Genomic DNA, 104968 nt, shown 5'->3' with positions numbered 1-104968 from the left:
CTGCCTGCCCTACTGTGGCAGCTGCCTGCCCTTCACCAGAGTCCACCTCATACAGGGTCCTGGGCCCAGCCCCACCCCTTTTCTGTGCTGGAATTTGTCCTTACCCAGGTTGATTGACCGTGGAATGTCCAATCCCTGTAGAAAAACCCCAGCACTCAGGACCAGTCATCAGAGGCCTCAGTTTGTTTTCCAGAATCTGGGTTATTCGCGCGGTCAGCAATAACACCACATCCAAGTCCAGCTCAGGCTGAACAAGCTGAGTCCAGCTTGGTCCGGTCCTGTGCAGCCACCTCCTGCTTACGAAAAAGGTGGGATCTACACATCCCTCTAGCCAGCTGCACAGAGCCAGCCCTCAGTCTCCTGTGAACAGCTGCTTGGATGAGAAAACAGTCTGTCTCAGACACACACACTCATGAGAATCAGTCATTTTCAGGACTGGTGCAGCGACACCTTTATGAAAGAAACATGATGGCAGAGATGCAACAATGTCCACTTTCTACAAAAAGACCCTCTGTAACGCCAAGCTTGGGCTCCTTGGAGCTGCAGAACCCCCCAGCTCTCCCAGAAGAGGGTCTTGTCTCTTGTACCACTGAAAGGACCCATACGGAGATTCTCCCCCTTCTGGGCACATGGCAGGATTACACTTCCACGGCCCTTCTGGGAACATAAGGCCATGTGACTACTTCTACCCAATGAGTTGTGAGTGGGAGGGAAGTGCATCAATTCACTGAGACAGTGAATTGCTGCATGAGACTCTCCCAGTTCTGCATTCCCTGCCTCTGCTGCTGTGGAAGGCTGTGTTGAGGTAAAGCTGTCAGTCTGAGTCCCTGAGCCCCCAGCAGCTTGTGTTGTATATGTAGTAAGAAATTTGGGGATGTGAGGGGTTTTGCTGCCTCAGCATTACCTAACCTAGCTGACAGATCCACCGTCCCATGCCACTCCCATTACCATCAATCTCTGCAGAAGGAATTGTAATCCAAGCACGGAGCCCACATTGTGGAAGTCTAGCTCTAAGGAGAGGATCATGGGAAATCTCCTTCCACCTCCGACACCTAGCCTCAGAGGTTATGGCCTTTTCCTTATTACTTTAATTTTGACAATAATAGTAATAGCTGCCATTTATTGATTATATATGTGCCAGGCACAGGGCCAGGCTTTTTACATATAGTAGCCCACACACTCTTCCAGGCAACTTGAAAACTGCATTCACCAACATCATCAATCACCTAATTGCCAGCGGGATGGATGTTTGGTGATCCTCACTGATACCTCTGTGTCTCCCTGGTGACCCCAGCTTACTTTTTCACTCTCTTTGCCCTTCTATGTGTCAGGTGCTGTGCCTGGGGCTGGAGACAGAGCAGTGAATAAGGCAGACACAGCCCTACCCACATGGAGCTTAAAGTCTAGTGGGGCAGACAGATGAGGCAGCAGACGATTACCACTCCGTGTATCGAGAGCTAAAATGGTGCTAAGCTCAGGAGGTCTAAGGAGCCCTTGGGGTGAGCCCATAACTCAGACCAGTAGGCTCAGTGACCTGAAGAATGGGAAGGTGAAGATGAGAAGAAAGAATGACCCAGGCAGAAAGACACCATTTGCAGTGGCTTGGAGATTGGGGGCTGGCTCAAGGCAGTAGAAATATGGCTGGGAGTTGAGCAGGGGAATGTGGAAAGATGAGGCTGGAGAGTTAGGCCAAAGCAGATCACGCGAGAACTCAAACGGTTCCAGTAAGAAGTGCAGAGCTATTTAAAGACTGTGAGCAAGGGAAGTGACAAGTTCAGATTTGCAGTGGAGAATGGTCCCTGAGCTTCAGTTTCCTCATCTATAAAACAGGCATAATAATAGCGCAATAGAGCTGTCTAGAGAATTGAATGAGAAAATGAATGCAAACAGTGCCTGGCCCATAGGTGATTATTCATTCAGCTAAGAGTCCCTTCTATTGTGAAGCCTTACGCACAGCTCCCTCTTGGCTATAATCATATTCTGTTACAACTATTTAATTATTTACTCATGAAGCTATCTCCGAAACTGAGAAATGAAATAATCGAGGGAAAAGACCATGTCTTAATCCTGTCTGTTTTCTGTTCCCAGCCCAAAGACTAGCGCATATTAGGCACTTGGCAAGTATAGGCCAAGGACTGAACAATGAAAAGAGCAAAAACACCAAAGGGGCCGGTGGGGGGGTGGATGGCAGGGGGGGGGTGAGGCAGGATTTACCACGTCCCAGCAAGAGGGCGCGCTAGTTCCCACCAGAGAGCAGAGAGCGGGGCTGCTGCGGAAGGGAGGGCTTCCAGGCCCCCAGCACGAGTCACCTCCTAGGACCTTTCTCCGGGGAAGCCCAGTGCGGAGAAGGTTGCGTTCTCAGGTCAAGCGAGCTAGAGAGTAAAATAAAAGTGTTTTGAAAACTGCACTCGTAGCCCTGATAGTAGGGGCTGCCTTCACCCCTGCTAGGCGTTGTGGTTTTGACGATGGGTGTTTTTCAACTGGAAAAAAGCCTGAGCTACTTGGATCCCTTTGGAAGTGGGAGGGCTGGACGTCTATAAGAGGGATTGATTATAGGGGTTTACATCCTGATCCCGAAGTTTGCAAATATTCAGTCACTGTCATCCGGACTGGGAACCCCCTGTGGGAGAGCAGGTAGGGATCAGCACAGGTGACACAGGCCCCTCGGGGAGCACAGGAATTCGTTGAGAGCTACTCGGACAATTTCAGGGAAGGCAAGTGACCGAGTTTCGGGAAGGGAGCGGGGAAAGGAAGAAGTGGAAAAGGAGGAGGAATAACGGGCCTTTGGGAGGGACGGATCAACCCGGATTGGGCCCGAAGGGGAACCGGACGGAGCGAGCCGAGTCGCGGGAGGAGGAGGGAGCTCTCCGCCCCGCTGGGCGAAAACAACACGCCGCCCCAAGAGGACAGGGGTTAAAGGGGAGGGCGGGGGGGGCGGGGAAAGCCACGTGCCGGGGCTGGAGGCTATTGGTTGTCCTGGAGTTGTTTGTCAGCGGCGATTGGCCACGTCGAGGCGCCGCCTCCAGCCGATTGGCCGGGGCTTGGAGGACGGCCAGGGCTAGGGAGGGGCGGAGGCGGCGGAACCGCGACACTGGGCCTGGCTGGGCGGAGCCGAGCTCGAGAACTACCCGCGCCCGGAACCGGAGTCCGAACCCGAGCCACGGTACCGCCGCCATGCGCTGGGTCCGCGCGCTGCTGAAGAATGCGTCCCTGGCAGGGGCGCCCAAGTACATCGAGCACTTCAGCAAGTTCTCCCCGTCCCCGCTGTCCATGAAGCAGTTTCTAGACTTCGGTACGGAGTGGGCAAGGGCAGGTGGCCACGGGGACCCGCGGGGGCTTGGGTGGGGCGAGTGCACGGGTCCCGGCCAGGAAGGATGAACGCGGAGAAGACAGGCCCTGAGTGACAGGGAAGGGTTGCTTGGAGGGGTACTGGCAGGAAAGGGTTAACAGGGAGCCGGGCCTGAAAGGGTTATGGGTGCCCCGGCCCGAAGAGACTCTTGACTGGACTATTAATGGGAAATGTGGGGGCTGGGGCACTGAGAAGCAAGCGCCCAAGATGTCTTCCTGGGCTTTGTGAAGGGTCTTGGCGAGTCTTCCCGATATAAAGGGTTAGGTGACTCTAAGAGTGGGAGACAGAGAGGAAAGAGTGTGTGTGTGTGTGTGTGTTGCTGGTGAAAGTAACAAGGCAGTGTTGGGAGGCCAGCTGGGCACTAAGGGATCACTTGGGGAAGGAGCTCTTTCAGATGCCCACAGGAGAGAGGCCCTGACCAGGATCCCTACACTCAGTGCAGGAGTTGGCCCCAAGCTGTCCCAGTGGGCAAGGACACTTGAAGATCAAATCCCCTCCAGCCTGGCTGCCTGTCCCCAATTGAGCAGGGGCCCAGGGCAGCCTGATGGAATCAGGCTGTTTGTACCCAGCCTTGGCTGCCCCTGGACTCCTAGGCCAGGATCACCCACCACCAGTGTTCTCCGAGTGGCTCTGGAGGAGGAACAAGGCTGTGCCAATGTGGTGACTGAAATAAACATCATGTGGGCCCTGTCTGTCCACTCGGTATTTCCATGGTACCAGCTGGGGATTAGGAGAGGGTGCCCAGGGCTCCTAAGCGTTGAGGAGATAGTGCCTGGATCTGGTTACAGCTGCGTCACTGATGGGAGGGCGCAGGGAGGTGGCAGCCAGGGTGCAGAGCACATGTTCTGCTGGACTTGGCTGCCTGCCCCCTGCCCTATTTGAGCTGCCCCCATGGAGGAAAGCCTCCTGTGCCCACGTCCAGCCCCCAGCAGCTGTCCGGTCCAGACTGAACCCCAGTTACAGAAATATCACAGCTGGGAGGGGCTCACAGTAAAGTCTGGTCCACTTATAGTGCAGTGGGAGAAACTGAGACCTTTAGAAGGGTGGCGACATGTCCTGGATGACAGAGTCGGAAGCAGAACTTGGACTAGAACCTAGGTCTCCTGACTCTAGCTGTGGCCTCATTCAATCCTCTGCCCCCTCTGCATCTTGGAGCAAGGCCAAGGACCAAAGTATTTGGGTTACCATGCTTTGGCTCTGTGTGCCTCACAGGTGGGTGGGTATTAATGCAGGTGCAGCTCTACAATAGTCATCAAGACCAGCCTTGGCGAATATGGGCTGGGAGCCTGCAGGTGTGGTGGGCCAGGCCTGGGAAGGGATGGTTTTCCTAGGCTGCTCTGTCCATCTGGATCAACTTCCCAAAGGGAGTTGTCTGCTAGGAGGGAAAGAAAGAGGAAGTGAGGTAACAGGCCAGAGGCAGCTCCAGCAGGGCTTGGAAGTGGCCCTGCCCGCTGTGGTTGAAGGAGAGCAGGGTTCAGCTGGAGGTGAGGAGAGGCCCACAGGGTTAGGCAGGGTGGTGGAGAGGCTGGAACACCTCAGGGTATTAGGAGAGCTGCCTGCTGTGTCACGTCTCTGAACCCTCAGGAAATGAAGGATTTCATCAAGCTGACCCCTGAGCTGTCCTCCAGCTCCAATGGTCAATGGCTCTGTGGGCTCACCTGAGCACTCTGTCCCACCAGGGTCCAGCAATGCCTGTGAGAAAACCTCGTTCACCTTCCTCAGGCAGGAGCTGCCTGTGCGCCTGGCCAACATCATGAAAGAGATCAACCTGCTTCCTGACCGGGTGCTGAGCACACCCTCGGTGCAGCTGGTACAGAGCTGGTGAGACCCCCCGCACCTCCCACTTCATCACCTGGTGCTCTGGGCTCAGAGATGGAGTCTCCACACTCCCAGAAGCCTTGAGCGAGGTGGGGACAGAGGGGAGGCACAGGGACTCCGGGAGGCTGGGGAGTGGCCCAACGATAAGCAGAATGCCAGGCCAGAGCAGGGACTAAGACCAAGCTCTTAGCCTCTGTGTCTGTGGAATAGCTCTGTGCTTACCACCCTCCTTTCTCTGGAAACCCCTGATCCACCTAGGAAATCATTTTTCCAGCCAAAACCCCACATCAGGCTCATGTCAGCATTCACTCCCCGCCCTGGTCCGGAAAACGTTGCACCTAAGGGATAATATTTACCTGGGGCCACTTTGTAGATACAGAAACAGGAAGAAGCAAATTTTCATGTAATCTGAGCTACAAGTCAAACTGGATGTCAGAAAACACTCAAATAGACATAGGACCTACCTCCAAAGAGCTCTGGAGGGCAAAGACCAAAAGTTTATTGCACAGAGCAGCAGTAGCAGAGGAACATCCACTCATGCTCACTACAGAACTCTGTCCAGGGTTAAGTAACTAGGTGACATTAGCCCATAGCCAGTTACATGTAGAATAAAAAAGTTTCCTCTCTAACTGGGCGTGTAAGTGGACAGTCATGGTTGGTCCTCAGTGGCACCTGTGTGGAAATCTTTTGTCAGTTCTGGCTTTGGTGGGTGTGATCTGGCTGTGGTTTCCTTTTGGATTCAGGAGCACGAGAGACTGAGCCAGGATCCCTCAGTCTCGGGTAGGGGTGGAGGGTGTGGGGGACGGAGAAAAGAGGGCCAACTAAGCGCTCTGTAGATAGTGGTAGGAGCAGTGAGCTGCTGAAGAGTTAGTTTTATTTCAATTAATCAAAATATTATTTAAAAATAACAGGGATTGGGGTCTTTTGTCCTCGTTGCGGAAGTGTAATGTGTTCACTTTGACATTTGGAAAACGCAGAAAAGTAGGTAGAAGAGAAGGCCAACTACTGCCCTCATCATAACCAGACACTGTTAAGTCCTGATAAGGTTTTGTTGATGCCCTTCCAGCATTTTTTCTATGCATGGACCTGCATATGCGTGACTTATGCAAATTAAATGAGATATAGGAAGGAAAGTGCCAGGCACATAGTGTACAGCCAATGTTAGTTGAATCAGAAAGTTGTGTGGAAGTTGAAATGGATTCAGAGGAGGTGATGTGTCACTGGGCCTAGACTTAGAAAGAAGGGAAAGACATTTCAGGCGAAAGCAACTTCTCCTGCAAAGGTGTGGAGGCAGGAAAGCAGCTGGCTGGTGCATCCGAGAACTTACTTTGTGGATATACTCCTGTTAGTGATAGCTGCGAAGGGATGGGAGGACAGAGATGGTTTTCATGTAACCCAACCAGGTCACTCCTCGCTGACCCTGTTCCTCACAGGTCCAAGACCAAATGCTGAGCTCACCAGCACTTCCTGCCATGGGGCAGTGTGGAAGTTGTGGGGCAGAGACAGAAGCTGCCCTCTGTTCTCCCTACTCCTCCTCTGGCTCTGTCTGGCTGATTGACTTGGCTCCGTCCCCAGCTGGTCCCAGACTCCAGGCCATGGCTTCTCAGGCCCCTCCCTGGACACTGTGTTCTCAGAAGAGCCAGGGGATTACAGGGAGTGTGGGGCAGGGAGCTGCTGAACTGCCCATGACACCCTTGAGTCCTCTCACAGCCCCTTCCTGAAAATCAGTTACACATGTCAGGGCTTAGCCTTATTTACTCTTTCTTCTGAGTAATGTCAACGAACAGCAGGAGGGAGGGAAGTTAGACAAGAGAGAACACTTCTCAGTGGATGATTCCGCGTAGAGGCGAGCAGGCAAAGGGATTGCGGGAGTGTCTGACACACTGAAGCGACAGCCTGCTGAGATTGTTTCCAAAATGGGCATCAGCTGCACCAAGAGAGATTAAGCTCTGAGGGAAGGAAGGGCTTTCTGACAGGGTGAGGTGGCTTTCTTGAGAGGGTGCAGATCTCCTTCTCCAGGAGAACCCCCTGCCAGCTTGGATGACAGAGGCAGTTGAGGTGGGCAGAGTTTGCATGAGAGGAGGGGGACAACCTACCAGGGACCCTGGCAAGAGGGCCACTAGCCTCCAAGTCTGATGAGTCAGGAACAAAACCTCCCCTTTGGAAAATGGAAGAGTCCTGCACAAATGCTCCTAGTAGTGGTGGTGGTAATAGTTAATATGTGGCAATGGAGTTTCTACTTTGCTGGGGAGAGGTGCTAGGCAGGAATCACAGTGAGCAAATGGAGAATTCCTGGTTCTAAGTAAACTTAATAAACTATTTCAACTGGCCAGACTTGATGCAGTGGGACCCTGTTTGGGAAGTAACTGGAAGGTGGTAGAAAGCCCTGGGTGTGGCACCAGCTTGACTTTGAAGCTTGGCTTTGCTGCTTGCCAGACACTTAATCTTTGGCAAACCACATGTCCTCTGAGCCTCGGTTTCCTCATCTGTAAAGTGGGGGTCCATGCTGTTTCTAAGGGTAAAATGTCTCTGCTAGATGTGAAAATGTGGGGAACTCTATAAACACAGGATGTCCTGAGCTGCTGGGCCATGACAGCTCCAGGCCAAAGGTGGTGTGGTTATGACAGAGGGCCCCTTAGACACGATAGTAATAACATTGATGACGATAACAAAAGCAAACGTGGACCGCGTGCTGTCCATCAGGAACTGTTCTCAGTGTATCCACGTATTAGTTATTTAACTTTCATAACAATCTTAGGAAGTCGGCCTGGTTATGGTCCCCATTTTATAGATGAGAATGAGGTTCAGAGAGAAGTGAAGAACCTTGTCTGAGGTCACTCAGGTAGTCAGTAGTAGAGCTGGGATTCCAGCCCAGGCTGTATGGCCTAGAGGCTACATTCTTGAAGGGAAAGGCAGAGTGCTACGTTCTGGGCCAGTGACCTGGAGTGAGAGATTTCACATTGCAAGTCAGTGGGAAAGTGGGATTCGCGTTACGGACTTTTGTCTGATGGCTAGTGTTGCTGGAGCATGGATGGGGTATCCTTGACTCCTCCCAGGAGAAGTCACCTCCTTGAGGGAGGGTGTGGAGTCGGTGTTGATGTGCTTCCAGAAAATGGGGTGGTTAAGGGGAGTTATAAAGTAGAATCCAATGACAGTGAGTCACTCCTGTCACTAGGAGCCTTTGCATGGGTTGTAGAGAGGCCATATGGAGCACCTCAGGAGCCTCCCTTGCCTGTCAGCAAGGTGTATGAACTCCAAACCCCACCTAGGAGGCCCCCCCAACCCCACCCCACAGGAACCAGCCCTTGTTTTTGAAAAGAATCACCGCCACCACCACCCAGGCTCCTGGCACCCCGGGTCTGCTCTGCCAGGCACGGCGCTGAGGCTCTACCCAAATCCTCCCATTGACTCCGTCAGCCATTGCTTATATAATCTGAGTAGAAACTAGTGACCTGCATCATCTCCTCTGAATGCCACCTGCTGTGAACCCTATTTTATAGACGGAGACCTGAGCTGCTCGGTGCCCTCTTCAGGGCACAGCCAGCAACGGGACCCAAGTCTGCCTGGCTCAGGGCCCACACCCACCAACCCTCTGCAGGGGGGCTTCTAGATAGGACACATCTGTCACCTCTCCCCTCCTCACCCAGTGACCACCTTCTTCACATTCCTTGTCCCCAACAGCTGTGACACTAGTGCATGGTGCACGGCCACAGGCACACAGACTTACACACGCTCCTCCACTCGCTCAGCGCTCCCTCCTGCTCCCACACAAGCCGCTGTGCACCTGCCCCTCACTGCGTGCTCATTCCAATATTATTCCTACACACTCTCTCTCCCCGCCCCCTCCACACACACGAGCACACACACGTGCACACGCATGCGCACACTCCCTCCTCCTCCTCCTGAATTCCACCCTCCTGTCTCCCAAATGCTGGGCACTGGACTGGCTAGAAAGCCCCAGAAGGCAGGGTGTGAAACTTCCACATTACCTTGGAGGGGGACGACAGTCCAGATCTCACCAAGGGGGTCTCGGGTGGCCTTGTTTGCTGCTGAGGTTGGTAGGCCCAGCCCTGCCTAGGCATTATGTTGGGCCCCTGCCTGCTCTGCCTGCTGAGGGTGCGTAAACCTGGAAGGGATGCGTCTGTCCTTGCACCACTGCTTTCAGCCCCCCTGTGTCAAAGCCCAGTTCTTTCTCCAGCCCTCAGCAGTGTGCAGCCCAGGAGCCAGCATGGCTCCAGCCCCAGTGTCTCTCCTTTTAGGATCAAGGTCTGGCCCAAGGGTGAGATCTGGTGTGTCAGATCGCTGGGGGGCTTCAGGCCAAGGCTGGGGGCCCCTGGGAAAACCCTTCTCATCCTCTGTTCTCCCTTCCAAGAATACGCAGGACCACTCCCCTGTGAGGGAGGCAGGCCAGAATTCTACACCCTGCTTCACAGTCCAGGAGACTGAATCCTGAGGTTGGCAGTTCTGCCCATACCTGGGCCGACAGGTGTGTGCCCAGTGCCCATTGCCAGTTCATCCGGCTGCCCTTTGCTGGATTCCTTGGCCATGCGACCAGGCCCTGTTTCTGCCCTCTAGGGTTCATTAGGCAGCCATGGAGGGGCAGTGCTAGTGACCAGAGCACTCCCCCTACCCTTGGGCACGAGGACTCTTGACTCGTCACCCCCACCACGAGAGAGAATCACCGCCCGGCAGGTTAACTTCCTCATCTGTAAAATGGGGCCAGCAGCAGCACCCACCTCACAGGGCAATGGTGGAGGTTAAAGTGGGCAAGCAGGTAAGCACAGAGCAGAGCCCTGGCGCAAGGTCGGTGCCCAGTAAATGCTGGCTGCCATCACCACTGGCATCAGCAGCTCCACTGTTAGGACCAGTGGAGATGGTGAGCAGTTGGCCATGTGGTGTAGACTTGGCATCAGAAAGACCTGGGGCATGTCCCCTGCCCTCTCTGAGCTGGTTTCCTTGTCTGTGAAATGGGGGAAATACTGCAGGTCCTCAAAAACCTTGTTTCATTCAGTATCATTTCATTATAATGCTGATGAGATGCTGTAAGAACTTAAACTCGTGGCTACACCAGTTAGTCTGTGGTAAAATTGGTTTCTCTGCAGTCATTTTGCTTACAGTCACAGCACCTATAACTGTAACCTATGACAGTGACAAGGGAGGACTTACTGTACTGCATGCTCAGAAAGGCGGGGAGATGAGAGCCTGTGTAGACGCGGAGCACAGGTGGGCACTAACGGCCACTGTAGGTGTCAGCTGTCGTTCTCCAGGAAGTCCAGGTGGGGCCTTAGGAGTGCCACTCCGATTGTCTGCTGGGGCTGCAGGGATGTGAGGAGGTGCTGGGGGGAAGCTGATTTCTTTTGCTCTCTGGGCTCCCCCCATCAGTGACTATGCTGCCTCCTGGGGGCGCTCTGCTGGGCCCTGGGAGGGAAGGCAGGCAGGGCACAGCCTCATTCCTGCCATTGGTGGCTGACCAGAGCACAATGGATTAAAACATGGTGTGATTCAGAGCCTATGCCCAGTACAACCAGGAGGAGAACGTCACGTGTTGCCGGGGATCCAGGATGCACTCAGCGGTTGACAGTGTTTGAACCATCATGACAAGAACAGCCATTTAGAGTGCTCACATGTGCTAGGCATGTGCCAATTATCACATTTAATCCTCACCAAAAACCAGTGATAGCAGTAGGTACAAAACCCACCCCTTTCCTTTTGTGGAAACTGAGGCCAGAGAGATTCCATGATTTGCCCAGGGCCACACAGCTCAAGATGGAAAAGCTGGGACTGGGACCTGGCAGAGCTATCTCCAGAGCTAGTTTTCTTAACCTCTTCTCTCCTGTCTGAAGCAAGCGAAGGAAGGGCCTTTTCTAGAGAGACTGTTAGGTCCCAGGGGCCCTCCCTGCTCAGGGCTCTCTGCAGCCCCTCTTTCCTGCTGGCTGGAAGTATTTCTGTCAGAGAGGCTCAGCTCTCTGGCCTTCCTCAGAACAAGCTGTGAGCTGAGCATATAGACAAGGAAACTGTGAGTGTTCTGGCTCGGGGGCAGGGGACAGTGGCTCCAAGTTGGTACCACCTGCTGTCACAGGTAGGCCTGACTCCCTTGCAGAAGGTAGCCCCCTGCTGTCCTTGAGTTCAGGGTCTCCCAGTGCTCCCTTTGGTTACCTAGCTCTTTTTTAGGTCCTGGGGAAACTCCTGACTAGGCCTGCAGATGGAGAGGCAGCAGGATGTTGGCCCTGCCCGCTGGGCCCTTTGGGGGAGAGTGAGCTCTTGGGCTTGTCAGAGCTGGGTCTGCCCACCCCACCCCCAGGTCCTTCCCACCCCCCATGGAATCCAGTTCCCTAGACAGATTGCACAGCTCTTGGTGCCCAGCTCAGACCTGCTCAGCCCAGAGGCGGGGGTATGAGGCTGTCATCCTCCTCACTGAGCCCCCCCCTTTATGGGAGCCCTGGGCTGGCCACCCTGTCAGCGCTGCCCATGGCGTGCAGCAGCCTGCAGGACAGATAGTAAGATCTGTTTGCAGGATGGGGCTCAGGGACGTTGAGTGACTTACCCCAGCTTCCTCTCACTGCCGGCACTTGGTCAGGTCTCCCCGCCCCATCTGGGCCCTGTGGTAGTCTCCTAATCCTTGAGACACTGTGGATGGGGTGGTCCCCAAGGCCCTTCTAAGACTCCTATTTCAGGATTCCAAAGCAAAGGTGCTCTAAGGGGGACCAACACATGAGAGGTTTTCTTGCATAACTCACTGTATTGTCAGAGAGACTCACGTGCAGATAACACGGAGTGAGAATTCATGACGCAGCTTGTCAGCCGGCAAGCTCTGTGCGGTGCCCGCAGGCATCGGCCCACAGGAGCTGAGGCGGGTGGGAAGGGGACCCAGGCCGGAGCTGAGGCGATGTCCTCCCCCTTCTCCCTTGTGCACAGGTATGTCCAGAGTCTCCTAGACATCATGGTGTTCCTGGACAAGGACCCCGAAGACCAACGTACCCTGAGCCAGTGAGTGAGGGCCCTGGCTGGGGGCAGGAGGGCAGGTATAGGTGAGTGGCAGCTCCAGTCACAGACCCAGGGCCAGAAGTGCCAGCGGCATGGAAGAGATGACCCCTGTCCTCAGGGATACCCTGTCTGAGTGGGAGACAGCCCCTGTGCTCACCGCGCCCTGAGTCTGCTGGGGGATCCAGGCCCTGCCCCCGGGGAGCGCCTAGGCCTGTCAGGCGGGCAGTGGGAGAGTCCGGGCGGGCTTTGGGAGCGCAGGGAGAGTGCTGTGTGCCCATCGGAGGGTCCGGAAGGGCTGAGCGGGTGAGGACACTGTGGAGAGGAGGTCAGAGCACGGGAAGGTCTGAGAGTGTCCCCAGGGCTGCGCCCGGGCGGGGCCAGCATCAGTCTTCCCTCGCAGGTTCACTGAGGCCCTGGTCACCATTCGGAACCGCCACAACGACGTGGTGCCCACCATGGCGCAGGGCGTGCTCGAGTACAAGGACGCCTATGGCGACGACCCCGTGTCCAACCAGAACATCCAGTACTTCCTGGACCGCTTCTACCTCAGCCGCATCTCCATCCGCATGCTCATCAACCAGCACAGTGAGCCGGGCGGGCGCGCAATGGCAGCGGGAAATTCATCACGTTACCTCTTCCCCCAATGCAAAATGATGTGCCCTCTTTCACAAGTGTTCAGTGTAGTACTCGTAACTCATTGGAGGGGTTGAGGTTAGAGAAGAGGGTAGCAGGCTCAGAGGCGTCAGCAATAAGAGGTGGAGAGTGGGGAGCTCTGGGGAGGGGGAGAGCGGGGCAGGCTCTGTGGCCCTGCCAGCAGCACCCTCCTTCCTACCACAGCCCTGATCTTTGACGGCAGCACCAACCCAGCCCACCCCAAACACATTGGTAGCATTGACCCGAACTGCAGTGTCTCCGACGTGGTGAAAGGTAAGCCGTCCTCCCTGCACTTGGTAACCCCTCCAAGCTTACCTGGCCCGAGGGGGAACCATTTCCCGGTGCATGGGGGCCACGACCCCATGGGTTAAGTGTTGGTCAGGCCCAGTGTCAGTGCCAAGAGGACTGTCTGCTGGCTGGGCCACTGAATGGCGCCTCTGTTCTCTCAGATGCCTATGACATGGCCAAGCTCCTGTGTGACAAGTATTACATGGCCTCACCTGACCTGGAGATCCAGGAAATCAGTGGTGAGTGAACAGACCGCGCGCGCGCGCGCGCGCGCGCGTGTGTGTGTGTGTGTGTGTGTGTGTGTGTGTGTCAAGGCTGGGGACATGGGAGAGCATGGGGAGTTAGGAAATGAATTATAATCTGGACAAGGGAGAAGCAGAGCTTTTATTGCATTATTATTATTTATTTCTTCATTTGATAAATATTTATTGAGCAGTAGATACAGCAGGAAAAATCCCTGTTCTCATGGAGCTTACATTCTTGGTGCTGGGGAGGTTGAGAATGGGGCCTTCGACTAGTGAGCAAATAATAAACAAGATCCTTTCCGATCGTGAGAAGTGACGGGAAGGAAATACAATGGGGTAACATGACATGATGGAGAAGAGCAGAGGATGAGATGGGGTATCCGTTTGGCTGCCTTCCCAGAACCCAAATAACAGTGGCTTAGTTACGAGAGAGGTTCCCTCTCTGCAGCCCGGAGAAGGGGAAAGAGGATGTGGAAGGCAGGGCCCAGGAGTTGACTGAGCACATCTCTTCCCTAAGTCACCTGACTAGCCCAGCTGCAAGGAAGGCTGAGAATTTAGTCTCCAGCTGGACAGCCATGTGCCAGGTAAAAACGTTAAGGGACCCCCTGAAAGAAGGGCAGAATGGATCCAAGAGGACAGTGACAGGGGTCCTACTTGGGATAGGATGGTCAAGGACCAGAAGGAGCAGTATGGCGGGGCTGGGAGAGTGCAGGGCTGATGGGCTGGAGAGAGACAGGGGGGCATGCAAGGCCCCTGGGCCGTGGACAGGAGCTGGGATTTTGAGTGCACCAGGAGTCATTGGAGAGTTTGAAGCACCGGTGGTGACAGGATCTTACGACTTACATTCTAATGATATTTAGAGGTTAGAGAAGGCAGGAGAGGACACAGGAAGACCAGCTAGGAGGTCACTGCAGGAAGCCAGGCAAGGGGAGGAGAAGGCATCAGAGGTGAAAAGAAGGGGGTGGATTTGATAAATATCTTGGAGATAGAGATGTCAGGGCTTGCTGATGAGCCAGGGGGTACAGGAAAGAGGAAGATGAGGGGACTGGAAGTTACTCTACCCTCCCCATCCCCCACCTGCTCCTCAGCCATGCCCTGCCTGTGTTCCATGAACCTGAGGTTCTTGTACCTGGAAGTCACGCTGCCCACATCCTAATATTTCATTAAGGCCCAATTCAAGTGCAGCTCCTCCAAAAAGCCTTCCCAGACCTCCCAGACAAGACAGGCACCCACTTGCCCCAGGTATACCTCTGTATTGCACTGTTCGAAATACTTGGGGACAGAGACCAAAGGGCAGAGACAGGCTACTTTACTTCATTATCCTCAGGGTCCAACCCAGGGCTTGGCACACAGCTCTGGGTACAACACCTAATGCGACCGTCAGTTGTAGGTTTCTCTGTCTAGACTTGAATTTCCGAGAGGGTAAAGCTGTATTTTATTCATCTTTGTGTCCCCACTGCCCAGCACAGAGCCTGAGATTCCTTTATGCATTGATCCATTGCCCACGTATTGAGCCCCTGCTACCTACAAAGCTCTGTGCCAGGTCCCAGGCGAAAACACTTAGTCCCTAACGCCAAGAAACTGTCTAGGCCAGAGTGATTCTTGGGAAGCAGTGTGCTGATGTTAGAATCACCTGGGCAGTACCCCTCTCCGCACTGGGTAAAAAAGCTTTCCAGGGGATTCTGGTATCCAGATGAATGCTAGTAGGCTGGATATAGGATAGACGGTACCGTATTTTGCTGTGTATGATGTGTAGTTTTTGCCCAAATTTGTGAGGGAAAAATAAGGGTGCGCAGTATACATGGGTAGTACTAATTCCATGTCTCCCGGGGGTGCCAAAAAAATGTATTCACACTTTAAGCGATGTTATCTATGTATTACTTTCCGAAGTTGAATTATGTAGCAATGTGTAATATAACATTCACTCAAAAGATGGCGTTAATCAAATGAATGCTAGCATCGTTCATTGTATTACAATTTTAATACAGTTTTTTCCTTTCTTAAAATGTATATACATTTCTTTGGCACCCTCTGTATATAAATGTTTTTAATTCTTTTATTTATGCTTCTGAGTTAAAAGTGTAACTCTAGACATCAATAACAATATCCGTATGCAAAATAATACCCTGGAATACGATAATCGGTTTTGTTGAACTTCTGACAAACTTGCGACGACGAAGAGTTCTTGGCCTTCTATGATGCGTAAATGTCGTATATTTGTTACCAGTACATAAATGTCTTGTACCTTGTAGCTCTGTTCTTGTGTTTCGTAATTATTTGTTACATAAAATTTCTTGTACCATAATATGTTAAGAAATAAATGCTAAAATTCCTTTACAATACAAAAACAAGTACCTAAATGTAAACAAATAAACATTTGAATTAAAAAAAGGAAAGAGTTTTCCCTGAAAATTTAGGCCAAAGACATGAGTGTGCACTATACACGGGGACACATTATACATGACAAAATACGGTATTTGAATGGATGAACGATGGATAGATAAATGGTAGTTAATGGAAGGCTGGATCTGTACTCTGTGAATGAATAGATAGATGGTAAGGCTGTGTTTGAACAGATGCATAGATTGAAGGACAATGGGATGTTGGAATGAACAGTGGACAGAGGAATTGATAGATGTGGAATGGACATGACTGGTGAATGGGTGGGTACTGGATGGATGGATGGATGGATGGAAGGACAGACGGACATTGTATAATCGATGACTGCTATACGGATAGGTAGATGGTTGGATGGACACCGAATGAATGGGACGCGTGAATGCTGGGTGACTGGATCGGCAGATGGAGGGACAGTGGATGGTGGCTGAGTGCTGAGTGTCAGATGCTGGCGAATGAATGCTGAGTGGCAGCCTCCTGACAATGTCCTGATCACTGGTTTTGGCTTCCCCAGCAGCGTCCAACTCCACGCAGCCAATTCACATGGTTTATGTCCCCTCTCACCTCTACCACATGCTTTTTGAACTCTTCAAGGTGAGGAGGCTGGGGGATGGTCCTTTGTGGGGCGTGAGGGCCAATTAGGGCTAGGTCTCTCTCACTCCTCTCTTCCCTCCTTCCCTCCACAGAATGCCATGCGAGCAACTGTGGAAAGCCATGAATCCAGTCTCATTCTCCCCCCTATCAAGGTCATGGTGGCCTTGGGCGAGGAAGATCTGTCCATCAAAGTATGTGGCCTTAGACTTTGGGGGCCAGAGAGCAGTGGGGTGGGGGCTTCCCTTCTACCAGGATCCTGGAGGTGAAGACCAGGGGTGTCAAGGGGTGGGGGGGGGCTGGAAAACAGGTCTGCAGAGCCCCTGACATGTCCCATTTTCCCCAGATGAGTGACCGAGGCGGGGGTGTCCCCTTGAGGAAGATTGAGCGACTATTCAGCTACATGTACTCCACAGCACCTACCCCACAGCCTGGCACCGGGGGAACCCCGTTGGTGAGATGGCTTCATTCCAGCCCACCTCCGGCCTCCTAAAGGATGCTTGTGCTCTTTCCTTGTCAAATTGTCACTCGTCCCTATCTCTTGCTCCCTTATTTCCCGTGGCCCTCCATCCTTACGTGGCTGTGTGATGTCAGTCACTCTCCTGAGGCTGGGCCTCCCTGCTCCTCTCATCTCTCTCTGGCCAGCACCTCCCTGTCACCTTTCCTCTCCCCTCTATCCCCACAAAGTTACTACCTCTTCTGGCATCGTTCAACTCATCAACACTTCCCTGTCCATTCCCAGGGAGTAGGCAGTCCTGGGTTTGGGAAATGGACCCCGGGAGCTGCCCAGACCCCCTGGCTACCAAGGCCTAGCTCCTTTCCCAGGCCTGCTAACTCTTCCTGCCCCCACCGTGCCTTTCCTCCTCAGCTTTCCTCCCTCGCTCAGACTGGTGGCCCTCATCCCACAGCCCCCATCTTGCCTCAGAGACTTCCCTTTCTTGTGTCCCCGCCCACCCTCTCTGAGAACCCCCTGCATGGCCCCAGCTCAGCACTCCTCACGTAGCACGTTAATCACTGCAACACCAGCCTTCTCATCACACTCCCCTCCTGCCCACTTACAGGCTGGCTTCGGGTATGGGCTTCCCATTTCCCGCCTCTATGCCAAGTACTTCCAGGGGGACCTACAACTCTTCTCCATGGAAGGCTTTGGGACCGACGCTGTCATCTATCTCAAGGTGAGGGCCCCTGCCTGCACAGTCCTGCCGGGGGATTTGCTGACACGTCAGGCAGGATCGGCCTGCTGTGAGGTTTCTTTTTCATCCCTGCAATCCTTTCCCAATTCCAGACTGAGAATCAGAGCAAAGCTACAGTTCCCCAAGCCCCAGGTGCTCCCTACTTGGCAGGCAACTTGAGGAAGTCCATGACTAAGCCACCTGTTCTGGGGACCCTCGACCTGTTAGACACAGAAGGAAGGGGGTGCCATAGAGAATTTGTCATTCATCTCGGGGGAAGATGGAGGCCCAGAGTTGGTGACCTTGTTCAAGGTCATGGGGCCCAACCTCCTGGCTCTCCCTCCTGACCCTTTGAATGAGCAGGCTCCTTGAGTAGGTCGGAGCAAGACACAGGGACAGACCCTTGGAGGGTCTTCCTGGTCTGGGGTGATTGTCTCAGCCACTATCTGGCACCTGGCTGGGCTGACATGGGCCACAGTCAGTGGCCACCAGAGCCCACCTTGGAGCCAGGGTGGTTGCTGAGGAGTGGGCAAGGTGCAGGGCAGTGGGAGAAGCTGAGCCCGATACTCTGCAGGCCCTGTCCACGGACTCAGTGGAGCGCCTGCCCGTCTACAACAAGTCAGCGTGGCGCCACTACCAGACCATCCAGGAGGCCGGCGACTGGTGTGTGCCCAGCACGGAGCCCAAGAACACGTCCACGTACCGTGTCAGCTAGGGGCCACCACACTTGTCTGCACCCGGGAGGATGGACTGCTGTCCCTGGGACCGGCCACCATGGTGACCCTCCCCATCCACCCCAGGCGGGGGAGGCTCTCCCTGATGACCAGCTTCTGTCTCTGGAAATCATTGCAGTAACCAGTTTGCGCTGGCCCCTAAGTGCCGATCTCTGTCTCCTTGGAGACCCTTAGGTGGTCAGTCCCATGTCCAATCTCTGGGGGCGATGTCTGAGTATTGGGGGATGTCTCCACCCTGTTGGGGTGTCCCAGAGATACATTTCCATGGCAGTCCTCTTGGAGACCAGAGCTGCTGCTTTTCGGCCAGGGGTCCTGGGTCCCCCTCACTACCCTGTACAGCTTGGCTTGCCTTAGTCCCTTAACCCACCCAGGCACCCAGCCCTGGTCCCACGTCAGTGTTAGAAAGGGACTGGGTGCCCCCCAGATCTGGGTGGTGGGTAGAGAAAGGGGTTGTACCCTTGGACCCCTGATTGGGGACCTGGTCCTGCAGCCTCTCACACCACTCTGAGCTTCAGGTCAAGGTGGGGAGAGAGGGAGTTTTTCCCTGGAGCTCACCCCTAAAGCAGAGGAACCTGGGAGGACCCTGAGGTCAGCGCCCAGCCAGGTTGCTCGAAACCCCACAGGTGGCCCCAGCAATGTTCCGGCCGCCTCCCAAGTCCTTTCCCGCATGTCACACCTGCCAGCCTCTCACCTACACCACCTGCCTGAGCTCCAGGCCCCAATTCCCCCTGTGCCCGGACACGCTGCCGGGGCCGCCTTTCCCCTAGAACGCCGTGGACATAGCTAGTTTTAGAGCCCTGAATGCCCCCCCTTCCCCTTAGCACACAGGGGGTTAAAGTGGTGTGCTCCTCCCCGTGGCTGTGATGGTGACAGTGACATCCACAGTAAAGAGGAGATCCAATGAGAATTCAGCGTGGCTGCTTTCCTGCGGGGAGGGGAGGGAGATCGACACAACACGTACAGACCGAGGCAGGCAGGCTGCAGTCCCTGTGGCCGGCACACGCCTGCTCCGGACGCCAAGCCCAGCTAAGGGCATGACTCTGTACCACGAGTACGACAGCAGGCGTAGCCATCCTTTCAGAACCCTTGACCGCACAGTACCCGGTGCTGGATGTGTAACCGCACCACACTCGGGGCCCCTGACGCAAGCCAACCCCCAACTGGGACAGACACAAAGGTCACTGGCACGTCATAAGTGTTTATTGAAATAAATTGAGTACTGCCTCCCCCCTTCACATGCAGGCGGGCACCCATAGAGCTCCCGATAGGTTCAAGGACCTGGGTGCCTTCCAACCTCCCCACCGGCCCCTCCACCGGGCCCAGATGGTGCTGGTGCCCCCATATCTTATTTCCCTCTGAAGCCCCTCTCCGAGCACAGACAGCAGAGGGGAGGAACGGGCTGGGTCCCAGGGACAGATGGCCCTCAAACCACAGGCCTGGGCAGGAATGAGGAGTCAGCATGCACTGGGTCCTGTCCACTGCTCCAGGCAGATGGGAGGAAATGGAGGAGGCTTCTAATCAGAGGCCCCCTGACTCCATTGGTAACTCTGGCCAGTGCTCCAGAAGCTGGGCGAGCTGTTGGCCAGCACCAGACCTGAAAGCTCCCTTCCTCCAAGGACAGATGCTATTCGTAAGCTGATGGGATACACTCCACCCCCTTAGGGCAGGGGCTGGCCCCACTCCTGGCAGTCTGTGAACCAGAGCCTGCAGTCTTCCAGTTCTGGAGCCCACTGGGCACCAGGGCAGAGGGGAAGGGATGGCAAACCCCTCCAATCTAGCAGCTTCCAGGTGCCCTCCTAGATTTGCCTCTGCTTGGCTAGGGTGAGGATTCACCGGTTCAGTCCCTCCTAGGCATTGGTGGGTGGTGTCCTTTGTCCCCACCAGCTCCCAAGTTTGCTCTGTTTCCAGGGAGGGCTCAGGTACTCGGTGAGAGAGCAGGCCCCAGGAAGGATAGACCTGTGGGGATGTCATCTCCATTGGAATCACAGGACTGAGAAGGGGAAAAAGAATTTCATCCTCCCTTCTCCTGAAGTCCTTGCAGAGACCACGTGGGATAACCATGCTGTTTCCTCTGCTCTCCTGTTGAGGCAGACTGGGAGTCTACCCTGAGTGCAGCTTGCTGCAGTGCCCACCAGTCTCCCTGGGAACAGAACAGCTCTCCCCACACACAGCCACCTTGGAGAGCTGAAGAGGAACAGCTCCATCCACCCACTCCTGCCGAGATGTTCAGCCACCTCTCTGAGCCCTGGGACCCTGGCGCCGTCTCAGGGCCTCTGGAAGGCAGGCAGGCAGACGTCCTAGCTCACTGCCGGCCCCAGCACCACTAGGGCCTGAGGGCAGAGGGTCAGACCCGTGTGCCTCTGGGCTCCTAGACTGGATCAGCCCTAGTCTCTCTGCCCTCTTCCCATAGTCGGCCCCCTCCCCCAGGAACTTTGCCACATGAGTCCTTGAAATCGATTTATTACTGGGCCCTGTCCCTGGAATCTCCCTTTCTGGGGGATCTGGGTCCAGACAGACTGACGGGGTGAGAGAGGGTATGTAGCCCAGAGAGCGTGGGGCCAGGCCAGCCCAAGCGTGGCTCCCAGGCCCCCCTCCCTGAAGAGGCCTCTGCCCCCATGCCTGCCTCACCCTCCCCTAGCTCTTCTTGGCCTCCTGCTCCCTGCGGCGGAGCTTCTCACGCTGCCGTGCAGCCTTCTCCTGAGCCTTGCGCTCCTTCTCTGCAGCAGCTGCCAGCTCCTTCACCTTCCGCTTCACCAGTGCCCGGTCATGCGAGCTGCTGAGCCCCAGGCTCTGGGAGAAGAATCGAGGGTGAGGGAAAGCGCCCCAGAACCACCCCAGGTTCTTTGTGCTCCAGGGGTACCCTCTCTGGAGCCCCGCCAGCCCTCTCTGAAGTGAAAACTCCACCTCGCACGCTTGCAGATGGATCAGAACTCTCAGGGCAAGAATTTTGAATGGGAGTGGGTTGGGAGAGAGGAGGGTGGAGAGTACCTGGCCCTTTGCCTGTCCCCCTTCCCACAATCCTTGGCTCCCATTCCTCTACCCAGGATTTCAGCCTTGGCATGCCCCTACCCTTGCCCTGAGATCCAGAGATGGACAGCAACTTGCCCAAGATCACACAGCTGGTTAGTTCGCAAGACCCCTCCTCATTGCAGACTTCCTCTCTACTCCTTCTCCAAGCAACTCAGCAGAGGGTGGGAACAGGCCAGAAACTCCCCAGCACAGAGATCAGAGCCTTCCAACCCTGCTACCTCCCCACCCTCCCATTTCCTACTATCACTGGCCTCCAAGACCGAGAATCAGACAACGTGATCAAGGCAGAGACTTGTTTCCAGCTGTACTGGGAGACTCATCAGAGTCAAGAGTCAGATGATATGATAGCCCTAGAGCGTAAGGTCAACCTGGAGCTTGAAGGTCAAACTGAAGAATTGGGCATGAGTTTCAAGTCAGATGGGGGACATTAGGCCAAAGGGTGTGCCTAGAGGTCAGAGGTCAGGGCCGTGGCCCCAGAGGGAGTGACAAGTCAGAATGAGGGAATCCCAATCCTCGAAGTTTGCCTCAGGCTCCAGCTGGATACGGGCCTTCCACTCCGACCCACCTTCAGTTTGCTTCCATCCAGCTGCAAGAGCCGCGGCCCGTCCACCTGCCGCGCAGCAAACTCAGCGACATGTTGCTCCAGGTTGAGGCTGTGCAGCCACTGGCCCACCTGCTGACTGGTCCACTGGTGGACAGCGGGGAGAGGTTCATCCAGGAACTGGGATGGAGACCAAGGAGAGTGAGGGGGCAAGACATGGCCTGTGGCCTGCAGCCTGGCAGCGTCAGGGGCCAGGGCTGGCTCACCTCATCCGAAGACTGGGACAGCGTGTGGTAGGGATAGGAACACTTGGCCTCCTGCCGGGGACCACTTGGGATCTTGGGGCTGCTGCTGGGGGGTGTGGAGTCATCACTCAGGGTGGATTCCTAGACAGGAAGGGTTGCATGCCACTAAGGAGAAAGTTGCCCCCAGCCCAAGGGAGTCCCCACAACCCCCCCGCCCGCCCCCATTTGGAAGGAGATTGCTCAGTGCACCTGTGCATGAGCCAGGAGCTTGCACGTATGACATGGTGACTTGTGTGAGACATCAGCATCTGAGGCCTCGGGGAGGACATGGGGCTAGAACTGAGCCAGGCAGAATAGTTAGCAGGAATGAAGGAGGTCTCAGGCTAGGTGCTGATTCCTACAGGCAGCCAAGCAGGATTCCCCCAGGCTGGGACAGGTGTGCTTGTCTTGTGCCTCCCCACCAGAAGCTGACGCCCTGGCTAATAAGTGCCTGATTAGAGGTCCTTTTCCTCACTGGACTGTGAGCTCTATGAAGGCCTGGGCTGTTCACTGTGGTACTCGCAGGGCCCAGCATAAGGGAAGGAAGAAAGGGAAGGCATGCCAGGAGGGAGGAAAGAAGGAAGTCTAAGGTCAGAGGGGACCCCCTTCTTCCCTGAATTTCCAGCTGTCTGTCCCAGCAGCACATGAGGAACAGAACCACAGAACAAGCCCTGGGCTGGGGTCAGAGCGTGGCAACGCAATCCAAGCATGTCTGTACAAGTTCCTTCTCTCTGGACCTTCATTTGGTCATCTGTACACTGGGGATGGGAATGACTGCCCTCCTTACTTCACTGAGCCTTTAAGTGAATAGAACACGCAAACATGCCCTTGGAGCTTTGTAAACTATAGAGTGCTGTGTGAACACAAGCAGAGGCTCAATGGTGCTTGTTGCTTGGCCTCACTTCTCCCACAGGGTTGTAAGCTTTGTGAGCACTAGCTACGCTGGGGTCCTATTCATCTCTGTATGCCCCAAACCTTACCCCACCACACAGGTAGCTCAGCTCCTAAGACAGTATGTGGGGCTGAAACTGAGCCAGGCAGAAGAGTTAGCAGGGAAGGAGGAGACCTCCGGCTGGGTTTACGCAAGGGGAACCATGGTGTTTGCTGATGTGTATTGAATGGAGGAAGCAATGAACGAATGAACAAATGAACTACTCAGAATATGAATGAGTGAGCGCATGAATGCATGAACTCAGAGATGGATGAGTGCCTGAAATCACTGAATTCGTCCACGGATGGACAAATGGACGTTAGGAATGCCTGGATCCTAGCCTGAGCCGGGGTGAAGTATGTCCTCATGCCACTTGAGCCCAAGAGGCAGTGTGGGGGCAAAAAGGCCATGGACTCACCTGAGAGGCTGACTTCTTAGGACTGAAGCTCTCGTGTTTGGGGGAACAGGCAGGGGAGGTGGTGCTGCCGGAGGATGGTGAGCCCTTGCCGCTGTCTGTGAACCAGGAGAAGGGCAGGAACGGGGAGCCCCCTGACCTGCCGGATCCCTCCACCGACTCCCTGCGGAGAGAGCACCCTGCGTGGGTGTGGGCACGGAGGCGAGTGCTGGGCCCACCGCGAGCTACGGGTGGAAGCTGTGGCTGAGGTGCCACGGGTGCCTCTTACCTGCTGCCCATGGACAGGCGGTTGCTGCCCTTCTCCTTCCGGCTCTTGCTGGTGGATGCCCGACGTAAGGTGACCCTGGGGGACGACAGGGGGGAGGGGCAGTGCCGCCCACTGTGTTACCCGGTACCAGACAGATTCAAGCCTTTGGTTCTGGCCCCTCCTCCACTCACCCCAGGTCTAGGAACTTTCGGCGCGTCTTCTTATCCAGGCCGATGGTGGGGCTGGCTGGCTCGGGTGGGCTGGCATCACGGCTGTCATCTTTTGGGGAAGAGGGAAGGAAATAACCCGTGTGGCAGCCTGCCTGCCTTCTTCAGCGGCCAGCGTGAGGCAGTAGAAATTCTCTTGACTTAGAATCATGCAGCCTGGCTCTGGTGCCCGTCACTAGCTGTGTGACCTAGGAAAGCCACTTTAGCTCTCTGAGCTTCCTTCATTTCAAGGACGGGAATAATAACACCTGCCTATTTCATGGAACCTAAGGGGATGTTTATGAAAACCTTATGCAAACCGTAAACCACTGTGAAAATGTAGGGACCACTGCTATTTACTGTTAATTTTATCTTGGCCAGTTTCTAACCAGCTTCCCATCTTGCCTCACCTGTCACATCCTCAGAGAAAACTTCCAGAATGCTTCCAACCGGCTCCTTTCACCCCGATATATGCTCTCCCACCACCGTGCAAGTTTCTCACATAGCACTTGTTACAGCTTGTAACTATATACTTAATTAAGGGATGATTTGATTGCTTCCCCCACTGCACTATAAGAAATTATTTCATTGTCTCTCCCCAAAACGACAAGCCAAGCCCCAGGAAGACGAGAACGGCAACTGTTTGCTCGTACGTGTGTTCCAGTGCCCAGCAGTGTGTGGCGCATCATAGGCGCTCAGTAGATGAATGAAAGAAGCGCGATGTTACGTGCCCCGACCCCCCACCCCAAGCCATCGGGTCCCACGTTGTCCAGCCCTGTGCCTCGGGGCCACCGGAGCGGAGGGGCCGCTGCGGTTCCCGCGCGCACCAGCAGGGGGCGCCGCCAGGCGCGCTCACCTTCGCTGTGCGGTTCTGCGCGCGGGTGGCGGCGCACGAAACTGGGCGAGCTGTCCGAGGAGGGCGCGGAGCGCGGCGGCGAGCAGGAGGCGGCGGCCAAACCTTCGTGAGAGGCGGCGTTGTGCAGGGGCCGGTAGCGGGTGAGCGGCGAGGGCGGCGGCTCGTCCTCGTCCAGGCTGCGCCGCAACCCCGGGGGATCCAGGCAGAACGAACCCCCGGCCGGGGACCCCGGGCCCGAGTGCAAAGGCGAGCGCAGCCGGTGCAGGGGGCTCCCGCAGCCGTCGGTCACCTGCGGGAGGGGGCAGCCGCTCACCGCCAACCCTTCTCCTTGCTTCCCGGAGGGGCTGGGAGCCGGTTTCACCCTGTAAATGGGCAGGAGCCTCCGAGAGGGTGTCCGGACTCCTGGGTCCTTCAAAGCCCGGGCAGAGGGGTGGCTGGACAGTGACAGGTAAGAGACTGGGGCTTTCAGTCACATGGGCTGGGCTTGAATCCGGCCTCTTTCACTTACTGTGTGACTTTGTTACCGAACCTTTCAAAACCTCCATTTCCTCATTTGTAAGATGGGGCTGATCATCCCTTGCTTGAAAGGATGAAATGAGCCAGAAAAGAACGCAGCTAATGTTTGTGAGCATTGTTATGTCAGAAGCCCGGGGTGTGGTTTCCTTGGAAGAGCGGTATGGAGGGGCAAAAAGGGTGGGTGGGGTATGTGTGATGGGGTGGGCTGCCCCAACCTTGCCTCCAGGCCCATCGGAGCCTTCCCCGTCCTCTGCAGAGCTGGCACTGTCCCGAAGCCTTGAGCGGGAGGGCCGGTGTCTCCGTCCCTTGGCCAGCAGTTGGGCTCGGGCTTTGTGTAAACTGCTGTCCAGTCTGACGGTCTCGGGCACAGCCAAATCCAGGTCTGCAAAGCGGGTGAAGGAGGTAGAGACCAGACACAGGAGGACAGCAAATCCAGAGGCCCCCCTCAAGTGGCCACCTGCACTCACACCCCAGACATTCAACAAACGTTTCCGAGAGCCAGGCACTGGGAGTGCAGATGAGATGGGAACCGGTCTCAGTCTCCAGGAGTGCCAGATCTGTCAGCACGGACATACAGCACTGTGATGGAGCCTCTCACAGGCGCAGAGGGCAGGACCGCCCTGTTTGGATGGTCGGAGGAGGGCACACCAAAGCTGGGTCTTAAGGGCTGGGTGGGAGTCTGTGAGAGAGGACGTTGGCAAGACTGGTACGTGCACTGCTGGGAAGTAGGGAAGCAGGGGAAAGGGGGCACCTCCAGGCACCTGGAGAGTAGGTTGGTGGAGGGAAGGGCTGGGGGATGAGGCTGGAGAGATCATGGGAACAATGGCTACCACAGAAGAAGACCTACTATGTGTCAGACAATGTATATACATCATCTCGCCTCGTCACAACAACGTGGCAGACTAGGAACAGCTATTAAGCACATTTTAGAGCTGAGCAAACCCAGGCTCAGAGAAGTTATCCTGACTGAAGCCACCAGCTAGCAGTAGTCTGGGATTTGAGCCTGGCTAGTCTGGCTCCAGAGACTGGCCCTGCTGGGGACCCTGGCTTGGTGTGCCATGCTCACAGTCACACTCCTGAACATCTAGAGGGCTCACGGTTGAGTTGGAGCAGAGGGACACTGCCCCCTCCCAAACCAGTGGCAGCAGCAGGGAGGAGAGTCCACAGTTCTGTGAAGCCTGTCTCCTGTCCTGGGTCCGTGGCTCAGGGTAGGTCCTGGACGAGGAGTGGAGGGAGTGTAGGCAAACCCAGGGGATCATGCATAAACGCTGTTGCTCCTAGTTTCATTTCTCATTTGCTTCACCCAAGAATGAAGCCCTCACTCTGCAGTGTCTCTCAGTCCCCGAGCTTGGCACTGGGGTCTCCAGGCAGAAAAGCTTCTTCCCAGACTTCAGAATGGGTTAAGACCTTTCCTCCCCACTCCACCCCCAGTGATCTCAGGGACCCCTATCCCATCAACCATGACTATTCTAGGTTGCCTGCCTCTCCTTCTCTTGTCTGCAGACACCCCATACGCCACCCTAGGCTTAAATAACACCTATGTCTACTCTAGCTCCGGCCCCACCAAGCTTGGGCACCTCAGCACCTGCCAGGGAACTTGCCACATCAAGGCACCAGGCACCTCAAGCTCAGCCCGTCAAAATGAACCCACCACCTTGCCTCACACTGGCTTCTCCTCTGTTCCCTTGGCTCAGTGAAAGTTCCCGTCATCCACCCCGTTCAGACAGCTCCAAGCTGCCCTGCCTCCTCAACCCCAGACCCAGTTGGTCATTCACCTATCCAGCTGCCTACTTGATATTTCCACTTGGATGTTCAGTGGGCATCTTTAACAAACATGTCAAAAGTGGACTCCCCACCCCGCAAGCTGCTGCTTCCAGTCTGCCCAGCTCAGCAAACGGCAGCTCCGTCCTTCCAGCTGCTTGGGCCAAACCCCTGGAGTCATCCCTGACTCCTTTCTTTCCCTCCCACGCTACAAACTGATCTATCCACAGTTCCTATTAGCTCTACTTCTGAAATATATCTAGACGTACTGAAATATTTATGGTGAAACGACAAGATGTTTTGGATTAGGTTCAAAATAATCCAGGGGAAGAGGGCTGGAACGTGCAAGGGGAAATAGATGAAACAACACTGTCTGGGAGTTGACAATTGCTGTAGTTGAGTGACGAGTAAATGAGCGTAAGAGGGCATACATCATGCTATTCTCACAACTTTTGATTTCCCACAATAAAATATTGTTTGTATGTGTCTGTTCCACACACTCCTATACATGCATACATATTCGGAGAAAGAGGGAAAAGCACAGGAGAAGAGAAAAGAGGAGAACAGGGGAGGGGTGGGGAGGGAGGAGAGAGGAGAGGAAGAATTCCTCATCGCCTTTTGCCTCCCAGCTGGTCTTCACTCCTCCTCCTTTTCCCATCTACAGTCTATTTTCAACACCAACACCAGAGTGATCCTGATAAAACATGTCAGCCCGTGTCACCCCTCTGCTCAGTACCCTCCAGTGCCTTCATTGCACAGAGTAAGAGCGAAAGTGTCCCAGTGGCCTTCCAGACTGAGGCTGAGGCCCGTACCTCTGTGAGCTTCTGCCTTTCTCCATCCCTGCCCTCCACTCCAGCTCCCCTGGCCTCCTGGCTCTTCCTTGAAAGCTTAACCTGCACCTCAGCACCTTTACATGTCCTCTGCCCTTTCCTGCAAGGCTCTTGCCACAGATTTTGCATGATTCTTCCCTCACCTCCTTCAGGTGTTGGCTTAAATACTTTCTCTCATTGAGGACTTCCCCGACCACTCAATTCATAACTGCCAGGACTGCCATCCCTATTTTTCCCTACATCATTTATCATTCCTTGGCATACTGTATATTTTTATTTTATTTATTGCCTTTCTCCACCCGTTAGAATGTCAGGTCCATGAGGGCAGATGTTTCTCTATTTTGTTCATTGCTCTTCACACAGGCATATTATTATTGGAATAAAAGAACACAGATTGGCCTCCTCACACCCCCTGGAACCTGGCCTCTGCTTTCCAGGGATTTATCCATCCTTTGCTCCCTATCTCTGGTCTGTCTCCACGCCCACTTTCCACAAGCTGGAAGAAACTTCCTAAAGCATATTTCTGACTGTGTCCTTACTCTCCTGCTTTTGAAACCTGGTGGGGGTGGGGAACGAGGGATGGCAGTGGTTGTCCCAAAGCCCACAACACAAAGTTGGCCTGGCTGAAGGAGGAGGGTGGACCAGAGAGGCTCTTGCAGTTGTCCGGGGACAGCTGGTGGTGGCTTAGAGAGGGGAAAGGTTCTGTCAAAGGAGTATCTTGGACCCCAGGCTTGACACCACCATTCTGATCCTTTAGCTGCCCCTGCTTCACTTCTGGTGTTTCCAGGCCCTGCGGCTGAGCTGGGAGAGGAAGCCCTCTGTCCTCTTCCGGGACACAGAATCTCCAGGCATTGCCTGGAGGCAGCAAGGATTGAGGACTGACCACAGAATAATAATAGCTAATACTTACTGAGCTCTCACTGTGCTGGGCACCATTCTAAGTGCTTCACAATTACTAGCTCATTTAAACCCACCCACAACTCCAAGAAGGAGGCACTCCCAGGATTCCCCAGGCAGCCTTAATTTGCCTAAGGGCTTATGGCTGGTGAAGAGCAGGCCAGGGTTATAGGTAGCCTGGCTCTGGACGCTCCGTTTGTAACTACCCAGCCGGCTATACCTCCTCTGAGGCCTAGATGGGAGTGACTTGTGAGTCCAACCCCTCATATTACAGGTGAGGAAACTGAGACTGGGAGAGGAAAGGTTTGGCTCATGGTGCAGAGGGAGGAGTATCCAGGTCTCCTGGCTCCCAGGCCAGTGCTCTTGCTGCACGGGAGGTGGGGGGGGGGGAGGGGCAGAGATGCAGAGGAGCTGACGAGCATCCTCTACCCCTCCAGCACTCAGAGGGTGCCCAGCCACCCTGGGCCAGGGAGAAGGGCCCTTTGCTCCTGACTACGGGCCATATCAGGACCATGGTCATCTTACTTTGGGAGATGTAGGGAGCAAGATGGGGCCAGCTTCTCCACCAGTCCCTTGCTTTACCAGGCACCCCTCACCTCCTTTTATCCCTTCCTCCAGATCCCCTCTCTGTCTCCTCCCTGGCTGGGAGTTACTCAGGCCTTGGGCAGTGGGAAGTCATGAATATTTAATTGCCTTTCGCATCAGGAAGCGGGCAGGGCGGCTGCAACCTCAGCAGGTCAGGGAGAAGGAAAACAGAAAGGGTTGGGATGAGAGGAGGGGGAGTAGAGGCTGAAAAGCTCCAGAAAGAGGGAGCTCATCTCTGTCGGGACAGATGTCTGGCCAGGCCTGGGTGGAGATGGGGCGGCTCAGAGTCTGAAGCCCAGCGGCAGTTTAAGGCTGCGGGAGTCCTGGAGGCAAACTCTCCACTCCACAGGCCCCAGGAAGGGGAGCTGGAAGTGGGTTCCCCAGGAGCCAGCAGGCAGCAGTTCCTGGCATTGCCAGGGCATGTGGAGGTGGCAGGGGAGAATGAGGTGAGCAGGGGAGGGGGAGGAAGAGAGGGGAAGGACAGCAGAGATAAGAAAAAGGCAGGGGAGGGGAAACTGGGAGGCCCTGTAGCATTCCACATGCAGGAGGCCCTCAAGGCCACACACACAAACGGGAGTCCTGAAGCCTGTACACATTAAAGGCTTCAGGTGGCTTCTTTCTGTCTCCACCTCTCCCTCCATGTTCCTCCATGATCCTTTGCTCACTGACTCCTCCACCAAATCTAGCTAGAAAACGGCCTTTCCACCCCAGTGCATGCTGGGAACTCTGCCCTGCCAGGTGGTCTTTCTCCAAGCCCCACAATAGAAAGACTGCAGAGAGTAAATGATGGTGTAGGCAGGTGTGTGCATGCACCCCAGTGTGTATTGAGGCTGAGTGTGTTTTATACATTTAATTTCCATTCACATCCAAGCAGAGTGGGGTCCCTTATTTATGCGACTTGGAGGTAATATGTGTCACCTGTGCTGGAGGATACAGGTGTTCAGCACTGGGAGTTAGGAAGTCTGCAGTCCCAGTTCTGCCACTGTGATCTTTAAAGCAAGTCGCTTCAACACTGTGCCCTAGGCTCCCTGTCTGTAAAATGGGCACACTTCTTAGCATTATTGTGAGGATTCAATGATACAATGTGTGTGAGATGGGAGTCCTAGTCTAGTACCTGGCATGGGACAAGCACTTAATAAATGGGGATACTTGTTAATATAGCTGTTGTTGTAATTGGCATGTCCACTCAGATAGTGGTGACAAAGAATCAGGCTGTAAGGTCGCTACACACACACACACACACACACACACACTGTAGTCCCCAAGGGACTCTACCCCCACCCCTCCAGTGCTAGGTGGCCTTGGCTAGAGATAGGGCGAAACAGACTTACCAAAAACCTCATCCACGGGTTCTCGGAGCTTTGAAGACGCCATGACTCAAGAAGAGAACTAGGGAGGACAGTGGGGAAGAGAGAAAAAGACCACTGATAAGAGGTTCAGGCTGGTGGAGGCCAAGGAGCTGCCTTCCCTCAGAACTCTTCCTCCAGCCCCTGGAAGAAAAATCATCTGAAACATAGCCCAGATTGTCGGGGTTGGAGCAGGAGGCAGAAAGCGGAACGCAGAGGCAGAAGCAAGTCCAGGGTGTCCTGAGGTGGTGGACCCCGCTGATTTGCTGTGTACCTCTACCCGAGTCACAGAAATTTTCCCCTCACTCTCTTGGGCCTTTTCATCATTTGCCTTCTCTAAAAACTTTTAATCATTGTAAGTTGTCCAACACAAAATCTAAGAGCAATCTCAGAGACTATTAAATCCAATGCTCTCATTTTACAAATAAAGAAACGGGAGAATGACTGGCCTAAGATCATATAATAAGTTAGTGGCGCAATCGGGACTAGAAGTCAGGTTCTTTCATCTATCCATCTACCTCTACCTCCATACTTATCCACCCATCTACTTCATTCACTCATCCATCATCCATCCATCCACCCATCCGATATCCACCCCATCCACACATTCACCCATCTTTGCATACATCAGTTCATACCATCCACCATCCATCTTTTCATCCATCACCCAGTCCTGCCTCCCCCACCCCCCCATCACTGGTATATTTACCACCTGCTTTCCTCAACATGAGCTGTTCAGGAAGCTGGTGCCATCGGCAGCAGGGCCACTGTTTTTGACAAACTCACAGTTCTAGACAGGCTCACAGATGCCAGAGGATATAAGGAATACTCACAACACAACAGTGGACAGTAACATCTCTGACACATTGAGTACGTTCTGGGAAGTGTGGCTGGGTAGGGGTTGGTTTTGTTTTGCTTTTGGAGGCAGGTGGGGAAGCAGGATATATGCAGCTGAAACAATTTGGACATGTTTCCTAGCAGATAGGATTATAGCGGCTCAAACCAAAGCCTGGATGTTAAGGAGCAGGGGAATACCAGATGAGGGGAGAGCAAGGAAGCCCAAGGACAGGGGCATACTGTGTGGCTAGGACATGGTCTCCAATTACTTCTCACACTCAGGTCCCCATGAGAAGGGCCAAGCACTGGTCTAGACCATACGTTTGGGAAGTGTAGGTAAGCTAGGCCACATGCCTGCTGGGGTCTTTTCCAACTCTGTTATTATATCTTTTCCTCTTCTGTTATTATATAGAGATCATCTCACTGTGAGCTGGCCAGGCTTAGGATTCTTAGTTTCCTCACTTTACAGATGGGAAAACTGAGATGCCAGAGATAAGAAGCAGTACAACCTTGACCCGGTTTCCTGCCCCTCCGCCCTATCCTGGATGATGATCTGTAGTTTTGGAGGGTACTTATAAGGAAAGGACACTGTGAGGAGAAAGGTAGAGGGAGGGGAGCTGATCCGTATAGGTTAGGACTGGGAGGAGCTTCAAAACCACCTCCACCCCAGGCTCCAAGGATTCTTAGGGCTGAAAGCAGGAAATGAGGTATGAGAAGGAGCCAGGGACACCAGCCCTCCAAGAACCCTCCTGTCATTCTTGAACTCTGGGTGCAAGTCCTAGAACCTCTCTACCTGTCCTGAAGGGTGAGATGGGAAGGGAAGCTGCCTCTAAGGATAAACGGAATTCCCTCATTCAATCATAAGGCTTCATTTGACCAGGACCCAGCTGCCATCTCCTCCAGAAAGCTGTCCTAGATAGCCTTCCCTCCTCCCATTTGTCTACATAATTTCTAAATCCGCTCTTCCCCAACGACCGGGAAATGAATTTTTCATACTTCATCGATTCCCTAACTCGGTCATCTCTTCCCCACATCTGATGGGAGCTCCCTGAGGAGAAGGGCCAGTATTCCCCACCAAACTAGGGACTCTCTGAAGATAAGAATGGAGGCTCCCTGAGGACAGTAGTGGTGCCTGCTCTTAGACTACCTGAGATGGAGATCCCATGTGTTCTTTTTTCTTTGTAATTTTTATTTTTGAATTACAGTTGACATTCACTATTATATTAGTTTTACCATGTGTTCTTATTCAAGGTCCCAGTCCAGGGTGGAGACCCTCTTGTGGATGGAGCCCTCTTTCAGGTAACTTCTGGGCTGGGCTGAGTCTTCCAGCTCATACTCTGCCCAGTCCATCCTGATTCAGCACAAACTGCTTTCTTTCCCTCCCTCCTTCAACAACTAACTCCCTGAAGTGTGTATGGGGAACAGGCCCTACACTGTTCCACGGAGAACTCTGGGAAGCAGGATATAATAGAGGTCACCAGGCCCCTCCCACCAAACCCTCAGTCCCAAACTGAGTCTTGGAAAATTAGACCCTGACCCCCCCATTCACACTCCTACACACACACACATACACACACTCACACTCGACCAGGTAACTACCACAAGGTGGAAATGAACCTGTTCCTCCAGCCACAGTCTTGGGCTCTGACTCTATTAGGCCACTCCTTTTAATTCCTGGAGGAGGAGCACCAATGACCTTTGACCCTCCTCTGGGAGAAACGGAGGCAGGTGAGATCTAAGGTTCCTGGGGGACCACGGTGGTAAGGAGAAAGAGAAAGAAAGGGGCTCAGCCCTGGAGAGGGAATGGGGAGTAGGAACAGAGACAGACCTACAGGTTGGTGGGGATGTCAGTCCACCGATGCGCAGAGAGAAGGAAGAAAGTGCAGGAAAGAGATGAGAGAGAGTGGAGCCAGGGAAAGCCCAAGTGGAGAAGGACCACCAGCAGCCCTGAGTGAGGCCCAAGGGATGGTTGTGAAGAGTGAAGGAGAATCTGCTGCCAGGAGAGGGGTGGCTTCAGCGGAGCAGACTAGAGGAGAGAAGCCCCGAAAGAGCAGAAAGGGACCAAGAGAGAAGTGCAACTGGGAAAGGCGGGGAAGGAATGGCCGGAAGAGGAGGCTGGGGGTAGAGGGAATCAGTTGTGCAGCTAGAGAAAGCCGAGTCCCCCTCCTAAGGGCCCAGGTTTGGGGTGTGGGGCAAGCGTCAGAGGCCCCTCCAAGCGCCACTGCAGATGGGGTGGGGGTGGAGGGCAGGGCACCTACTGCATTGCAAGGGCCCCTATCCTCCAATGAGAGCCTGGCGGCTAGTTTCTTTCCAATCCATCAGTCCAACTCTGCGCCGGGCAAGAAAGAGTTAAGCCCTCTCCCCCTCCCCCCACACCAGTTTTTTAAAATTAATTTCTCCGGGCGGCGGGCGGGAGAGGATTAGGGACACAAATCCTATCTCCGCCCCCTCCCCTGACAGCCCAGCACCCTAGCTCCGCGCGGCCCCCTTAGGGATACGGGAAGAAAGGCCCATGTCGCTTCATCCCATCTAACCACTGGGGGTCCCACCGCGAGCCGGAGTAACCCCCTGGCCCCGCTTCCCCGTCCACCTCGGGGTCCTTGGGATCCCGGCCCCTCACCTCCAGCATCAGTCATCTTCAGCGTCCGGCGCGTCGGGAACCCTTCGGGCCCATGGTGCTCCGGGCGGGGACCGGGCAGGAGAGGGGCGGGGGCCGTCACCCCGGCCGCGGGGGGCTCCGGGCTGGCTCGATCCGCTCCATCCCGGGAGTGGAGTGGGGGGTGGACGAGGAGGGTCCGGAAACCGGAGGGAATGGGGGGGGAGTGTGGGAGAGAAGGTTTGCAGAAAGCTGGAAGCTCGGGCGGGGCTGGACCAGGAGACCTGACGGGAAGATGCTCCGTGTTCCGTGCGTGTGTGTGTGTGTGTGTGTGTGTGTGTGTGTGTGTGAGAGAGAGAGAGAGAGAGAGAGAGAGAGAGAGAGAGAGAGAGAGAGAGAGAGACCTCCTCGCCCCGCCCGCCTGCCAGGCCCGGCCGGACGCGGGCCCCCAGCCTGGCAGGCCTACACGCGGCGGGTCGTGTCGCGTCGGCGGGGGTCCCCGTAAGGGGCGATGCGGGGGGGCGCGTGGCGGGGAGGCCGGGCGCCCGGGAGACAAAGAGCGGGAGGAGGGGGAGCGAGGGGAGGAGGCAGCGCGCGCGGAGGGGAGGAGGCTACCGGGCGAGGGGATTCTGAGTTGCCTACTTCTCGGCCCGCGGGAGTGTGGGGGGAGCGGGGTGGGGGGGGAGCGGCCGGGGAGCAGCCCTGCCTTACGACCCACGGGTCTACCGCCTCCTCTGCAAGGTCCGTAAGGGCTCCTGATTCATCCACTCGACAGACGTCCACCGAGTGGTCGTGTGCGACGATGCCCGAGGGGACCTCGGGGAACAGAACCCACCCGGTCCCGGCCGTCGGGGCTCGCGGGGTTAGTAGGGGGATAGACCGGTGGAGAGGCCCTCACAAGCCCGGTGCTGCAAGGCCTGGTTCACGGAGGATACCTCAGGGCCGGGAGAGCGCACCGCGGAGGGGCGGGGTGGGTGGTGCTGGGAACACCGGGAGGATTCCTGGAGAAGGTGGTGTGATGGCTACTCCTGCACGCGGGGCAGCGAATAAGTGCTGGGGGGGTGAGGTGGGTAGACCGAGGGCTTGCCCTTTATCCTCAGCCAGAGGGTTAAAAGTAACAGAGGAGGGAAGGGCTTACACTTGCATTTTAGTTAAGAACCCTTGGCTCCTCTGTGTAGAATGGACTGGAGAGGGCAGCCTGACGCCAAGGACACCCCCGTGAGGCTGTTGAGGGATGACGGCAGTGGCCATGAAGATGAGAGAACAAGTTGAGAACTATTCAGGATGTAGAATTGAAAAGAAAGATTGACAGGATTTGGGGACTGGCCGGCCACTGAGGGAGAAGGAGGGGTCTAGGATGACTGCTTCATCCCGGAGCCCTGGAGGCGGAGTGGCGGGCAGGGATGAGAGCGATGAGATCAGATATGGACCTGGTCAGCTGGAGGTGGAGGCAGGCCAGCCAGGGGAGATAAGGTAAAAATGAACAACTAGCTATTGTGCTGCAATGGCTTAGGTGCCAGGCACTGTACTAAAGCCGTTTTCTCAGACTATTATCACCTTCACATTAAAAACAGGTAGGTGTTCCTATTACCCCTATTTGAAAAGGGGGAAACAGACTTAGAAGAATGAAAGTAGTTTGTTTAAGAGCAAATCGGTGAGGTTGGATAGGGGTCTGGAGCTCAGAGGAGAGTGGTGCAGTCTCTAGAAACAGAGTTCCCCAATGGCCCACCAGTCTCCGCAGTCCCAGCTCTCCAAGGGGATGTGGAAGATGGCATGTTAAGCCAGGAAGGTCTTGGGAATGTGAGTGAGGGTAGAATTAACAACCTTTAGGGGCTAATAGTATCCAAGGAGATCTGTGGGAGTTTGGGGGTCTCTGAGTGTCTTTCGATTCTGCTGGCAGCCATGGGGTACTTGCTAAATTGTGGAGATCTGGGGAGGGGGTGTTGACTCTGGGGCAGTATCTGGGGCCTTTATAGAGGACATAGTGTTTTTTTTGTTTATTTTATTTTTTTATTTTTTTACGTCACCACATAGGTCGAAACAGAGGACATGGTTTGCAAGCGTCTAGTGAGATCTGGGTGGTAGGCTGGAGTGGGTGATTGATTATGTAAGTCCCTGTAGGGAGTAAGGAAATGATGGGTATGGAATGTCAGTGCTGGTGGGAGGCAAGTTCTCTGTGAGGGTGTCTGCTAGGCCACAGGACTTGGGAGGACCCCCTGTTCCTAGTGATGCCTAACCTTCTGGGAATTGAGAAAACCCTCATCTGATTTCCCTCCCTTATGACAAGCGTTGGGGTTGTGGCAAATCTGCCCAAGCTCCTAAGAACTAGGCAGGTGACAGCGCTGGTTGAGGTAACAAGCCTCATAGAGGCCTTCCCATAGCCACTGGACACAGCCTCAAACGTGGATATATCTCATGGGGGAGTCACATCTCAGGTCTGAGAAACTCCCAGCAAAGCCACACACAATACCCTTGCCTCACACCACACTTAAGCTTAGATGTGTGTGGGGGGCTACTTGGCCCACCTTTAGGAACATACAATGTGCAGACCCCTCCCCTAATACACAGGACAGGGGGCAGCAGGACACTACCCTGGATGCTGAGCCAGTCAGACCAGCAGAATCTGTCACAACCCCCACATCGGCCTCCCTACTCAGGGAGGCCCAGCCACTTCACTTCTTGGGACTTGGCTAGGTTTCCCAAGCAGGCCTCAGTGACCTTTAACTCTGGAGCCATGAGCTGTGTGACCTTGTGGATTGGTGGTCTCTGATCTTGGGATTCAGCCACCCGGATATGTCTTCCCAGAAGCGTTCCAAGGAAGACCCACTTGGAGAAGACACCTTGAGAAGCACGGTCACCATCCCCAGGTTTCCAGGTTGACCCTCGGGTGGGTAGCAGGACTTGGACGGGTCCTATATGGCCCTGAGATGTAGGACTAGGGTGTTTAAGAGTAAGCTACGGGAAGCCAGAATTTGGCTTGATGTGAGACTTATGTGAAGGAGCCATCCACACGGGAGTGGCTGCCACTGGAGATGAGGCCACTCACCTCAGGTGTTGTCAGGGACCCACCAAGGTAACCTTGAAGTCCCTGACGTTGGAGCTTCCATTCCTTAGGGCAAAGGAGAATATGAGAATCTCCTTGGGTGCCAGGCTACTGAACACAAGTGGCTTGTGCCTCAGTTCTCACACATACACACCAGCACTCCGAGCAAGGAGACGCTGGTGCTGGAAATGGCCACAAGCCTTGGCCCGCACGCCCCTCTGCTTCCACCTCTCTGGGACTTTACCAAGGCTTATACTTGGAACCCTGGCATCTAGATTCCCAGACCCATTTGTATTAGAGCCAGTGAGTTAGCAACCAGACCTGTTGGCACAGAGCAGGAGGCCAGAACTATTTAAGGCCTCTCTGGTGGCCCCCAGAGGGATTCTCCAGGACCCTGGGAACAAAACTGCTCTGACGTGTCATCTCCCACCCCAACTGCCACCTCAGGGAAACCTGAGATCCTTCATGTACCTCCTACAGGATGCCTTGTGAGAGCAGGGCTGGATGTGCCCATCAGGTTAGAGGATTTCTCTGGGGAGGGACTTGGGATTCACCTTACCATATCTAGCCCATCCTCGAATTCCCTCAGAGGCCTTGTAAAAAGAGGACTGCAATACACCTAAGGAACTATCTAGAAAGCCCAGTTAGAATGAAGAAAGCATGGGTGCTGATGGGGGCAATGGGAGAGGATTTCTTATAAAGATCCTCAGGAACAGAGCAGCGCTAATCCCAGATCACTGGGCACAGACTGGCATCCCTGTCCCTCCCCCAACCCTCTCCTGCGAATCAAGAAACCAGGCAGCGAGGCTCTGGGGGCTGCTTTTATGGGGACGACCTGACAGAGGGCATGGTCCGTACAAAACCGGGAACAATACATACATATATATATTATATACAGAGACGCAGTCCTGCGGAGGGCGGGGCTGGGGCAGCCACTGGCCCGACAAACCGGAAGCGCCCCGCAGCCCCGCCCACCTGGCCCCACCCCCTCCATCTGCCGGGGTGGAGGAGGTGAAGTGTCTGGGCTGGGGCGCTGAAATAGCCAGCTCTTTCAACAGGGTAGGGACATGTCTGGGGACAGGAGGAGGGTGGAGAAATACTGATTGATGGCATGGTCTATTTACAGGGGACGAGGAGAAGCCAAAACAGATGGGACCGGGGTTGTGTGTTTAAAAAAACGAACAAAAACCCAGGTTAGGGAGGGGTAAGAGGAAAGGGCAAAATGAGAAATGGAGTCTGAAAGGGGAGGGGACCTGAAGGTGGGGGGGTGTGTGTGGGGGGTCGGGTCTCACCTCCCTTGGTCAAAGCCCCAATTTGGGGTTAAAGTGGGGAAATGGAGTCGACTTCACTTAGAAAGCAGGCTGTCAGCAGGGCAGCCCTGGTCTCCAGAAACATGAATAGTAAAATTTTGCCCTCCAGTCAAAACATTGGAAAACAGTGTGGGTGTGGGTGAGGTGAAGCTGAATCTGTGGTGTTAGTACAAGGCTTCCAGGTGTGGCCCAGGGCAGGGCAGGGCCTGGCTCTCAGAAATGTTCCCCTTGCCTAAGTCCAGGGTCTCTGCAGCCAGGCCCGCTAAGCTGACATCCTCTCCTCCCCAGCATTCCCAGGCTTAGCCAGGAAACTGGACCCCAAGAGGCCACAGAACAGTTCCTGGGAGAGGTTATGGCTATTTGGCACCAGGGAAAGGCGGGGTCGGGGGGAGGCACAAGGAGAAATTGAGGGCTGCTGCCCCCCTTTTCCTACTCTCACTCCCCTTTTCCCGAAGGATACATGAGAAATCAGTGCAGGGCCAGACCCAGTTTCCAGGTTCTAGGGTGGACTCTCTCCCTCCAGGGAGGGGGAACAGCGATGAGAGGAGGTGTGGAGGCAACTCCTCCCAGAAGGAGGGTCAGAATGCAACAGAGACAGCACAAGATGAGGGAGGGAGAAGGGCCAAGAAGGTAGAATCTCAAGTTAAGAGGCCCCGGGGTCACCCAGGAGCCAGGTGGGCAGGGAGCAGCCTCCAGGTGGTGAGATGTTGGGAGAGCCCCCAGCCCCATTCCAGTCCAGAGACAAAGGCTGGAGGGTGTAAAATCTGGCAGTTTGGTCGCAGGTCCTTGTGTCCATCCATCACCCAAGCCAGCCCTTGCCATCCCTCGGCCTCTGTGCCTCAGCCCCATGGTGCAAAACGGAGGCCATCTTTCCAGCCACCTCTGTCTGCCCAAGCCACCATAAGGGGGCCTGTGATATGGGCCCTCTAGTCCCTGAAGCTGGGAAAAGTGGGGCGGAGGGGTGGGGGAGTGGGGCACCTGTCCCCAGGCTGGTAGGGGGTGGGGTGGAGGACAGGGGAGAGAGGACAATGGGAGGGGATTAATTATTGTCTGGTCAAGGAATGATTCCTGTTAAGTAGAATTGGAATTCCTCAGTGTTTGCAGGTTTCCTTCCAGTTCTGAGATCTGGAAAACAAAAGGGAGAGGGGGTGAGGCCTGGGTAAGGGGCATGGGCCCTGATCCTTCTGTCCCACTGGTGGGAATATGACCCTGAGCTCTCAGCCAGCAGCATGACCCCCCCTCTCTCCCACCAGGATCCACAGAGTAGGTGCTAGATGGGGGCTTACCTGCTACTCCTATTGGGTCCTACCCCCAGGGCACCCCTGGGCCTACCTTGTCCAAGAGCTTGTCCATCTCCTCCTTCCTAGCCAGCTCCGACTCCTCTAGAACCCGGCGCTGTGCAGTCTCCTTTTTCAGGAACTCAATCTCCCTGGGATCAGCAGGGGAAAGACAGTGAGTGGGTACTGGTGTGTGGCCTGGCTCCCATCCAGGGAGTGCCAGGGTCCTCAGCCTTGTCCTCAGCTCCCCCTGGGCAGCTCTGCCCTCTCCTTGTTCTCAGGTCAGGGGGGCTCAGGTACTCCCAAAGCCTCGGGGGTCTGGCTGTGCTGGCTCTGGTGCCCAGGTGCCCCAAATACCATGGGGCCTCCAGCTTCTATGTTCCTCACCTCCCTACTCAGCTGGGGGTGGAGAGGGACTACCACAAAAGGCCTCTCAATCCTCCCTGGGCCCAGGACCCCCAGCCCCCAGCCCTCTGGCTACATACTTCTGCTGGTAGTCCTTGATGAGGCGCTTGGCCTTGCTGTACTTGCGCTCCAGTGCCTGGTACTGGGCCTGGGTCTCCCGTAAGTGCTCGTCCACAGCCTGGCACAGGCTCTGGGCCTCACCCCAGTAGCCTTCCAGCTTCTCCATGCGCTCCTTGTTCTCCTCCACACTCTGCTCCAGCTGGGCCTTCTCCACCCGCCATCGCCCCTTCTCCTGCTCCAAGCTCTGCAGCTGAGAGAGGAAGGAGCAACCCTGGGTTGGTGGGGGCCAGAGGGAGCCCAGGAACACCCCCATCCTGTACTGGGAGCAGTCTCTGAATGATTCCTGCAGATAACGGGCCCACTGCCCCTCACCCCCACTACTAACTCCTTGGCTGAGCCTGAGACCTGAAACTGGAGAGGGATCTCAGCCTCAAAGCTCCCCGGGGGCCAGAGTCCCTGACACTGTACCACATTCCTAGAAGGCAGGAGGCCTGGGTTAGTTATTTACTGACTAGCTCTGTGACGCGAGGCAAGGCAACTTCCACCTTAAGCCTCAATCCTCTGACCTGTAAAATGGGAGTGATTCCTGCTTTGCCCAACTAACAAGGGCTACAGTGAGATGACAGAGGTTAAAGAGCCGGGCAGGTGAGGGCCACCACTGCCCTCTGTTCCCTTTCTGCAGCTCTGGCTTTACTGACCAGTCCCTGCTTCTGTGGCTTCCTGAACATTCCTGGCTCTTCTCCTAGCTCCCAGACCACCCCAGTGCAGACCTCCAAGCCCCAATAGCTCAGTTCTGTTCTCTCTACTCACTTCCCACACCTCCTCTGTGCACTCAAAGCCCCGAGTACCAAGCTCTAGCCCAGCCTTGCTCCCACCTTCTCACAGGCACCATGCCCCAAACCCGACCCCCACCCACACAAACCTCTCCCTCCTTTCTTGTCTAGCCTACCTCTGTTCAAAGCTACCATCGCCTCACTGCCCCCCCCCCCAGCGATCAGCCCCTGCCCGCCCCTTCAACCTTGTTGGCTGCAAGGTTGTTCTTTGTGCCCCACCTACCGCTTGTTCTCTGTGCCCCACCTACACAGGCCTTCCTGCAGATGCTCAGACTTGCCAGGTGCCCTCCTGGCACAGGGCATTTGCCTGTGCTGTTCCCTCTGCCCGGAATGCTCCCATCTTCCCACCCCTTGCCTCATCATTTCCCACTAGTTCACCCTGTGGCTCTCTGCTCAGAATGTCCCTTTCCCAGAGAAGTCTCCTGTGAGTCCCTCCAACAGCACAGCACCCCCACCCCACAACCCGGATCATGTCCTGCTGCTCTAGGAGCCCAGTAACCCTATCCTCGCCCACAGAGCCCTGTGTCAGTGTGGAACGGCCCACTGCAGAGACTGGAAGAGTGCGTCACCTAGAAGGCACCTGAGCTATATGTTTATAGATTGAAAGCACGAAGGACCTTTCACTTGCCCCTTCCCTTCATGCTCTGCATCCACCCAGGAGCATGGCTTGTCATCAGGACCTCAGAAATGCAGCTCCACCCTGCTCTTCCCTTCCATGCCCTCTGCCATACTCTGGGCAGCCCTGGCCCGGCCCTGCCACGATACCCCCTGGGCCTCTAAGTTAGCTGGCCTCTAGGTCCTGCCCACCCACCCTTGTGCCCGTCCACTTCATAGGCAGTGTGACCTTCCCCCTAATGGCCCCACGTGGCCACAGGTCCAAGGCTAGAGTCCTTAGGGGAGAGTCAGGACACTGCAGCTACAGCCCCCCAGCAGTCCAGCCCTGCTCACATTCTCCCCCCCAGGAACAGCTGCCACAGCACACGGGCCTTCTTCCAAAGCCAGCCTCCAAGCTCGAGCTTGTCTCCCTGCCAGCAATACCTTTCCTCTGCCTCAGTCATCTAAATTCTGCCTTCCCGAGGCTCAGCTTCACAATCTCCTCTCTGCATGCATGCTGGGTGTAAACCCACATGTGGGCGTGCGCACACGCATGTACCTGAGTGTACCGTGTTTGCATGGCCCCTGTGTGCACCTGCCTTTCCCCACCATACTGGAAGCCCCACAAAAGGTGGGGCTCCTCATGTCCAGGCCCAGCAGGGGCCCAATACAGACTTTTAATGTGAAATCTGTGCATCTCCATGCCCGCGAGTGTTGGCCCCCGATGTGCTGGTCTGGGTGTCTGTGCCTGGCAGACATACGTGACTACGTATGTCATGGTTGTGTCAGCAGCACTGTGAGGAGGCACATGTCCTACGACCCTCTTCCTGCGTGATGGCCTGTCCGTGCATCTCACAACAGAGCGATCCGAGGGGGGTCGACACTGCAGGGTGATGCAGAGCGTGTGATGTCATGCGATGCATGGGCCCAGCGTCTCCGTGTTCTGTGTGGAGTGGGTGTCTGGGTGTGTGGCTGAGGCCCAAGCTGGTGTGTGCCTGTGTGTGTATCTCTGCACAGTTTGCATTTATTGCTGGGCTTGCATGTAGAGGACACATGTGCAACAATATGAAAGTGAAGACATCTAGAGTCTTCAGTAGAGTAGCTCCAGTATAACAGCTAATAACTCAACCTGGGATTGCACACCTGTGATGTGTCAGGGCCCGTGCTAAGAACTCTCCATGTATTACCTCACTTAATCTTTACAACCATCCTATGGTGTTGGCACTGTTATTACCCCATTTTTTAGGTGAGGAGACTGAGGCACAGAATAGCAACTGAATGGTGGAGCAGATGGGTCCAGAGATTGAGCTCCTAAGACTGCCCTCAGAGTAGCTTGTTTTGTATGTGCCTATGGGTGGTAGGTGGTGGAAAAGTGTCAGCATGTGCAGGTTTGAGAGTGGGGGAGTGTCCCCCCAGCCCTCAGACCCCGTCCTCCCCCCCATACACCCCCTCACCTTTCTTTTCAGCTGCTGGATCTCTGCCTCAGTCACAGCATGCTTGATCTGGAGCTGTGAGGAAGAGAGGCAGGGGCTCAGTTCCGGCTGGGGCAGGCAGCGCTACAGGGCAGGATGCTGGCCTGCCTTTGCCCTCTGCCACCCCAGAGACTCCCACCTCCTTGAACTTGTGCACCAGCTTCTCGGGCTCCATGTCCACAGGGGACAACGCATCCTCATTCTCTGCCAGCTCGAACACCTCGATGGCCATCTCGCTACCCGGAAACGTGGGGCTCAGCTCCTCATCCTCATCGGTCGCATACTCGCCTGTCTGCGAAGGAGACAGGAGGCTGTGCTCTGTACCCATCCCAGCCTCCCTCAGGCCTGCTGGCCAGGGCTTAGACTGGCAGCAGTCTGCTCGTGTCAGACTGGGAGCGAGCTATGCAGGGCTGTGGTTCATGCCTCCCCATCAGACGGGGGGCCATACCAGACTCATGGTTTCTGTCTTCCCCTGAAGGCATGGCTAGTTCCCCTATGAGACTGAGACCCCTGAAGAAACAGCCTGTGCTTCCCCACCCCCCCACCCACACACACACACTGTGGGGCCCCTGAGGTCCGGAGCTGTCTCCTTCCTCAGATTATGTCCCCTGAGTTTAGGGGCTATGCCTTCCCCTTGGAGTGGGGGCTCTTTGAGAAACTGTGTTTTCCTTGTAGGACTAGGAAGCCTCTCTGAACACAGAATGTGACTCCTCCATCAGACTCAAGGTTCCTGGAGAGAAGGGTCTGCATCGCCTCCCTCAGACTGGGAGCTCCCCTAGGACTGGGAAAGGTGCCCTGGGCTTCTTTACAAGGCCTGGGAAAGCTGCAGACAGTGGATGGATGTAAAGCTCCATCCAGCCACCAGGGGGCGATGATGCTGGCAGCCAGGCCAGGTGTCCCTACCTCCTCGTCATCCTCCCCGTACTGAGCATATCTCTGTTCCATCATCTCCCGCTGCCATCGCTCCTGTTCCAGGGTCTGCTGAATTAGCTGGGCCACCTCGCTCTGCTCACCTGGTCGCTCCCGGCCAATCATAAACCTGTAGGGGCACCAGTGTCATCCCTTTTGCTTCTGTCCTCAGCTGGGTAATGCCACCATCCTCCCAGCTGGTGCTCCTCCCTCCACACCCAGGCCCTCCCAGGGGAGGTGAAATGAGAGGGCTGAGTCCGGAGGCTGCAGAATGTTAATAATGAATGGGGGAGCTGGGGGCCCTTATTGGGTTTCCTTCCCAGGAGAGGCAGAGGCCCACTAGCCCTCCTGGCCAGTTTTGGAGGAGGGGGTGATGTTAGGGTTAGGGTTAGAGACGTGAGTTCTGGAGCTGCCAGTGTAGAGGCTCTGACCCCACCACGTGGGAGAAAATGAGGCAGGGGATGGCAAAGCTGACCCATCCCGGCAAGGCCGGGGCTGTGGAGGGGTGTCTCGTGTGAGCTCCAAGGTCCTGAGCTTCAGGAAGGGGCGGGATGATGGTGACTGGAGATTAGGATGGAGAGGAAATAGTGGAACTTCCAGGCACCAGCCCCTCCTCTCCGTGGCCACCCACATCCTGTTTCTCTCCACCACCCTTTCCTGGGGGCAGTGCCCCTCTTGGAGGGGGCAGGGAGTGGTCCCTGAATGCTACGCCAGAGAGAGACACAGGGAGCTTCTAACACAACCCCCTTAATGACAGGCCCAGGGAAGAGAGTGCTCCCAGGATTACACAGGGTACGTGAGGAGGAAGGGATGAAATGCCCTCAATGAATGAGTCAGGACAGGCAGGGGGAAGGAGAATGAACCCCAGAGGCCAGTTGGGAGGTGCTGTGGACAGTGGGCCTTGCAGCCCGAGTGCTGGTGACCAGCAGTGGTCAGGGGCGTAGGATGGGAAGGCAGGCCTGGGGCAAAGGATATTGGCACAGCAACTCCTGTGGGCAGAGAGGCAGTGGGACATCTTGATAAATTGGGCCGCCCAGAACCTTAACTGCGTGTGGGCACTGGGCAATGTCTGGATGGGGGCCGAGCCTCCCGCCTGCTCCCACTTGCCACCAGTCCTACCCTCCTGGCCCTCACCGCACTCGGCCCTTCGTGTTCCGGAGCACGGAGGCTGCAAAGCTCTGGGTCACTCCCACCAGACTGGTTCCATCCACCTCCACCAGGAGATCGTTCACCTGGATCCTAGGGGAGGTGACACTGGTTAGGGGATTCATGAGGGGAACTGTGGAGCTGGGGTAGAGGTGGCCCCCTTCCTATCAGAACCTCGAGGCTCAGTCCCCACAGGGACCTGGTCCTTTGTCTCCCTACATAAAATGCAGGAGGCATGAGGATCAGATATCAGCCAGACCCACCTGTGGGCAGTGAGACCTGGGCAAGCAAAGCACACATAGCAGTGTGACATCCACAGAGCTCGTCACCGCCATGTAGCTGGGCACGGGCCCACAGCCATCTTACCTGTATACATCTGCACAGACCTGAGTCTGAAGATTTTCTCCCAATGCCTGAGAACCACATAACACCCTCTCTCGTGTTCACACTGTCCCACAAGTTCCCTTCACCCCGATACAGGTGCACAGCGCCCAATGCACCCTAGCTGTGGCACTGGACACCCTTGTTCTCCACCAGAGAGAGAGATGGGGGTGGTCCAGCCTTGCCTGCCGAGGGGGGTGAAGTAGTTGGGGGACCTTTGGTCACCTCCTTCCTCCACTCCTACCTCCCTGGGAGCTCCACGCCTTCTCTCAGGACTCCCATGTGGAAAGGGTCTTTTGTAAGCAGCTGACCCCCACAGGCCCCACATGTGGGCACCAGCTCGTGGACACTCTCCACGTGCAAACACACTCCCCAAATCACCACCATGGGACTATGGGAAAGGCTCTGCAAAGTCCAAATGAGGGAGGTTTAAGTGACAGACCAGGGACTGTCATCTTCCTTTGCCCCACCATGCCACCTAGGCTGTAGCAGGCAGATGCCCCCTGAATGAGGCAACCCCACCTCTAGCAACATGACCCCAAAGTCACCCAGCTCTCACGGGGACACCCACTCACCTCTGGCACATGACAGGAGTCTGGGTTTGGAGGTACCACCACAAGGATCCCTGATGTCAACCTCCCACTTACAACCCTGAGGCGCCCTAAAGCCCGTCCCACTTCTCCCCTGCAATACACATACAATGAAGCAGCCCCCAGAAGCGCCATGGGCTGCCCAGGAGCACAGGAGGCCCTCCCAGAACCTTTTGACCTACACATACCTCCTCTAGCCTCAGCTGCCAAACACAGGCGCATGCCAGGCGTGTGCCAAACACACACACAAGCAACAGCTTCCACTCGAGGCACACCCCAACCTCTTTCCAGCCACACCACACACCTGGATCTCCTTTGCTCGCTAGGCTCCAGCCACACCTGCCCATTATTGGTCCCCTGCCTGGAGCCCCCTGTATATAAAAATCCTTTGGCCTAGCGAACTTCTAGTTATGCTTTAGGGCTCAGCTCCAAGATCACTTCATCCAGGAGGACGTCCCTGATACCTTTTTATGCCTTCACGGCACTCTATACTTTTCCTCCATTTCATCATTTTCTGTGTGTCCATTGGAATGTCTGTCTGCCCTAGCACACCACATGCTTCCCAAGGGCAAGGCCCCAGCACTGACTGCCCAGGACCTGGCACCAGCCCTGTGACGGAATCGGGGACTACATATTTGCTGAATGAAGAAAAGAGTGCTCAGCTGTACTCCACCAGGCACACAGAATTCCACACCCATGCTCTCCCTGCCACAGCCCCAGGACATACCCCAAACCAGCCCCTGCCCTCGGCCTGCCTAGAATGCAAGCACCGTGAGGCTGGAGGTTCCATCTGTCTTGTTCACTGCTGTCACCTCAGGCCTGGCCAGCACCCGCACAGGAGTGCTCCCCGAACACCGGATGTGGACAGGTCGTGAACACGCCCCACAGGTGGTGGCCCACCCCAGCGATGACAGCTGGTGGGGAAGGGGGCGGTGGTACCTGCCATCCCGATGGGCTGCGCCGCCCTCAGTCACAGTCTTGACGAAGATGCCCAGCTTCTCTAGGCCCATGTCCGCCCCGGCCCCCATGCCGATGATGCTGATGCCCAGGCCCTCGGAGTCTGTGGAACAGAGGCTGGTAAGAGGCGGGTGGCAGGCGTGGCGGTGGTGAAGGGGGGTGGGGGCAAGGAGCCCTGGCCTGGGGCGTGCAAGGGACAGAGCGAGACCCACCCTCTCCCCAGTCCTCACTTCAGGAACAGTCCCCATGCTTGGGGTGTCCCACAACTGGGCAAGGAACCAAGTTCTGTCCACCTCCTCTTTGCTGAGACAGTTAGGAGGCTCGTGGGTCACTCCCTGCCCTTTGCCCAAAGAACTGACAGGCAGGAGGCCCTGCTGAGGGTGGCCTTGCACGGCTGGGCCCGAGATGTGTGCATGCAGATGAGGGTGTGTGCAGGGATGGGGGGCGGGTGGGGGGGCAGCAATGGGCTCAGTCTCTTCCTTCTCTGAGCATTCTCATCCATATTCACAGCCTCAGTGACCAAACACCTCCTGCTCTTCTCAACCCAAGGTCCACTGCACTCTCCAGAGCTGTCCCTGCCGGTCCCATGGGCCTCTGACACCCAAACTCATCTTCCCCCACAAACAGGCTCTTCCTGTCCGCCAGCCCCTCGAGGGATTCCTCCCCCCCTCCGAGCCTTTGCCCAAGGCAGGTAACCCCAGACCTTGTCAACTGCACCTCCCAGGATCTCGCAAGTCCACCCACTTCCCACATGGCCATCCTCTTGTCATACCACAGGGGTCTCTCTCCCCACATCACAGCCTGGTGTGATCTTTCTAGAATACCTTTCCCACACCTTGTGATGGCTTCCAGCTCCTCTTAGAAAAAAGACAGTGTCCTTCATGGAGTCTCGCAGGGCTTGCTTACATACCCTTCTCCCTTGCACTGTCCACATCCAGTCAAGCCTGTCTTCTCGCTTTCCCTCCCCAGAACTCCTCTTCAGACCTCAACTCGGGCATCACTTCCTTGGGGAACCCCTCACCCCCAAATCTAGTCCGGTCTCCCGTAAAAGACTGTTATGGCGGCCCCTCCCGTCCCTCCCTAGCACCCGTTACAGGACATCAGGAGGTAGTTAGATGCGACTGTTCCATCAGGGTCTCCCATGCCCATCCATTTCCCATCATCGGAGGGCCAACATACAGCCCAGGATGCAGCCTGCGGTGCTTGCGGGAACCTGGCAACTGAAGGAGCACACCGGAATGGCGGTGGGAGCCTGGGGCTGGACGGGAGTCCCTGTGGCTGTGGGCTGCTGACGGGCCCGGGGCTGAAGCTGGCACCAGAGAGGAGACCTACGCGGCCTGGCCCTGGCCTCTCACCCTTCTCCAGCTCCACAGGAAACAGCTCCAACCTCTCCACCCGCTTCTCCAGCTCGTACTCAGCGGAGGCCGCCATTGGATCCACATCCTCGTTGCGACGGTCGTAGTCCTCGTTGGAGTACGTGCTGAACACCTGGGGGAAGGAGCCCTTGTCAGAGGGCCTGGCAGAACTGGGGGGAGCAGGCCGAGAGGGCAGGGTGTGCCCCCAGCGATGCTCCCGACCGACCACAGGCCTCCTCCGACCCCCTGAGAGGTGGAGATAGGGCCTCCCTCAAGGCCTGCAACGATCCCAGCTCAGAGTGAAGGCCCTTGACCGTGGGGCAAGACAGAAAGGGCCGCAACAGCTTTGCCCCATCCACACCGTTACTCTCTCCTGCAGCCCTGATGGCACACGCATGGCCTGCTGGAGAAGGAAAGGAAGGGCCACACTGGAGAAATTGTCCGATTCAGGAACCCAGGTCAGAGAGAGACCGAGAGACGGACAGAGAAACTTTCATGAAAGATGAGGACCCAGAGAGCCAGACAGAGGCAAGGGTAGACCCAGACCCGGACAGCAGGACAGCGAAAGGCACAGGCTGAGCAGGAGGAGAGGAGAAGGGCGGGGGAGATGCTGGAGGATGCCAGATGGGGAGAGAGGAGGGATCGGTGTGAGACACAGAGAGGGGGAGGGGAGCAGGAGAGACAGGGATGGAGAGGCAGAGGGGCACACTGACCTAAACTTGAAGTTACCGCCAGGGTGGAGGAGAGAGGCAGGAAGTACCACCTCCACCCCCATGCAGGAAGGGCAGGCCCTCCACCTGAGGTGCCCCTCACGTGGCAGGAGCAGGGGAGAACACCAGACCTCTGTGGCCTTGCCTGCCCAGCCAGGCCTCAGTCTCCTTCTAGCACCGCAGCTCTCTGAGGTTGGCCCCTACCTTCAGTGCCCTGGGCCCTGGTGGGAGGAGGATGTGGGGACCTGACAGTCTCTCTGACACTGTCCACAGCCAACTCAGCCTCTGTGGGGGCCCCAAGGCCAGTCTTGCCTTGTCCCATTCCCCTCCGCTGTCTCCCTCTTCCTGCGCCTTTCAGCAAAAAGGGGGATTCTCCAGCCCAATCCTCCTCCAAAGAACAGAGAAGATAGGGCAGGGACTGTGGGAGTGCCTAACTCGGGGCCCAGGCAGAGGTGCCCCCCCAGTGGGAGGTTAATTAGCACCATTTGGGGTACCATGACGCGTTCCTGCTTCAATGCCTGCAGCGATAGGTTGGCATCACTTGGAGCCAAGTGGGGGCGAGGAAAGGTGGGAGCAGCTCTGTCAGATGGCTGGGCCTGAGGCCTGAGGAGCTGGAGTGGGGCCCCTCCTGCAGCCCCTGCCAGGGGCCCCTCTCCTCCAGGAGCGGGCCCCATGGGCACCTAGCAAGCAAAGCAGCACTCTGGTGTCCCAGGCTTTGTTTGGGCGTCTCTGTTCCTCCCCCCGCCTTGGCCCCCCAGGCTTACTCCAGGGTGAGGTTCATAGGATTAGAAGCACGGCTGTGGGGAGCGGGGCTATGTGACCACTTAACTCATTACCCTCAGTTTCACAGTATCAGAGAAAGCTCAAGCTCTTAAAGCTCATTGTCAATTGTGCAGCGGTTGGACTGCTCTCCTGACATCTGGCCAGCAGCCTCCACGCCCCCTGGAGGGATGGGTCGCCCAGTCTGCACATGGTGCAAGATATCAGGTCCACTGCCCTGTGTTAGCCAGTGTCAGGCCAGGATGAGACTGCGCCCAGCTGGGCTCTGGCGGGCGGGTCACCTGTGACTTTATCCCCATTGTACACATACCCCAGGCCCTCGGTCAGGAGCTGGCGTGAGCCCGGACCTGACAAATTGGCTTTGGCCCACTTTCTGCATCTGAGTCCCCTGATCCTCCAGAAGATAGGGTTCCTTCATCCCTCAGTCTTTGTGGTGGCCTGAGTCACCAAACCCCTCCCCCATCCACGTGTGCGCATGCGTGTACACACACACACACACACACACACACACACACACTGACCTCCAAAACACCCTCACAGACTGCCCTGGGTTTTGCCCTCCCCTCTCTTCTCGGCCTGGCCTATTAAATCCTGCCCCCTGCAGGACACCCAGGCCTCAGGCTCAGAGGTCCCAGAGGACCCTTCGCATTGCCCATCACTATGTGCCCAGCCTGTCAGAGGGACCAGTCCCCCTACCCCAGGCGACAATCTGGAATTGGGTTCTCTATCCTTAGTAGAAACCTCCAAAAAGGCAACAATTGGGTCATCAGGGGGACGCAAGGCCATGGACTTACCGTGTTTCCGTGAAAATAAGACCTAACTGGAAAATAAGCCGTAGCATAATTTTTCAGGATGACATCCCCTGAACATAAGCCCTGATGCGTCTTTTGGAGCAAAAATTAATATAAGACCCGGTCTTATTTTCGGGGAAACACGGTAGTGTCAATGCAGGGTGGGGGCAGGGAGAGGGAAAAGATGGGGACCTACTATCCAGGGCAGGGAAGAGGAAATCCCTAGCAAGGGCAAAAGTCAGACACAACAAGGTGGCACCACAGGCCACTGGCTCCCACACTCAAGCAAGCGACAGTCACCAGGGAGTCAGGGAGCACTGCTCCAAATCATGCGCTATTTTTTACCTAAAAATCAGGGTAAGGTGTCAAATATAGACAGTCAAAGACTCAGGAATAAATGACCAAACTCCACCACTGAGGGGATCAGGTGGTTCAAAAAACTGGTGGTGGTGTGGGTAGGGGTCCTGACTCCCTCAGTGGTCCCGTCCTCTTCCTCAGCACCCCAAGAAACACCATAATCCTCAGTTCCCTTCAGGATCTCATTGCTTCAGGAGGGGAGAAGGGTTGGGTAAGGACTTGTAAGGTTGTAGCTGGGAAAGGGGCTGGCCTGGCAGGAGTAGCACCTTGCAGGCCTCTTGCTGGGTGGGAGGTGGGCGAGGGCCAGAGGTTAAGATACTCAGGGGTGGGTGAGAGGAAGACTGGGCAGCTTCAGTGACCAGGAGTAGTTATGGAAACTGCCTGCAAACAGATGAATTGGCTAGGGAAGGGTAAAGGCAGGGTCCAGGCCAAGGAAAGTCCAGGAGCCTGGCACCCCCTGCAGTGGACCTGGCGCTGGGCACCACTGAGTCTGGAGTGGTGAAAAAGGCCATCTAGGCTGAATGTACTAGCCAAGAGTGGAGGGTGGAAGGAAGTGTGTGTGTGTGTGTGTGTGTGTGTGTAAGGGGGGGTGGCCTGGGGTTCTTTCCTCTCCCCAGGGCATATCCCTTCCCTACCACACACACCAGCACTGTTCTGAGGATCTCAGGGCACTGGCACAATCCACAAATTAATCACCCAGAGTAGTGGCGAGGACGGGAGGGGGGCAAACTTAGATCCACAAAGGGGGCAGCCCCTATCCCTCTTTCAGGGCACCCAGAGAATGTGGCAAGAACATTTGGGGCCTGCCAAGGCCATGAAATTCTGTCCTATTGAGCAGCCAAGAGCAAAGGCATGCAGGCTGCTGCCAGGCCCTGTGGGGGGGTGTGGGGAAGAGGTTTTCCCAGCCCCACCCTGTGTCCTCCCAGCCCTGCTGAAGGCCTAACACTCTCAAGAGCCACACAAAGTGCCTGCTCCATGTGGAACCCACCTGCACCTGGCACAGGGAAGAGTCCCAGCACCTTCCTTCCCACAATGCCCAGTCACATGCCCCCAGCCCCTGCTCACCCTCACAGAACTGCTTCCCTCTTTCACTTCTGCAAAGTTGGGGTGGGGGCTACAGACAGGATGAAGGAAGGGCTACAGCCCCCTGCACCTTCGTTTTGGGAAGTTCCTGGCTCCTCCCTCCCACACTCTGTGCAGCTCTTATATAGGGGGAAAGCAGGGGATGTTTCTGAGCTTCCCTGACCCCTCCTGCCCAGAGTGGGATAAGGACCTACGTGGGGACGCTCTCCTGAAGGGACACACACACACACACACACACACACACACACACACCCTTCCCACCACCCCAGCCCTCGCTTCTGACACCTCGGGAGGAAGAATGTATGGGAAAGGAAAGGAAAGCAGGTGTCCCAGGACCCGTGGGTCGGGTGCGGCCGAGCTCTGGGCGGGGCAGCAGGCAGAGGAACCTGAGGGCAGGTCCGGGCAGGCCCCCCACGTCTCAGGACTGAAAGTCGTCCCGCTCTGACAAACAGCTGGAACTCCCCTACGTCCCCCTCAGGGTGGTAACTTCTGCGAAGGGGGCTGGGTGGCAGGGGCTGACTCAGCCTGCCAAACTAGGCTGGCGAGGCGGGGGCGACAGCGTGCACGTGGCAGGGGCGGCGCGGGGGCGGGGAGGGGGGCTCACTTACTTGGATGGGTGCCGTACTGAAATGGATCTTCCGGCTCGGGGCCGGGTCCTCTTCCTCCGAGAGCCCGGGAATCTCTACGCACCCCGACTCGGGCTCGTAGGGGGGCTCCCCGTCCTCCTCGTCGTCTTCGTCGTCCTCCTCCAGGGCACTGCCCCCAGAGTCCTCCCCCAGCCCACTGTAGGCGCTCACGTCCACCAAGTCTGCCTCCGAAAAGTCCTCCTTCTTGGACTCATCAGCCTCCTCCGGAGCCACGTCCGGGGCCCGGCCATTGCCCACCCCTCTCTCCCGCGCCGCCACGGTCGCCGCCTCCTCTTCGGGGGCCACTTGGGCCTTCTGCTCCTCCAATGCGGGGCTGGCTGTGGTTGCCAAGGTGCTGCCATTCTCCAGGGCTGCGTGGACTGTCACCTCCGCCTGGATCACTTCCCCTGGTGCCGCCTCGGCCTCTGACTCCCCGCTCTCCTCCACCTCCACCGGCTTAATCTTGCGCACCTCCCGGGGTTTGGGGGGCGGCCGGGCGGGGGCCACTCGGTGCTGCGGGGTCTGCTGCCCTCCGAGGCCGCGCTCTTTCTCCCCTGGGGCATCCCCCGACGGGGCAGGCGGTGGGGGCGGCGGCTGGAACACCCGGGACCGCTTACTGACCAGCTTCGAGTTGACCTGGGGAGCCCCGGCGGCCGCGGCCCTGGGGAGCCCGGGCCCGCGGTGAAGGCCGGTCCTCGAATCCGCCTTCTCAAAGACCGCGCTGAGCTGGCTGACGGTCGGCGACACGGCGTCGGCGTCCAGCTTGTCCAGCGCCTCGGTGCTGCCGTTGAAGCGCACCACGACGTCCAGCTTCCGGTCCTGCAGGCCCGCGCGCTCCTGCCTGAGCAGCCGCCGCGTCGCCGCCTCCTTGTCGCCGCCCGCGGCCGCCGGGACGCTCCGTTCGAACAGCTTCCGCGTCTCCTGCAGCCGGGACGGCGGGTGCGGCGGCGGCGCGGGCTGCGCGGAGGGCGCGGGCTTGGAGTCGAAGCGGCTCACGCGCTCGGACACGCTGGTGCCCAGCTTGAGCAAGGCGCTGTGGTCCACGTTCTCGTTCAGGCTACTCGCCCTTGGCAGCGACAGACGCACGCCGCGCTCGGGCGCCCGCGGGGCCTCAGTAGGGCCCGCGCCGCCGCCCGCCTCGCCCGGCGGCCCCGCCGTGGTGCCCATCTGCAGAAACATACTTTTGATGCGGTGGACGTTGGAGCCATATTTCTTGTGGTGGGCCGCCTTGGGTGCCTCGTCGGGCCCGGGCGCGTCGGGCGGCTTCAGTGCCTGGATGCCTGCCTCGTAGGCGCTGCGGTGTGGGGAAGCGCTCCGGAGGGGACCCCCGGGCCCCCGCGGCTCGGTCTTCATCATGGTGGGGGGAGCCGGGTTCGCATACCCCCGCTTCCCGCTCCCCCCCTCCAACAGGCGGCTGGCCAAGTCGGGACCACCGCCCCCTCCCCCCGAAAAAAGAAACCCCGAAAGGCCTTTTATAGGCTCCTAGCAAAAAACCAAGCAGCCAAAGACAGTTAACCCCTCTTAAAAAAAAAAGAAAAAAGAAAAAGAAAAAAAATCTCCGAGCGCCCTGTGTGGGTCGCCTCCCCCAGTCAAGCTGCCAAAGACAGCCAGCCCCTCTTCCAGAGCCCGAATGACTTGGTCCGGTCGCCCCCACCCAAATTAGAAAAGCGGCGGCGGGGCGGGTTGGACCGCGCGCCCTGCCCGCGAAGCAGAGGCGGAGGCGCCGGTTCACATCGTCCGAGGCGGTGTCAGTGGGGCTGGCAGCCCGGACGCCCCCAACCCCGGCCGGGGACCTTGGCTCTCGGGGGGCCCGGCACCCCGGCGCCCATGGCTGCTCGGCCGGCCCGGGCCGTTCCGCCGCCGCGCCTCCCTCCCTCCCTCCCTCCCCCCCGCGCCCCGAGCTCCGGTCTTTCTCTGGCTCTGCCCGAGCGACCGCTGCCGGAGACCGAGCGGCTGCCCTTCTCGCCGCCGCCGCTGGGGAACTGGCACCTCTGGGTCCTAGAGGAATCGGATTTCCGGGGCCGGCTTGTGAGAGCCCTCCCCTTCCCCTTCACCGAATGTATCCCCTCCCGGTCCCTCGCCAACAGCCTTCCGCTGACCCCAGACCCTGGCCAGTCCTCTTCAATGCTTCCTTCCTAACCTCTGACTGCAGTTTATCACAGCCCACATAACGGCATCCCCACTAAATGCTGGGAGGAGGCAATCCAGCCACAGTGGTCTCAGTGGGACCCCTCTCCACCCCAAATGTAAAGGAAGCTTAGCGGGGAGGGGCAAAGGATCATTTCCTTGAAGGTCTTTCGAGCTCCCTAGTATGGTTCAAGGCCATCAGCATCAAAATCGCTCTGCGCTTTAAAAAATTTTTAAATTCAGATCTCTGGGCCCTCCCCAAACTTTGTGAAGCAGAATCTCAGGGGCTAGGCCCAGGAATCTGCATTTTAACAATTTCCCACAGGGAAACTTTTGCACCTGTCCTCTAAGATGTGAAACCTTGACCCAGTGTTGCTGGCCTTGTGGTGGAGGAGGAAGCGGACCGGAAAAAGGAGAAGGTCCTCATCACTCAAGCTGGCCTTTGCCCTTTGGAAGTCTGAAGAGGGTGTCCTGCCACCTGCATGCTCTGCACCTAGGCTGGATGGGAGGGGACAGAAGTTGTCTTCATGCCAGAGTAGGCACTCCTGCTAGTCAAACAGAAGAAGGAGTTTTGGAGGAGGAATTCTGGAGGCCTGGGGCCAAAATTCCAGTAGCTTGGGTCTCTGATCTAAAGGATCCTGGCTACTGTGTGCAAATGTGTACAGGAAAGAAGGGCAAAGGCGGCAGTGACCTACACATTCTCTGTCTTGGCAACTCAGAAAGTTGTTTTGCTGCTCCCCCTACCCCCACGTACACAGGGGCCTGGGGCTGCCCTCCTCAGCTGCCAGGGCCTGGAAGTGAGGTCTACACTCTAGACCATGACAGGTCCAGATGCCCTGCTTCACTCCACAGATCCCAGAAAATGGTGAACAATGTGGACCCTAGGACCCAGAGAACAACTCAGGCACAAAGCCTCCCCCCACTCCCAGCTGCTTCCTGCATCTCAGGCCTTCCTGCAGCCTTAGCCTCCTCCCCCGCCCTCTTCCCTTCCATCCTCTTCCTCTTTTTCCCAATCTTCCACTTTCTACCCCACCCCCCAGAAGGGTGGTCGAAGGGAATCCTCCCACCCCTCCGCTGTAGGGATGTGTGTGGGTTTTGTGGAATATAAACCAGTTAGCACGTGCAACAGAGTATGGGGGATGGGGTGTGGGAAGCCGCCTGTGAACCCTGAATATTGGGACAGGGAGGGGCCAGGAACCACAAGACTGGATCCAGAAGCTGGCCTGCCTGAGGCTAAGGGAGAGGGAAGATTTGGGTTCTGAGCTGGAGCCGGAAATGAACCCAGCCCTTAGGCTTTCCAAGGCCACCTGCCTCTTCTTTGCCCAGCTGCCCAGGAAACTTACCCCTCCCCAATTTTTCGCTTTGGGATAGGACGGAGTGAAGAAGCCAACCTCAATCTCCCCTCCCTCCTAACCCTGCTTAGATGACTGCTTTCAGGAATAAGAGTTAGGACTTGGATTTCCAAGCTCAAGTCTGGGGCTTCACCACCACCCCCGAGGCCTTACAACCGCACTATGGAAGTGGGTGAGACAGAAATCTCGCCTAGCTGGGGGTTGGGGATTTGGGCAGAGAGTCCTCAGAAGCTCCGTGTGGATTGGAGGAGGGCGCAGGCCCCTGGGTGTTCTGCCCAGAATCTCCCACACCCTTTGGTGAGTCATCTCAACTGGTCCCAGCCCAAGGGGTCTGTGCCCACGCTTCTGGCCAGGTGGGAGAGCCAACTCCTAAAGGTGGGAGGAGGAGCTGAGAACCAGCCTTCAGGCCCAGGGACCCTGGAACCCCCAATAACATCTCCAGCAGCTCTTTGGAATGAACTAGAATTCTTGGGATGCTTGGGTCTCCCTTATCCTGAGACTTCCAAGAGTGAAACCCCTTTAATGGCTCTGGGATGCAAGGTGGTGGAGCCAGCCCAGAATTTGGATAACTGAGGCTAATGAGTGGGATTATTTTTTCATGGGCTCCTGATTAGCTCAGTGACACCCCTAGCCAGAATTCCCAAAGAAGTTTTTATGCTTAGCTCCTTCCCAAGCTGGCTGGCCTGGGAAATGGGTGGGGAATGGTGTTATCTCCTCCATTCCTTTACCGCCTCCCTGCAGCAGTAAATTTTTGGCCCCACCGCACCCCATCTGTGAGGGTAAGGAGGGAGGTTACTTTGGGGAGGATTACCATCCAAACAGCAGGGTTTAAACTTAGTTTTCATTCGCAGGCTGTGACCCTCACCTATCTCCGGTTCAGTATCCCAGAGTAATTTCACTATTCTTTCTCTTTCCATTGTCCTTTGTGTCCTTGATGCCCAAATTACCTGGTAGTCTCTGACTGCAAGTTCCTTCCTTACCTTTGCCCTGGAATAAAGGGTGGAGTGGTTCCCAAAGTTGAGCCAGGAGGTAGGCTGTCAGAGTTCAAATCTTGGCTCCACCACTTAATAGCTGTATGACCTCGGACAAGTCACTTTGCCTCTCTACTCTGAGGTGAAAGTGGCTGGAACACAGAAGATAGGGTATGTGAGGAAGGAGATGCTTTTCCCAGTCCTTGCTGAAAAGGCTAGAGGCTTCTATAGGAAGAGATAATCCTCCCCCAACCCTCTTGAAGAAAAAGCCTCTCCCTGTATTACCACCTACCCCCAAATCCGATGAGGGCCCTCAGTTACTATTCCTTGAGTCTTGCTAGTTTCAAACACCAAGTGTAACTGTAAAGATGGGTGATGAAGTCAGGGAGAGACCTGATTTGTGATAAGTCCCAAACCCTCAGCACCCTGGGCTTAGGCCCCGGCTGTGTGCCAAGGCTGGCTTCTCTTCCTAGTCCTGGGGCCTTGAGACTCAGCCTCTGAAAGTGGTGTTTCCCTGGCCACGGTCATCTGAGCAGAGGCTGGCCTTCAGCCATTCTGTGTTGAGCCAGTGGTTCCTGCCCCAATCGCTCTCCTTTATCTGCCTTCCTCTGCCAGAGACTTGGGCTGATACAAGGAGGCTGGAAAGGTGTGTAGGGGGTGGTGGAGGGGGGTGTGCGCGTGCACGCGGACTTACCTACCGAACTCAAATCCAAGATATCCATATTGAAGGGCCTTTAGTAGCCCTTGGCTAATGCCTTCCCTGGGGGAATGAGGAAGGCTGAGATGTGGAGAAGGAAGTAAATTACCCAGGTTTGGAGGAAAGAGAAACCAGGCTAGGGTTCACAAGGTCTGAAGTGAGTCCTAGCTCCACCTATTTGCTAGGTGACTTTGGACTAGTTCTTTCCACGCCCTAACCTCAAATTCCTCAAAATGCTCAGTTTGGGTGTCTGAGTGTGTTTCCTGAGCATGGGCAATCCTGGACCTCCCCCACTCTGTGTGGAGTAGAGCAAACATAAGCTTTGAAGCTAGATCATCTTTGCTAGAATCCCCAACCTGCCACTTCCCAGTTAGGGGACTTCAACAAATTCTGCATCTGTCAAATGGAAATAACATATTGACCTCAGAGTGTTGTGAGGATTAAATGAGTTTGAAATGCATAAAGCATTTAGAACAGCCCCTGGCACCACATAGGAGCTTGGTGTTGGCTATTACTGATTGCATACGTATCTGAACACACGTGTGTACATGTGCACGTGTGTGGGAGGCGAGGCTGAACGTGGGCAGCAGTGTTTGCATCTCTGTGTCTTCATAGGCAGACCTGGGCCTCTTGTTTCCTTCTAAAGTCTACTATAGGAAATTCTGCAATATAAGCACCCCCTGCTTGCAGCTCCTCCAAATCTTTGGAATCATCCCTGGAGTGAAGGCGACCTCCCTTCTCTACCTCCCAAAGGGTTTTTCATTCCTGATTCTTGGTTTCTCAATCCCCCATTGCACCTGCAGGGAGAGGGGTTCTTTGAGGTCATCCTACAGTTGGGAGACTGCGGTACTGCCTGTGTCCTTTTGCTCTGCCCCGCTTTCTTTCATTTACCCTCCACATGTCACTCTAGTGCCACTGGGAAAGTTCCTATGCATATTGGAGGTCCAGGAGGGAGACCAAGGAGGAATCAGGCTGTGAGTGTGTGTGTTGGGGGTGGGGAAGGGGTGGGACAGAGGAAAGATTTCTCCAAATCATCAGTTGCTTTAAAAGAAAGCCTATATTTAGCCCGTCTTAGACGGCCTGTAAATATGTATTTTGCAATGCAGACAGCCATAGCTGGGGGAGCTCCAGAGATATGCAGAGAGGTCAAAGGAAAAAAAAGAAATAACTGGAAAAATTGGGCAATATATTTTGTCATCAGCAGATTCGAAGAACTCTTTCTACTGCCTGCTCCAATTGCCAATAATACACATTCCTGAGTTTTGATGGTAGTTTCTGTTTTTCCTCTGCTTTCTGGATCTTGTGCAGTGGGTGCTGGAGGAGGAGATTGACTCTCAGAGTCACCTTCCTCCACCAGCCTTTGCCTCACCTGCCCTGGGTCAAGGGAAAAAGCATCCTGTCCCTGCCAGCTCCCCTCCTGACTTGCTCTGCCAGGCTCAGCGAGGCTGGCATGGCACCTGGCACAGGGGCAGCCTCTGTAAGGCCAGATCTCCAATCTCCCACATTCAACCTCTTGTACTTCACGTGGTTTTGGGGGGTGAAAGATTGGGGAACAAATCCTGTCACTTCAGGGCAGTTCTACTTCAGAGAACTCTTCTTTCTAAAAAAAAATATTTATTTTTTATTATAGTATTAATTTTTATATTATTATTATATTTTTACTTTTAGTTGGAAGAGTTTCTTTAAAAATAAGAAACGTTCAGAGAATCACATAACAAACAGAATTGACAAATGCTAGCTAGCATTGTGTCATTTTTGCTTCAGTTTCTTTCACATAAAAGACACAGGACATGAGAAAGGAACTGAAGCCCCGTTCTCCCTAGTCCCGTTTCCCACCCTACCCACTCTCACAAATTTGGAATGCATCCTTTAGAGCCCATACTTTCAAAATTAATATTTTTAATTGTAATATATATATAATATTTACTATTTTTACCATTTTAAGTGCATAATTCATTGGCATTAAGTATGTTCACATTATCATGCAACTATCACTACTATCCATCTCTGGAACTTTTTCCATCTTCCAATACTGAAACCCTATACCCATTAAACACTAACTCTCTATGTCCCTCTCCCCATAGCCCCTGGCAACCACCATTCTCTTTCCTGTCTCGATGAATTTTAGTATGCTATGTGTCTCATACACAGGGAATCATCAGCATTTGTCCTTTTGTATCTGGCTTATTTTGCTTAGCATAATTTCTTCAAGGTTCATCCATGTTGTGTCATACATCATAATTTGATTCCTTCTTAAGTCTAGCCATAATTTAATATTTTTCCTACACATTTAAGTATTCATAAAGCAACACATAGTAATGTTTTCTGTATTATTAAAATGTATCTAATGGCCATTATACTGTACGTATCATTTGTGTCTTTTTCTTCCCAATTGACATACTTTTCACAGTGGAGCCACTTTGATACATACGGCTTTGGTTCCTTCATTTCAACTTCTGTTTATTATTTCATCATGTGAATACACCACAATTTATTTGTCACTTCTTTTACTGAAGGGCATTTGAATTGTTTCTATGTTTTGCTATTATAAGTAGGACTGCAATGAACACCCTTGTACTTTTCTGAACCATCTTTAGAGTGCATACACAGGAGCAGAAAGCTGGGATTATAGGGCAGATACACTTTCAACTTGACTGACAAACTGCTCTTTACAGTGACTGAACCAATTTATGTTCTCGCCACCAGCATTTGTACAAGACGTCTTGTCTGACCACATCCTTGCCAACATCTGCTCTTGTCAGACTATATTTTTGCCAATCTGATGGGTGTGAAGTAGTATCTCATTTGAATCTGCATTCCCTGTCTATGAGGTCAAGTGTCTTATGCTCATTGGCCATCTGGGTTTCCTCCAGGCAAATTGCTTATGTTCGTATCCTTGGCTATCTCTTGCAGCTTTTGATACAAGTTACAGAAAGCCCAACTAGATGTTGTTTAAGCCAAAAAAGAATTTCACTATTTCACACAAGAAGTCCTAGGGTTGGTTAATTCAGAGGCCCAACTGTGACCTCAAAGACCAGGTTCTTTCCATTTTTCTACCATATCCTCCTCAGCATGTGGGCTTGTCTCTTATACTGGCCCCATCAAGGTCCAATAGGGCTGCCTCAGCTCCAGGTGTCTCCTGCAGACAACAACGTCCAGAGGCAGAGGAAAGTGAATGCTTTCTTCTTAGTGTCTCTTTCCCAGAGGGCCCTCAGGAGATCTCCTTTCCAGTCTTGGTAGACAGAATTGTGTACATGTCCACACCTCAACCAATCATTGACCAGAGGAACTAAACTATCATGCTATATTTAGACCAGTCACCATCAACCCCATAGGACTAGGGAAGGCCTAGCCTCCCCAAAGCCTAGACCCTTAATTCTTGAATCACACCAGGGTTCTATTAGCAAGAAAGGGGGGAAAAGAACACCATTGGGGTGGCACTCAAAAGGTCTGTGCTTTCCTTATTGATCTGTAGGAGGTCTTTATATCCTGGATACTAATCTTTATCTGTTTTATGTACTGCTAACATTGTTACCAAGGCTGTCACTTCTTTCAACTTTGTGTATAATGTCATTGTCATAGCAGAAAGCTTTTTTTTTTTTTTTTGGTAATGTAGTAAAATTGTTCAATCTTTTGTGAATTGTGTTTGTTATCTAAGAAGTCTTTTCCTATCCTGAGATCTCCGACATTTTTTTCTAATTATTTTAAGGTCTTTCACTTTTAGGTCTTTAATCCATCTGGAATTAATATTTATGGATGGTGTGAAGATTTTTCATATGAAAAGCCAAATGTCACAACACTTTTTGTTGAATAGTTTATTCTCTCTCACTGAATTGCAATGCCACTGCCATCATAAATCAAATTCCCACATACACTTGGAACTGTTTCTGGGTACTCAATTCTATTGATCTCTTTGTCTAGCCCTGCACCAATACCACATTGTTTTAATTACTATCGCTTTCAAATAAGTCTTAGGGACTTATTCTTTTTTGGAATTGTCTAGTCTCTTGTTGGTCCTTTGCTCTTCCATATGAATTTTAGAATCAGTTTTACTAGCTCTCTGAAAAATCCTGTTGGAATATTTAGTGGACTTGCACCGAATCGATAAATTAACATGGAGAAATTGTCTTCATGATATGGAGGCTTCTTATCCCTAAAATTAATACATCTCTCCATTGCTCAATTTATTCCTTTTATAGCCTATAGTTTTTCTTCTTTAAAGATAAAGACATATCTTTAAATGTCTTTTCTAAGTTTTTTTTCTGGGTTCTGTACAATTTTAATTTTACTGTGAATGATTTTTTAAAAAGATATTAGTTTCTAATCAATTATTGCTCGTGTATAGAAACACTGTTGAATTTTATCTGTACTGGGATGTTAATCTCTGTCCAGAAACTTTGCTGATCTCTCTTCACATGCCTAAGAATATATTGTATTTTCTATGTAAATAATCATACTGTCTGCAAAACATGTCAGAATCGTGCTTCTTTTATTTTCCTAATCCTTCTATTACTGAGTGGTGGCTTCTCAATCTGACTTCTCCCAGCACTCAGGCTGTACCAGTGGGCAGGCCCTCGGCAACTATGGCCTTGCACTGTCAATTATAAACAAATAAAAGACCCCTTCCTTTCTCCAGAGCTTTACAGTCTACAAAGCACTTTGGCGCCGGAATCTCATCCATCCTTATTACCCCCTCTTTACAGAGAGGTGTCCCAGTGGAAAGGGCTCTGGGCTCCACGTCCAGAGACCTAGATGTGCAGAATATTGTTCTGTGGGACCTAGGACAGGCCCTCAAATTCTCTGTGTCTCCTGTAAGCTAAAAAGTTTGGCCAGGGATGATCTGGTCTTATGACTCATGACTGATGCCTTTGGGTGGCCACCAGGCTCAAGGAACCCCTTTGAGGGCTGAAATCCACCAATAAGGAGGAGGAGGAGTCTGGGTACACTTAGGTCCTCAGGCTGGTGCTCCCAAATGTCGTGGGGGAAGGCAGGGAAATATAGAAATGTCCCTGGAAATCAGAGGGTTGAGATAGATGACGGGGAGAGTGGGGAGGAGGGCATCGTGTCCAGCCTCCTGTCTCCATGCGAGTTCTCCTCCCCGTTTGGAAGAACATCCTCTGGACCCGGAAGAGGAGGACGGAGAACAGCTAGAGTCTGCGGGTCCCCTCCTCCGTCGCCCCCTCGAGTCGCCTCTTCAGCACGCATCTCTGACGCGAATGCCCAACTCTGGGCGGGGCGCTCCGCGGCCACCCAGCCTCTCCACTCCCCCGCTCCGCCCCAATATTGCGCAGGCGCAGGTCCTAGCTGGGGAACCAGCGAACGCGCCCTCTCGTGGCCGATTGACAGATCGCATCCTTTGTTGTTGCGCGGGAGGGGGACGGAGAATGATGTGGGTGGAGTCTGGGAAGCAGATGCAGCAAGCAGATCACCATGTCGAGAATCACTTTCCTTTGTCCCTGATGACAACATATAATCCCCTGATTTAGATGCAGAAGACGAAAATATGGTCCTCAGAGATCAAGAGACAGGTCTAAACAGACCGAAGTGGGAAGAGAGAGTTGGGGAAAAGATGTATTTATTCAATCACTCGCTCATATTCATTCAGCAAACATTCATTGAGATGGGGAGAGACAGGGACAAAGGACCAGAGGAATTAAAGTGAGACACTGACGGGCTGAGATCCGACAGAAAGCTGGGGAGACAGGTGTGGATGGCAAAGTAGCAGGGACAGAGACCCAGCTAGCTGAGGGCATGGCTGGGGTAATAGAAATAAAGCAGAAGCATGGAAACCCGGGCTGGTTTTGTGGGGCCAAGGCTGAGACAGGCCAAGATGCAGAGATCTGACCCTCCAGTACCCGATACGGGTGCTCCAACTGGGTGCTCCAACTGGTGGGGACCAAACCGGGAGCTGAAGATGGGACAGCTTAGCACCAGCAGGGATATTAGTTACAATAGATTGAAGAAGTCAAATATATGTAAAGCCATAAATTCATAATTATACTTCTAATTGTAAAAAGTTAATTGGTCACTAGGGAACCAATTGGATGCTAGGGAACCAATTCATTATTTGGAAATTGGTAAATACAGGAACAGAGTCAAGCATTTGTCCTGTCTTTCCCACATGAGCTGTATGCCACTCAGTAACCAAATAGTAAGTGAGGGGCAGTTTTTCTGTCTAGAATTATTCCAGCTAATAAAGGAGGGAGTGATTGAATTTGAATGTCACCATTTAAAAAAAAAACCCGAGGCACTGAGCATCAATGGCTGCTGTGCTTCTGGATGGAAGAAGCAACACCACCATCTATGAAGTGGTCTTGCAGAAGAAAATGGAAACTATACCTGATCAGGACCCTTGATCCAACTGCAGTTTACGGGAAATAACAATTTACAAGACGTGTAGAGGTCAGAGGAACACGTGAGAGAACACCATAGAGAGGCAATCAGCAAAACCCAGACTGTGGAAAACTACACAACAAATAACCTGGTCCTCTCAAGGCGAGAGAGAGAGAGAGAGAGAGAGAGAGAGAGAGAGAGAGAGAGAGAGAGAGAGAGAGAGAGAGAAAGAGAGAGAGAGAGTTGGAGCAGGAATCTATAGATTTAAAGAGATTTAAAAGGGGCCTGTCAATCAGTTGCCACGTGCACCTGATTTGAATCCTGATTCAAATTGCAAAAACAAAACAAAAAATTTATGAGTAATTGGAAATTTGAACACTATAGATCTGACATTAAGAAATTATTAACTTTAAGGTCTATCATGTAATTAGGTATAATAATTGTGATTATGTTTTAAACAATATTCTCTTTCAAAGATACACCCGGAAATATTGACAGAGGCAATGAAATAGGAGGGGAAAATTGACAGAGGTATAGATGAAAGGAGATTGGCTATGAATTGATGATTGTTGAAGCTGGGTGATGGATATATGGGGCCTTGTTATATTATTCCGTATACTTTTGTTTTATTTAAAATTTTATAAAATCCATTTAAAGACGTTGTGACCCTCCTCCCTACCTCCAGGCCCCTATGAATAGAAGGTGCTGAGTGTTACAGCAGCAGGTTGTGATCCAGACAGCTCTGAGGTGGGGAGGTCCCCTGGTGGGCCAGAGGAGACTTTCAGGGGACTTCCAGCTGGCTTCTGGCTCAGTCTCTGGTTCCCCTGTTTTGGGGGAGGGGGAGAAGGATCAGTAAGGAAGGCTGGCTTCTGTGCGCCTGGTGGCACTGGGTTTGGGCACTGCCACCTTAAGACAGCTGAGGGTATGAGTGGGTGGCTCCAAAAATAGCATGGGAAGCAGCAGGGGGGAGGGAGGGAGTCACACGGAGCTGCTAAGGGGCTGAGGCCTGGGCAGCTGGCCAGGCTACGGCACCTCTGCCTACTCCCCCAGAGCCCGCTGACTCTCCCTCTGCCTCCAGAACTTTTCTCCCTCTCATCTTCCATCTTTGAGAAGGCAGAGAGGTGCCAAGGTGACTCTGGTACAAACACCACCCTGCCTGAGAGCCTGAGTGGACGCTGACTCTGGGGTTTGTTGGCTCTCCAGGGACAGGTGGGGCTGTCAGGTGGGGAGAGAGAGGAAGGGACAGGGACTAAGTAACCTGCTCTTCAGGCACCCCAATCTATAGGCCAACACCTGCCCCTTCAGGCCCGACCCAGGGCAGGTCCTGGATGTCCTTGCCTGGGGCTGTTTGTTTATGGGGGTGAAGTGGCAACACTCTGTCTCAAGGCCAGGAGGGATGCTCACACAGGCACCAGGAAGTTTGGAACCCTGCACCCATGGGCTCCTGCCTCCTGAGAGCATCTTGGGAGTGTGCCTCTGAACCTGCTCTGAGTAGGAAGTTCCCAGAGAGAAGGGCACCCCGCCCACTTCATAACTTGGCTAGGACCCTTTGGCAAATGTGGGGAAAAAAGGGGAAATGGTGCTGTGGATTGAGTCGGGACTGGGCTGAGTGCTTTACATGCATTCAGCTGGTCAGTAGTGTGGCCTTGGGGAAGTTATACATCCCTTGTGCCTCAGTTTTCTTGTCTGTGAAATGGGAACAATAATAATACTTGCTTCATGGAACTGCTGTGGGATGGAATGAGTCACTCTATGTAAATACAGAGGATGCCAAAAGAATGTATACACATTTTAATGAAGGAAAAAACTGTATTAAAATTGTAATACAATGAATGATGCTAGCATTCATTTGATTAACACCATCTTTTGAGCGAATGTCATATTACACATTGCTACCGTAATTCATTCAACTTCAAAAAGTAATACATAGATAACATCTCTTAAAATGTGTGCATCTTTTTTTGGCACCCCTGATATATGTCAAACCTTCAGCACAGAGCAGGCAGGGTCTAGCTCTCATTATCCACCAGCATGCAAGCCGCACACTATCAGTGGTCTGCTCACCTCTGTTTCATCAGGGCCTGTTACATAGTAGGTGCACTGTTAACATGTACCGACTTCAGGATTTTGTGGATTCCACACACAAGAACACCAAGAGGTGAGGACTGTTCTTGCCAGTTTATAGTTGTGGAAACAGCTTAGAGAGGGCAATTGAGTTTTTCTTTTTCTTTACTTTTTTAAGATTTTATTGGGGATGGGGAACAGGACTTTATTGGGGAACAGTGTGTACTTCCGGGACTTTTCCAAGTCAAGTTGTTGTTCCTTCAATTTTAGTTGCAGGGGGCGCAGCCCACCATCCCTTGCGGGAGTCGAGGAGTCGAACTGGCAACCTTGTGGTTGAGGGCCCACTGGCCCATGTGGGAATCGAACCGGCAGCCTTTGGCATTAGGGGCACGGAGCTCCAACCGCCTGAGCCACCGGGGCCAGCCAGGCAATTGACTTTTTCAAGGCCACATCTCCAGTAAGTGGTCAAGGTGGAGTCATGTCCAGGCCTGCAGGCCTCCAAACCTATGGCCCCAACTCTTCTGTCTCTTTCTGGCTGGTCCTGTCCAGGCCTCTCTCTCTTCTCATATCTGAGGGACATGCTGGGGGTGCTTGGTCTGTGGATGAGGGCTAGGTGAACGGGCACCCTCAAGTGCTGTTGAGGAAGCTGTCACCTAGTCCCCTGTACCTACTAATTGCCAGGCCCTGGGCAAAGTTTAGGGATCCAAAGATAATAAGATCCTAGTCCACCCCAAAAAGCTGGGTGGTTGGGGTCACAGGGGCTAGGGGCCCCCCAGCTTGGCCTAGAGGAGAACAGAAAGGCTTCAGGGAGGAGAGGATACCTATGCTGAGTCTTGAAAGGTGAGTGAAAGTTTGCCTGATGGACAAGGGCAACAGGGGAATTCCAGGCAGAGGGCACAGCTTGGGCAAAGCTGTGCAGACTAAAGAATGCATATCAGGTTGGAGGGCAGCAGAGTGAGGCTGGGCTGAAGCCTGGGGTGGTGTGTGTGTGTGTGTGTGTGAGTGTGTGTGTGTGTGTGTGTGTGTGTGTGTAGTGGGGGGTAGAGGAGGAGATTCTAGGCAGGATGGCCATGTGTAGGAAGTGCCTGAAAGCTACCAGCAGCTAGGGGACTCAGGGCAATGGGAGCCATTAGGGTTTTCAGGGGGCCGGAGGTTGTCAGGCTGGTGGTTTAGAAAACACACTCTGGCGACCAGGATTGGAAGGCCCTTGTCATGTGAGGAGGGTGTCCACCCTAGATTCAGTGTCTGCTCTGGTGGGGGTGGGGGGAGGGAAGGCCCCGCTGGCTGAAGCCGGGCAGCTCTGGGGCACCTCCCCATTCCTCTCCCCACCCTCCCCCTGCTTCTGTCTCTGTCATTCACAGGGCCAGCCAGGCTGAGGCAGCCATGGCAGGAGTACTGATCTGGATTCCTCTCCTTTCGGGCAAGTTGGGGCTTTCTTCACGGAGAGGCCCAGGATGAGGGGGTGGGATATAGCCGTGATGACATGGAAGTAAAGGAAGTTCCTCAGGGGACAGGTCTGGGGTGAGGCAGGGTTCAGAAGAACTTTGGGGTGTTAATGCTGCAGCTGGTGGGGCGGTGCAGAGAACTGGGGCTAGGAGCTGGGCCCTGGGTTGTGGGGCGGGGGGCCCTGGGGGATGAGTTGTTCTAGTCCGGGGTGGGCCTGACAGCGCAGGCCCGGAGCATCATGGGCCTCTCTTGGGCTGACTGGGCTGGCTTCTTTCTAGGCCCAGGCTAAATTTGGCCCTGGAAGGTTGCAGGGCCGGCTGGGGCAGGCCCTCTCCCTGGGCCTCAGGATCCCTTTTGCTCAACTCCTGTTGGCCTCTGGCGTGGGCCCTGTTCCCTCTGTATATTAGGGGAGATGGGTGAGTGGTCCCAGAATGGCGACCCTCCTCCTCCAAAGGTTCCTTGTCTCTCCCTCACCCCTCCAGGCTTCCAGACACTCAGCATGGGTTCTTTTCCAAGTGCCCTTATCTCTCTCTTTCTCTCTCTCTTTCTCTCTCACTTTCTCTCTCTCTCTCTCTCTCTCTCTCTCTCTCTCTCTCTCTCTCTCTCTCTCTCACACACACACACACACACACACACACACACACACCACCACCACCACCACCACCACCACCACCACCACCACCACAACCCTCCCAGTCAAACATCAGTTCCTGCTCACTGTGACCCCCAACTGGGGCCTAAAATGAGGAGGAGTGGGGGGCTCCTGTGTATCCAAACCAAACTAAGCTCTGGGTCTCGTCACTGATTAAAGTGTGTGGCACCACCAGGGACCCACCCTATTTATTCCTGGGAGCAAGCAAAGGAACCCCTTCCTTTCACACTATTCTCTTGGCCTCTCAACAGCACAAAGGACGTGGTGGGGAAAGGGAATGCATCCCGTGCCCAGGACTGAGGCTAGTCTGTGTTTGGGGCTTTTGGGGTCCTCTTAGGTCTCCTGACAGAGCTGGGGGTCACCAAGGCCCAGCAGACCACCCTGCACCCCCTTGTGGGCCGCATATTTGTGCACACCTTGGACCACGAAACCTTCCTGCACCTTCCTGAGCATGTCGGTGAGAGGGGCCTGGGTTGTGGGGCGGGGGGCCTTTACCAGCCCAGGGCTGGTAAAGGCTCCTATTGTGTCTTCAATCCCTTCTCCTCCCTTCCCACCAGCTGTCCCACCCACCATCCCTGTCACCTACCAGGCTCACCTCCAGGGACACCCAGACCTGCCTCGGTGGCTCCGCTACACCCAGCGAAGCCCCCACCATCCTGGCTTCCTTTATGGTACCCCCACCCCAGGAGATCGTGGCCGGCAGGTCATTGAGGTACCAGCAGGGACCCCAGTGGGCTGTGTCATCTGTGGGTGTTCACGTGTGGGTGTTCATTCACATTCATCTACATGCCTCTAATTTGGTAGTATCTCAGTCCCCTTCTGCCAGGCCCCAGCTGGACCACTTTTCTCCCCTAATCCCACCTCCTGGTCCAATTTCCCATCCCCTCCAGGTCATAGCCTACAACCGGGACAACTTCGACACCACCCAGCAGAAGCTGGTGCTGTTGATTGGGGACCCAGAAGGTATCACCTATCCCGACCCACCCCCACCCTACTAGTGCCAGTCTTGGGGGATCTCCCCTGGAAGGGTGTATGTGGAAGGGAAGGCTTGGAAAGCAGTGGGGTGCCGAGCAGCCTCGAAAGCCTCTGGAGTTGTATTCTTGGCTGCTCTGCTGACAGTCTATGAGTGTTGCGGAAGGGCATTTGGGGCCTGTGATGTATGGGGTATTAGAGAGGAAGGAAGATGTCTGAGAGGATTTGAGAGGAGCTTGGGTCAGTGGAAGCTTGGGAAGGATCCATGCAGGACTAGGTGCAGCCTGAGGTACAAACCTGGTCCTTCTAGGCCCCCTGATACCATACCAGGCTGAATTCCTGGTGCGCAGCCATGATGTGGAGGAGGTGCTGCCCTCAACCCTTGCCAGTCGCTTCCTCACAGCCTTGCGGGGGCTCTGGGAGCCGGGGGAGCTCCTGCTGCTTAACATCACCTCCGCCTTGGACCGTGGGGGCCGTGTTCCCCTTCCCATCGAGGGCCGCAAGGAAGGGTAAGCACGCAACCCAGGAGGGCTTCTTGGAAAAGGAGGCACCCTGCCTTATATCTGGATGGTGGGCACAGAACACGGGTCTCCTTTCCAGGTGGGGCTTTACCTGCCTTTACATCTCCTCCCCACAGTTCTAGGTAGTTTTGCAGAAGACATCTCTGCTGTAAGTATTTTTGCTGTAAACATTTTCACCACATAATTGGCCATAAGGCAATTTTCCCTTAAAAGATAAAAGAACAAAAAAGAGGGACGTTAAAAAGTACATAATGAAACATGAAAAATTAATAACAAGAAAAGACTTGATTGTGAAAAATGAAAATACATTGTTTTTGAAGTCTTTGTTCTTAATATTATACATGTAGTTTTTGTTGGTTGTTTCATCTCATTTGACACCACACTTTTTCCTTATCTGCTAAAATGTCTTCCTTCATTTAAGAGAATTATCAGTTTCCAACTAAATAATTGATAATTACTGCTCTCGAAGACTGGTGAATGTTACATTCTGCCTCTCTTACATTTGCATAACTTGGTAAACTTTTGGTTTTGATGGGTGGGAAGGATGACCGCTCACCGAAGGATTTGCACACTGAGATGTGGTCGTTTTCTAGTAGAGTAAGCACTCTGGCTTTACACGTACCTTTGCAATTCGGTTCTCCATGTGGTTGTTACCATCCACGATTTTCAGACCACCACGTCTCCCTGACACTGTATGGACCATTATGAGGTTTAAGAGTTATGTAACAGAAAAATGGGAGTTCTGCAAGAACTTTGTCCATGGAGAAAAGAAACCAAACTAACAAAATTCATTAAGTCTCCCAGATGTGAACCAAACTGTCATCCAGTTAAATTGCCTTCAGGTCAATTAGTTATGCAGTGAAAATGCTTTCAGCAAAGATGTTTACTAGGAAACTTGCGGACACGCCTCACCCCACCCATCTACACCTCCAAGCTTCACTCTCCTGTCCACTTCCTTCCAGCCACCCCTTCGTCTCCTTCTTGCCCTTCCTGCACCCAAAACCTTTTCCTGAGCACCACACTTCCTGTGCCCCACGAGGAAATAAAAGGTCCATCCTTCAAAGGACATTCCTGGGGGCATAAGGCCCCCCAGAAGACTAGACTGCTCTGCGTGCTCTCACCATAACCTCAGCTCTCAGGGTAGCCTTGTAACCCTCAAATCTCCAGTGCCCAATGACACCCTCCCAATTTGCTACTGGTGGTTTCTATCTGGGCCCAGGGTGTACATCAAGGTGGGCTCTGCCTCCCCCTTCTCCACCTGCCTGAAGATGGTGGCATCACCTGACAGCCATGCTCGCTGTGCCCAGGGCCAGCCTCCACTTCTGTCCTGCTATGACACCTTGGCACCTCACTTCCGTGTTGACTGGTGTAATGTGTCCCTGGTAAGGAGGGACCCTGGCTCCGGGGTGAGGGGGGGCACAGGCCCTATCATAGTCTCTTCTCTCTCCCTTCTCAATCCAGTCCCTCTAGTTCTAATTCTGTCTCTGGTTATCTGCATTCTCTCTCTGTCTTCCTCCTTCTCCCTCTCCCGCTCTCTCTCTCCTCCTCCCTCCCTCCCTCCCTCCCTCCCTCCCTCCCTCCCTCCCTCCCTCCCTCCCTCCCTCCCTCCCTCCCTCCCTCCCTCCCTCCCTCCCTCTCTCTCTCTCTCTCTCTCTCTCTCTCTCTCTCTCTCTCTCTCTCTCTCTCTCTCTCCATCTCCACCTTCTCCCACAAGAGGGCGAAAGAGTCCATAACCCAGACAAGCACTGGCTCCTGAAGTCCCAGAAGTACCCAACCTAACAGCTAGAAAAATCACTCCCACAGAGCACTTCCAAAACTCTTTCCCCACTAAGGGCCTCTGTGTCACAGCTCTGTTGGCTTCCTTCTAAAGTGTCACCTAGCTAATCTGCCTGCGGTAAGGAACAGATAGCTGTCACTCCCGTGTTATAAACCAGAGAGGCTTACCACTGCTCTTTGGTTATTGAGCCGAGCTTTCTAGGGTCCAGAGTGTACTCTGTTCCTGTGAATTGACAAACAGCACAGACAGGGACTGGTAATCAACATTCGTGAGCAGTTGCTATATGTTCGGCACCATACATTCAACCTGTTTTATCCTTATGACCACCTCGGGAGACTGTTCCATTGTTAGCATTCCGACTTTACAGGTGAGGAAACTGAGGCACCTAGAGGTAAGTCATCCCAGCAAAGCACTTGTCTGAGTCAGGATTCAAACCCAGGCAGTCAGACCTTCGAGCTGTGCTCTAACCATTGTTCAGTCCTGCCTCTCTGAGAATTTCTCTCCTGGCTCTTAGTCCAGTGCTTATCCTGCTGGGTCCCCAGAGCTGGGAAAGGCAGGCAGGAGGAAACCCTGTGGTTGCATGGGGCAGTTGGTAGTGGCGCTCCAGAACCCCTGCCCTGTTTCCCCGGGGTCTCTGTGTCCAGCCAGTTGCTCGTGGGTCAGCCCTGGGCTCTCTGAGCAGGTGGATAAGTCAGTGCCGGAGCCTGCAGATGAGGTGCCCACCCCAGGTGATGGGATCCTGGAGCATGACCCGTTCTTCTGCCCACCCACCGAGGCCCCAGCCAGAGACTTCCTGACTGACGCATTGGTCACCCTCCTGGTGCCTCTCCTGGTAGCCCTGCTGCTCACCCTGCTCCTGGCCTACGTCATGTGCTGCCGGCGGGAGGGACGGTAAGTGTGGGGGGCAGAGGGCCAGGAAGGCAGTGTGGCTGGTGTGCAATCTGTGGGATTCTTTGTGGCACTTGTGCTGTGTGGGGACCCAGACCCTTCAGGGAGTGGGGCACTCAGCTGGGAAAGGAGTGAGGGGCCCCTTTCTTGGTGGCTCAGGGCTTGGGTCCTGCCTGGCACCAGGAGGGGATTGTGGATAACAGTTAATCCCTTCCATTGCTTTTCCACAGACTGAAGAGAGATCTGGCCACCTCTGAGTGAGTAGGGGAAAACTGGGGAATGGGTGGGAGCCCCTGTACACTGTCAAGCTGGACCCTCCATGAGTAGCATAGACAAACCAGATTATTCTGGGATGATTATTTTGGGGCCATCCTCGGCCTCTAAACTCCAGCCCTGGGATGGCTAGATGCTGGATGCCTGACCTATCCTGGCCTGGCCTTCTCATTTTTTGGTCTCCATGGAAGAGCATAATGTGGGATGGGACGGGGAGGGAACCTACCCAGGCTTCATAGGTCTGCTGCCCCTGTGGGGGAAAGAATTTGAGAAGCAACTTAAGAGCCTTTCAGCATACACACACCCCGACACACACACTTTGTTGTGAGTCAGGCACTTGGGTTCCGGGCCAGGTTCTGTCACACAGTTACTATGACCTTTTCTGGCCTTGGTTTGTCCACCTGTGATGTGGCTGGACTAGCTAATGCATGTGGATACTTTCAGTTCCCCCCACCGCTTCCCAAATCCATCTCACCCTTACTTTGCCTAGGTTTCCCCCACTCATGGCTTTACCTTCTCCGTGCTCCAGCCCTTTTCTTTTCCCACTCCTTTGAACCCCAGCGATTCCAGGAGGCAGGTGTTAAATAAGTTAGGCGCCTTTAATTCCCACTGCGCAGAGCCTGTGGTGGGCCTGGCCCCGCTGCCTGCTTGCCGAGCCTGCCTCATTCATTGCGGTGGCATTTGGCCACCCTGCGAGCCTCCTTGATTAGCCACTTGTGTCCCTGTTTGGGGCTCAGTGTCAACCTGCGCTGCCTAGGCCGGCACTGCCCAGATCGATGCTGCTTCTGCTGCCCTCTCTTGGTCTTGAACTTGAACTTGGAGGCGTGCTTCTTGCACATGCGGAAGGAGCCCCGCATTCCCCTGCCGGTCACCCCTTTGAGTATGCCCTTGTCCACCAGGCCTTTGAGCACTCGCGTGAAGCGCCTCTTGTTGCGGGTCATATTGTAGCCTGCGGTGGTGAGAGCATTCCTCAGGAAGGTCAGGGACACGCGGCTGCTCACCCCCTTGTCTGCCATAACCCCCAGGATCACCTTGGATATGCTGGGCTTCCGGGGCGCTTTGGGGCAGGCATGGCCCCCAGTCTCACTCTTGCCAGGGACTTCCAACACACTGGCCTGCTGACGTGCACCCAGGGCGCTGTTTGAGACTGAGGGTACCGTTGGGGGTGGCAATGAAGTGTCTTCCTGCATCTCTCCCTGGGGTGGATGAAGGGAACTGGATGTAAGGACCTCCAGGATGGCGGCTGGAAGTCTCCACTGGGTTGCTCCTAGGTGGATGAGGTGCGTCTCAGTTCCTGGTTTTCCTCAGAGGCTTCCTTGTAGGGCTCTGGCGCAAGCCTTCCCCTGGGTGGCCAGGAGGAGGAGCAAAGATGATCACCCACAGCAGGCCTTCGCAGACTTGTGACTCAGGTGCAGAGGGCAGTCAGGTTATCTCTGTGGTGACCTCAGGGGGACATTGTGAGCCCACCAGAATCCTGTGAGAGTCACAGTGACCCCATTGTTCCTGGGGAGACGCTAGATAGCGTGGGCATCTGACATGCCAGGTATGCTGGGAAGAAGAGCTGTGGCCGTGTGGCCAGCTGGGTGGTCCCACAGGTGTGTGCAGGCACATGCATGCACGTATATGCATGAGCGCCACGTTTCAGGGTGTTCTGAGACCCCAGTTTTAAACCCACAATTTCCACCTCACCATCTCAACCCACTGTGTTGAGGAATACAAACATGTTTAGAATCAGAATTATGACAACATTTATGAATTTTTAGGGGGAATAAATTTCCAGAGTGAATAAAATATAATTCCTTGATCTACCTAAGTTGATTTAATTCCTCAATCAACTTTCTATACAAAGCAATGAACAGGCTTTTTTTTTTTCTCTTTTCATTTTTTTTTTTTTTTGATAGAATTTTTTCCCATAGAGGATCAGTGACTTTTCTATGTAAATTTTACAAGGCGGATTTTTTCCCTCCATTTGTTTGGTCTCTGCCAAATTTGATCAATTATGTCTTCTGCCATTGAGATTGTAGATATTCTTTTCTGTTATTTCCACCACATCCAGCTTTCTTGGGTCAGTTTTCTAGTTCTGATGGAGTCAGGGAAATCTGCTCCCTCTCAATTTTGAATCAATAACCAATTTTACCGTGTGTGACATTAGCTCTTGTTGGTTTAGATTTTGTGTTGTTATTTCTACAAATTCCCCCCCTTTTTTTTTTTGCTTCAATACCTACCATTTTTTAAAATTATCCACAATTTCTGATTCTGCTGCCCTCTTTTTACTTACGTCAGATTTTACTGTCTGGAAAATCCCGCAGGCTCAGCAGCCCTTTCCTGTGGTCCATGTGCCAGAGCAGGACTCCAGGGTCTGTGTGCTGGTGGCGGAGTGTGTGTGTGTGTGTGTGTGTGTGTGTGTGTGTGTGTGTGTGCATGCCTGCCCATTCCTTCGTTTGCCCAAGTGCTGATGTGGAAGGACTATGAAGGAAGGCACCTTGGTTCTGGCTTCTGCTCCTGCTCTGGAAAAACATCCCAGAACATTTCTCCACCTGTGTGTGTTGCCAGAGTAATGAGACCCAGATGTGGGGCTGGGAGTGGGGAGAGGGCCCATTAACTAAGGCCCTTCACGCACAGGGGCATTATCTGCCTGGCTGCACCCAGCCTTCAGCATTCACACATTTCTTGCTTCTTTTCCCCCTCAGTGTCCCTTTTCCTGGGAATGGAAATTTGCTTTTTGGACAACCTGCTTGCCAAATTCCAGGCTCAAAAGCTCATTTTGACCCTCCCCGAGCCTTAAAGGGTGACTTTACCTCCTCCTGCCTGCCAGATAGGACTGGGTGCTACACCCCCCAGGAGGAGTGTGGCCCATTCAGCATGAAGCTGGGAAGTGCTTCCTGTAGTCTAATCTCTCAGGCTCTACCTGGAGTCTGTGTCCACTAATTGAGGTTTGGACATGGATGAGGATCACTTGTCCTCACCCAGTTGATCTCATAACCCAGATGCAGGTAGGGTTGCTTCTAGCCTACCTGAGGCCCCACTCCTTTAAGAAAACCAATTCTTATTTGTAATGAAAAGTCTGGGCCTGTGTCAGACCTGGCAACCAGGTACTCTGGAAAAATGTCTCCAGGTTGGGCCCTACAAATGTGGGTGGGTTCATGTAAAAGGGCTTGGAATCATGCTTCCACTAGAGGCCAAGTGGGCCTACCATAAAAATAACACCAGTGCTAATAATAGCGATTAAAGACTCCCTATGCTAATAGCTACTATTTGCTACATGCAGACCAGGAGACACATTCCAAGTGTTTTTCCTCTATTAATTCATTTAATTCATACAATAACTGCATTGTAGTTGAGGAACCAGCACAACAGAGAGGTTAAGTAACTTGCACAAAGTCACACAGCCCGTAAGCAGTGGAACTCACATTCAAACCCAAAGCAACCACTGTGCTACCCTACTCCTCAGAATAAACTAAAACTTGCCTCTGGACAGCAAAAAGCAAGCCCATGAGAATATCAAATGAGAATGAGTCTGAGCCTTCTGAGGGAAAACTAGAGCTAGAGTTCAGGAAGGACTTCCCAAGGAGTGGGCTGTCAGTTCGCTCAGCTGCTGGGATTTTAGGCCTGTTGAGGGTGGAGCCTGGTGCAGGCCTCAAGAAGCCTTGGTCTCTGAGGGCAGCCAGTTACCTCAGTTGGTTACAGCAGCACGGTGCTTATAACACCAGGGTTGCCAGTTCGATCCCCGCATGGACCAGTGTGAGCTGTGCCCTCCACAACTACATTGAAACAACTACTTGACTTGGAGTTGATGGGTCCTGGAAAAACACACTTAAAATAAATTTTAAAAGTTAAATTTTTTTTTTTTTTTTTTTAAAGAAGCCTTGGTCTGAAACAAAGACAGGGAAATAAGACTCATTGTCTGGAGTTAATCTATGCCAGGGGCTGACGAGGGGGGGGCGGGAGGGCTCAAGGTACAAAAGGAGCAAAGGAAAGGTCTGAGAGCCAAAGGATGAGATGGTCAAGACCTGGCGGGACATGGGCAAACAGCTTGGGCAAGAGCTAGGAGGTGGGAAAAGGTGGAGGGAAAATGTGGAGGGTATAGGTTTGCCAGACTAAGGGTTGGGGGAGGGGAAGAGAATTGGATGATCAGTAGTGGAAGAAAGTATTAGGAGAGGGAGCTGAGTGTTAGAAAGGACCCAGAGGATCTCCAGAATATAAAAACAGAAAATAAATCCCAGTAAATGCTAGCCTCTGGAAATACATATCCACTCTGGGTATCTATTCATGTCTTAGTATCTCAAGAGCTCTTACCATGTACCAGGCACTTTTCTAAACACCCACTTAATCCCCACAACAATCCTATGAGGTAGGATTGTTAGCCCCATTTTACAGGAAACTGAGGCATAGAGTGGTTAAGCAACTTGTAAAGAACACACAGTTTTGAATCCGGGCTATTTGTACCCAGAGCTCATGCCTCAGTCACTGGGCATTGAGCTGGCACTGTTTGTCCTCCCTTCACCCATCAGGTGTGTGAGTCTTCTCCCACATAACAGGTGGGGAAAACTGTAGGGTGGCTCAGAGGCAGTGCCAGGCTGCACCCCAAAGCAGTGGGGGCTGACTCCCAGAGCTGATGACTCTGCCGGCCATGTGCCCTCAGCATCCAGATGGTCCACCATGACACCATTCGTGGGAACACAGAGGAGCTGCGACAGATGGCAGCCAGCCGAGAGGTGCCCAGGCCACTCTCCACCCTGCCCATGTTCAACGTACGCACAGGCGAACGGCTGCCTCCCCAAGTGGACAGCGCCCAAGTGCCACTCATCCTGGACCAGCACTGAGGGCCTGCCCAGGTGGGTCCAGCTGGGCAGTGTCAGCCTCACTGGGGGGAAAAAGGTGGCCTCTGTCTCAAGGCTGGAGCAGGTGGTGGGGGTTGGGGGAAGTCAAGGGAAGGGCACACAGACCTGCCCACCCTACTAAGGAAGCAGTGGGGGGTGGGAGGTGTGCTCAGCAGTGCCAGGGTTCTATCCCCCAACGCCAAGCACTCAGGGTCAGACGTCTGGTCAGGGTGAGGGAGGAAGAGGAACCAGGGCCTGGACCTACAGCCCCCAACTCTCTCTTTTCCCTGCTGTTCCAGCTCCAGCCCTGGCCTCATCCTCGCCTCTCCCCCCATCACCAGGACCACATCCTTCCTCCTGATTCTGGCTCCTGGCCTGATGGACCCCAGGATTGGAAGAAGCCGAGATGGAAGGGGGGCAGGGTGAGGTGAGGGTGTCTGGGGTAAGGACCCCCAGAATAAATACCTGCCGTTTTGTTCATCTATTGCTACCAGTGCTTTTTCTCAGCAGCCATCCCGCAGCATTCATTGCCTCTGTTTCCCCTTCTGCCTCCTGAGGAGCCCTTAGAGACAGCCAGCGACTGCCAGCCTGCCCTTTGGACTCGGCGTTTGGCTTGGTCCCCATGTGAGCCCTGGACAGCTCAGCTGGCCAGGAAGAGGCCTGAGTTTGTTTCCATGTGGCTACAACCAAATCAGGCTGAGCCATACTCAGTTTCATGTCTGACTGCTCCCTTGGAAGGACAAACTGGAGAAGGGACACAGAGAAAGGAGGGAGTGGAAGAGGATTTATGGCGCAGGCCCCATGCCGTGACTCCAGGTGGTAATTCCAAGAGAACCCAAACTAGAGTAGGCCATCAGCCAGATGTCCCTGGGCCTCTAAATCCCTTTTTGAGTTCTACAAACCACGCTTGGGACTGTCCGCTGTCCTAGAGCTGACTGTCAATCATCCTTCCCCAACGCCCTCACTCTCCACCTGGGGCTGGGGGGCTGGGAGATGGGGGCGATGTGCAGGGAGTTCTCCCTCATCTGAGACAGGGGCCAGGCTTGGGGATAATGGGTTGGGGGACCAAGTGGGGTAGCCTCCTGTCTCATGGTGGTCGCTCCTGGGCCAAGGATCCCTGAGGAGGGCTGAGTCTCTGAATACTATGTCCCTGTGTTCAGAAATGGATAGGCAAGGGGGTCACGAAGCCCCAAATTATCCTTAGGCCCCTTTCCCTTTTCTCTCACTCCCCAGAATCCCCACCTTCACAATATGTCTTGAATTCATCCCCTTCTCACAGCCTCCACTCTAACCTTCCCAGTCTTGCACCAAGATCTCATTCCCGGGTCGGCGTGGGCTGCTGTGTGCTGCCAGGAGCGCTGGTGGCCAGCGTGAGTGACCGGCAGCCGGCGAGAGCTGCCAGGGGCTGCTGTGAGCGGCCAACCAATGACCGGCAACTGACTGCCTCAGCCTGGGGGCGGGGGGAAGGAGGGGGGACGGGGAAGGGGGGGGCGCAAGGCTCATAACACCAGCATAGGCCAGGGAGCTGTGTCCTACACAACTAGACTGAGAAACAATGGCTTGAACTGGAGTGGTTTTGCGGGGTGGGGGTCAGGTAAGGGGGGAGAAGCTGAAGAAGGGGTAAAAAAAAAGATCTTGCTGCTGGACCCTGCAACAGCGTCCCCATGCCTCCCTGCCTCACCAGTCTCCTCTCCAACAACAGCTGGGCCCATTCTTTAAGAGGGAAAATCAGGGGGTCTCACCCCCCTGCTCTCAACTCTGACCAGATGCACTGACCGCATCCACCTCTCTGACCTCAGTACCCTGCTCTCCCTCATTCGCCTGCTCCAGCCACACTGCCTCCTAACACTCTCCTGTTTCAGGCCTTGGCCTTGGCTCTTCCCTCTGCCAGGAACCCCAGCCCCCCCCCCCAAATCCACACAACTCCCTCCTCACTGTGATCATTTTGGTCTGTGCCCAAACGGCAGTTCCTCAGAAATGCCATCCCCCTCCTCAGAGAGCCTCCTCTGACGGGCCTGCGGCAGGCACCCTGCAGACCACTCCTCGCTCTGAGAAGATATGAGGTCTGACAATTAAGTTTGCGAAGTCATCCTAGAAAAAGTGCTACATATCTCATTGCTGAATATCACTATAGTCACCTTTGAAGCACTCCCCTTGGGAAGCTACGCACCGACGCCAGCGCCTAGTCCACCCTTCAAAGCAATTTTGGAACTCTTTTTCTGCAATGGCCATCAAAGCTGTTGTTGTATTACCCTTGATGTCCTGAATGTCATCAAAATGTCTTCCTTTCAATATTTCCTTTATCTTCAGGTAAAGAAAGAAGTCATTGGGCGCCAGATCAGGTGAGTAGGGAGGGTGTTCCAATACAGTTATTTGTTTCCTGGCTAAAAAGTCCCTCACAACAGTGCCATGTGAGCTGGTGCATTGTCGTGAGGCAAGAGCCATGAATTCTTGGCAAAAAGTTCAGGTCGTCTAACTTTTTCACGCAGCCTTTTCAGCATTTCCAAATAGTAAACTTGGTTAACTGTCTGTCCAGTTGGAACAAATTCATAATGAATAACCCCTCTGATATCAAAAAAGGTTAGCAACATTATTGCAACAAGTTCATGAACTTAATTGTCAAACCTCATATGCTTCTTGCCCTAGATTTAAGTTCCAGGAGGATAGGATTCTGTGTGCCCCCAGGGGGTACTGTGCCTGCACACAGTAGGCACTCTGGAAAGATGTTCTGAAGGAATGCGTGAAGGGAGGCCATCAGTCTGGGTTGCTTAGAGCTCTTAAGGAGATCGCTCCTCTCTGGGCAAAGAGCATGAGCAAAGGCCATTGTTAACCAGTATGTTCTGGTCCCTTCCTGCTGGGTGTCCCATACCTATATGAGTTAGTTAGTTAGTTAATCCCATAAGCATCTGTGGAGGCCAGCAGGGCCTCAGGTTGGCACCGTGTATGTGCTCAACAGACAGTTGTTGACGGAGTGGTTCTTTGGGTACCCACACCCTGCAACCACATGGGTTCTCTGGCAAGCCATGCCTCTGACTTCTCATTTGCAATTTCCTTCTTTCCCTGGGGGCTCCTCATCTGGCTGAAACCAGGAGTTGCAGAGTCTGCTCAGCCAGCCTGCAGACTGCAGTGGCTCCTCCTTGATCCCTGCCCCTTTGAGGAGGGGTCTGCTTGCTCCCTGTCTCTGTGCTCTCATCTCAGGTCTCCTGCTCTTATTGTGCTGGCAAAGGTTGGGAGAGTTCAAGGCCAGTCCCTCTCTTCCCTCTGCTTCCCAGCGTTGCCTTGGGATCTTGGCAGTGCCTTCCTCCCAGATGAACTCCAAGGAGCACACGGGAGCCTGGCGGCCGGCCTGGGAGGAAGTGGCCCAGACAAGTAGCTGGGAGGATGGCGTGACTGTAGAGGACACTGAGCTGTGCCTGGGCATACATGTATGCATACTCAGCCATCCCTGGCAGCACAGGGGAGGGCATGGAAACACTCAGCCCTGCCCTACTCACTGAAGGGTAAGATTCCACTGTGCAGTCATACCCCTTGCCCCCACTCCCAGCAAAGGACAAAAAGCCAAAATATTCCCCTACCTCCACCCTGAGATTCTACCTCACACCCCACTCCACCCTTCGCTTCTGTGGTCTCACAGCCAACACTGTCCACAAGGCCCAGTGAGTGGCCCCCACCTTCACCCTAAACAGAGCATCCACACGTGGCCTGACTCTAGACATTTCCTTACCACCTCTCAATCGGTGAGGAGGATCTCTGCCAGACATGGGGACACGGGACACTGCCTACAGCTGGCCACAGCCCCCACATGCAGGTTCCTTCCTATTTCTTGAAACACACACAGCCCGTTTCACAGAGAGCGCCTTTGGTGCATTTGTTGGGGTTTGGGGTCAGATTGAGCAGGGCTCAAATTGCAGCTCTACCACTTAGTTTACTCACAGACTATTAATCATAACTGCTTCGGGCCGTTGTAAGAATGTATGTGGACCTGGGGAGTGTCAGGTACCTGGCAGCTCCCAAACATAGAGACAGGATTACATACAGCGCTTGCGTGACCGTCCCCAAACCCGAGGTCCGTGGGGTCTCCCTGTCTCCTAAGATCCAGGTTTAAGGTTGCTTAGTTTCCATGGTGAGCCTTGTGAAGCAAGAGTTCAAGCTCTCCCTGTGAGTTTGGGGTGGGGGCTGAAATTCTCACGCTCCTGGGCACTGGTCTTCTGCCTAGTGCTGTGCTGTCCGGTAAGTCGGCTGCTGGCCACCTGAGGCCACTGAGCACTTGAAAAGTGGCTAGCTCAAATTGAGATGGGCTGCAAATGTAAGGAAAATGATAATATTGGGGGCATATATTGGGTTAAATCAAGTATACTATTAAAATTAACTTCACCTGTTTTATTTTATATTTTTATCATGGCTGCTCGAAAATGAAAATTACATATGTGGCTCATGTTATGTTTTTATTGGGCAGCACTGGTTTCATGGCTTTTCCTTTCTGTCCACTCCAGATTGACCCAAACCCAGAACTCAGCCCCTTTCCTTGCTTCCTCCAGAACACCTGCTCACACCAGGCTTTTGGGTTGTGTATCAGAGTTTTCTTGGGGAGTGGGAGGGATTGGCCCCACAGCAGTGAAGTCATCTAAAACTTGATTATGTGGTCTCCGTGTTCTAAAACGTGCTTTGATCTCCATTCACCCCATCTTTCTCTTCCTCCCACTGTCGCATGCAGAGAAAACCCCACTTTCTTCAGCACCTGCGTGCACCAAACTCACCTCCCTCTGGGCCTTGCCACGTGCATTCTCTCCAAAGTATTGAAATCTCCTTGTGTGTAAGGGTTCCATTACCCTCCTAGACAAGGGCCAGCCTTCTTCCAGGGTCTTGCTTTCTGGTCCGCGGACATCGCGCAGCTCTACTTGGTACCCTCCGGAGCACACACCAGGAAGGGGACACAGAGGCACAGTCGCTCACCAGCACGAGGATTCCACTGGCCCTAGAACTTCAGGATGGTTGTCCCCCTGCCACGCAGCCTCTCCTAACACTTCCCACACTCCTCCTTGTTCCACGCACCCTCATTCATCCTCACCACACTGACAGACCTTCTGTCCTCTCTCATGCCTGTGCACTCACATCCTGAATGCTAGACCCATACGTGCTCAGTTCACGCAGCGTCTTTTCTTCTGCCATGTGTGTGGGGAAGCTGTCCCCACATTTACAGACCCCCCGAACCATCCTCAGCACACCCATACATGGTTAGGGCCCCTGTGAACACAGACACATTTACTCCATTTACTCACAGGTGCGTGGACCCCCAAACAGTGAGACATTCTCATCCACACAGAGACGGCTCGCTTGGAACCACCCCACTCAATCACACAGCCTCCCACGCTCACGGCCACTGCACAGCCTCCTCCTTTGGCGCCTGGCTTTGAGAGCAGCCCCACACTCTCTGTATGCCCCTCACCTGAGGCTCTTACACTCCAACCAGGAAGTTCCCTCTCAGTCTCTCCCTTCCTTAACCCCACCCAGCTCTGCCCAGGTAAGCCTTGGAGGCATCTGGGAGGCTGAGGGTTAAGGAGCTGGGGGAGGGGAAGAAAAGGAGGGAAAAATCCACCGTATTTTGGTCCTAGAAAATCCTGCCAGGAGATGGGATTACCCCAAAAATGGGACCGAGGATTCTGAGAGAGCAGCAAAAATGAAAAATCCAAACGAAGCCTCATTCCTTTTTAGAATTTTCCATCTTGATCTGACTGAAAAATCATCGATAGGAAGGTGGCTCATCTCCTCACAGAGAAGCAAAGCTGTGTCCCTCAGAGAAGCATTGGGAATGGCCGGCGCTCTGCCACCGCGCAGGGGGCAGCAGGGTCTGGGGGAGTGGGTCTGGGCGGCTGTATTTAGGGCGGCTGTGATGTCAGCAGAAAGGAAGGCTGGAGTTAGGAATGTGGTACAATGGCCCCTTTGTCCCCCTCCTCTCCCATCCTGCAGCCCTGCGCACACACTGGAACCACATTCTGGCTTCATATCACGTGATACACCACGGAGCCGCACAGCAGGGCACTGCCACCACCACAGCCCTGACATGCGGTGTCACCTCAGGTGCCTGTGTACGTGCATATGCGCATTCATGCACACACACACTCATGCCCACACACGCTCATGCACCCACGGGTGGATTTGCACGTATGTCCTGAGGGGCGTATTCACTCTTTTGCCTGAAACTGCGATGCTCAGTATTGTAACCACCAGCCACAGGTAGCTATTAAAATTAATTCCAGGTAAGTAAAATGTAAAATTGAGTTCCTCAGTCACACTATCCACATGTCAAGGGCTCCATAGCCACATGTGGCTGGTGGCTGCCATAGGGACAGCACAGACAGAGTACAATTCCATCATTGTGAAAAGCACGGGCCTGAGCCTTCCATTGCTGTTTGCTCCCTGTGCGCTGGTTTGCAAGGGCTCTTCCTCCCACACTTGCTCACTCGTGTTCACAATGGCACAAACAGCTCCACATTCTCACCGAGAAGGCATGCTTCTCTATCTCTCTAGGTTTCCAGTATCTATGCACGGCACCTTGTGCCCAGCCCTGCTTTGCAGCCCCCGGCCTCTGGCCTCAGTCAGCTCAGCCTGGAGAGGATAACGGGATGAAAGCATGACAGCGTACAATGACAACAATCTCTGGTATTAAGTCAAGAATTTTGTAGACATGGAGGGCTTTGGAAAGTCAGAGGGGAAAAACTTGGCCTGGGTTGGGCAGGGGAACAAGGGGACCTGAGACATTTGAGTGTGGCCTGGAAGATGAGGGGTGAGGAAGCAGAGATAAAAAAAAAAAAAAAGAAAGAAAGGCCTGGATGGGGGAAGTGTGGTGTATATTTGGGAATTGCAGCCACCCTTTTTGGCTGGTGTGCAGGTGTGGGCAGGAGAGGGGACAGGGAGAATGAGCAGGTGGGTAGTGGCCAGGTAGAGCCTTAGATGCCAGGATGCTTCTGGACCCCCCTAGGGGCAGGTGAGACAGCTAAGGGCCCCAGAGGGCCAGATAAATGGGGGTTACCACGGCAGGTGTCAGGCAGGATTACCAATCAATCAATGGATTGGTCAATTGATCACCACATCACCAGGTAATTTACATATGAAGAAGCCTTCCTTTAACTTGTCACAATTTCTTACCCTCTGTAGACTAATTCCCTTTCTATACTTTCCCGATTGTGGCAGAAGTGTTAATGGTGAATTATTAAAGGCCATAATGAATAGCCATGACTATTTAATGACAGCCAGAATATGAGTATTACAGATACTCATATCATCTGGCCTCTGCAGACTTCTTCATCTGTCTATAGACCTTACCCAGGTACATGGGCCTTTCCTGCCTTTGAGGTTTAGGCCCTAAGACCTTGGGTGGGAGGCAGGGACTGCTGTCAACTTCTCCCTGTCTCCAGGCCTCTGGGCACCTGGTCTGCTCCAGACTTCTGACTCTCTGGACCCTCTATGTCCCCTCAGACTTCACACTGCTGTCCCCCTTTCCTGAGATTGGGAAGCTGACCAATTACCTTCCCCCTGGGGGGCTCAGGGTCTTAGGCAGGCAGGGAGGGGGCTGACAGAGGGGGAGGGAAAAAGGAAGGGAGAGAAAAGAAGGAGGAAAAGGAAGCGAGGAGTTTTTAAAGCATAAAGAATAGGCAGGGGGCAGGGGCGGGCAAAATGACCTCTCCAGGCCACCCCACGCTCAGGGGGCCTCACGTTTGGATGCCTTAGCAGGCCAAGAGGGACCGGTACGTGCTCAGCAGGGTTGGGGCCTTCCCGACAGCGACAGCATCCTGTAAGCGCCTTGAATATAGCTCCCCAATGGCCCTGGGGAGACTCCCCTGAGGGCTGGGCAGACTCCCTTCCTCCTTCCCCTGGGAGCCCAGGAGACTGAGCAGGAGGCATTTCTTCCTCCATTTCTCCTCAAAGGCCCTCAAGGAAGGCTCAGGGACCCTTCTTGTGCTGTACTGCTTGTTGCTCCTTTGGAGGAGCTCCGAGAGGGCAGGGAGGGAAGAGGCCAGATGACTCTTCATGTTTGCTCGGGGTGAGGCCCTGCTGAGGGCCCCACGTATCCTCCTTAGTCAGTCCTCCCTCCCTCACCAGGGCATGGGCCTCTGAGTGCCTCAGGGGCAGTGCCTTCCTATGTCCACCGACCCTGCAAGTTGCCTACAGCAGTGGAGAGGGCATCGAGAGGTGATGGCACTGATAGAAGAAGGGGCATGAGGTTTGGGCAGCCAGGATCTGAAGGGGTGTGTGTGTGTGTGTGTGTGTGTGTATTGCTGCACATGTGAGTTGCCTGTATGCACTGTAAGGGAGAAGAGGGTTTGGGAGACATGAAAGGAAGATTACATGAGAGAGGAAAGAAAATGGGTTAAAGCACAAGAAAGGCAAGAGGAAGGGGGTGGGACCATGGAGGGTGCTACATGGGAAGGAGGAGGACTGAAGGGGCAAGAAAAGACAGGAGAGCCCACCCTCCAAACCCAAGCTCCATACCCAGATCTATCCCTCCCCACCCCAACCCCCCACCCCTACGCCAAGGAAGGAAATTAGGAGGCCACTGCAGATATGTTTGGGTCATTTCCACATGCTTTATTCCAGCAATCAAAATAATTAAAAACATCTCAAATTATTATACACATACAAAATAGGTACAGAGTCTCTTGCTTCCTCCCACCCCAGGGGGAAAACTGCTTTGTGCTTTGGGAAGTTTGTGCTCTGAAACCCAGGAGAGAGGACGCAGGACAGACTGAGAGAGGCAGCTGAGGAGCGGGTTTCAGAGAAGAGAGAGGTCTGGAGAGAGAGGCCTGAGCAGGCCAGAGGCAGCAAAGAGGATGGAGAGAGAGTGGCGCCGTCTGAAGCCATGGCACTCTCTCCCCCATGTTAAATAGCACCTTTAGAAAATTCACATGAGTCCCCATCCACAAGAATAAAAAAAACCAAAGAATTAAAAAGACTTTGAACAAAAAGGAACATTTGCTGGCCTGGGGGAGGGAGGGGGCGTCTCAACTTCTATAGCACCAGTGATCCCCACGCCACCCCACCCCCACCCCATCACAGAGATGTAGCACCTTTGATATAAAATGGGGAGCCCCTTCCACCCTGCCCGCATCCCGCCCCCATGCAGTTGCACCGGTGACACATATAGAGGTAGTCTTTCAGCAACACAATTACACAAGGAACAGAGCAGTCTCTCCCAGCCCACCCTGTTGCACGGGGATTGACATGTTTCCACTCTGTCACGGCCCCTCTTGACTTGCCTCCAAACCCGGCAGGGAGGGGCCAGTGGTCCCCTGGCATGCCCCTCTCAAAAAAAAACACCGAAAAGGGTATGTTGCAGGGGCCAGCGGATGCCAGGTGGTATAAGTCTTCTTTGGCAGTCTGAGAACCCCAGGTTCCCCCAGGGTTTGGGGGTGCTGGGTGAGGGGAATAGGCTGGGAGTGTGGGGGCCATTTGGGTGTTTTAGCATTGCCTTTGGTTGCTGGGCAGACAATGCATGGTTTCCTGTGTCTTTTGGGGAGACTTAGATTTGGGGAGCAGTAGAGGGGAGGCCCCCAGAAGGCATGGAGAAAGGAGCAGAAAGGGCAGTGTTGGGGTATTATAAGCCCAACGGGCAGAAAAGGACTTACCCCCACATGGGTCTTCAAGCAAGTGGACCAAGCTTCCTTTTTTAAAAAGTTATTTATTTATTCTTTTTTTTGTTTTTGGTAAGGTTGAATGCGATTTTGGTTTTTGGTCGTGTTCAGTTGGTCAAAGATAAAAACTAAGTTTGAGAGATGAATGCCAAGGGAAAAAAAAATTTTCCAAAGTCCATGTGAAATTGTCTCCCATTTTTTGGCTTTTTGGGGGGTTCAGTTTGGGTTGTTTGTCTGTTTCCAGGGTCAGGGGCAAGTGGGTTGGGTGGGAGGGAGCCAGGTTGGGGCGGAGGGAGTTTACAGGAAGCAGACAGGGCCAATGTCGATGCCGAATTCCTGGTCTGGGGCGCCAATGTCCAAGGGGGCCACATCCATGATAGGCAGGCGGGAGGTCTTGGTGGTTTTGTATTCGATCACGGTCTTGCCCCAGGCTCCGGTGTGACTCTGGGGTGAAGGGGACACAACGGGAGACGGGTGTCACCACATGAGAGTGATGAGGAGGACTATGGCCTGCCTGGGAAACCAAAGCCCAGAGAGGGGCCCCTGCCGGGGACTCACCGTGCAGCCATCGTAGGTGACAGTGTAGGTGAAGCGGCTGTTGCCCTCGGCCCGGAGTTCGATCTCGTTGGAGCCCTGGAGGAGCAGGGATTTCTTGAGGTTGCCCGTCTGCTGGTCCATGTAGGCCACGCTGTTCTTGCAGTGGTAGGTGAGGTTCTGGGAGGCCTCGGTGGACATCAGGCGCAGGAAGGTCAGCTGGATGGCCACGTCCGCAGGGTCGGAGCCCTGGCCGCCGTACTCGAACTGCAAGGGACGGGAGAGCAGTGTGAGGGACCTTGCTGGAGCCTCTGGTCCTGGCCTCCCTCCCTACAACCTCTGAGAGTATCCCAATGAACCCCCACATCTGGAGGTGGCCTCTCTTGCCCACAGGCACCCTATGTCTGGGCCAGTGTCGAGGACCCAGGAGCCTGTACGTGCCAGCCTGGCTCTGTCTGTCATACTCAGCAGATGACTAGCACACCCAGGACCTTCCCTCACGGCCCTTCTGAGCCCTCAGACAGCCCGTCTCATGAGAGTGGCTCCCGGGTCCAGCTCACGCACCTGGAATCCGCCGGTCATGCTCTCGCCGTACCAGACATGCTTCTTGTCCTTGGGGTTCTTGCTGATGTACCAGTTCTTCTGGGCCACGCTGGGCTGAGTGGGGTACACGCAGGTCTCACCTGTCTCCATGTTGCAGAAGACCTTGATGGCATCTAGGTTGCAGCCTTGGTTGGGGTCAATCCAATATTCTCCTGCGATGGGACAAGGTGAGATGGCGTCAGGGGAGGTCTGGGAGGTGGGGCACACATGGGCATCAGAGTCCCTTGGGGCTCAGCACTGTCATGGCGGAAGGAGGAGGATGGACACATGGGAGGGGCAGGCCCTCACCACTCTTCCAGTCGGAGTGGCACATCTTGAGGTCACGGCAGGTGCGGGCGGGGTTCTTGCGGCTTCCTTCAGGGCTCCGGATGTTCTCGATCTGCTGGCTCAGGCTCTTGAGGGTGGTGTCCACCTCGAGGTCACGGTCGCGGACCACATTGGCATCGTCAGCCCGGTAGTAGCGGCCGCCATCGTGAGCCTTCTCTTGAGGTGGCTGGGGCAGGAAGCTGAAGTCGAAACCACCGCTGGGAGGACCAGGGGGACCTGGAGGTCCGGGAGGGCCGGGGGGACCCTACAAGGAGAGGGAGGACAGTGGGGGTTACCAGGGTCCGAGTGTTCTCAGGGCTCGAGGACCAAGGGCAGGCAGGGTGGGGAGCCACGTACAACAGGACCGGCATCACCAGTGCGACCACGAGGACCAGGGGGGCCGATGGGGCCTGGGAGACCGTTGATTCCATCTTTGCCAGGAGTACCAGCAGAGCCAGGGGGACCCTGCGGGGGGGAAGATGGTTGGAGAAAGCCTGTTAGAAATCACAGGACCACCCCAACTCTGGTGGAGATGCCCACCGCCCTCCTCTCCATGGCCTTGTCATGGCTCGTTCCCATAGCCAGGCCAGGAAACATTTTGTGGAGGACTAATCAGGCAGGGGGTGGTCAAAGCCTGGGTAGGATTGTTCAGAACTCTTCTTCCTTTCCTTCAACCCCTGCCCCTCAACCCTTCTCCAGAGAGGCAAGGGCCACCTGTGTCCCAGGCAAAAGGCCCTGAAGTGAGCCTGGGCTTGGGACCCATGAGGAGGAGATAGATAGAAGGGGGTGACTTACGCGGGGACCAGCAGGACCAGAAGATCCAGAGGGGCCTTGTTCACCAGGAGAGCCCTGAAGGACAGATGTAAAGGCAATTCAGGCCCAGTGTGGATCAAACTTGGCCAGCAGCCTGGCTTCCCCCCTCGTTTTTCTGGAAATCTAGTCCCAGGGTGTCCATAGGCTGAGACCCCTCCCACAACCCTTCTTTCTGCGGCCTTCATCCTCCAGAAGTTCCTTGGAAATGTCCGTGAATCTTCAGATCCCAGTTCTCACCCAGGAGGAGTGAAGACGACTATCCAGAGGGGGCCACTGACGCAAAGTACCCCCCCCCCACCATCATATAGCAGGGCATGGGAAGACACAAGAGAAGATTCAATGGCAGCTGGGGCTGGGGAAGCACTGAGCATACTCACAGGAGGGCCGGGGGGACCCTGGAGACCGGAGAAACCACGGTGACCCTTAATGCCTCTGTCGCCCTGTTCGCCTGCCTCACCCTTGTCACCACGGGGGCCTTGGGGTCCCTAGAAAAGAGGAAGGGACAAGTCGTTAGGTGGAAGGTCCATTAGCACTGAGTAGGGTGTAGTCCACATCTGGATAAGGTTCTGAGGACACGAGGGCCAGAGCAGGGCACTTACGGTGGGACCACGAGCGCCAGCGGGGCCGATGGGACCAGCAGGACCAGAAGGACCCTGGGGGAGAGCAGAGACAGTGTTGGATCCTGGCCAGGGAGGCTCCAGCTGAGCGCTGGCACAGCCTGAGCTGCAGGACGAGACCACCCCTCAGCCACATCCCTCTGTCCTCATATCCTTTCCCACTATATCCATCTTTCCTAAGACCCAGGTGAAACTTCATGCGAATTCAGGCTTCTTGTGAGCTGGGGCAAGTACCTGGGGACAACCCCATTCCTCAGGGGAAGTGGGATACTGTTGGGAGAGGGGCCTCAAGGCTGAGCTATGGCTCAGCACTTTCAGGGAGGCCAAGGGCCCAGACACCTTGCAAGAACTCCTCTCCTCCCCTCACCTAGGTCCATCTCGCCCAGGTCCATCTGCAGGACCCTACATATCCCTGGCCTGACTTGAAGCAGCAAACTGGAGGCCAGCTACTTACAGTCTCACCACGGTCGCCACTCTTGCCAGCGGGGCCGACAGGACCAGGGGCACCAGGAGCACCAGGAGCACCAGGGGGCCCAGCAGGGCCAGTCTCACCACGGTCACCCTGGGAGGGTAAGGAGGGAAGTGCGGGTCAACCCCAGCGGAAGCACAGGTCAATCTCGGCCAGGCCGAGGCAGGCGACCAGCAAGCAGGGCGGTGTCCCTGGGGTTGCAACCGTCTTACCTTGGGGCCAGGAGAACCATCTCGTCCAGGGGAGCCTTCAGCACCAGGAGATCCCTGCAGAGACAGGCAGAGAGGTAAGCATCAGCCAGGGGGAGGGAGGCACAGGCAAAGGCCAAACGGCCACACTGAGGACACTGATATGGGGCTGGTGACTGCTTACCTCACGTCCAGACTCTCCAGGGGGGCCAGCCAATCCAGGGGGGCCCATGGGACCAGGGGGGCCACGTTCGCCACTTGCTCCAGAAGGACCTTGTTTGCCAGGTTCACCCTGAGGGAGAAGAAAGAGTCAGGCAAGAGATGGGGTGGAAGAAGGCGGACCAGAGAGCCCACCAGGGCAGGTACCACCCCCAGCCTGTGCCCTCCAAGTCCTGAGACAGTTCTTCTCAGCAGTGCCCCCTAGGTGACGAGGCACTCACAGAGGGGCCAGGAAGACCAGGGAAGCCTCGTTCTCCTCGTTGACCGGGCAGGCCGACCACACCACGTTGTCCAGCAATGCCCTGAGGTCCGGGCGTGCCAGGAGCACCCTATGGGAGGCAGATGGCAGTGAGATGCCCTGCAAAGGCCGGGGACCGCACACCCCTGCCCTGAAGTCCTCCAGGACTGGCCCTTACAGCAGGTCCGTCAGCACCAGGGGATCCTTTCTCGCCAGCGGGGCCAGGGGGGCCAGGGGGACCGACTTCACCAGGACGTCCAGCGGGGCCAGTCTCACCACGGGGGCCTTTGCCGCCTTCTTTTCCGACAGGACCAGGAGGGCCAGGGGGTCCAGCATTTCCCTGGACAGGTAGAAGAGGGGCTGTCAGGTTCTGTAGTATTCTGGAGCACCACCGAGGCCTCAGTTGGTGACAACCTGTGTCCCCACCCACTCCCCTCCAGTGGTGGCATTTCCACCATAGATACTCACAGAGGGGCCGGGGGGACCAACTCGGCCAGCAGCACCAGGGAAACCAGTAGCACCCTAGCAGAAGGGGACAAAGAAGTAGTCAGGAGGAGAACAGCCCCCTCACCTGGCCCAGCCGCCCCTACCTCTGAATGCAGGCTGGGGAGAGTCTCAGCAGAGACACAGAGTGAGATACTCACAGGGGGACCAGCGCTGCCACGAGCACCTTTGGGTCCAGGAGCACCAACGTTACCCTGTAGGAGAGCACAGAGGCGTCAAGGCCGAGCCAGTCCTGGTTCCAGGCCTGTTGGTAGCTCAGGGTCCAGAGGGTAATATACTCACCATAGGGCCAGGGGGGCCAGCAGGGCCAGCAGGGCCAGCGGGACCAGCATCGCCTTTAGCACCAGCATCACCGGGTTCACCTTTAGCACCAGGTTGGCCATCAGCACCCTGTGGTGAGCGGAGGAGAGGGATATGCCAGCACAGTGAGTCGGGTGGTTCCTCAGGGCTGAACTAGGGCAGTAACTCCAGGCAGGAAGATGCTTGAAGGGGAGACAAACCCCTCCCTGCCCCCTTTCCCTAACTCAGGCTGACATCTCTCTCCTCATCTAGTCACTGAAAGTCCTGCGTCCCATTTGGTGATGAAAACTGAAGGGGGTCTTGGTACTCACAGGGGGGCCAGCGAAGCCAGCAGGGCCAGGGGGACCAGGCTCACCACGGTCTCCCTAGAAGAAAAGGAGGCAAATTGGAGAGATACCCTGACATGGGAAAGGTGGGTGGGGTAGGCTGGAGGGACAGGCGAGGAGAAGGGGTGCTCAGGAGCACTCCCCAGGGCTGGGGGGGAATGAAGGTGGAGGAGGGACAGAAAGAGGGTGGGGAGACAGTATGGAGGGAAAGAAGGGCCAAGAATGAAGCCTTAACAGGGTCTTGTGTACTTACGGGGGCACCACGAGCTCCAGTGGGACCAGCAGGACCACTAGGACCAGTTTCACCCTGAGAGGGAGGGACAATAGGTTCAGGATCAGGGCCCACCCTGAATATTCCCGGCAGACAACCCCAGGAAAGCCCCTCTCCCTTCAGGTCCCCCATCTTCAGGTCACCACTCAGAATGATAGGACCTGCCTTCCCTGCAGAGCCATGTCCAGGCTTGCTGGAAAAGCTGTGTTAGGGAAGAAGGTGGGGAGGCGGCCACCTCACCTTGTCACCAGGAGCACCAGCGGGGCCAGGAGGACCGATGGGACCAGTCAGACCTCGGACGCCATCTTTGCCAGGAGCACCATCAGCACCTTTGGGACCAGCATCACCCTAAAGACATGGGAAAGTCTGAGACTTCCAGTGTGGAGCAAGGAGGTGACCTCTCATGTCTTGCTGGTGTCCAGGACCCCTCCACAGCTCTGCCCTGCCCCCACCCATGCCAAGGAGTCAAGACATTTTAGGGGAAAAGGTGCCTGCCTGAGGATTGTCTGGAACATAGGTTAAAAGGCTCTGCTTTGTGTAGAGGGACGAATAAAGGATTCCCCATCAAGGAGTAAGCCCCATCTCTTGTTGCCATGGTAACTCATGGGGAGAGAAGGACCTGGACCACAGGTATAGGATTCATCAGCAAAGAAGCCAGAGAGGAAGAAGAAACGACTGAGGAAAAGAGGAAAAGATCACAAGGAGGGGAAAGAGAGACTAAGAGATCCAAAGTAGACAGAGAACGGGAACCACACAGGGCTCAGGGGAGGATGGTTGAACTTACTCTGTCACCCTTAGGGCCTGGAAGACCAGCTGCACCTCGTTCACCAGGCATTCCCTGAAGGCCAGGGGCACCCTGGCTACCAGGAGCTCCAGGGGCACCAGCGTCACCCTATGTGACAACCAAGAGGACTGGAGTGAGACCTGGGGTCCCAGAAGTGGATCACAGCCCTAAGGCCCCTCTTAACGTCTCCCAGGCTTGGTTCTGAGGCCCAAAGACAAGCACCAGCTAAGAGGAAAGCCTCACAGCCTAGAACTTCGGGCTGCACCGGGACCTCGCCCCAGCCTTGTCCTCCCACCCCTCCCCAACATCTAGGTGGCTTTGGTTACAGACAAGTATCCCCTGCCGCAGGAGAACCAAGACCTAATCCCAGTGCTGTCCTCACCTTAGCACCATCATTCCCAGGGGCACCATTGGCACCACGGGGACCTGCAGGACCCGGGGGACCTTGCACACCACGCTCGCCAGGGAAACCTCTCTCGCCCTAGGAGGGAAGAAATGACAGGGCACATGATGGCGGCTCCATAGACAGGGCCAAGCATGGGGCATCTAGATGGGAGCAGCAGAGGTTCTACTTACTCTTGCTCCAGAGGGGCCGGGGGCACCAAGGTCTCCAGGAACACCCTTGAGGGGGAGGGAGGGAGGGACAGACAGTGAGCAAAGACCACCTGGGCCCTGGAAAGCACCCCTGCCCTCCTGCTGGGGGCTGGCCTGGGGGTGTGTGTGTCTGATTAGAGACCAGTGTCTTTGCAGCACTGAACGAGGGTCATCCCTCAACTCTCCACTCCTCCTTGAGACACCTTCCCCTACAACACTCCCCCCGCCCCCCCCCCACAACTTTAGGTTGAGGGAAAGTCACAGAGTAATCCAGCATCTCTAAAAGGAAGTCATCCAGACTAGCAGCCATGCAGCTCTTTCCAGATCATATCCTGCACAGCTGCAGCTCTCTGCCTCCCTCTGTGTAGCTCCCTTCATGATGAGAAGTCCTTCCTTGTGTTCAACCATGATCCCTCTAGCTGATGGGTGTCTGATTAGCTAGGAGGGCTGGCCTTTCCTCCCTGCATGTACTCCCTGCATTCCTGCCTCTCTGGCCGCTGCTGCCTCTTACCTGTTCACCGGGTTTGCCTGCTTCACCAGGAGGACCAGCTGGGCCAGGGAGACCCTGGAGGTGGGAACGGGGAGGGAAGAGGAAGGTATTAGAATCCAGAAGAGAACAAAGGGGAACCCACACCCCTCCTCCAAGCCCCTGACAGCTTGAGGCCTCACCTGGAATCCAGGAGAGCCAGCAGGGCCTTGTTCACCTCTCTCACCAGCAGGGCCCTGTCAGGTGACAACATGCTGGTCATGGGAAAGCTCAGGAGAGGGAGGGCATGGGGTGTCTCCCCTTTTCTCCTCCACTGTGCCTCTCCTCAGGCCCCCCTATCAAGGGTACTTACAGAAGGGCCGGGGGGTCCCTGAGCTCCAGCTTCTCCATCTTTGCCAGGAGCACCCTGTGGGGAGAGAGAGCAAAGAACTCAGGACCGTGAGGCAGCTAGAGGAAGAGAGGGCAGGTGGGCAAGGCCTGGGGCTGGAGGCTCCTGGTGCCCTGCTGATGGGCGCAGCCTCCCGCACCCTCTCCTGCAGGGTGGCAGACTTGTAAGATACTTACCACAGCACCGGGGGGTCCTGGAACACCTCTTTCTCCAGCTTTGCCGGGCTCTCCCTGGGGAAAACGGTCAGGGTTGAGGAGACTGAAGTGGGAAACCAGGGCCTCCTAGGTCCCTCCTGTTCACTTCAAGTGGAATTTTTAAAGGGATTTTCTTATCTCCCAGCTTGGGCCCTGTGGAAATGCCTTTGCTGGCTTCTACTGTGGTCCCTTAGATTCTCCACCCAGAAGTGCCCCTTCAGGCTCCTCTCTCCACCCTCTCCCCTTCCTTCTCCCTGTCATATGCCTGCGGTGACCTGAGCTGCAAAGGACTTTCATCTCCTCTGATATTTCCTTTTGAACCTCAGAGAACCCCTAAGATTTGTGGGTGACTATCATATAAAAGGCCCATCCTATCCTGATGTGTGTTTGGGGGCAGGGCGGGTACCAACAATACTTCTTTCCAGGGATAGAGCAGTGGTAGTGGTGCCACGAGAAGTCTCTCATTTTATAAATAGAGAGGCTGAGGTCCAGAAATGGGCAATGAGTGGCCTGAGGCCACACAGCAAGTCAATGGCAGAGCTGGGCCGAGGACCCAATGCTCCTCACTGAATACTCACAGCAGCACCTTTAGGTCCAGGGAATCCCATCACGCCAGCCTGACCACGGGCACCAGGGGGGCCTGGAGGTCCAGGGCGACCATCTTGACCAGCAGGACCCTGAGGAGGGAACGTACAAAAGCAGAGGTGAGAACAGAGGGGGGGGGGCAGTCAGAAGAGTGGGAGGGAGCCCAGGAGCAGCGATACTTACAGTGGGGCCAGTTTTGCCATCAGGACCAGGGCTGCCAGGGCTTCCAGTCAGACCCTAAGGGGAAGCAGAGAGGTGTGGGTGAAGTGGAGGAGAAAGGTGATGGAGGAGAGGGGAGAAGAGTGGAAGCTGGGGTAGGGGACACTCCGGAAGGCAGATCTGTGGTCCTGCTCCAGAGGACCTCATGCCAGACCCCAGATGGGACAGGCAGGTAGGGTCTTGGGCCAAGCTGGGCAGAGGGCTGGGGTCTCACCTTGGCACCAGGCAGGCCAGCTTCACCGGGGCGACCAGCTTCACCAGGAGAACCTTTGGGGCCAGCAGGGCCAGGAGAACCACGTTCACCAGCGGGACCCTGGTTGGCAGGGGGAAGTCACAGGAACAATTAGTCTCAAGTCTGAGCGTCTTTACCAGGGGCCAGCATCTTGGGGACTTTGAGGGGCATCGTTGGATGTGGGAAGGTCAAAGTGAGGCTGATTGTGAAGAGAGAGGTCTGCAGCCCCAGCATGGAACCCAGGGCAGAGGGGTGGGAGAGGGCTGACTACATCTGGAAAAGGGAGGGAACGGGCAGGGAGCAGCAGGCTCAGCCTCCAGCCCCGAAGAGAGGTTACCTTGGGACCAGAAACGCCATCTGCGCCAGGGAAACCACGGCTACCAGGTCCACCCTGCAGGAGGAGAGGAGGTCAGTGAGCTCAGACATGAGGCATGGGGCTCGCACTGGGCTGGAGAAGGGGGCACTTACACGCTCGCCAGGGGGTCCGGGCAGGCCAGCAGGTCCAGGTTCACCTCGGGCTCCTCGCTTTCCTTCTTCCCCAGCAGGGCCAGGGGGTCCTTGAATACCAGTGGGGCCCTGGAGAGGGCAGAGAGGAGGGGACAGCCTGTAGTGAGGGTCTGTCCTGGTGCCAGCTTTAAAGCTGGCTTGAGGCTGGGCCTCCAGCACCAGGAGCTTCCGTTCCTCCCAGGATCTCCCTCAAGGGGCTCCCAGGCAGATGGGGTGAGCTGCAGGCGGACTTACAGGCTCTCCTTTGGCACCAGTGTCTCCTTTGTTGCCAGGAGCACCAGGTTCACCCTGCGTGAGGGGAGACGAGTATGAGCAGAGTTGAGGGAGCTCAGGTGGCCTTGATCTTTATACTCCCCAGACAAGAACCACACTGGAATCCGTGCAGAGCGGGGCAGAAGTAACAGAATGGTACTTACGCTGTTACCCTTGGGACCAGGGGGGCCACTGGGGCCCTGGGGTCCAGAGGGGCCTCGGGCACCAGGGAAGCCAGGAGCACCAGCAATACCAGGAGCACCCTGTAGGAGGCAGAACAGGTTGGGCCCAGGAGTAGGGAGCACAGGGCAGGTGGGATGTGGGCACCAGGGGCAGCTCTGAAACCTGCAGGACACTTACATTGGCACCTTTAGCACCAGGTTGTCCATCAGCACCAGGGTTTCCCTGTGGCACAGAAAGAGGATGGTGAGGGACAGGCAAGGACTCTGAATAGGGGAGGGGCACAGGGGCCTGGAGGAGGCAATACTTACAGCAGGGCCAGCAGCACCAGCAGGGCCAGGGGGGCCGGGCTCACCACGCACACCCTGGGGACCTTCAGAGCCTCGGGATCCTTGGGGACCAGCTTCGCCCTGGATTGGAAGAAAGGACATGTCAGGAGTCACCGTAGGAGACCAACTTCACCTTTGGATATGGGGGTGGGGTGGGGTGGGTGAAGGGCAGGGACAGGAGACAAAGAATCAGGACTCCAAAACCAGAGAGAGTATGGGGGACAAGGAGTTGGGCAATGGGCTTCTCTCTTGCCACTCTGGGTCTCTCTGGTTTGGGGAGCAAGGACGACTTGGCCTGTGGGAGCTATGCTCAGAGGAGGGCAGGTGTCTCACCTTAGCACCAACAGCACCAGGGAAGCCAGGAGGACCAGCGGGGCCAGTGGGACCCTGCAAATGAAAGGGAAATGTTGTTACCAAGAAGGAGGGTGGCAGCTGCAAGTCACCCTGGGACAGAAAAGATCTTGGGGTTCAGACCAACATGGCACACCCCCGGTATCACCCCCAAGAGCTGATCGACACTGAGACCCCCTGCCCACTCCTAGGCACTGAAGCCCAGGGTTCATACGTACCGGGGGACCGGCAGCACCAGTGGCACCATCATTTCCACGAGCGCCCTGCAGGAGAGAGGTGAAGCCCCGGTTACATCCACTGAGCACTGGCCAGTCCTTGTAGCTCCTGGGGAACCCCCTTCAGAGCCCAGGGATCCCCCAAGGGGTCAGGAGTACTTACAGCAGGGCCAGGGGCTCCAGGGCGACCTCTCTCACCAGGCAGACCACGGGGGCCCTGACAGCAAAACCAAGGGATGCCAAGTAAGATGGGAGACACACTCCTTTCCTTCAAGCCCCCATCTTGCACCTACACCCTGCCCCCTCTCTTCCTTCTAGAGCTGGACACACTCACCATCTGACCAGGAGCTCCATTTTCACCAGGGCTACCAGGCTCACCCTATAGAGCAGAGAACAGAATTAGGAATTCGTTCATGGTGGGACGGGGTGGGGGAGACGGAGGACCACGACATTCAGACAGCCTCTTACCTTGGGACCAGCAGGACCAGCATCTCCCTTGGCACCATCCAAACCACTGAAACCCTAAGATAGGAACGAGAGCCAAGGTGAGACCCTGTGGAGGGGTTGGACCACCTTGACACCCACCCAGACCTGAGAAGGAGCCTCAGGAGGTCACCACAGCCATTCCCCTGTCTCTGAGCTAGATGAAACCCCAAGAGGCCCAAATCTCACCCAATCCCTTTATCGGGATTCCTTTCCCAATGGAGAGAAGTTCTTTTGGATGTCTACTCTCTATCCCTTGGGGCTTCTGCAGCTGACACCCACCATGACCCTTTGGGGAAGGGGCTGGAATAGTGGGATGACGAGACTTTGGGAACTTAGATGACTCAAAGGGGACTCACTCTGTGTCCCTTCATTCCAGGGAGACCAGCTGTTCCAGGCAATCCCCGAGCACCCTGGTGAGAAAGAAGAAAAGAAAAGAAAAGAAGGGAAGGGAAGGGAAGGGAAGGGAAGGGAAGGGAAGGGAAGGGAAGGGAAGGGAAGGGAAAGGAAAGGAAGAGAAGAGAAGAGAAGAGGAAAAACAAAAGCAGGGTTATTAGAAGGCACAGTATTAGAAGGACACAACTCCCAAACGGAGCCCAAATACAGCAAAGCTGAGGGCCGGCCATACTCTCCTGCTCACCTGAGGTCCAGGAGGCCCACGCTCCCCAGGGCGACCAGGTTTTCCAGCTTCACCCTGAGAGGGAGAGACAAGGCCTTCATGCCCATGCCACTGGGCTGAAAAAGCGTGGAAGTTCTGAATCTTTTTGGAATTACTGAAAGTCAGGCTTAGGGGCCCAGAATCGTGTCTGTGAATTTAGAGCATATTTAAATCTACCATGAAACCCTTGTCTGGTGAATTTTAATACTTTCCAAAGGAATTTCTGTTTATTTCTGTCACCAGTATTTTAATGTCACCATGTGGAGAGCAAATCTGAGGTGCCCAGAGCAGTTAAACTTAAGGAAGTCATTCACACTGAGGGATGGGGATGGGAATTGCTTTAAGGTGGCCAAGGTGAGGGGAGGAACAGTCACTCCTGTTGGGGAGACAGGGAAAATCCCACAAAGGGTGAAGATCATTGTTCAAGGGAGAACTTGCCCTGGGTCTGGGTATCACCTCCAAAGCTGATGGGGCACTGGGGTGGAGATTATAGGGATTTAGCACATGGACACAGTGGGGATGAGATGGTATCTTCTTACGGGGGCTACTTACATCATCTCCGTTCTTTCCAGGGGGGCCAGGGGGACCACGGGGACCCATGGGACCCTAGAAGAGATAGGAAGAGAGGACATTAGAATCACCAGGATAAGAAAAAAAGAAGGGGAAGTCTGGGATTAGAAGAAGGAAGTAAGGAAGACTCCAGATGGGGATGGAGAATCCATGTATTTGTAGAGGGAGTGTGTATTTGTATAGAGAGTACAAGGGGGACACTTACAGAGGCTCCAGGCTCGCCAGGTTCACCAGCAGGGCCTTGGAAACCTTGGGGACCCTGGAGGACAAGGAGAGAGGGGTGGGGTTAGAAGAGCAGGGACCTGCCAACTTTTCCTTCTCACCAAGAGACCTTGGAACACATTTCCTGCCCTCATCTCAATCCTCCCTCCAGGTGTATGATGACATCTTGGATACTCACAGGTGCGCCAGGGGGGCCAGGGAGACCACGAGGACCAGAAGGACCCTACAGAAGAAAAAGAAAGGGAGGTCACAGTGACACCTCTATGGGAAAGGGCAACGTGGGTGTAGTCTTGCTATCTCCTACTGGTTCCTGTTGGGACCACTCAGTTGCCTTGCATCCTTGCAGGACTCTGAGGTCCCAAGGTCGTCTTGACCTTCAAAGCTATCTCTGCCACCCCCATACGCCATCACTGGCCCATCTTGTCTGGATCCCCGGCACCTCTTCTTCTGTCATCTCTGCTCCCCCTGGTGGCTCACCATGGGGCCAGGCACGGAAACGCCTCCAGTTGATTTCTCGTCATAGCCATAAGACATTTGGGGAGCAAAGTTCTAGAAAACAGAACAAGAGAGAGTACATGAGAAAGTGGGGTCAGGAGCTATCACCAACAATGGGACAAACTGACATCATGTGCCTCCGGATGGGATGCACTTAGCAGGACAACAACATCACATGTCTGATAGTCCTGCCAAAATGCATCACCCGAATCTAATCATGAAGACACATTCGACAAACCCAAAATGAGGGACAGTCTACAAAACCACCGGCCTCTCCAAAAAATGTCAGTGTCATGAAAGACAAAGAAAGTCTAAACAATGTTCCAGATGAAAGGAAACTAAAGAGACATGACAATTAAGTGCAGTGTATGATCCTAGATTGGATCCTGGATCAGGACAAAAAAAAATGCTCTCAAGGACATTACTGGATCATTGGTAAAATTTAAATGTGGACTTGTATATTGTATCAATGTTAAATTTCGAAAAGGTAATCACTGAGCAATGGTCATGTAAGAGAAGGTTCTTGTTCTCAGGAAATACACAGTAAAGTATTTAGGAGCAAAGGGAAATAATATTAGCAACTTACTCTCAAACAAATGGTTCAGAAAGAAAAATAACGGTAATTATATGTATACAGAGACCGATAAAGCAAATGTGACAAACTGTGACGGGTATATGAGAGTTCTTTGCACTATTCTTGCAACTTTTCTGTAAGTTTTAAATTATTTTAAAGTGTAAAGTATGCCATCTACCAAGAAAACCAAACCAAACCAAAACAAAACGGGTAGGGGCAAGAAAGGAGCCACACAAGGCCTTCCAGGAATGTCTGGACTCTCTACTTACTCCTCCGAGGCCAGGGGGTCCGGGAGGTCCGGGGGGCCCGGGGGGTCCGGGAAGTCCAGGCTGTCCGGGGATGCCATCTCGGCCAGGGGGGCCAGAAGGTCCCTGAAGCGGGAGAGGGCAGGCGAGGGTGAGCTTAGGCCAGGAGCCACGCCCACCTCCAGCCCCAGCACCCAAGAGCGCAGCGCTTACCCTTGGGCCTCGGGGGCCGGTGTCTCCTTTGGGTCCCTTTGGGGTTGGGGGAGAAGAAACAAAATAAGCCGGGTTAGAGAAGGGAGGACCATGGGGAGTCCCCAAGGGAGTGGCGGCAAAAGTCGAGGGCGAGGATTACCTCGACTCCTGCGGTTTCTTGGTCCGTAGGCGACACTAGGGGGAGAAGAGAGACGCTGGTTAGAGGCAGGGTTTGCTCTGACGCGCAGGCCGGGGCCGAGCGAGAGGCCCCGCCTTGCCCAGCTCCAGCCTCCGCCCAGCCCTAGGCCCGGAGCCCTACCCTCGCCGTCGGGGCAGACCGGGCAGCACTCGCCCGGGGGCGCTACAGCGCCGGGGCAGTTCTTGGTGTCCTCGCAGATCACGTCATCGCACAACACGTTGCCATTGTCGCAGACACAGATCCGGCAGACCTCGGGTTTCCATACTTCTCGGTCATGGTACCTGAGGCCGTTCTGTACGCAGGTGACTGGTGGGACTGAGGGACGAGGGGAAGAGCGGCGCTGTCAGCGACGCCTGAGCCTCCCACCCCGGGCCTCCAGAGACCCCAACGCTGCCGCCCGTCCTCTCCGTCTTAGAGACACATTTAGATTTTCCGTTTCCCGCCTCCTCCTCCTCCCCTTTCTTTTCCCCACATCCTTAAAAGTTCATCTGCTCCTCATCAGCGCCAGTGACAACGCCGAGGCTCCTGGCCAGGGCGGCTATAACTCTTTCCAGTTCTCAGGAATTTAAACAAAGCTTTAGGCGGGGGTTGCTTCCAACTCCAACCTCAGCCTATTGGTGCTGAGGCCAAGTGAAATAAAAAGCCATTGGGTGGGTGTGTATGGGGGGGTGGGGTGGTGGAGAGGAGAGAGAACAGGAGGGGCCCCATCAAGAGGGCTGCCTTCTGGGGAGTGGTCTGGGTGGCGACAGGAGGGGGTGGGAGGAGAGAGGGTAGGTCCAGCCCCCATTCCGCCCGGTTCCCGGCAGGTGGGATGGCGTGGGAGGGGCTAGTAGTATGCGGAGGGGGTGATTGGCGTGGGGTCCCGCCCAAAGACTCGAAATGTACCCTCAAAGTTGTATATGCCATGACCTCCGGTGCCCAGACATCTCAAAAGCCCGTTTCCCAAGGCCAATCAGTGCCTCTGGGTCACTCCTTGGCCAAAGAACCGAAAAGTCCACAAACAGTAGTAATACAGTTTAGTTGTTAACCAGTCCCACCGCGCAAGCGTGGCCAACCTAGATGGCCAACAGGTGGCGGAAAGCACTAAGCAATTTCCCTGAACTGGTCACTTCTTTTAGCACGGGTTACTCCATCCCCACATTTATTTTGCAGGTCTAGAGATGGGGGTCCTCTTTCGGCAAAACCCCCGTTTTCCTGCTCCAGTTACTGCGCGGAGAAGGCTGGAGAGGGGTGCGCAGTGCTCACTATTGATCAGCAGAGGGCGCAAGGACCTCGCCCTGCCCAGTCCGCGCCAAAGTTTCTCAACCTCCAACCCGCCCACTCTCCGCGCCCCCTCCCCCTCAGCCCAGCACCCCCGCGGCCCCAGCAACACTGTCTAGCCTGCAGAGAGGGCAAACAATCTTTCCTTATGAATCATCCCACAGCTTTCCTGATTGCTTTTACATCTTGGGCTCCCAATTCCCAGCTCGGCGCCCCCAGCCCATCTTCGACGTACTTTCCTCCATCTCGCGCTCAGACCCCCTTTTCCCCAGTGGTACTGCACCATGCGCGCTCAGGACTCCATCCTGTGCTAACCACGTCGCGCTCCATCCTCCCTTCCTACTCCTGGGGGCGTTCATCTCCATCCCCCCCACCCAGGGTGAGCGTCCTTCTCTCCCAGGGTGCGGAGGAAGCGCCCTCGTCATCTTCCTTCCGTCTCTGAGTCTCCGGAGCATCCCGAGTCTCAGTTGAAGTCGTAGACTCCCAAGACCCAGCGCAGGATGCGACACCAAGTAGCCCTGGACTCCCCAAAGTTTGGGACTTACTGTCTTCTTCTTGGCCCTCCTCTTGGCCGTGCGTCAGGAGGGCGGTGGCCGCTAAGAGGAGCAGGAGCCGGAGGTCCACAAAGCTGAACATGTCTAGACCCTAGACATGTAGACTCTTTGCGGCTGGGGTGGGGGTTAGCGTCCGCTCATGCGTGGCCTCACACTCCGCGTGCCTCCTGCTCCGACCCGGAGGAGAAACTCCCGTCTGCTCCGACCAGAGGCCCGGGCCCCTTTTATACCATCCCGAAGGAGAGCGGGGAGGAACCCGGCCCCTGCGAGAGGGGGAGCCGGTCGCCCGTCCCCCAGCCAATCAGAGCTGCCTGGCCCGGCCCCCAATTTGGGAGCTGGAACAGAGAGGGGGAGGAGGAGGGTTGGGAAGCGAAGGGAGTCCACTGTGCATCTCCCCCCTTCGCCGCTCTGCTTCCCCAGCCCCCCAGCCCTCCCTGGGCCGGAGATGGTGCCGCAGGGGTGAGACTAGGTCCCCAATACAGTGTGGGCTAAAGAGTGGGTAGGGGCGCCCTGTCATATTTCTTCTAGTGATTCCCCCCAATCTGAAGGAACTGGAATTGGAGAGCTGAGTGGGGAGCCTTCCAAAGGTGGAAGGATTGGGGGGTGATTGGAAGAGGGTCCTCCTGGCTTGTCTCATTCATCCTCCTGACAGCCTTGGCCAGAGCTCTTGGATGGCTATGAAGAGGCCAGCTGGGGACCACTCTAAAACAGAAGAACCAGAGAACTCAAAATCTGTGCATGTGTACAGGTGTCTTCTGGTGTGGCTGTGCTATGGAGCGTAGGAATGTTTGGGGAGCAGGTTAGAGATGCCTTTACAGACATTAAGAATCAGATACTTGAAGAGGATGCTGGCAAGAGGGGTTTTATTTGGAGGATATCAATTCTTCTGCCACACCTGAGTCTCCAACACGGACTCAAATGCTCTTTCCCAAACCCCAGGCATGATGGAGAGAGACAGGGTGGGGAGTCTGAGGCATTGGGTGAGAAATTTGACTATGTGTTCTCTCCAGAAGGAAGCTTTGGTGATGAGTGACGAGGCATCGCAGTGGTGGTGGGAAATGGCTAGGAAGGACCCTTCCACCCCAGCAGAAGTGAATTTGCATGGGGAAGGCCATGATCACTGGTGGCTTAGAAAAGGGTCTTGGGTTAGGGTCTGAGGTGTGTGTCACCAGGGCCTGGTTAGAGACCCTCCTATGCAATTTAGTCAAACCAGAGAGAACTCAGGTGGAGGGCACTTGACTAGAGAAATGGTGCTCCTTCTAGGAACTGCATAAAGCCCTGTCTCCGGCTGTACTTGGACCCAGGGTTGGGAGCATATGGGGGAATTTAGCTGTCTGGGGGAGACTTGTATTTGGGGGTTTGGGATGGAATTGCAGGGCAGGATGAGTGACCTTGTTTTAAATAATGTTTCTCACTACCCCATCTGTTTCCTGAAAAACCAGGCTATTGCTCTCTGCCTCTGGAACCGGAGAGCATCATCTGTACTGTTAAAGGATGTGG

The 104968-nt window shown here is 54.7% G+C and overlaps 6 protein-coding genes across 11 annotated transcripts; 2 read left to right on the top strand and 4 right to left on the bottom strand.

The window, feature by feature from the left end:
- The first annotated feature begins 3038 nt into the window (after positions 1-3038).
- On the top strand, positions 3039-19139 carry PDK2 (pyruvate dehydrogenase kinase 2). 2 transcript variants are annotated; one of them, XM_081028381.1, is made up of 11 exons: positions 3039-3292; positions 5029-5170; positions 12083-12154; positions 12552-12736; positions 12989-13078; positions 13255-13332; positions 16253-16329; positions 16422-16520; positions 16673-16780; positions 17388-17501; positions 18073-19139. In XM_081028381.1, exons 1-11 carry the CDS (start codon positions 3175-3177, stop codon positions 18211-18213), a joined length of 1224 nt encoding a protein of 407 aa, XP_080884507.1. In that variant the 5' UTR covers positions 3039-3174; the 3' UTR covers positions 18214-19139. The 2 variants fall into 2 exon arrangements, with proteins under 2 accessions (XP_080884507.1, XP_080884506.1); XM_081028380.1 differs by having other exon boundaries at positions 3050-3292; positions 16250-16329.
- Positions 19140-19410: 271 nt separating this feature from the next.
- On the bottom strand, positions 19411-34459 carry SAMD14 (sterile alpha motif domain containing 14). Its single transcript, XM_081028140.1, has 10 exons — positions 34135-34459; positions 30663-30720; positions 25474-25640; positions 24743-25031; positions 23872-23959; positions 23702-23776; positions 23437-23596; positions 22070-22189; positions 21828-21983; positions 19411-21022 (listed from the first exon to the last, which is right to left on the bottom strand). Exons 2-10 carry the CDS (start codon positions 30703-30705, stop codon positions 20867-20869), a joined length of 1254 nt encoding a protein of 417 aa, XP_080884266.1. The 5' UTR covers positions 30706-30720; positions 34135-34459; the 3' UTR covers positions 19411-20866.
- A 3502-nt stretch (positions 34460-37961) lies between these two features.
- On the bottom strand, positions 37962-54404 carry PPP1R9B (protein phosphatase 1 regulatory subunit 9B). Its single transcript, XM_081028139.1, has 10 exons — positions 52772-54404; positions 48443-48575; positions 47070-47190; positions 45148-45252; positions 44008-44143; positions 43244-43396; positions 43087-43140; positions 40226-40455; positions 39796-39892; positions 37962-39588 (listed from the first exon to the last, which is right to left on the bottom strand). The coding sequence occupies exons 1-10, from the start codon at positions 54143-54145 to the stop codon at positions 39535-39537; spliced, it is 2457 nt and encodes an 818-aa protein (XP_080884265.1). The 5' UTR covers positions 54146-54404; the 3' UTR covers positions 37962-39534.
- A 12205-nt stretch (positions 54405-66609) lies between these two features.
- Positions 66610-78166, top strand: SGCA (sarcoglycan alpha). Of its 5 annotated transcripts, none has more exons than XM_081028196.1 (11): positions 66610-66790; positions 67695-67753; positions 68769-68888; positions 68989-69143; positions 69322-69394; positions 69714-69912; positions 71144-71306; positions 72384-72592; positions 72820-72846; positions 77505-77697; positions 77982-78166. In XM_081028196.1, exons 2-10 carry the CDS (start codon positions 67717-67719, stop codon positions 77683-77685), a joined length of 1164 nt encoding a protein of 387 aa, XP_080884322.1. In that variant the 5' UTR covers positions 66610-66790; positions 67695-67716; the 3' UTR covers positions 77686-77697; positions 77982-78166. The 5 variants fall into 5 exon arrangements, with proteins under 5 accessions (XP_080884322.1, XP_080884321.1, XP_080884323.1 ...); XM_081028195.1 differs by lacking the exon at positions 66610-66790 and adding an exon at positions 67265-67547; XM_081028197.1 differs by lacking the exon at positions 66610-66790 and having other exon boundaries at positions 67654-67753; positions 68769-68884; positions 69021-69143.
- On the bottom strand, positions 72979-74663 carry LOC308488458 (histone H1.9-like). Its single transcript, XM_081028199.1, has one exon. The coding sequence runs from the start codon at positions 74050-74052 to the stop codon at positions 73525-73527; it is 528 nt and encodes a 175-aa protein (XP_080884325.1). The 5' UTR covers positions 74053-74663; the 3' UTR covers positions 72979-73524.
- Positions 78167-86244: 8078 nt separating the features above from the next.
- Positions 86245-103668, bottom strand: COL1A1 (collagen type I alpha 1 chain). The gene is made up of 51 exons (XM_081028720.1): positions 103460-103668; positions 101775-101969; positions 101616-101650; positions 101477-101512; positions 101288-101389; positions 100427-100498; positions 100128-100172; positions 99933-99986; positions 99710-99763; positions 99140-99193; positions 98859-98912; positions 98485-98538; positions 98351-98395; positions 98180-98233; positions 98020-98064; positions 97784-97837; positions 97433-97531; positions 97302-97346; positions 97106-97204; positions 96924-96977; positions 96651-96758; positions 96520-96573; positions 96165-96263; positions 95915-95968; positions 95725-95823; positions 95129-95182; positions 94917-94970; positions 94747-94800; positions 94589-94642; positions 94060-94104; positions 93866-93964; positions 93484-93591; positions 92940-93047; positions 92682-92735; positions 92414-92467; positions 92085-92192; positions 91943-91996; positions 91767-91820; positions 91477-91638; positions 91282-91389; positions 91026-91133; positions 90866-90919; positions 90639-90746; positions 90167-90220; positions 89945-90052; positions 89550-89603; positions 89112-89219; positions 88737-89019; positions 88410-88600; positions 87870-88112; positions 86245-87755 (listed from the first exon to the last, which is right to left on the bottom strand). Exons 1-51 carry the CDS (start codon positions 103548-103550, stop codon positions 87609-87611), a joined length of 4383 nt encoding a protein of 1460 aa, XP_080884846.1. The 5' UTR covers positions 103551-103668; the 3' UTR covers positions 86245-87608.
- Between the last annotated feature and the right edge of the window lie 1300 nt (positions 103669-104968).

The sequence above is a fragment of the Rhinolophus hipposideros genome (assembly GCF_964194185.1).
Source record: "Rhinolophus hipposideros genome assembly, chromosome: 20".
In the NCBI taxonomy this organism is placed as follows: Eukaryota; Metazoa; Chordata; class Mammalia; order Chiroptera; family Rhinolophidae; genus Rhinolophus; species Rhinolophus hipposideros.
This window is presented reverse-complemented; position numbering and strand designations above follow the sequence as displayed.

What these genes read in the sequence shown, in the direction of transcription:
- PDK2 (XM_081028380.1), top strand. Translation starts at nt 3,175, where the DNA reads ATGCGCTGGGTCCGCGCGCTGCTGAAGAATGCGTCCCTGGCAGGGGCG. An exon ending in CATGCTCATCAACCAGCACA is followed by an intron (nt 12,737 to 12,988) that starts GTGAGCCGGGCG and finishes TTCCTACCACAG; the next exon opens with CCCTGATCTTTGACGGCAGC. An exon ending in TGCTTTTTGAACTCTTCAAG is followed by an intron (nt 16,330 to 16,421) that starts GTGAGGAGGCTG and finishes TTCCCTCCACAG; the next exon opens with AATGCCATGCGAGCAACTGT.
- SAMD14 (XM_081028140.1), bottom strand. Translation starts at nt 30,705, where the DNA reads ATGGCGTCTTCAAAGCTCCGAGAACCCGTGGATGAGGTTTTTG. An exon ending in CTAAGAAGTCAGCCTCTCAG is followed by an intron (nt 22,190 to 23,436) that starts GTGAGTCCATGG and finishes CTTCCTGTCTAG; the next exon opens with GAATCCACCCTGAGTGATGA. An exon ending in TGTCCCAGTCTTCGGATGAG is followed by an intron (nt 21,984 to 22,069) that starts GTGAGCCAGCCC and finishes TCTCCATCCCAG; the next exon opens with TTCCTGGATGAACCTCTCCC.
- PPP1R9B (XM_081028139.1), bottom strand. Translation starts at nt 54,145, where the DNA reads ATGATGAAGACCGAGCCGCGGGGGCCCGGGGGTCCCCTCCGGAGCGCT. An exon ending in AACACGAAGGGCCGAGTGCG is followed by an intron (nt 44,144 to 45,147) that starts GTGAGGGCCAGG and finishes GTGCCCCTACAG; the next exon opens with GTTTATGATTGGCCGGGAGC. An exon ending in ACGGGGAGGATGACGAGGAG is followed by an intron (nt 43,397 to 44,007) that starts GTAGGGACACCT and finishes TCTCCTTCGCAG; the next exon opens with ACAGGCGAGTATGCGACCGA.
- SGCA (XM_081028194.1), top strand. Translation starts at nt 67,717, where the DNA reads ATGGCAGGAGTACTGATCTGGATTCCTCTCCTTTCGG. An exon ending in ACTGGTGTAATGTGTCCCTG is followed by an intron (nt 71,307 to 72,383) that starts GTAAGGAGGGAC and finishes CTCTCTGAGCAG; the next exon opens with GTGGATAAGTCAGTGCCGGA. An exon ending in AGAGATCTGGCCACCTCTGA is followed by an intron (nt 72,847 to 77,504) that starts GTGAGTAGGGGA and finishes ATGTGCCCTCAG; the next exon opens with CATCCAGATGGTCCACCATG.
- LOC308488458 (XM_081028199.1), bottom strand. Translation starts at nt 74,052, where the DNA reads ATGCAGGAAGACACTTCATTGCCACCCCCAACGGTACCCTCAGTCTCA.
- COL1A1 (XM_081028720.1), bottom strand. Translation starts at nt 103,550, where the DNA reads ATGTTCAGCTTTGTGGACCTCCGGCTCCTGCTCCTCTTAGCGGCCACC. An exon ending in GTGGGCCTCCTGGACCTCAG is followed by an intron (nt 98,913 to 99,139) that starts GTGAGCAGGAGA and finishes CTTTCTCACCAG; the next exon opens with GGTGCTCGGGGATTGCCTGG. An exon ending in ATGGTTCTCCTGGCCCCAAG is followed by an intron (nt 90,747 to 90,865) that starts GTAAGACGGTTG and finishes TTACCCTCCCAG; the next exon opens with GGTGACCGTGGTGAGACTGG.